This window comes from Ammospiza caudacuta, chromosome 14 (genome assembly GCF_027887145.1).
Source record: "Ammospiza caudacuta isolate bAmmCau1 chromosome 14, bAmmCau1.pri, whole genome shotgun sequence".
Lineage (NCBI taxonomy): Eukaryota > Metazoa > Chordata > Aves > Passeriformes > Passerellidae > Ammospiza > Ammospiza caudacuta.
Genome location: NC_080606.1, coordinates 447,467 through 569,362, shown reverse-complemented (window position 1 = coordinate 569,362; position 121,896 = coordinate 447,467). Strand labels below are relative to the sequence as shown.

The following is a 121,896-nucleotide window of genomic DNA, read 5'->3' as shown; positions in this document are numbered from 1 at the left end:
CCTCCATTGGTTGCCCTTCTTGTCCTTTGCCTTGTTCGATGGGCGGGAGGAGAGCCTGCTTTCTTTGAGGAAAATATCTGTTTCTCCTCAGTCTTGGGAAGGGTCGGTGGCTGGGGCTGCTCTCATGGAAGTGGAGGCATCGATGCCTGCTCACGTGGGAGGGAAGGCACTGCGGCCAGCTCCGGTGGGAGCAGTGGCACCGAAGCCTCTCCCTGCGGGATCGATGCCTCGGGAGGCAACGTGGGCGCATGAGGTACCTGGACTGGCAGGAGCTGGGGCGGAGGGACAAGGTACGGAGATGGAAGATTTTCCAGTGGTTCCCACTCCTTGCCCAGGTTTGCTGAGCATCTGAGAGTTCTGATAGGGTACAATCCTGAACAAGTGTATTTCCACATCTTAGCGTACTCAATTTACTCAAAATCCTGCAGGTGGTGATCGACTATGTAGTTGTACAGGGATTCGCACATCCTTATCTTGAAAGTGCCAAACACTGGCCAAACCATGTATTTTACTATCTCCTTCTCCTCCCCCCCCCCCCCCCCCCCCCCCCCCCACTTTTCCATACAAAAATGTATCATCTTTTCCTTGGATTTCCCCACCCTCCTGGGGCTTTGTCCCAATGTTCCAGCATCCATCCCAATGGGCTTCCCCTCGGGATTTCAGGCAAAAACTTCTCGGGATCTTGGGGAAGTTTTTCCAGGGGCTTTTTCTGGCACTTACTCTTTTTCAGTCCCATTTTCCCAAAAACCCCACTTGCTATTTTTCTCACCTTGAGTCCTTCGGATGGGATTCTCGACGCAAGTCCCAAGTCTGGTCCGGTATCGATTTCCTAAGTCTGTGAAACACCACAAGTCTACTCAGCTGCACAGAGAACTGCTCCATGGGTCTTTCAACTAGTATCGAGCTCTCTTACCTGCTTCTCCAGATCAGAAGATGGACTGGCTACCGAAATCTTTCGGGAACATTCTTTCCCCTCCTGACCCCAACTGTGATCGACCCCCTGAACTCTCTATGAGTCCCAGCTCCCACATGTAACAAAAAAAAGCACTCGCTTCCCCCTTGATCAACCACTTCCCTCGCGGGAGAGTGGAACTGCAATCTTGGGGTCCACACTCGCTTTGTGATAGAATCACGTCTCACACACATGCTCGATCACATCCCACTCAACCACACGGTACTCACAGTTCCTTTTCCTGTGTGGATTCTTTGTGCACGTCAATTTTCCAAGTGAAAAAAAGCAACGCAGTCTTGGAAATCCCTCTTCATAGTGTTCTGAGTTTCTGAAAGCTCTGAGCCCATTTTATCCGTCTTTGGCTGTGGTTCTGGATTCGGTTCGGTGTTTGATTGGTTTTACGAACTCCCAATCCCATCACACTACTGAAATCAGTGGGGCGCCTCCTGACTGGAGAGAGGTCCCCGAACCCCAAATTCAAATCACGTCAGGGTCACCAGAATTGTTATAAATGATCAATCAAAAGCCTAATTATCAAAAATTAGAAAATATTTATTTATCTTTTTCCGCCACCAAAATATGGTCCTCAAAACCACTAGAGCCCAAGAGAAAGTGTCGAGCCAGGTTCAGCACGGGGTGATCCCAGATCCAACCTCTTACACATTGGACCCTTCCCTGTTCACAAGAGCCACTTCTAAGCGCGGATGTTTTATACAGTTTATTATGTCTGAGGCAAAGGAGTCCAAGTTTCTTTTGTAACTCTGCATATTCATAGTTGGTTCTTTCACTGTGCAGAGCTGGACAATCGCCGTTTCCTGGTTGATAGCCGGCATTGATCGAATCCCGGGAAGTCGCGTATTCACACGTATTTTTCTGAGGACTTCAGCTATCTTGATCGATGTTATCAACAGGGCAATGATTGCTCTTAGGTATCTTCCGATGACTGGGTGCGTCTATTCATAAGCTAAATGCCGACTGTTATCCTGCCTTCTTCAGGAATTTCAAAGTTTGAATAGATGTCTGCCTCTCAGGCTGCTTACGGTCAGAGACTCGTTTGGATTTCACAATCTTTATAAAATACATTCTTTTATAGCATGAATTATTTCCCAACATATATTACAGTACCCTTTCTCCCTCCTCTGTATTGTTCCCACCAGGCAGCATGGGCTGCCTAGGACAGGTAAAAAGAAGGCGTACACATGTCCATTGAATGTCAGTTGGGAATGGAAAAGCTTGGTGCTTAGGGGGTGAGGCATGGCAACATCTGACCTCCAATCAAGTTACAAGAAAGCAGTGTCCACCAATAAATGGTAAAAAAGAGCTGACAGACAGACTTTGGGAGGGGCCAGGGTTGGCTGATGCAACCCCCAGGGGTATTAAAGACTGAGTGTTCATCTTCAAGATGAGCTGCCCACATAGTACGCAGCCACAAGGGCAGTTCCCAGCACTGCAATTTTTCCTTATTTAGTCCTTTTGTTGATTTTTTTTTTGAAGTTTAATAAGCCTTTTTAAATTTTGAAAGTGAGCAGTTGCATCTCATGCTATTGCAGTAACAGTGGTGTGTGTGAAAATAATCACAGTATTGTGAAGTGCCTTGTACTGCTTTCCTCTCCCTGTTTTCTGAAGGAGAATAAACTTATACTTCAGTAGCAGTGGAACTGATTCCATGCAAAGTTCATGACTTTGGGAATGCTGCTAAAGTTAAAAGGTTTGAACTCTTCTCTTGGGTGCAAGCTCATAGAAATGAACAGCCTCACTTCTCTGTCAGGTTAATGTTTTGGTTATTTTGGTTGTTTTGGTTATTACTTATTTTGAGTATCAATAATTGCATTGATCTCCAACACACATACCCAGTGTGAAAAACGCCAATACTTTTTTTTTTAATTTTAAAAGTTTAATAGTAATAAAATGGTTGTAAAAATAGTAATACAATTAGAGTAATAATAATGTGGACAATTTGAATTAGGACAATATGAGACAATAGAAACAAAGAGTTACAGATGTCCAGGTACTGTTTTCTGGGCAGCACAAGCCTGCAAAACATGTTAACAGAGGATTAACCCTTAAAAACAACAGCCTGTTGTATGTTCATACATTTCATACATGAGGCACAAATTCCATTCAAACAAAGGATTCTGTCTGTTCATCATCAACTTCTTCCTCCTAAACCTAAGGCGCCTTCAATCCTTAGCCAGGCAGGAAGAAGTCAATTTTTTCTGATAAGAAGGCAATAAATTATTTTTGTCTGAAAGATTTAGGTGTCCTGCGGCTGCTATCTTGCTGCGAGTCCTTTCTCTAAAAAAAGTATCCTACATAGCATAGTTTCTATTTTAACATTTTTTATAACCTAAAACTATATTGAACAGACTACTTAAGAGAATTAATACAGCATTACTTTCTAACACAACACATAAAATATTAATTTTAATATTTGGGAGAAGCCAGTCATAAAATACACATTTTTCACACCCAGGTATTGAGTTGATGCTGTGCATTTCAGGTGCTCAATTCACATTTGTTCCCTGAGGCTACTGATGAGTCAAGGCTTTTTTACCTTGATCCACAGAGGTGATATATTCTGTCTGACAAGCACTTGGGCTCAGGTAGCACTTGGCAATGCAGCTCGTTACACAAATCATTGCTCTAATTTTTCACTCTGGCACAACTCAAGCCCAGTCTGCAAGAAACAGCTCCTGCAGAGTTGCTATTCTGCTTCCTGTGTCCCTTTGTGCCTGAGTCTTCCTGCTGGCTCTGTGGTCAACGCAGTTCTCAGCCCAGCCCGGGCCTGTCAGGCAGGGAGATGCAGAGGTGCAGATGGACCTCCTGTTGTCTCAGCTGATGCCCTTTAACAGTGTTTGCAGGTTAACATGAGCTGGGAGACACCTACTGCTTCATGCCCAGTTGTCTGGGAGGAGCTCAGTGTGCCATCACTACAGAGAACCAAAGATGCTCAGGCTGATGTTCACAACAGCATACGACTGGTAGTGTTAGTGATTGATCTGGTGTTTCTACAAGAAGAAAGTGTGAAAAACACGTTCACTCTCCTGTGAAAATTTAAAGAGTTTAATAAAAGACAATGGGAAACAAAGAGAGTAAAGCAAAGATTACGACTGGGTGCATCTTAGCACTCAGCCAAGAGCACACCGTCACCTTTGGGGATACCCCTTCAATGCCTTTTCCATTAGATCAATCTTGTGAAACATGCCAATCATTTGTTTTGAAATTTTAAAAGTTTAACAGTAATAAAATGGTCATAAAAACAGTAATGCAAATTGGAGCAATAAGAATTTGGACAATCAGAGTTAGGACAATAAAGGACAATAAAAACAGAGAATACGAACATTCAGATGCTTTCCTAAAAAAGCATGTCTTGCTAACAAAGGATTAACTCTTAAAAGCAATAGCCTGTTCCCTATTCATACATCTCATACATGATTCAAAAACTCTTTTCAAACAAAGGGTGTTTTCTGGTTATAATTCAACTTCCCCCCCTTCATCTTGTAAATCATGTCAGACTCCATGAAGTCTGCAAGGAGACTAGTTTTTCATGATAAGGAGGATAATTCTGTCTCTTTTGGATTTTAGTGTCTTGTTGCTGTTATCTCTGTGCGAAGAATTTCTTGATTATCTCATCTCTTTTTTGAGCTAGTTAAAAAGTATCTTACGTAGCATAGCTTCTATTTTAACATTATATTATAACCTCAAACTATATTTAACACATGACTTAAGAAAATTAATACAGCATAACTTTCTAACGTAACACATATAACATTTACTTTAATATTTGCAAAAAGCCAATCATAAAATATACAGTTTTCACAACCTGTTGCATATTCATAGACCCTCATGCATATCCATAAACTAGTTTACATTTTCCAGGAACCATTTAACATGGTCCCTCCCTCCTCGGGTCTGCCTTTTTAGCATATGGGTGTTTCTTGGTTGTGGTTTTGGCTCCTCGTTGTCACTTCCAGTTTGGGCCTTTGTCCATACTTTCTTCAGATGGCAGACGCTGATAGTTGGCATATCAATAGCAGGGTCCTCCTTACATATTCACTGGATTTTATCTCGACCAAACAGAGAGTTCACCCATAGCTATCAGCTACCACTACTACTATGTCTACGTTTTTGTTAATAGCAGAAATGAAAGCAAAGTTATTTTAACATTATGCATATAACATTCATCCTAGTATTTGCGAAAAGCCAACAACATATTATATATTTATAACAAAAGTTTGGATCCAGAATTCTCAGTGTGCCATGAGCTCTGCTTCCCTGCCCAGGGGCTGCCCCTGCGGCTTTGGGTACACTCTTTTCCCCAGCTTTCTGCCTGTGACCAGCTGCCTTTGGAAGCTCATCAGGGGCAAAAGTTTCTGTTCATTTGCCCAGCTGTGACGGGACAACTCTAGCAATTTATTCCAGAGATTAGGTCAGTCTGTTGTTTCTCCATGGTTTAAAATCACTCTGCTGTTCAAGCCAATGTTATAAATAAAGTGGACTTTTGTAGGCAGGGTTATGAATCATTAACGATGTAATTTTATTCTGAATTGTTAATTAATGTAATAGATTGTGATACGTAATTTATGTAGTAAGTTATGAAGTAATAACTTAGAGTTAAATGTACTGTGGTATCAGTGTGTGCCCACTAGAGGGGAGGTGGTGGAATGAGTGGACGAGTTTTCTAAAAAGCTACCTCATGAGATGATGACATTAATATGAACTATGTTTGGAAGACTAGCCAGCCAATGAAGCCTCAGAATTCTAGAATAACTGGCCAGGAATGCACTATCTTATGGACCAACTAGCAACCAGGAAAAGGACCCATCAACAACTGAATTGAAAGCCTGGTGTCTTTCTGTGAAACGTGAAACTCGAGTTGGAGGAAGCACCCTGTATTGCAGTTTGTTAGTTTGTATCAGTTTGTTAGTTTGTATCTCTGACTTGTCACGTAGGCCCCTGGCTTACCCTGAGGTCTCATCTTCTGTTGCCTCGATTTTTAATGAAGAGGCCCAAGCCTTTTAAAAGAGCTTGCCCTCATTTCACCTGTTTCTATCAGCCAACATTGTAACACAGTGCAGAAATAGGTTTTCTGTAAGACTAGCATGGATTTGTATCTGATAAAACCCTCTCTCTTTGCTCCTGAGCTGAGCGCTTGCTCTGTTTGCAGCCTCTTCTACAGTAAGGGCTCATTGCAATGCTAATAGCAGGAGTGGGTGGTGTGGACACACTTGTGAATACTAGTCTGAGAAGGTGGATTGTTTTTCAGTTTGTTTTGCACCAGTCAGCCCTGCTAGAACTTAAGATTCAGTGGCAAAAATACAAGAGAAAACCTTCATGTTTGTGCTTACCATCATTACTACACACTGAACGATTAAGTACGGTGCCACAGATGTTGGGGATGGTGTCACAAACAAAGGCGACACCTGCCCTCCCTCGTTCCAGTGTTGCCAGGAGCCGGCCCGGCCCCTCACACCGAGTGCAGCTTCCCCGCAGCTGGGACGCTCTTCTCGCATTCCCGCAGGCTCTATGTCATCCCTGGTGGGGGCCGAGGCGGCGGAGCAGACTCTGCTCGTGGGGAACTTGGAGAGTCGGGTCCAGGAGGAGATCCTCTATGAGCTCTTCCTGCAGGTAGCAGACAGGTACCCTTATATATCGAAATGCTGTTCTAATGCTCGAGAAGAAAAATTCGACCAACGGGATGTTCAGTTAGGAAAGCTGGACATGCTCTCCAAAGATCCCTTCAAACCCTGACCTTTCAGTGACAGTGTAGAAGCACAAAGTAGTTGGACCTGTTTGAAGATTCCTGCCTGTTTTCAAGATTAAACAGTAGTCTGCTGTATAACTGTAAACTGTAAATGTGATCTTAAGTTTATCTTCTTAGGGGACATAAGTAATACAAGACAAAATGTAAAAGTGATAAAGATGGTCTTAGAACACAGTTTTGCATTATTCTTCTGCATAATCTGCAACAGCCATCCAACTGCCAGCTTTTATCTGGGTCGTTAGGTCATCCCAGTAACTTGTCTTTCCCTTGTTTTATCTTGCTTTCATTCCCTTTTGCTGCAACAGCCTATGCTTCTCATTTTAGTTTTGCCCTGTCATTGAAAATATCCAGTTCAATATTCCTGCAATGGCATAGTCCTGAACATAGATCCCTGACCTCCAGCTCTTCCCCTCCATCAAATGATGACCATGTATCTACTGCTACTTCTAAACTATTAATATTTTTATTTATGAACTGGAAGGTAACTTTTGCTATGGAGTCAGCAAATTATTCTTCCCCTTTGGGAAACTAATTATTATGGCATGGTATTCTAAAAATAATAAAAATTATGGTTATGAATGATTAAACATGAATTGATGCTTGGTTCCCTTTTAACTTGGCTCCCTTTTAATTTCTGGAGTTGATTTTTGTTTGTAGAAGACTCAGAATTTGAGCTTTGGGAATGTGGAGACACATTTTCAAAGTAAGAAACTTACTGGTTTCTGACTATGGCTGAAGAAAAATTATTAAATATTCAAAACATAATGAAGTGTCAGTTTCTCCTAAATAATAGAAATTTCTTTCAGGCTGGACCATTAACCAAAGTGATGATTTGTGAGGACAAAGAAGGAAAACCTCAGTCTTTTGGATATGTCTGCTTTAAACACAAAGTATCAGTGCCTTATGCAAAAGCTCTGCTGGATGGAATCTGTTTGTATGGAAGACCAATTACCGTGCAGTATTGGAGGGGTATGTTTTGTAGTCCCAATGGTAAAGTTTAAGTGTAAATGTTTATACTTTTTAAAGAACAGTTTTGAATCCTAAAGCCTTTTACAAAGATAAGAATTTGTAGTTGGAAAATTAATTTTTTTGTTAAGAAACAAAGACTTCCTGTGGCTTTTACATAGGGAAGGATTCAGTCTTTGTATTTTTTTATTTTCTAAGAGAATACAATAGATTGGGTCAGAACATCATAGCTTGCAAGCTGTGTCAGACACTGCTGTATGGAAAACAGCAATCCAGGTTTTCATGCCAGATTACATTTAGGAATTGGGGTGTAACTTTACCTTGCAGCCTGACAGAAAAAATTGATTCAGTATGGCCAGACACTATTGAACTCTTGGATAATTTTTAGACTAAAGCCACAGAGTTATCAGTGCTTTTGTTTTAAAGGTAAGAGGTTGTAGTTCATATTATATTCTTAATCAGGTATCGTTTGCAACCCAGACATTAAGGACTCACATTCCTTCAGGGCTACTGCTTCCTTCAAGGCTCTACTGAGCAGTTACTGGGTTTAAGCAAATGTCTGTTGTTCTTAATATCAGAAGCATCTCTTGTGTCTGTAACTGGGTGACGATATTGTTCTTGATTACTTCAACAACCCTGATTTGTGCTTCTCTAAGTGAATAAATGAGAAATGAACATTTTCAAGCTGTAAAATGATGCTATTGATTATCTGCCGTAAAATGGCAGCATACCTTTGCATACTACCTTAGATCTACTAGGAGACTACAGATGACACAAAACACTTTCTGTGGTTTTTAACTGGTTAATTGAATTGTCATAACTGAATAGTCATTATGCTCTTGTCTTATTTCCAGGGAATTCTCCCTCACCACAACTAGACAGTTGTACAGACGGTTTTGAACACCATATTGACTTAGAGTCTCCTGCAGACAGGTAACAAACATGACCTTTGAATGAACCTTATGATCATAATTAAAAAAAAAATTGTATAAAGAAAGTGAGTTGATGTGGTAGAGCAATTTCAAGGTTTTTCATCAAAATAGCATCTTGCTATTGCATCCTTACTGAGGGCTTATGACAGGCTGCAGTTAATTATAATGTTTGGTTGTTAAGCTTACCAGATGATTAGTTAGATTCAATTTTCCATACTTTATTTGTTTCTGCAATATTCAGGACCATGAGAACATACTGAACCCTGGGGTTTGTACTGACAATGTTTTCAGTCATTGGGGAACAAAATCTGACAAGTCTTTTTTTAACCCCACCAAGTTTACACCTGCATTTTTATGTGTATATGCACAAGCAGCTGTCATATACATATGAATGCACAGTTATAAACCTGTTATAATGGAAGTCTGAACACTCCAGATTCAGTATTTAAGCTGAACTCCCATGGTGAAATCTAGTACCCTTTTGTGCATGCACATAAGAGGATTGCTCATTAGTTAAACATTTGGGTATATTTCATTTGTTTTATCTTTATTTTTCATGTAAGTCCTGTTGGATATTACCATTATTACCATTATCATTACATCAATTGTCCTCTTGGTTATTACCATTACAGCCCAAGAGTTAAGCCTCAGTACTCTGATCAGCAGTATGTGGTGGACATTCAACCTTTGTACATTGGCTTGTTTTTTCTTTAGGCATCAAGAGCTTTCTGGAAGTCATCCATTTCCTCTTACTCCTTTGCCAGTGAACAACAGTTTACTTCATGATCACCCTGGCTTTCAAGAGGTGGTGAGTTAGTGTTAGAAGTTAAAAAATTTGGGAGTTTTTATGAAGCTGAATGCATTTTGCATTTCTGCAAAAACCAATGCTTGCTTTAGGACTCAAAATGTGCTATAAGCACAATATTAGGACACTTCAGGATCCTCTAAAAACAGGAATCTACCAAATCAAACAATTTTCTTCCTGCAAGAATAGCTTAAAGGTATATAGGTTAAGAAAGCTAAAAAGTGAAGTCTACGAAACTTTCTCCTGCACTGTGTTCCAAATGGGGGGACAAGTTGACCTCATTGGACTACAACCGTGCAAGCAAAAGCGTCTCCACATATAGCTACGTCTTAGTTCCTCTTCTTAATTCAGAAAGGCCCACCAGGAGTTTAAAATGTATTAAAACCTAATCTAAAACTCAGTGAATCACCAAGTTTGGGAAACAACAGTTTGAGGTTTTCTGGCCTAAGCCTTCACATGCCTGTGTACGTCTGTCCTTCATGATTTACTTTCACAGCAGTAGATGACAAGAACCCACACTTCACTTCCCCTCTACAAGATTGGTGCATCAGACCATTATTACCCTAAATGTCTTGTCTGCGATATTCCACAAAGAAGGAAACTGGTCTCTTCAGGTGGAAATCTGTTCATCAAACCTACTCCCCAAACACATCATGAAGCTTCTGAATCTGCTGAGTCTGTGGACTGATAGGATTTAAGAAACTTAGCCTTTAATGTGAGGTACCAACTTTAAAATGAGGTACCAACTGTGGACAGTCCTGCTCACCAAGTCTAACTGAGGACTGGCCAGCCCTTGGAACTAGAGAAGGGGAGCAGTCTGGATCAGTTACCCTTGTTGGCTGCAATCTGAGCACAAAAATGGAGAGCATCTATTCTCCATCTGTGGGGTGGGGGCCTGCCCTCCCATCTTCCCACACCGTGCCCTGAGAAGGGCTGGTCCTTGTATGAACTTGCCCATCTCCTACTCCCTTTTGAAGGCTCAAGTGCACCATCTTACCCTCTGTGCTTGCTGATGAACCTACTCCTCAGTAACAAGGCAGTAGACCAGCACACACAACCAACTTCATCCCATTTTCTGCTTGCCAGAGAGGATGGTAGTGAAGTGTGTTTCACATGATAGTTTGCTGAAGCTACAGCAGAAGTCTCTCATCACAAATCTACCTCACCTTATGTTGGCAGGTTGCCAGGCAGGTTGCTCACTTGGGAATCTTTCAATGTCCTTGTTGGAATGCTTTGTTCCACATCAACTTTAAAATTCCTTTAACCAGGTTTGAAGAACTTGCAGATGTGCATGCCTTTACAGTTCCAACAGGCACTGCAATTACAAATATTTATCAAATAGAGATGAAGAAATTAAAGGAATACCATCTTTCTTTACCCTATGTGAGGACTACCTGGTGTAGTAGTATAATTTAGCGTTATATCAGGTTGTCTCTGTTCTAACCTTGCCATGAGAAATTTGTCTACTTTTCTGAACTATACTAGTTGTTGTCATAAAATAGCTTTACTCTCAAGCATTCTGTGTTATTTTATAGTTTGCTGGTATTTTAACTGATTAGGTCATGATGCATGCAAAATGAAGTTCTTTAAAATTTCCTCTTAACAATAAAACAACTCAAGTTTCTATTTCTCTAAATGTACCATGTTCTGGCATAGCAGTATACAGTACAGAGTCCAATGGGTTAACAATTTCTTTATTAGCAGTACCTTCATACTTATCCTTTTCTCCCTATCAGAATCAAACTGCACAATTCAAGACTGCGAGGAGTTATCCTGAATTTGCCACATTTAAGTGACTGTGAAGTGCACCAAGCCGGATGAAAGAAAGAGAAAATGGCAAAGTTGTGACAATGACTAGTACTGAGGAGAATAAAAGGAGACAAAGACAGTGTGGCCAAAACTGGGGGAAAAAAAAACCAACAAACCCAAGAAAAAGACATATTAATACTGTATATTTTTTATTATTATATTTGCTTTCATCTTTGAACTTTATTAAAGAAGGAATGTTCAAGATCCATAGTATTTTTGAAATGCATTATGCATACAAACTTAGAATATCCTGAGTTGGAAGCGTCATGGAGTCCAAACGGACCCACACCCTCCCTGCAGTCCCCCTTCGCACCCCCTCCCAGTACACCAGCCCCTGGGGAACAAGTTCTCTCCCCAAAACCATACCAGAGCCCACTGAAACCACAAGGTCTGGCTTTTGTGCCCCTTCTATACCATCTGCCACAACTGAAAGGAGTCTGGCTGGCTCCGCTGTACTTGCAACAGCCCTTTAAGTAGCTGCAAATTTCACGGGCCCAGCTACATCAACCTCTAACCTTTACTTATCCTCAATAAAAAGCATTGATTTGAAATAAATTCACAGAATAGTTAGTTGGTGGTTGGAAAGGAGCTTTGGAGATCATCTAGTCCAATCACGCCACCAATGTAGGGTCACCTGGAGGTGACGCAGGAAGTGTCCAGCTAGGTTTTTGTCTTGAATGTCTCTGGAGAAGGAGACTCCACATCCTCTCTGGGAAGATGTCCCAGTGCTCTGCCACCCTCAATGTAAAGAAGTTCTTCCTCATGTTATGGTGAAGTTTGGTTGTTCATTACCACTGAAGTCAAAGGCTGTCAGCTTGTGTAGCTATTTATACTTATAAGTAGGTAATCAGAATAACCACTGGTCTATAACAAGCAAAACAGAGTTTACTTTATTGATTTTTTTGTAGCAGTAGAAGGACCACATTTTTGCAACATTTTTTCAAGAATGGTTCAGCTCTTGTGACTTTAATACATACGGAAATAATTCTGCATTTAACAAGAATGACAGTTCCATAAAACTGTTATACAAATAATTGCTAATTGTGTGGAAGACCTGTCTTGCACTGTTGCACCTGTCCTTACTCTTAAAATAATCTAAGCCTAATATAAAAAACTCTGAACCCAGGAATAAACCATAACAAATTGTTAACCACTGAAATCTACAAAAACATTACCTGAGCAAACCACTTTGATAACAATAACAGGTATTTTTTGTCAATTGCTTTACAGAATTAGATAAAAATGTGATGGTATATTGCAAAGCATGAAAATCAACGCTAAAATGCTTTGTTATTTTTATTTCTGTGCAAAATGTAAATGGCTGAAACAAATTATAAACATGCCAACCCTAGAATGAAAAAAAAAACAAACAACAAATTAAATTATTAGACAGTGCATTAAGTGCAAAAGCTGCTCCATGTGCTTAGATCTAGCTTTGGCTTCAATTTGGATTGTAGAAATGTGTCTCCTTTTTTCCCTGTGAGAACAGTCAGGCATTGGAACAGGTTGTGCAGAGAGCAGTAAAGCATTGCCTGTCCTTGGAAGTTTTCAGACCAGGCTGGATACAGCCCTGAGCAACATGGCCTAACATAATACCTAATCCTGCAGTGACTGGACTAAAAACTACCTGAGGTCACTTCTAACAGGAATTATTGTATTCTGACATAGTATTGTGACAGAACTAATCCTAGGAACAATCTACAAGCATTTCTGTTTGAAGGTTCACCATCACTTATTTCCTTAGACAAAATACCCCCAAATGGTATCTGATAATTTACAAGCAAGCTTGCATTAGAAACCAAACTTCGTTGGAACTAAGTTAGATTCTTACACTATCAAGTGTCGAGAGCCTGAAGTATAATTCAGCAAGGACCTTAAAAAAAAGAAAACAGAATAAAAAGTGTACAAAACCTTATTTCTGGACATCAAGCATCTTTTTAATATACATTTTACATTAAGTATACTGTGAGAATGATAAAGATTTAATTTTTGATGAACCATCAAGTGTATCTTTACACTGGGAGCAAGAACGTCCATAGGCAAATGTCCCTTTCCTGCCTCCTAATCATTTTTGCATTCCTCATGGACTGAACGCAGTGCATTGAGGGCTTCCACTGTCACTGTGAGCTTTCCAATTACTGCACTGGCATCTTGTGAATCAAAAACTAGAAAGGAAACATCAGAAAACAGCATTAGCTATTCAACTTAAGATTTCACTTTTGTTTTGGTAGTTTTCTTTAGTGTTTGGACAGATTAAAGAGCAACTAGCATATGCTAAAAAAAATAAGGGAGAGATAAATAAATAATCTTGCAGTTCACACCCTCAGACTACTGGAAATTAACCACTCCTAGAAGTAGAATATACATCAGTAAATGCATTCATGTTAAAATTAATTTAGAAAGGAAATATCAATATAATAATTGTTTATATAAAATAATTATTTTTCACAATATGTAAATAAAGATTTTCCAAATTCTATTAAACTTATATCTACATACAAAGGAATAGTTTTAAGTAAAAATACAGCAATTAATGCTTTTTCTACACTGTGTATGATGGACGGGTCCAAATCAGCCTCGACAAATCACTCAGTGAACTGACAACTTCAAGAGCAGACTTCAGGGGACTGTATCTTTTTTACTTAAAAGAAGAGCAGGATAATTATAGTTAATTATATCAGAAGATAACACTAATTCTATTTTCTCCCTTTTTATATTGTCCTATTATCTCTGAGACATACTGTTAGATGTTTTTACTACAACATTTTTCATCCATCTTCTTGCTTAGCCATTCATTTACTTGCTTCAAATTTCACATAAACCGCTTTGACACAATCAGCAATGAAAAGAACAAAATATGAGAAAGATATATTGTTGCAATCCTCAAAAAGAATAAAGGAAGTTTGGTATCTAACTTAAGAATGACTTTATATTTATGCAGTAGTGTCCTATGAATTTCCCTGTGTCTAGGTTTATTATTTTTCCTTAAACCAATATCCAACTCAGAGAACATGTACAACACTACTTAGCAATTCTGTTTATTGTGCCCTTACATTTAATTGACATCTTTGTTCAGATCTGAAGAATTAATCCTTTTACAATTACTTTATCTAAGAAAATATGCAGATACATTATTTTGCCACGATCTGACATATTTTAACATAAAATTAATTTAAATCCTCTGAAACATATTAATTTTCAGAAAATATAGAAGTTTATATGTTATGGATGCAATGAAAATCCCAAAAAAACTGTACAGCATATGCAGGAAAGGGGAGAAATGCAGAAGGGAAAAAGAATAAAAGTATTTCTAGCTATTATTATCATTTTCATATATATAATTAACATAAAGTAAAAATTGGTTTAAATTAGTCTGACAGTTAGAGGAAGAAATGCTCCTCACAATATTTCAGTAGTTGTCATTACATGGTAGTGATTAGCTTACAGTAACTAGTAATAAAACTCAGTCCTTCTGGTCCTAATAACTCTCTCAGATGAGTTTTGTGAAAAGTGACTTTTAAGAATTATGTTTACCTAACTAATCAATCTTATCAAATGGGAATCATGACAGCGGGAGGTATGGTCATAAATTCCAGAAAAAAAATCAGTCTTCCAGTGAGAGAGCGCAAAATAGATTTTTGGAGGAGCTTTTGTACTTGGAAAAAAATGATTGGTGGAGAAAAGCTTAAGTTCCTCAGCCAGAGCAGGAAATGCATCATATCTGTATATTATTCTTCCTGAGTATGGAAATCTGATGATTCTTGGAATTTTCCTTATCGCGTTCCTGTAAATTTAAGTATTTTAGCAACAGCGTGGATGCAAATCATGCATGATAATGGAAATGGATAAGAAAGCGTATTTTTTTCCCTCATTACTCAGCTTCCTATTGCTCAAGTACAGGAATTAGACACAACAGTAGAAGTAGTAAAGTTACATTTCCCTGGCATTCTGCTGGGGCTCACTCGAACTCTTGCTATTGCAAAAGGAACTTTGTGAACATGCGTGCTCTGCATCCAATCATTGAACTAGTTCACTTACTGGGAGAGTTACTCTTTTATAAGAGAGGTGCTTTCAGCTTCTTCACTGAGCTTCACCCCAAGGGGGAAAGAGGATTGAGAGGAAAAAGTAAAGAGAAAAGTGCACCATTGGTAATCATGTCTCTGCTGCCATGGGGAACAGGAAATGAGCAAGGAGAACATTATCCTCACAGTTGACAAAAGGACCAAAAGGCCTTCTTGAGTCTTCTTATCAATGTTATAAAAACACATCCTATGACCTTAGGAAAAGGAAGATTCCACACTTCTTAATCACATCACCTTGCTCTAATGGAGTCACAATGACTTTGGTCAGTCTGTTACAGAAGGGTGCTCACTAAAACTGATTCCTAATTAAAACCAACAGTATTTCACATTGTATCATACATATTTCATGTGGAGGAAACAAACTTGAGGTACTTGGGGCCATAACGTAATTTCAAATAAAATACAGACATTAGTAATACCAAATTGCTGATGAAAATTTTAATACAAAACAAATTTTTATACAAAATACATATTTATTGTCATACCACAATGAAGTATGTTGTAGAAAAGGCAGAATTATAGCAGTGGACATAGCTTGAAAGTTCTTGGGTTTCATAAACTAATTTCTATGAGGTGAGAATGCTATTTGGTTTGGGTTTTTTTTTAAAAAAACTTAAGGGAATAATACTAATAGATAGTTTTTGCAGACTTCTGCAAACAAATGTAGAAGTTATTAGTTAGTATTAAATAATTTCTTATTGAAACAATTATTTGCACAGTAATGCCTGCAAAGCAAAGTAGAAATTCAATTAATTTTAGGCTACAGAAGTTTACAAGAAAGTGATCTTTAAAACTTACCATCAATATCTTGCTCAATGATATCTCTTTGCTTCTGGAATATCTCTTTTAAACTGACATAAGCAAATCCAATGTCCTCACATTCAAGATCCTGCTCATCTTCTGGAGGATCACTGACCACTGTAAATTTTAGGCTAAACACACACACACACACAAAAAGGTATTTTGCTTTCATAAAGGGTCAAAAATCAAATTACAAAAAATGAAAAGAGAAAAACCACAATTTTACAAGTTTAAAATAGAGAAACGTCCTTGGTGTTAAGGGCAGAATATTTCCATAAATTTTGTTTCTTGGTGGTCCTCTTGATACAAAAAAATGGGAAACTGGACTACTGGTGAACTTCTGCCTTCCTATTTATTCAATACAGAATTGAAATTTCAGCACAAGCCAAACCAGACATTCTGATAACTGCAGGAAACAACCTACTTGTAACACAGGGGACAGTAGTGACATGATGGCACATGTAAGAGATGAATGCTTCTGTTCTGAGAAAAAGCTCACTGCTGTTATTTTACCTTATTTGTACCTCAGGTTTGTAAAATATTTAGTATAGTTATCTAAGTATTTATAGGGGAAATTGCAGCACACAGACCAGCTATTGTTTCACTGTGTTGAGGAATCAATCCAGTGCAGGTGGCTCAGAAGAAGCTGCAGGTTGAGCGCTGGAGGAGCCCAGCCCAAGGTAAGAGGCTATGAAGCTACTATCCCTTAGCACAACAAAGGCCCAGGGACCCATGGCCCAGCCAGGGGAAGGACACTCAGAGATACAGGCTGGAGCCAGTAACTCCCAGACTTTGGGTACAGCCAGGTGAGGGACACTTCACAATGTAGCAGGAGCCACAGACTGTCCTGTGAGGGTGTGAAAGCCGAGAGGTTCCTTTGTTCAGGGTCCTTACTCTGAGGCTCCAACTTGAACTGTTATTGTCTTATTTAATTACTGCACCAAAACCTTATTTTAAGGATTGGGACCTCTAAGTGACTGGACATCTGTGCTGGAGTTGGTGAAGGCAACTGGTCTGACTGGGACAGTTGTGGGGGGTGTAGCTGCCAAGGGACCTCAGTCCCAGATCAGGTGGTGAAGTGAAACTGCCACAGTGGTCCTGGATGGTTGGACAGGGAAATTTATTTAGCAACTAAATTATCTATCAGGGAAATAAAAAGGAGTATTTTATCCTCATTATTATTAAATCTTAGTAAAACATGCTTTAGTAGAATATGTTTAGCAATGTTCCTGAGAGAGATGCCAAATAAGAAATATAGAATGAAGAAAGATCACTCTCTCTTTCTTAGAGTGAATCAGTGAGTAAGATTTACAAATTACTCTGATGCTTCAAATGCAATCAGCAGGTATCCTAGTCTTCTGTAAATGGAATGGATCTTTAAATTAATAGTGGTTCCATTTTAATGAATATTGATATTCAAGAAGAGACAGAATCAAAGTATGTCATTCCTTCTCTCCAAGTAATACACATGGCTATCTCAATGAAAAAAAATGAATAAGAATAAATTTATTACTATAAAATGGAACAATTCTAATTTCTAGTCTTTCTCATATGTATTCATATAATAGATGTCTGCTACATCCATATATACACACATATAATTTTTTTACTTTAAATTCTGGGGCCAAGGAACACTTCCTGCAGTTCTTAAGACTTCTTTTAGTATTCTGAATTCAAAAAGCAACAAATGTACTACTGTACCATGGCACAGATATGTGCTTTTCAAATTCATTACTGATAGACTACCGATGATAGACTCCAGAAACTCTGTTTTGTAAAACAAAGTTGTTTAAAAAAAAAAAAACACCAACAAAAGAAACAACCTCCCCCCAGAATTAAACCACAGCACTAAACAAACATTAGATAAGTTTGTAATATTCCATTCCATATGCACCTACTCGGAGAAGAAATAAGACCAGCAGCAGCCAGATCACAACGCAGGCATCATTCCTAGCTGAAACAATTATTTTTTTCTTGTTAGTTATGCATTAACTACTTAGGGTTACCTTGTCAATAAAGACAAATAAAAAGACAAACCACAAGCATTTTTTACAAAGACCTATAATAGATGTTTTTAGTATTAATCTGTACCTGTCAGCAGGTAGATCTGGCTTTAGAAGAATTGACTTGAGATACTCTCTTTCTGCATGATTATCTTCCTTATCTACATTTATCACTGCAAAGCAAATAATATAACTGGTTATCAATTGTTTTGCACCTAGTAGAAGAAAAAAACATTTTTTCACCTATTAGAAGAAAAGAACAAAATAAAATAAATGTTTATTTCATTTTCTTTTCTAAGGAAAAACAATGTTAGAATCAAATGTTAGAATCATGATCTACTGGTGTGTCACGGGCAGGTTTATATGAACACTGTCAAAAAAGATACAAAAGCAGCATCTAAGCATGTCACAAGGCTGCCACTTTCTATTAACAGCAATAGCAGCCATGATTTTAAAAGCCATGATTTTAAAAGGGTCTTTACTGCTTTGTATTTGAAGTGATTTACTGTATTTTCTTCCACTAAGGAAGCTAGAGATAATGTATGGCAAAGTGCATGTCCGTTTTGACAGCCTCAGTAATTCAATCCTCCTTTCCTGCCGCAGTATTTCAATAGAAGAAATCTTCAGACCAATGGACTGGAGAAAATCTGTCATCTATATTCCCTCTCAAGTGGTCAATGCCAACATAGCAGTCGTTGATGTGACATTTCTGATTAATTTCAGTCTTCAGCTACACATGGAACAATCCAATAGTCTACGAGTAAGAGGAAGATCTAAATGAGTGAATTTGGGAAGTTGCATTCTAAAATCAGGTTTGTAGATGGCAGCAATTTTAAAGATCTGACTAAGACACCTGCACACACTAAGACACACTTTGCACCTTTCTGCAAAGCCACTTTTATGTAATTATTTTAAAAAGAATGCTTAATTTGAATGTCTGTACTAAGGGTTTGTCACAAATGGCAATAACCCTAACCCTAACCCTGATTCACCCACTACAGAATAATCTCAGCTAAAAGTCCAAGACTGAAGCACTCAGGCACTTGGAATCTTAAATGAAAGAAAATTCTACCAGAAAGAAGAAGTTAATTGAAATATGATGACACAGCTGGGGAAATAATTAACAAGAGAATTTTAAATTATTACAATAGTTCTATGTATGCCAGTAGTGTAAATATAAAGTATTAATTGGCTATGTATTAGTATGAAAAAAGGATTAATTGTTAAAAAGTTGTCATTAAAAGAACACTGAGTATTTGCAAGCAGTGATGAAGTCCAATTACATATTCTCTCTTTTCAACTAAGTTTTAGATGTACAGGTTAGAATGTTTTTCTTTTGCTAAGATGTATCATCATGTACTGATAGAAAAATTAGATCATCATGCTCTTCTGAAAAGAATATATAGATTTTAGTTATGTATAGTCTAATTATGAAATTTATGCACTACCAGCATATTTAAATATGTTGTGGTGTTACCATTTTATATACCAGCCTCCTTCAGCATTTCATTGTATACTAGATAATTGCATACTTACCTCATTTCTTAAAAATCACTTTTAGTATTTCCCAAAATATCTGGAAAATCGGCAAATAGAGTTGGCACATAAAGAAATGCAACTATAATATATAGAAAGTAGGCTTTATTGCAGGTATTTTCATAATACAGATTTTAAGAGAAGAACCAAGCCTGCTCAGAAATACATCAGACTTACCAGTGCTATAGTTATAGTGAATCCTCTGACCACTAGGGGGTTTTGGAAGTGACAGTGGGGTCTCCTCCGCAAGGAAATTGTTTAATCTGCATTCTACAAACAGCTGCTGTATTGTTTCATCTTCTGTTATTCGTGACTCAGTAAGACCAAGTGATGTAATTTTAATCTGGATTTTTTCAACTTCCTATTTAAAAACAAAATATAAACATAATACAAATGATTTTTTGTTTCTTTAAGTGTTAACACAAAACAAACACACATATATATATGTGTGTATGTAAATCATCAGCTTTTTATATGACTAATACTGATTGATGGACATATAAAAAATGAGAATCTAAAGCTCCAGGGTTTGTAGCTAAGACTGTTATTGCAAGTGATACTGATTTCCATTTAATGATTAAAACGTTTTTGTAGTAGTCATAGTCTGCTGGTTATCTTTAGGTAAAAATGCTATCTGAATCACAAATTCCAGCTGTCATCATTTTTAGCTACACAGCAAAGTGATCCTGTAACTGCTTAAAATACTGTCAGTAATACAAGGTACTGAAGTTTTCCAAATAAAAGAGAATTGTTAGTACCTACTGCAGACTATACTACAAACAGTTCAATTAAAATCCATCAAATCACAAAATTGTTAGGTATGTAATGTAATAATGTATTTGCAAAGAATTCAACTTCATATAGTGAACCTTCCTAGTTAAATCAAACACACCTTACAAAGTTAATTTTAACATGTGATAATAAAAATAATATCCCAGTTGTTCTTCACTGTAGCCTTTTCTTATTATCTTTAACTGAAATTACATTCTTCTATTCCTTATATGAAATGGTTTCACACTGTTCTGCAAAGTCTGGAATATTTATGTACAGATAAATTTTAGTAAGTTTGATTTAGGTGGGCATGTCAGACTCAAGAGAAAGAGTCACAAAGATTTCCTGAAGTTACTCCGGGAAGAAAGAAAAGCCACAATGGTTTCAAAATTGGAATATGTAGGTGAGCATTCAATGATGATATTCTTCAAAGAGCAAAGAGAACACACTGGATACAGAAACGTTGAATGTTTTTTAAAACTTATTTCTTTTCAATTTATTACTTTCTTTTCATAACTTAATTAAAATATTTATTCTCTAGGGATAAATTTTGACAATTTTAATTTCTAAACTAAAATCACTTGAAGTACTAAATCACATTCAAAGTACTAGCTTTCTATATTCAGTCAGAATTCCAAATGAATGTTCTTATTTAATATGGAGATAGCTTACATTTTGCTGAGAAAATTATAAAACTAATCAAAATGAAAAGCAATGTATCTTATTGTAAAAATAACCACCATACAGAATAATTTCCATTGCTGTCAAGTCCTCTCAGTATTTGATTATGTAATTTTACCCCTCCTTTCAAAAGACTTTTCATTATGTATCCTATGACACTTTAACAGAAAGTCCAAAACTGGATCAATATTTCAATAAGGTTCTTCCACTATTCAGCAGGTACATGGAAATTCTACCAGGATGAGAGAAAAAAATCCACACCATTCTGTCTCTACTAATAAAGTTTCATGGCTTTAGAAATTTTTTCCCTAAAATCTAGTAAGTTAAATGGCTACTGAATGTCATTTAAGTGATGATCTTTGACTTGAATATGCTTTCCATATTCAATTTATAAATGAAATTAAACAAAATGAAGCATTTTATAATCAATCATACATCATAGACAAGAAGAAAAAATAAAGAAGCAACTGGTATAGTTTGATACTGGAAAATCTGTTAGATATGCCTGATGATCAATATATCTAAGAAATAACTATGAACTGTCTAATTTGCAACATACAAATAACCCTGGTGTAATCTTAGATTACTTATATAGTGTGGCATACAATTCATATTTATAGGATAATTAGCACAATAATCTCCAAAAATCACAAAACCTATTTACAGTATTTGAGTATCAGCAGGATAATTATCTCAAAAGATAAAAGGCAGTGATTTCTGATCTTAACTAAACAAAAAAGAATTCAACAGCCATTTTGACATGGTGTATTCTATAATCAACCCAAGAATTCAAGCAAAGTAATACTTATTTTTAAAATCCAACTTCTATCACACGTTGCCTTAATAGTGTACAGCTTTTACTGGTTTTATCTACTGTTCACAAACATGCACATTGTTACCAAGAAACAGATCAATGGAGGAATGCAGAAATTTATCAACCTGAAATATATCTACATACAAAATCCTCTCAGAATTGCTTTAAAATAATTTTGATAAAATAAAATACAGGATGACTAGAAAGGTATAGAGCAACTGTATTATAGTTTGACTTAATAGTGATGACTAGTATTCATTTTAGTTCTCAAAATTACACCTGAATTTTTTTTACATTTTACTTATAAATAATGCAATCTTCAAAGGTACCTTCTGTATTTTTCTGAAGAACATATAAGTGACAGCATTTCTACAAATCTACTGTAGTTGAAGACATGTACTTCTGAAAGATGTACTTTCTACACCTTAAAAAAGGAGCAGTATTTCTTATACATGTTTCTTGTTACTAGTTACAGAGCCTTAAAAAGAGCACTTAAAAACAAACCCCTACCTCTAGGATATCACATTGCAGAACATTTAAACCTGTTAATTTTAAGTACTAGTTTTATGGCTAAGATGGTTCAGTCAATGTTAGATCTAAAACTGTGAAATTTTTTTTTTGAGAACTATCCTATTGAAATACTGTTCAAAATAAGTTTTCCAAATTTATATCATGCTGTGCTATTTTGCATATACAACTTCTAGTCCTGAATTGCTGGTTTTAAGAGTAAGTCAAGAGATTTGATACTGTACATGTACAGCTTCATTGAAAACTCATGTTAGATACAGCAAAGCTACTCTTAGAGGATATTAGCATTAAAATATTTTTCTTAGTCTTACCAAATAATTGCCATGTATACTGTGACTCAGCTGTTTAATATTTGTGGATACTGGACTTGAAATAATACAGTCATCACTATCAGTTTTTATTGATTCAACAGCATCATCCTCTTGATGATCTTCTTGACCTTAAAAAACAAAAAATCAATGCAGGTAACACTCGCTATATTTTAGACCACCTAAGACTTAATAAGGAATCTGATAGCAATAAATTTCCTTTTCTAATATAAAAAGAGTAAGTGCCAGGTAAATCTTCTCTTCCTTGAAGAAGACTAACACTTTGAACTGATGACATTTAGAGTCATGTAATATGTATTTTTTTCTGGATTGTTAAAAAAAATAATAACGTTTTCCAGATGCAAACTGGTTAATAGAGTAAGTCCTGAAATGAACTAAGTATGCACAACTTTTAGCTTTATTTAAGAATATGGTCTGAATTTCCTCTGACTTCCTGTACCACCATGCATATGTAAAAGAAGAATGCATCTTTTTTCTTTAGTAAAAAAGTAGTTCTGTATGCAGGTGCATTACTTTTTAGAACATTGCAGAGCATTTTTTTCCCATGAAGCAAATTATAAGGACAACTGGTATTCAAAATCAACATTCAACAAGTTTTTCCAATCTTTTTAATGATTTCTTATGCAAAAGCTGCCAACAACTAAACATAAAATGTTAGCATTCTGCTTCTGATTTTATTTTAAACTTGGTATTATGGACTTGGTTATTGCTATAATAAACAGTTTAAACTTGGAGCTGGAACAGGTTGACCTGGCTTTTATAATCTTTAAATAAATCTAATAACTTTGTGTCACACATGTGATATAGCATCCTAGCCCTCTCACTCTCTGAAAGGATTCCAGTATCAGCATTGGCTGTTATATGTAGACAAAAAAAGCATATTCATTAAAAGAGTCTTTGGAACAGCATAGATCCAAGGGACAATATGAAGACATTTAAAATAGAAGCCAGGTTTCCTTTAATAATTTTACGAATCTAAGTCATATATCAGATTTTGCAATCAATTACAATATGGTTTCCATTTGGGGAGAAAACACATCTTATCTACCACCCCCACCCAGCTTCACCTGTAGCTTAGGCCAGAATATAATTTATGTCATGAAGTTTCTCATAATGAGGCAGCTTCCACTACTAGTAAGAAATGCTTATGAAAATGGAAAGAGAAAGATTTTTTCAGAAAATAAATCTACTTATTAATAACCATGAATTCTACCTTCTGGTTCCAATTCTTCAATTATTTCTGTCTCATCTCTAGAAGTAATCAATGTTAGGTCAGCCAATTGCTCCTCTGACAGATGAGAAAGCTCTTCTTTTTCCTGCTGAATTTCTTCAGCCATGTCCTTCACTTTGTCACCCAACAGCTGTTTAGCATCCTGTACCACATGCTACAGAAAAAGATAAACTTATAGTCTTTAAAAAACTCCTTGAAAAGCAGAAGTTACTGAAGTTCAAAACTTGAAGAGTTACAGCCCACATTCATTATCCAGAGCCTTTTAGCAACTGTATTGCTTACGCAGTGCAGGAAACAATGAGAAGGTGTCAACTGCTGTAACATATAATTAATATACAGCAGAAGGACATTTATCTAACTGCATTTGTGAAAACATAACTATTATAATGATTTGTACCTATCAACATATATACAGCCTGTTTGATTTCCAGTTTCATTTATATTTAACATTTTTCTACAAGTTCTACAAGACTCAGTCAAAAAACCCCAAAACACACACTGTACCCAAGAAGAACTTTTGATAGCTAAATTTACACACATAGGCCTGCACATAATTTTACCTGTGTGCATGTGAATTGATTTTGGTATGAATGTTACTATCTCAAATCTGTAGTTCGGCCATTATTATAAATGTAGTGAACCCTATGGAACTGCATTTTAAATGTCAAAGTACTTCCGTATTATTTTCAAATACAGATCCCTAAGTTAGGAATAAAACAAGGGGAAGCCTTTAATATGCAGTAGATAATTATTATACAAAAGTAGGTATAGATCTACTGGTGGAAAAGCATGTGGACAGAAAATGCCTCCTTTGCCTCCTTGCATTAGCATCACTGGTTCTTATTCTCTGCTAGAACTTTTATGTATGAGGCTGGACAATTCTCACAAGCAGTTTGGGTGAGACAAACCATTCATTCCACCTTTTAGTGAGTCTCCTTTTTTATTTGGTTTGGCATGTATCACATTGACAAGAAATTTTATTAAGAACTAGATTCTCTGCTATTGAGAGAATGAACTGGAAAATGAAACAGACTTCCCATTTTAATCTGTCGAACTTCTGTTTTTCTACATGGACACTTTCTTGCCATTTCATCACAAGACTCAGACATCAGAGAAGGCCCAGCTGTTTCATTATTTAGGCCTAATAGTACTTTTGTCCTTAACCAGAGAATGAGGTTTAGATCTTTAAAACGGCTAGAGGAGCTGCCACCCAAGAACAAAGATTTCTGATGGAGACCAAGTAGCTGTCTCACTTAGAAAATCCTAGTTCATGAAAAATTGTCAAACTTTGAGAAGCTATTGTTTGGACAGCTGAAGATATTTTGTGTGTGCAACTATCCGGCTAACATTTCAGTTTTTCATATCTAAGCTCTCAAAAGATTATATTCACCAACATTTGACTTTTTGTTTTTTAAAGTTGATAAATACAACTGATCGATTTATTATTCTTATTTTCAGTCTATATTCTATAGCTCTCAATGAAGTTCTAGTCATAGTAAACCAAACAGTAACAGAATCTGTTAATCAAAAATTGATATTAACATTTCAAAGAATAAATCCAATTAAGTAATTTATGAAAGGAAAAAACTCCACAACTAGTTTTTAATTAATGCAATATTATTAATATTATAATTATATGTAATAGATAAATAAAACCTTTTATAATTGCCTGTTGAAGAACATACCTTTACTTACTGGATTTACTTAAAAGACTAAACACAACCTATTTTTAGTACTTCCAATGCAAATTATTTCAGAAGAAAATTTACAAAATGCAGCAAATACATCTGAGTTAGTTCCATGTAGACTCTGTTAGACTCTGGAAGGATGTACAGATGACAGTGTATGCCAAGTTAAGAAGTATCATTATTTTCAGAATGTGTGCGATCTCAGCTGATAAACTTAATTTTCGAGGTGACTCTGAACTGTGTCAAATTGTGTATCCCATTAGTACAACAGACAGGATCTGTTTGGATTAAGCCGGTTTCTATAGAGGCACTTATATGCAGTGCAAGTGGTACACAGCAGAAAGACACTTGAATAATGCAGACAGTTGAGAAACACAGCGTAGAGCGAGCTGATTGGTCCTGTTAGAATCTGCCCTAAGCCAGTGGAAATTGAAACTTGTAAACTGTGGATATCAAGCAGTTCTGAGGGAGTCACACAAATATCACTGCATTGCGTTCTCCACCTCTATGCAGTACTATGCTATCATTCATTGCCTGGGACAGTGCAGTATTGTGCTGCTAAAATAATCCAGCATTCTTAATTATTAGTTCTACAAATTGCCCATATGGAGCTACAAGTAGCCTTTCATGCTTCATTGTGCATGACAGAAATACTTAGAACTTACTGCCATCTGTACTGCACTAAGATCCAGAAAAGAGACTCTCTTGTGTGCTTGAGCTGCACGATGCTTCATTTTGAGTGTTGGAGTCTGCAATAAACAAATATATTGAAGAACATTTATTACCATCTTATTTCATAGCAAATTATGAGGAACTCTTAATTTTTTTCAAAGCCAAATCTAATGGCACTAAATTTAATTCTAATCAGATACAATTTAACAGAATTCATACACAACATACTTCTCAGATTACATCATGGAACCCATGGAGATTTTATATATAATATAAATTTACATAATGGAATAATATAAAACATCAGAGTTACTCCAGACATAGAATATTCTAAAGAGCTTAGGTTAAAATAAGCCCACTAAAAACTCTAGTATTTTAATTTTTGCATTTCAACCTGTTTGCTTTTATTTCTTAAATGAGTGTTAAAGATGTTTGAAAGTCCCTTTTTTCCTGTGGCCCCAATTTAAATGTGATTGTAAAGTGAATTTTATTTTCAAAACGCTCTTCAATATCCAGCTAAAAAACTCAGTAAAAAACCCATTGTGAAGGAATTTCAATCTCATAATACTCCAATGTTAAGGACTTCAAAACCTTGTTGAACAACTGCTTCACCCACTCTATGTATCCAACATCTAGTTGGTTTAAAATTCATGACTACGATACTATGAGTATTATCTGCCACTTACAGCTCAAAAAAATGAAATAAAATGTCAAATGTTATAGTGACAATTTCAGTAAAAATAAGTAAGTTTAAGACTTTGCCTCTTCAGAAAAGGGATAATTCAACTAGTTCTTGATCTCTTTATATGAAAAACTGCTAAAGTGTTTTCCAGTTCAAGAATCTTTAACTTTATTACACTCTGAACATATCAACCCTAGACCTAAGCTATTTGAACTTAAAAAGAAAGAATGGAACAGTTTATTTTATCAAAACTATTGCAGAATCAGAGAATGGCTTGGATTTGAAAGGAACTTAAAATTTAGTCACCAACTCCCTGCCATAGGCAAGGATACCTTCCACTATATCAGGTGCTCCAAGCCCCATCCAACCTGGCCTCAGACACTTCCAGGGATGGGGAAACCCCAGCTTCTCTGGGCAACCTGTCCCACTTGAAGAACGGCTGGAGTAGCGTCAGCAGAGGGACAGGCTGGACATCAAGAACAGGTTCTCTGCACAGAGGGTGGTTGGGCACTGAACAAGCTCCCCAGGGAATGGTTATGGTCCCAAGGCTGCCAGAGCTCTGGGAACATTTGGACAATTAGGATTGTCCCAATTTGCATTTGGAGCATTTGGGATTGTTGAGTTGTCTGTGCAGGGCCAGGAGGTCAACTCATTCATTCTGATGTGTGCCTTCTAATTCAGCCTATTCTATGATTCTATGAAGAATTTCTGCCTTCTAACCTAAATCAACTTTCCTTGAATTTGAAGTCATTCCCCCTTGTCCTGTGCTCTTGTAAAAAGCCTCTCTCCAGCCTTCTTGTAGGCTTCCTTAGATACTGGAGGGCTGCAATTAGGTCACCCTGAAGCTTCTCTTCTCCATGAAGTAATTCTCTCTGTCAAGTACAGACCCAAACATACCTTGGATGGTTGTTCATGCTTCCTAAAACTGGGCATTATCCCATATCCCAGAATCTTTGACCTCTGTTTGTAGGGAAGAATAGCTTGGTCCATAGGAACTTGCAACCTGATCCAGTATTCTACAGTACCATAATTTTGAATGTGTCCTGCTTTTCCTAAGGAATAAATAGAGGATTGCAATAATTTTCTTTTCAACATTGAGGTATGTTACTTAAAAGCTAGGAAAAACCAGAAATGCAAGATTTATAGAACAGCCACAAATTAAAGATTGTGCCTATGCATTACACCAGTGCTTGTGGTGTGACATCTGTAGTTCATCTTAGAAATAGAAACAATTCCTCAGGCTCCCACTGTATGATCCAAAATCAAAACATAGCCATTTTCCCCTACTTATATATTTGGTATGCAATTCAAATTACTGGCAAAGGTACCACTGTACAATGTCTTATTAAACCAGATTCTCTACAACAGTAGGCAGTTAAGAGGTCACTGAATATGCTGATCTGACAAAATGTTTCTAGAAGAAAAAGTAAGCTGCAAAGAACATTCAAGACATCTTACAAGTGTCTTGTCCAGGATACCTTAATATTATTTTAATATAATGAATATGAATTTGCCTAAAACAATCCACAAAATGTAAATAAACACCCTCCTAGATTATGCTACTATATATATTATTAATCATAATCACCATAATTTGTACCTTTTTCACTATTATATGGCAAACTTTGTATTACCAGTTTAGATTTAACCATTTCTTCCTTTGTTTATGATAAGGAAAGAGAGGATATACTTATGACATTTAGCCCAGATACAAAGCATTGATGGGCAAAGTGGGGTGCCTCCTTTTTTGGGTTTTTTCCCTCTTGCCCTGGGGCTATATGCCATTATGGGCAAAATTGTACCCATTCCGGCTTTCCACAAATGTTGGCAGAACCACAAAAACATGCTGCACATCCAACAGAAAATAGCATTCTTGTATAAACATTTTTTTTCTTTTGAAATAGTAATGCACAAATTCATTTTTGGTCAAATATGCATTATTTATCACTTGGAATATAGTGACACCTAATCAAACAGAATACTTTGTGAGATCTTAAATACCAACTAAATTTGCTGTGTTGTAGATCTTGCCTTCCTTTTCCAAGATTTCCTGGAACTTAAGCTGACAAGAAGCAATTGTTTCATAATCTATGCCATACGCACGATGAACCTCCAGTGTGATGCTGTTTTCCTGTATATAGTGAAAGAAGCTATCATCAGACTGCACAAGAAACTGAGAAGTGAAGTCATATGATGGGGTCTTCCCATGAACTACTGGGGTTATCTGAAGTTCAAAGTCATAGAATGCGTAAGTACAAAAGGTTGCAGGTTCCCAGTCACCAAAAGTGTGCATAGCTTCAGAAGAGAAGATCACTTTGCTGATATGAATTTCAAAAAGGTTCTCTCCTCTTTCTAAATGAACAGTTTCAACAAATCCTTCCACTGGATCATTCAGCAATACTTCTTGTCTGGACTTAAGTGGTTTTGTATCATACACAATGTCTCCTAGTTGGGCTGCAACAGATAAAATAGAGTTTATAATATGATTGTCTTTTTAAAAACTCAAATACAATTAATGACTGAGAAGAAAGGATGAAAGTATAATTCAATTATATTAACAATGTTACTTTCATAAAGGCATTATAAAAAATAATTCATACACTGAATGCCCACTGAGCACACTGGCAACAATCAAGAATACTTCCTCAATGGATCTGCCTCAGTACGCATAGACACAGGCCTCTAACAGTTATTATCAGGTTATAAGGGAGTGAAAAAGGTAAAATTCAGAAGTCTTATGCAATATTCAAAGTAAGTATCACTATACAAATGTAGCAGAGATTTAAGATACACATTTTAGTAGGGTTGATCTAAATTTGCCAGAGAAAGAAATAATACATCTGACTTTTAATATATGTTACATCTTGAGTGGATAGAACTATCAGCAAAGACCATCACATGTTTCCCAGCTTCAGGTGATGAGTGGTTAAAAAGTGATTAACACAGGTCGGATGGGGCTCTGAGGAGTCTTCTAGTGGAAGGTGTCCTGGCCCTGGAATGGGTTTGGAATAAGATGGATTCCAGCCCAAGCCATTCTGGAATTGTATGATTCTAAGAAATCAAAATACATGCTTACAGAATTAGGACATAAACCATGATGCAATAGATGCAACTTGGAGACAAAATGTGAAAATTGTTTCAACATCAAAGTTTGTAAAATATCCTATTTGAAGCTTTCTATGCATCTTTTACACAGTGAAGCCCAAAAAAAAACCCTTGAAATTCATCCTGTTTAAATACTATGTCAATATATTATACCAAGACTTGGGGGATTTTAGTAACACAAAGTGATTCTGCAATGATAGTACTGTAAAGTAAAAGGTTGACCATAAAAGTATGATTTATTAAAAAAAACAAGTTTGGTAATTTTATTCTTATTCAGCAATAGCTGCAATATAAAAACCAGTTTGTTGGATTTGGTTTAATTATTAACTGTCATTTAAGTCAATGAAAATTAGCTGGAATAGGAATCTTTCCATGAAAGAACTGACCTTTCTAGTAGTTTTAGGAATGGAAAAGTGCTTCACCTGGAGAATAAATTTAAAACAGTAATTTGGAAGAGATAAAATATAAAAAAATTAGTGAAGAATATAATTTAAAGATACCTTCTAGTTTTCTGATACGTGCAGCTCTAATATCGAGAAGATGGGTATACTGTTCCAATTTTAACTCATAATCTTTCTGTAGATTTTCCATCTTTCTTGTCATTGTTTCTACTTCAGTCTGAAAAACAATTGCATGTAAAAAGAACTTCTTAGAATTGTCTGTACTGATGTTGTAAATGCTTTTGGGTACAAGTTAAAATACAATTAGATTTGAGGAAAGAACATTTAGAGTATGCAAAAATAGCAGTTTTTTACTTATCAATACAACAAATCAGTTCTAATGTCAGCAAAATCTAAAAACATCAACAGGAAAAACAGAGTAGCTTTTATTTAGGACAATATACCTAACAGTTTCTTTAATGATTTTGTTATTTTAAATGCTAATTAATTAAATGAAAAGTCAAAATATGATCTGCACTACTCCAACAGTGGAAGCAGAAAGAAGACAGTGAAAGCAGAGTGGAGGTATGGAAAAGGAAGCTTATTTGATAAGCACATTTTCTTGTGAAGACCTGGTAGAAGCTCAGAGATAACGCTCAGAGACAAGGAACAGTCTGAGGGTTAAGGGCAGGATAAGCTAAAAGACTACAATTTATTCACTTGGATCTCACATTTTTTAAACAATATCTTAAGCAACAACAGATTTTATGTTTGGTTCCCTATGCACAGACTGGCTTTGTTGCTGAATTTGCAAGTTTTAATTATTACAAGTGTTAGAGCTACAAAGGTTAAAATGTTATTATCAGGTTATTTCCCACTGTGAGTAGATTTAGTACCTGGTAATTTTTGCTAATTTTATGCTGCACAAGTAACAAATTCCTTGTCTTTTCAAGTTCTTGCACAGTTTCCACATGTGTTAACTGCAGCTCCTGCATGGAGTATTCTACATCTTTATGGATATCATCTTCCACTTTTTCCAAGAACAGAAGGTCCACATTCTTTTGTTGCTTTCTATCCTGGAGTACATTAGAAAAATTATAAGAAAATAATTTTGCAAAAGATTTGCATGCATTTGTGCATGGCTTAATGCAACACTGGCATGTACTCTTGGTACAACAGTAAGGCAGTAAGCAGAACTTTATAAACTTTAAGCACATAGTAACACAAAAATAGGAATGAGGTAGACTAGAATGTGTCAGGATTGTTTTCAGCAATGTAATTTCACAATTATCAGGAACCAATTAAAATGTATCAGATATTCAGAAGCAATCACTCCTGTCAATCCAATGAAAATACAAACAGATATATCTGCCTTTCTCATAATTAATAATCCTGCCTCCATAAATATACCTGAATTATTATTCTCAAGTCTACATTCCTTCTGTTATTAATACTGGGGAGCTAGTTTTCATTGAGGTTTTCTGTATTTTTGGGGTTTTTTTTAAATTATCATTATATAATCATCATTACAGTAAACACTTCCTCAAGAAAATGAAACATAAATTACCCAAACAGTGTAAACATTGCAAAATTATTTGTTCACTGATTTCTTCCTCTCATTCCATTTTTAATTTATGCAAAAGAAAAAAGAATAGAGTATTTTCTGAGTATTTTTGTTTTTCTGTTTAATAATCAAAGATAAGTTCCTAAGGTAAGTTCCTCTGGTACTGCTATACTGCATACTGGAATTTCCATGCTTATGGTATACTTGCATCAATTACAGAATTCATAAACAAAATCAGTTTTAGTAAACATTATAGGGATCACAAGATGCTGTGATAAGTCATTTAAGTGAGAGAAGAGAGAACCTAAGTTTTTTTTAAATGGCTGTGAATCTGATTTAATTCTCCTTTGTTATTATAATGAACTATTTACATAAATTAAGATTTAATTCTGGCAATCTTTTCATCTTCCTTTCTGATTAACTGTAACTAAAAAATGACAAGACGAGTAGTTAATGCCTCATTTGAGCTTGAGGTATTAACTACTGAAAGATGCTCAAATAATTCAGCCCTTGAAAATTCCAGGTGTGTAGAAAGCATACAATGGTCAGCCAAGGGTTTAACAAAAGAAAAAAAAAACCCAACAAAACCAACAAACACACCTTGCACAAATGAGAAAATAGGAGAATGCAAAATATGGAATTCTAGAATGGTTTGGGTTGAAAGGGATCCTAAATATTATCTAGTTCCAACCCCACATTCTTTGTAAGATACCTTTATAAGTAATAGGGTTTAATTGAATTCTGCCACACCAACACCACATTCCTGAACTTTAATGGAAAGGTGTTACCAGATGTGAATTGAAGAAATACATTCAGAATAACAAGATACATTCTCACTAGACATGATATTTTGCTTGATAGCATGAATAAATAAACACTTACTTTTCTATATTTGACTAGAAGAAAGTATCAAGAAGTATCTGCACTATGCATAAAACATAGAGGGTTTTTTTTCCCTCCTATTTGAAACAAAAATACAGTTTACCTTGGTTAAACACTTCACTTGATTTTTCAGATCATCTAGTTGCTGTTTTTGTTCCAGGTAGCGCAACTGCAGGTCTTTGTTGTCTTGCATCAGCTTTTCCTTTTGGTCTTGATATAGAAGAACAAAATATTACACTTAATTCAACATAGTTAAAAAAATTGCAAACTTGATTTTTTCATATTCATATATGCATGAAAATTTCATTGCAAAATGCAGAAACTAATGTATTTTGTATGGGGAAATATTTGTTTCCTTGTTCTGGTTAGGATAGGGTTAATTTTTCCAAGACGTCAACTTTTACTGATACAATCAATACTTCTCTATTAAGACAATAAAAAAAATTGTACTTATTAAATAGTATACTCTGTAGAACAGTACTATAAATAAGAACAACAAATGCAGCAATTAATGAGATTTTATTAATGTAAAATAAAAAGTACCTAGACATAACTAAGTAAATATATACACTGTATGAATTTATGAGTGACAACAATCCTTGCTATAGGAATTGTTTCAACTTAGATTTTGTATTAGCCTATTTCAGTCTTTTAAAACCTGAATGAAACACTACTGTTAGTAAGCTTCAATGAAGATGAACCAAACAGCTATTGTAATTTATGGCTGAGAATCTGGGAAATACTGGTAAGACAAGAAACACAATGTCTAAGGGAAATGAGGCTGGTGGAAGGGTGATCTAGCTTCTTTAAGTACTATATTAAAAAAAAACCAGAAAACATAGTTAGAGTCTTACTCTATTTTCTATCTAAATACATTTCTTTCAAGTATTACAAGTATTACAAACATTATGATGTTATGGCCAGAAAAATACTACTAAAACAATCAGATCAAATTACAGGATTATTGTAAAAAGGATATACAGAAGGAGGACACAGAAAATGTCAAGATGATGTTGGTCTCCTGTAACATTAAGAATTTTCAAGGCTTCATTTATTTTACCATCTTTCTTAGACATGGAAAAGCTTAGAAAAAAGACTCATATGCCAAACTACAAAGGCTAGACAAAACATTATTTCTAGACTAGTTCTAGGCAGTACTTTAATACAAGCATTAATTTCAATTCTTGTATTGAACTTTAAAGAGGAATGAGTAGCAAAGTCAGATACTCTGAAATATGTGACTGAAGAAAGTTATACTGCCTATGTTTGGTTAAAGACGGAGCTGTAATCAAATCCTATATACAGAGGCCTAGAAGGATATTAGAACATCTACTCCAGCTGCAGAAAGTCAATTAAATAGAAATCAGAAGTGTAGTACTCCAGTGTTTCAGTTTAGGAGTACAACAAGCTACCTGGGGAAGGGATGGTAAACACCTGACAGTTGAACATGATGGCCACAGGAAGGAGAGAAGATGGAATGCCAGGTTTTTCACAATCATGCTACAAATAACAACTGTTAGTATGTCATAACTTCATAATAACGTAGCTTAAGGCATCTTTATTTTAGTATCAATTAAGGCTAATTTTGCAAATGCTTACTGTGATCAAATAAAATATTTAAATATTCAATCTGGTATGTGAAGTCAGCAGAGCTACTGAGAATCCTAATGGTACGCATGTGCTGAACTCAACCCATTATCATAAGAATTATTCACAACAAGTTGGCCCACTTCATTCCATGAATTGTTCACAGAAATACACCTCTTAAAAATACACATTTGAAGAATCAACTCTAAACTAACTATCTTCACTTTCTGTCTGTGCTTGTCTTTTGTAAACTTCATATTGCTACAGTAAACAGTGCTGAGATTAAAATAAAGATTGCAAGGTCAGTATTCACTAAGAAGTTGTCTTACAGCATGACGAAAACACGTATGAAATAATCTGTTCATTAGATTAAAAGACAACTGTTATTTTAAATGTACAATGCTGTAAATAAAAATTAGTATATACTGAAAATAAAAACAAATCTGAATTAATGAAGGACAAACATTGCCAAGGGGCTATATGGGCTTCACATAGCTTTGTACAGTGAACAGAATAGTGGTTTATAATTTGAGAGAGACTGTCAGAAGGGTCTCTTTTCCACAAGAACTTTCAGTGTAGAGAAGAAAAGAAATACTGAATAAAGAGTAAATACGAAAACCCAACAGATGAAGAATAAATGCAGCTGAAATTATATGAGCCTCATTCAGCTCATATTCTGTATTGGGTCATATTTTGCACTTAATAAATAGTCATAACTTAGGTATATTTAGCAAATGTATACTTAAAATGCAGCTTTGAAAACACCAGCAACAGAGATTCCACTTTTCTGGGCAGTACATCTCAACTCCAACATGGGTATACTCTCACATTTTGAGAAAATACTAGTTTTCTCAGAAATATACCTCTTTCTACTTTGATCTTGTCAAGGATTTCATTTTTGTCTGCTAGATCATTTTTGATAGCTGCCTCTAGTTTAGCAATTTGCAGTTTCAGTTGCTGTTCCTTTGATTTCCATTGCTGTTCATGGGGCAGACTGAAGACACTGCAATAAAACATATATGAAAAACTTTTAGAAATCAGCTTCAGCAGAAAACAATCAAGGAGAAAACCTTTTAGCACCACAGAGACCACTGTGGCTGAGGAATCATGTAAACATGTTGGTCGGCTGCTCTTGAAACCCAGGTGGCTCTCTCAGGATGGAATTAAAAACCATAAAAGATTTGTGGGATGAGCAAAGGAACTGACCTTAATTTACAGCTCCAAAGTTAAAAAAAGTTGGTAGCATGCAACATTTGTGGGACTAGGAAAACAACTGAGATTCATATCTCAGAATAATCCACAACAGCAAAATTCAGCAAGTGACAACTACAAAACTAGGGTTTTTTTGTGTACAAACCCTCTTAATGTAGAGAACTGGAATCATCCACCTGATTTCTTTAAAATTTGTGAGACATGCAGAACCTCAAGTCAGTTGCCTGGTCAAAGAAATATTGACCACAAAGTGACAACAGTTTTCTCATACTCTAAAACAATTCTGCTACTGCTTAAGAAGTGCATATAAAGTAATCTTTCTCCTACTTGAAGAAATAAAAAAAAAAGTGGGAGAAGAAATTAGAAAAACTATTTTGCCTTTAACATTATTTGCTTGTAAACTGCCAATCTACTTGCAAACACTGCAGGGGTACAGAATCAGAACTGCTGAAACCATAACAAAATGTGTAACTCAGACTGAAATAAAAGTAATTATATTATGTAATTTACAGTATAATTCCTTGCAGGTAAAAAGAAAAAGCAATGTAATGTGCTTTCTTAGCCAGTGAGTACTATGCTGTTCATATTACTGTTGCTCAACTCTTGCATTCTTATTGACTGGAAAAATGTCCACCTTAACAAATCATAGACCAGTTTTATTCATTTACACATTCTGTGAAAAATCATAAACTATGGGGTCTTCTTTAAACAAAGGTATCAGTTCCTCAACTCTTTCCTTTGCAGAAGCTCACCAGTTAACAAATATTATATTTTATATACATAAATGTATTAAAAAATCTTCTGGAATCTATTTTGCAGCCCATCTCTCCCAGACATCTATGCAACAAGCCTCAAAAAAAAAAAAAAAGAAAAAAAAAAAAGAAAAAAAAAAGAAAGAATTGTTGCAGAAGGGACAGCCCACAGAGCCCTGTAGACTGTACCTGTAGACTCAAAGAGAATGCCTGCTCTGATGGGTGACTACATTCAGTGATTCTGAGTACTTGTAAGTGCAGTTACATCAAAAATATTTCAAGAATGACCTTAAAGGAGAAAAAAAAACTATAAGAGCATGAATTGTAGACTCTGATTTATATGGAAGGATCTTCTTAAAAACTGTTTTATTTCCCAGTATTTTGTCATTTCTTCATAGTATACCTAAACTCTTTAATACATTTCTCCAGGCACAGAACATCTTACACCTTGACAGATTATCTTTTACAGCATGCATGAACTTATGGAATACTTCTAAGTCCTGCAGTAAAATAACAATAATATTTTACTCTCCTATAATTTTGAAGATAATATGCAGGGAATATAATGCACTGCACCCACTATCATTCCATAATACTGTCTAGGTATAGAAAAGATACAGTGTGTTCTCTAACTGCTTAAAGTCTCATTGGTCCCATAAGGAAAGAACAAAGCATATCAAAAAAGGTATCAAATACCCTTAGTTTTCACACTTCTGAAAGTGTTTTCACATTTCAGTGACAACTGTATGTGCATTTGCTAGCTTTGGGTACAATAATTTCACATAAAGATGTGGCTACATCTATTCCAGTTTTTTGGAAGACTATACTGTCAGAGAAACCATAAAGAGTTACTATGATGGCAGTTCAAGATCTCAGTATTTAAATGAAGAAGATTTCAGAAGACAGATTTCCTCCAAGCCTATGTAATGCTAATGATTACATTTAAAGTCTGATGTTTAATGATTATGCTTAATGTAATGTTTTAGTTTGAATTGAGTCCACTTGTGTTGTTTTTTCGTTTGAATTTAAGATTCACATGGAAAATCTGTCACATCTACGGTATTTCATCAGAGTAAAAGCCATGTGAATAAACTATAATGGTCAACTACACTGGGCACTGTTTCTTTTGAAAAAATTTAGGCATTTTCAGGTTGGCATTACAAGGTCATATGAAAACCATCTTCCAAACCCTTTATCAAAATGTATTGTTTTCTTGGACAAAGAGTAAGTAATAAGAGTCAACTGACAAATTCATACTTGTTCTTTGCAAACTTTACAGGTGCAGTTCTGCAGTCTTGTCTTTGGCAAAATTGCTATCAACTTCCCAAAATTAACATCAGCAAAGGATGGATTTGTGCGTCTTTTCCTCTATTAAAAAGATTTATTAATGATCTAGCACCTGTGGGCACTTCCTACCCACCACTAGCAAAAAGTAAGCTGCAGTAGAGTTCCATTGTGAAAATAAGAAACTGGAAAAGCTAGCCATTAAACAGTGGTTATAATGAAATTATCAATTTCTCTAATTTCTTGTTAATCAATGTGCTGGTTTTGGCTGAGGCACAGGTACTTTTTGTTCCTAGTGGTTGGTATGGGGCTGTGTTTTGGATTTGTGCTGAACATAGTGATGATAATACAGAGATGCTTTTGTTACTGCTGAGCAGGGCTTGGAGATAACCAAGGCCTTTTCTGGTGTTCAAACTGCTGTCCTGGGGAAAGGGCTGGGGGAGTCTGGGAAACTGGGAGGCGACACAGCTGGGAGAACAGATCAAAGGAATATTTTCTAGTAGTTAAAGTGAGAAGAAGGAGGAGAAAGGGAGGACATTTGGTGTGATGGTGTTTGCCCTCTGAAGTAACTGTAAGGTGTGATGGGGCCCTGAAGGTGTGAAACAACTGCCTGCCCCTGGGAAGCCAGGAATTAATTCCTTGTTTTGCTTTCCCTATTAAACTGTCTTTATCTCACTGCACAGTTTTTCTAGCTTTTACTCTTTAAATTCTCTCACCAGTCCACTGGTGGGGAAGTGAGCAAGGGCTGTGAGTGGCTTGGTGGCTGGCTGGAGTAAAACCACAATATGGAATGATGAAACATTAATCAACGTTTAAATGGGACTATATGAAAAGACAGATCATTTTAGATAAAAGAACAGCCATATTGTAGGTTACTACATAGTAACAGAAGCATATTTAAATTTATTTAAACATCTTAAATTCTCTATGACCTAAGTAGAACAGGAATATCATAAGTTGATTTCTCAGTAAGTGTTACTTTTCTGCATAATGATAAAAGAGAGAAAGAAATCCTAATCAGTTTCTTCAATCAAATTTTGGAGAAATCTACAACAATGAACTTAAGTGACAGACAACTGATCAACTGCCCCTATACAAATCTCTGAGTATCATGATAATACAACTGTTACATCTCATAAGTAAAAAAGTATTTTAAATTATTTGTACTCACCATTTTTCACTTCTATAATTTTTAATTTTACCACAAACAGTACAGGAAGTATAAGAAATATTGTAAGAATTCTAGAAACAAAAATTGGTATCACTCACATTGTATTTAGTCATTGGTATTTTTTTGACAGACATCACACTGACAAGCCAAACACTTTAATAGGAGAAATAATTTCAATATAAGAAAATATGTTAAGCATTTTACATACTTTCTGAGGCAGTCGTTAACTCTAAGACACCTCTCTTATTATGTAACCCTCTTTAGTGCAATAAAATCACAGTTTCACAATAAAGGAAAAGCTCATTTGAAGGTCATTTTTTTCTTTCATATGCTTGTGGCAATTGGCCAGAATTACTTATTTCTGTATCAGTAGTTATGAAATGATAGATATTAAAAAAGAAACAAACCACGCCTCAAAAGTAATTAGTGGAAAAGCTAAATATCAGACTTTACACAGGTTCACTGTGAAGTGCTGGAAGAACTTTTATCCCACTGACAAAAATTCAAACACCTCTTTGTTAAAAAAAAACCCCAAGAAACAATCCCAAAACCCAAAATAAATCCAAATTAATATCTCTACCTAGAAGTATCCTTCTTTCAACAATAACTTTAAAGAAAATAATGAGAAGTTCAACTAAAAATTCTTTCATTTATGTTCAAAATAAAGTAACTCCTACTTATTTTTAATTTCGTTTTTAAAAGTAGTGTCCTATTGTTTCAAGAGTATTAGAACAAGTTGGTCCATTTAAACAGGGCAGATGAAATACAGGCACAGTACCATGAATGTTTCCATATACACTTACTGATATGATAAACTGGAGCACAAACATATTTACATGTGTGCACAAACACTCAATAGCCATATTCCAGCACTTAGTGTATGAAGTCCTACTCAACAGGACAGGAACCTAATTTTTTATATACAGAATCCATAACTTACCTGTTATGCAGCTTATCATAGTTTTCCTTCAACAGTTTGTTCTCATTTTCTAGATCATTTATTCTTTCCTGTAACTAAAATGAAGAAGGAAGTTTTTTTTGATGCACAGCACAAAAGCAGATTACAATGAAAGTGTGAAGACAGATAGTTAATTATTTGTAGGCATTGTCAAGCTATTATTTGTTCTTTTTATACAAAATCAGCATCACAGAATATTCTGCGTTGGAAGGGATACAAGGATCATCAAGTCCAATTAAAATGAATTGCCCATTTGGTGATGAAAACCACAACCTTGGCAGTATTAGCATCCTGCTCTAATCAAAAGAGCCAATCTCAGGGTATACATGCAAAATAATATAAAAATCTAAACGTCTAAGTGTATTACTGACATGTTAAACAACACATTCTTGCTTTCAAAACATTCACTAAAGCAAGACATAACTTGAAAGCTATGAGATAGCAAGAAGATACCTTCATGCATTACAACAGTTTAAAGGTTTGGAGGAACTATCTTTGAGTTACTTCTTGGTAAACCTGGTTCATGCAAATACATTTAAAATAGGTAAACCAGGTGGTGAAACTAAATTTAGTACAAAATGTAACAGAAAAACAAGTAAGACTGCAGACTCTTACTCCTCATGCATTGAAGAGAATGAGAAATAAACCACTTGATTTTTAGCCCTAAGTGTGGATGACATCCATAGAGAGCCTCTAGACACAGAAACAGAAGTAACCGATTTGAACTGCTAAATCAGATATAACACTATAGTATACTGGAATTAAATCAGTACACTATAGTGTTATATCTGATTTAGCAGTTCAAATCAGTTGAAAGAATACTAATCAGGTTGAAAGAATACTAAAAAATATTACCAATAAATTAAGTATCATTTTCTTTCAGTTAACAAACCACTTGTTCTCTATCAGAATTGACCTGGAATCTTATACCTTAACCTCAAATATTGTCCAAACACTGGTGCAGCGACTATGCGGCACAGGGATCAAGTGTGGTTGATTTTCTACCAAATGCAAAGCAGCAGCAGCCACTGTCTTTTTCTCTTTAATGGGATAAAAGTATATATATCAGTAGTATATATATATATCACCATGTCAGTCTTCTAAATGTATTTGAAACATCTATTCACATTTTCACAATTAAAAGGTATCTCATCATTAACTCTTCCCTTATCTGTATGTACTTCAAGTAGATTCAAGATCTCCTGAACACAATCTCACCTCTTCTGTCCTTCTGTTTGAAATAGTTACTGTCTGCAATTCTTTTTGAAGATGAAAGCACTTTAACCGCTCCTCTTTAAGCTGAACATTCAGTTCATCACCTTTTGCTAATAAAGCATCATGGTTGGTCTTCAAGTTCTTTAGGTTCTGTGAAAAGGAAGGAAGGAATATCAAAATCAGACCTTGTAGAATGTTCCCACACTGTGTATTTCAACACGGGGCTCTCAAGGTGCTATTGAGTAGATGTTCTCAATGTGATCAGCAAGACACGTTCTTGAACTAAGTAACTAAAAGTAACTTTCACTTCCCACGGCCCACAGAAGGTGACCTGGTTGCCCTCATGAATTATCAAACCCTCGGTTTCCTCATGATGAAAATGACAAAGAAATAAATCTGTAAAGCAATTAAAAGATTTTGCAGAGCTTACAGTGGTTGTACATGCTAACCAAAAACCACTGCCGCAGCAAGCAGAAATCAATGTCATCCACATATATGTTAATCACAGAGCTTGCCACAGCTCTCTTAACCCTTATATTTACATATACATATATACACACACATACAAATCTTTATAGTTGTAGATACACATATACACACAATTGTAGATATATGATTCTTTTGCAACCCTCATGCATTCAGCTCTATTTCCCAGCTAGAAGAACTTTAATAAGGGACTTCTGATTTATATCATATTTTCATTTACTTTGATGGCACATTTAACCAACTTTAAAATTAAATGGAGGATGCCAATAGAGCCTCTATTCCAGAATATTAGTTAATATTATACTGCCTACAATCCTGTAATTAGGCCTCATTCATTAAAAATTCACATGTAAATCACATTCAAATTACGATTTGAGAACAAAATAGTTGAAAACCCAATTTCCTGTTTCATAAAATAACTGGATGGTAATTTATGCCAAATACATATGTGAATATAGTTAATGTTTAATGCTTTTAGACAGAAAGAAGTTAGCTTCATTTTTTTCCATACAGCATTCCTACAAAGTAGTTAAATGGAGAAGCTAAATGTTAATCCTGTAAAAATCGTTTACATTCATATGCGGTCTGAACAGACTGGAAATTAACAAAAAACCTATGAAAAATCAGTCACCAACTTGATCTTCAGCTTTTTGTATTCACTTCCAGGAAGACAAAAATCACAAAGAATACGCAATATTAGCAGTCAGTCTAACAAAAAGAAATAGTTATTTTTATAGCTATTTTTATAAGTAGTTATTTATAGTTATAAACAGAGAGAATTTAAATTCTAGAGTAAACTCTCTCTATTTTAGCTTTCTTAAAGAGAAAGAAGACAAAATGCCATGTTAAACCTTTTCTCAGTTTGGCAGAGAAGATACAGGAGTTACACTGAAGAGGGGAAGGAGGCACAGCAAAATAAAATGCAGAAACAGGAAAACATGGCCAAAAAAAGGAATCAAAGAAAAATCTAATGGCACAAGTGTTATTTAGCATGCTAACAATAAGCACACAGGTGTTTTTAAGGATACTCAGTGCTTCCACTTCTTAAGGCTGGATACATAATAAAGCTCTATTGCAGGTAGGATTCCTCCTTACAGGAAGTCTCCCATTTCCAAGGTATTATCATAATACCTTTGTATGCATATGCAGTTTTCCATATACATAGAGGAAAAAAGCAGAAAAAAAGCGGTATAATTAAAACTTACAGAGATATTTTCATAAAATTGCTCTTTTTATAAGGAAAATTATTACTTAAAGTGGCCCTCTAAAATAATTTCCAAGAACATATGAGCAGAGGTTAAATCCTAACAGAAGAGCCAAACTGCCCAAACTTCAGCAAAGAGTAATAAAGTGGAGGGTGCTTGGTAGTCTTTTTTGATAAATCAGTACATCTAAGTCAAAGTCCTCTCTTTAAATGATCATGGATCTCTTTCCACAGCCAGACAACTCAGTTCATTCTTCATAATCGGCTTGGTATGACTTTGCAGATGAAATCACTAAGACCTGCTGGACCTTGCTGAAAAAAAGATTAAGACTAAAAATCCCTACTCCATCTGGAATAATTTGAGACAAATCTAGGATGTGGTTTATTAGATTATGATCCCAATATTATCAAGTAGATTGTGCCTGGGCTCGTCTGACCCCTGCTGCTGGGCTAAAGGTGGCAACTGTGGTGTTTCACCTCAGAGACACCTTTGGCTGGCTGGGTGTTGCAGCCGGGCACTGAAACAAACCTAGGCTTGTAGCTCAGGTGGAAGGGCTTCACTTAAAGAGGAAAAGGAGACGGATTCTGCTGGAGGGTTTATATCCAGAGTTTTATTCCATGGTCATAGACATCTGAATCTTAGGTAACAGCTCCAACAGAATCCCGAGCACATGGTCGGGGCTCAATTTAAGCCTAGGGACAGGGGGAGGGGAAGGGACAGGTGAGCACCAACCACGTGGGAGGAGGAGGGTCTCAGAGGGACACATAGACAGGCCAAAGACCCCAGGCCTGAATTGCATCCTTTGAACTTAACCAACCACACTGAGTGCTTTGCTGGAATGTTTAAGACTGATTGACAACCCAGCAGGGGGTGAGGGGGAAGGGGAAGAGAGGTATTGCCACACCTGGGAAGGGACTGGGAAGTTTAAAACAGGAATTGTATTGACTTAGAATCAAGAACTGTGTATAATTTGTCTTCTGTTTAGCATGCTTATGTGATAAGAGCATAGAAATGTTACTCATCACATTGCAATTACCTCTTCAAGCTGGAGAAACTTTCCTTCCATTGCTGAAAGAGCATTGCTTTTCTCAGCCAGCTGTTTACGGACCTTGATCATTTCCACATTGTCCTGAATGTTTAGCCTTCAAAATTAAAAACAAATGCATCATAAACACATACTTCGAAGAAGATGTAGTGTATAATAGCCAAATTAATTTGTTCTTCTATAATTCACACTAGAGAGTTTAGGTAAATACACATTTTACTGTTTGATGACACAGCAACTTCAATCAATACATATACATCTTTGTTTATTGTATAAAACTGTATATGACAGAAAAAGAAAACAATCCTATGCCTAAAGAGATTGTTTTCCCTCTCTCCCGCCATCCAAAATATTTGGTGCCAGTAGAACACCATTTTGTGAAGTTTCCACCTATCAAACACTGCAAAGAAAATGAGAGCTAGCAATTTAGACTATAACATCTTAAGTCTGGTATTCAAACAAGCTGCCAGTGTGTTTTAATTACATGAAAATAATTTAATATCTATGCAGATATTCTTACAATTCTAAGATTAATTTGAGCCTGTACTGTTTATTAGAAAGGATGTTCAAAATCATTCAAAAATTTAAAAAATATTTACTTAAGTTTTTTTCCTTACTTCAAACAGTGCAACTAAACCCCATTATTTCTGCAAATATGAGAGGAGAAACCAGGGATTTTTATTAATATAAATTATGATAAAATCAGAATAGATTTTCAATATCTGAAAAGGCAATTTCTCTTCCAATATTTGTTTATTTTAGACACACAGGACAAATTGTCACAATGCCATGCTGGAGTGAGTGAGGGGGGCTACAAAGCTTCGACATCTGGAAAACACTTGAGTATGTGAATAAAGTAATGTTGCTCTCTAATACTAAAACAGTGTTAGAGACTTTCATTTATCTCAACATTTTCTGCAACAGCAGAGCAGAATTTTTCTACTATTTGTAGACTCCAAATTACTGAGTACTAGTGAACATTAAATTGTCCACTATGAACCCACACCTAAAATTTGATAAGAATTAAAGTGAAGGAAAAATAGGTGATTAAAATTTTATGACTTGAACTTCAACTGAACCTGTATCAGCTGGAAAAGAATTCTCCAAAATGGTAATTATGAACTTTTTTGTTTATTTATGAAAGAATATCATAACTTATCATTGTAACTATTTCCTTGCTTAGAATTATCCATGCTATTTGGCAAAACATTTTATGGCTTGGTTTCACCAATCGGACAAAAATTAGTAAGAAGTAACTTCCACAGCTACCTACAAACACTATGATATAACTCTTAATTTTTCACAACACCTTTGGCTTGCTGTACCCTGCTCTTTCAGCCGTAGGGTGGATTCTTCAATTTCCTTTTCTTTCCTTCTTAGTTGATTCCCAAGAATCTCTCTGGCACGGTCTAGTTCCTCAATTTGGTTCTTTTGGGACTCAATGACAGTCTCCCTGCAAGTACAAGCATCCTACATTCTAAAACCAGTTATAGATTTTTTCAAGGAAAAAAAAAAAATACTCAAGTAAGCCAAACTTTTAAGTGTTCAGCAAAATCTGTATTTCTTATTAACACACATTACAAGAGAGGCTAATGAGTTTAAATTTCTATTAAAGTGCAACACAAACTCTCAAAATAAATATTTCTGTGGACTGAATAATGCTTAGCAGAACCTCCCTAAGACGCTGTTCATGGTTTCTTATACTCTGTATTAGAAGTATCCTCCTTCTCATCCATTAGCACCAATGGTTTCTCAAAAGCAAAACACCATTACTAGCTATCAAAAAATTAGATCTTCAATGGATGGAGCACTGAAAGCAATTTTTAAGCTTTTATTCTGAAATGGAAAAATCTAAACCCCAAAAAAAGCAAAAAAGAAAACAAAATCAAAATATGGGTTTTGAACAGTGGAATTTATCCAATGAATGCATGAAAAAGTAATTTATAGGAATAGTTCCATACAATTGTTTATTATTCCAGTTAATCACTGCATTTATAAAATTTCAAGCACAAAATAAACGATTGCACATTAATCCATGTATTTCTAAACTTAGCTTGCCCATTAATTGTAAATTTAGCATTGCCAGAGAAGGTAATCGATAATCTGATTTGAGTAAATCACTGTGAAAATAAACTAACAGCTTTTAGAAAAACCAGGTTCTAAACATAATTCAGAGAAGAAAAATATTCTAATCAGACCTCAATATCTTTAAATTAAATGCTAACTACCTTTTCTATATAACACCTCTCTATTTCTCATGCTATCTCTACATCAAGGATGCTGCAAGGGTTTCCTAAACTTCAATTTCAATTGAAACGTGTAGATGAATTACAAACCACACTTCAAAATGCAAAAATGAATCAGAATAATTTTACATAACTATCCCAATACTGTGCTTTTTGTGCTTATCCATAAAATCTGTCTGCCTCTAGGAATGAAACTTAAATGCATCAGTGAAACACATTCACATAGTTACCACTTGCATGGTGGTGCACATTTTAGGACTTATGTCGGTAAAGATTTTGCAGCTAGGGTTCTTTCTTCTTTTGTCAGCTTTGACCCATAACAAACAAGGCAGGCATTGCATCCTAGCAAACAAAGCCTCACCACTGGAGACCAGTTTTAACTTGTAGCCAAATTCTTATGTACCTACATTTTGCATTCTAAATACTTCATTTCCTGTTTTCCTTAACATTCTGCATTGTTACCAGTGTTATTATTGTCAGAACCAACTGTTTTATTTTCTGAACTGAAAACTTCTTAGAATATATACTTTTTTTCTTCAAGAAAACCTTAAGTTCTAAGAGCTATAATGACAAAAAAAAGAAGTAATATGAAAATCATACAAATTTCTGATTTCAGCTCTTGAATCCTCGAGCAGACTCTGTCCATATTTAGGAAGCACAAGATCAGGTGATCTCACTTCTAAACCTTGAAATCTCATTCCTGAATACAAAAGCAAAGATAAATTTTTGACTTGTTGAATGAGAAAGCTCTTAACAAGAGCTGTTGTGCTATCTTAATACAGCACAAATAATTGCAACTTCTATATAGATGTCAAAAGAAGTATTTTTGCAACAAAATCACATAGAAATAATCATAATATGCACAACATAAGCTGCTGTAAAATCTGAAGGATGAGTGATGCCAAACAGTGTTAAAGCAAACTGTTAAAAACATGTCCTGAAAGATTTTGAGAAGATTTTACTTTCAAAGAGAACAGAGATCGTGTCTTCAAAGAAAATAAATATCAGTATTATTAGACAGGAACATGAACTTATAATCACTTTTTCTCATCATTTTCTCTGCAAAATCGCAAGAGACATTCACCCAGACATGCAATTGTTAGGACTGTATTTTAGTAGCAGTGCAGATAATTTCATTGTGTTGTTTAGAAGCATCCTAAGCCGATGGTGAAGAAAAGAAGTGAGAAATTAATTAAGGAAGAGTTATTACTTTAGGAGCAAATGCAATGGTTTCTCCACATTTTTCTCCTACTCTTAGCAAGAAGAAATTATCCAAGTTTTGTGGTGGGACCAAATACATTTCATTTCAAAGACAGCATTAAGGCAGCCATTCCTCAGTCCTCAGAACTGCATAACTTAGGTTTAAGGTACAATGATGCCAGCAGTTTCCCAAAATGCCTGAAAAACTTACCTACTATGCTGCATTAACTTGACCTATTTAGAATTTTGATCTTTACGTGTTATTTTAAGGTACTGGTAATTGCGATATAGATATAGATATACAGATATAGATGCGCAGGTGTGTGTATACGCTTAGAAGTTTTTTTTTTTTGTTTACTTTTGTCCAACTCAAGGTACTTCTTACATGACTGCACTCAAAGAAAGCAAGTATCTCCAGAACATCCATACCTGATTAGCTTTCCATGGTATTTTTAAATCAGCCAAACAAAAAGCAGATACAGGAAGCTCTAATTATTATTTGTAGAGTTTTCTTGTCTCTTAACACCTTAGAGACAGCTAAACTATCCTCATTTTTTCCAGGCATTTTATTTTTCAATAATTGCTCTGCATATTTTCTGATCTGCACTAAAAATGTTTTGAAATTCAGAATCATGGTTTCAAGTGCAATGAAAGAGCCAGCTGTTTTAATAAATTATACCCTTCTTGGTGTGCTCTGGCATGCCAGCAGTCTCACTCTCTTTTTTGAGACCAGTGTTCACACGAGATTGAACGGAGCTGTACGGACAAGGCCTATGGCCTTGAATCTGGAGCTGCTGTTTAGTTGAAATGAGTTTGTTGCGGAGGCTCTCATTTTGTTTCTCAAGCTCACAGACTTTTTCTCGCAAATGCTCAATCATTTCTTCCAGCTCCAGAGCCTGACCCAGCCGCTTGGGTCCAGAGCCAGCCTGGTCACATTTTCTTTTATCATTAACGAGCCGTATTAACTTGGTGGTCATTCTGGGGAAAACAATTCACAAAAAAGAAAAATAATGTGAAAAGTTAGCATAAAAAGTATTCCGTTGAAAGGAACATAACCACTGTGGAGACGTCAGCATAGGACCTTGATAATAAATTTCAAGTTTTGATATAACTATTGTTGCCTGGGACAAACTCCTTGAAGATAACTGATACCAGTGAGCAGCAACCTGCATTATAGCACTGACGAATAACAGTTTCCTAAGGCTAATCATTTAAGGTTAGTGAAGGAAGGACACCTTTACATTGTATTTTTACCTAAGTGGACTAAGTACACCCACCTGGTGTAAGTGGATCATGAGTGGTATTTCCTGTGCACAGAAACATAGGAACTGCCATTTGAAATAATGAAACAATTAATTTCATCTACAATCTTGTATTTGACAACAACCTGACAGAAAAGATGGAACTTATGTAATGCTGGTCAACTGGACAGTGGCTCACTGAATACTGAGTCAAAATAAAATAATGTTTTGTATTTTAAAGTATGAAATAGGCACTATTTTCAACTACCCTTTGATGAATTCATTAGCTCCTTGTGGGAATCCATAAAATCAGAGGGTTTTGGGAAAGCTGCAAAAAGCAGGCATCAGAGACAGCAGAACTATGATTAGAGCTAAGCAGTCGCCGTAAGTTTGGTCAACAGAAAAATTATGTAAGAAGTAGAAAAGGACGAATAGAACAATGGTCTGTGTATTAACGCTTGTCTAGAATAACTCCCTAAGTTGCAGAAAAGTGTATCTAGCAAGATATTTGGAAGTTCTAAGCTTAATAATGGTGGTCTGTGCATTGTGCTTTAAGGCTTACAAGCAGGTATTGGATTTGAAATAAGCAAGCATTGTTTTAACCAAAGCTACATGTGCTTATAGTGGTTGGATGGAACTACTGTCAATATGCTTTTGCTTAGTGTCATTGGTCAAAAAAGTTTTAAAGTATGTTGTAACACTAAGTTCTTGGTCTGCTGCCTGGGATGTGAGCTGATGGCATCTTCCCATTGTCATAACCATGTAATGAGACTGATACTGGAAAATAAAACAGCTCAAGACACGTTCCCAGCAGTCCTGTCCTGTCTGTGATTTGTACATAGCCCCCGGCTGGCGATAGCTCCTCACCAGAAACTGGCTTAGATGCAGAAAGGCTTTGTTAACAATTAGCACAATGCAAACACAGAGTCACAGCATTCAGCCTTTCTGCAATATTGTAATGCTACAAACAGCTCTTCACAGTCCAGATCAGTTTGCCACCACACTAAGTCCTGGCAAAGATTAGCACACAAATCCTAGCATACTGAGTTTAATAATCAGCCTAAAGTTGCTTGTATATTTGTGGGTGAACTGGGTACTGTGCTCCCCATGCTATTTGGGACTTCTTCCCTGAAGTTATCTATTACGTTTAATATGCACATGTTTCATGGTGTCAGTGGCTGGAGACAGGGACAACACACATCCTGACGTCCATGTAGCAAAAGAGTGTGTTTATTCCTCAAGCCCCTCTTTATAAAGGGGTTTGAAAAACCCAGTCTGGAGAGCTCATTGGTCTGATCTTTGACACCGCCCAAGCTCCTGGACCAGTGAGACATCTGCAGCTTAGGATGGAATGTATTGGCTGAGGTTCCTGTCAGTCAACCCAGGGGCCAGGTTTATGGAGCCGGCAGGGCTTCTTATCTATAGCCAAATTAACTGCCCAGTACAAGCCAGCTTGTACTGTGACATAGTGTGACAGCTTGTCGTGGTTTGACCGGAAATGGGACATCTGGGATATGTTGTTTTTGCTGTAGTCACCAATGGGTGGTCGGATTTTAAGATGAGTACCTGGTTTGACCAGTGGGGTATTGTATCCGCCTCTTGAGACTACAAACCCAAGGAGTTAAAAGCAGGGCTCTTGTCCTTCAGAGCCCTCTTGGGATTTCCGGCGTGAAGGAATTGGGTCTTCCTCCCCTGGCCCAGTTGCTGGCTGGGCTGGGGGAGGGGAAAGCCACGTGGCCCATCTACGGTAGACCCGGATTCGGTGGAAGGGTGGGGGAGCATCGAGCGACCTGTTTATTCCCCCCCCCCTTTTTGGAGATGGAGAGAATGCAGCCTGTGCTGTTACTTTGAAACTTGATATCATGTGCTGGCAGCACGGCTGAGAGGAGAAGGGGGGGGCAGCGAGCAGCCCAGCCACCTGGGAGAGCTTTTAACCCTTGTGGATAGTGAGATCTTCACGGAACATTACCTTTCCTAGGAAAGGGATAAGAGTGGAAGATGAAGGAAGAAATAGGCCAGTAAGGGAGTCTGGCAGAGAGAAAGAGAGATGTTGAAGGAATGGAGGAAGATGGAGTGGCAGTTTTGCTGGACTCTTTTGTGTAGCCATGGACTGTTTCCTGGTGATACAGAGGCTGCATTGCAGGGGGAAGCGGGGGCTCGGAGCCAGGAGAGTTTGGTGTTGAGACCCCTCGGCCCCAGGGGGTATAGAAGAAATGGGGGGGACAAAGGTCCCAGAGGTGAAACTGTGCTCTGCTTGGAACGAGACGAGGCATCCTTAAAACGGTCCACCCTGAAAGCAGGCCTCTGCCTCATCCCATGCCTGGTGGTGAGAGCACCTTGGCATGGAAAGGAGATGTCACTAGATAGCAGGACTCCGGGCGGTGCTAATGTGACAAGAAGTCCATGGTACAAGGAAGGACTCCGTCTACTCTTCATGAGCTGAAGATTTGATTTTCTAAAGGGTGGTGCCAGACCGAGTGTGGATAATTTTGGGAAATGAATTGTACTGGGGATCTGGAGGAGGAGGGGGAAGTGTTTCCGTGTAGTTTTCATTCTCCTTGTGTTTTCTTTTTTTTGTGTGTGTAGTTTAGTAATTGTGTGTGTAGTTTAGTTAATAAACTTTTCTTTCTGTTTAAGTTGGAGCCTGCTTTGCTTATTTCCTGGTCACATCTCACAGCAGACCTCAGGGAGGAGGTATACTCATGGGGGCTTTGGCTTTGCCAGGCCCAAACCATAACACAGCTATCTACTGAATAAAGAAGTGATGATTATAAAGACATTTTAGTGCTAATTCACCAATAAAAAGCTAAATGCTATTCAACTTCTTGAAAGACAGACTGGGACAAAAAAGGGGCAGAATCTCTCTGGATAGACCATTCTGATTCTAGAATGAAAAGCCTGAAGAACCATTAGGCTTCTACAGCCTGCTCTCCAATTCCCAGAACACTCCACCAGCACAGCTGGGAATCCAAGGTATCATCTCTGATGTAGTAAACAGCAGTGTACCTCTGTACAGGGAGATCTAACAGGCATAGAAAAAAACCATCTCACATACTCAGAGACAACAGATTGTAGAAATCAATACAAAAATCATGTCCAGTGGGTGATTTTTGGTACTGTATTAAAAAGTGCTCTGAGAGAAATCAGCGTGATTTTAAATTTGTTGATGATGCTTTAAAGAGACAGAAAGGTACTGTGAGTTAAAATAAAAATATTAAACCCCATACCTTTTAATTTTCTCCTCTTGCTTATTGGCATACTGTTTGAGTAGGATATGGTCATCACGTAGACGAAGAAATCTGTCTTCCAGTTCCTCTCGACTGATTCTTGATATGACTTGTCGAGCTTTTACATTCTGTGTAGATGATGATTCTACCCAAACCAAGGCAATTTTAAATTACCTTCAATACATTCAATAACAACATAACTCAAAGTCTAAATCACTTTGAAATTCTGAAAAAAAATTAACAAAAATTTTCAAGTAAAATGTATTTTACACTTGTTTCAGTCTACTGAATAATTTCCTCAGACTTATGGGCAGGTTAACCACTTCCTTTTTCCTTTCTCTAAGAGACTAAAAAAAACCATAGTTCAAATGATGCAGCAAACTGATTACTTACCAGGCAATGCAAATATAACAATTTAGCAAGCAACTAGGAATGGTCAAACATAATTAAAAGATAGGATGAACATTACCATTGAGATGTTTTCTAATGTTTCAAAGTGAACATACGCTCTTGAAGCTTGAAAGAATTAACTCACAGTTGTGAAAACGAACTCAAATACAAGACTAAGCCCAGCAGTCTCATTCTAATAGCAGTTGAGTAATATATAAGAATTGCACAGTACTTTTGGCTCCCATTTTCTTAAATGGATCTGACCTTGTCCTCAGTTCTGCAAAAAAGCATTCTCATTCCTTCTGGAAGGAGGAACATTATAGTTTGATGAGTTTTCCAGTTTTTAGCATCTCACAGCAACTTCTCTTTACAACGACCTACTTGAACACAGAATGAGTCACCGTACCTTTCAAAATTTAACCCAGATTTTGATCTTCATTTTGTGAAACATTTTTAGAAAGAAGCTAAGGAAGCCACTGAGCAAAGTCTGCAATTTCAATAAATAGCATCTGGTACAAACCTTGTAATCCTTCAATTCCAGCTGGAGTAAGGACTGTATCTCTCACAGCCAGGTTCCCCACAGTTTCATCAGCTGAAACAGGCATGGCTTAACTAGGAAAGACAAAATTCAAATGCTTCTCCATCTACAATTTAAACTGTGAGACTAGAATGAACGACAAAACATCATATAAAATGATGGCTAAAGTAATGACAGATTCACTGGAATGACTGAGTCATGTATTACTGTAAATGTTCCTATCTCAACTGAATTCCTCAGAGGACAATAAAAACCGTCAAGTTTAACGTTATGCCATTTTTAATCCATGCACAAAATATGGCTTATTTGGTTATGCAGTAGCTAGCTCCAATTGTATTTAATGCATGCATAATGCATGAGCTTTTAAAGTTCTAGACCGTGTTCAGCAATCTTTGGGCTAAGAACATATTTCCAAGTGGATGTGGGAGGATCTGATGGGGTTTCTTCTGTGTCTTTGTTTTTGGGGTGTTTTATTCAGTTGGGTTTTTTGGGGGCTGTTTTGGTTTTGTGGGATTTTGGTTTTTTAAAATTGATTGTTCATTTTAAGTCATGTCGAAGCTTAAGGCATCAACTGATAGGTGAATGACATCCTTCACATTCTGTATGGGACTCTAAAATGAAGTGCTGGGGGTTATGAAGCCATTTCAGTATTACCTGCCAATCTCTTAGTCTTCTTTCAATCATTGTCCTAAGAGAAATTACTTTTTAAAACAGACATTCCTATGAATGATATTCATAAATCCAAACACATTTCTTTTTTAAGACACCAGAAAGACCAGCTACATGACAAAGTGAGATTAGGAAAGTATTAATTAGAGTATTAATCACAGTAATACATGAAGATACTGCTGTTTTTTTCTTGTCTTCCAGTGCAGAAAATTAAATGTTGGCCAGAGAATTAAGGAATGCTGACACAACATGAAAAGGAGGCACATGAAGTTCTTAGGATGGCCTTTCCCCCCCACACTCACACCCTTCAGATGATATAAATCCTTAGCGAATCCAAAAGTATCTATGAATCTATTGGCATATTAACAGCAATGTTAAAAAGACTTGCAACAGAAGACAGAAGTGACGTAGTACAATCCACAGACATTCCACGAAATATCTCTTAATTTTTTCATCAAAACTGTTGCCTATGTGATGCCTTTCTTCTACCAGCAAATCCATCTATTATAAACTAGTCTCCATATAGCTTTGTCCTAAAAGAACAAAAAGGATTAATGGAAGTTCCGTTTCCAACAAGTCAGTCTTGCTTTCAATATTTTTCATCACTAAAATTTAGAATAAAATAACAATACCTGGACAGATCCAGATGCTATGCTGAACCTTAAAAATTTTAATCAGATTTTATTTCTAAGAAAAGTAACCATACAGTCACTTCAGCACTTTTGTTAATCAAAAATAAGTGAAAAGAACTTCACATACAAGGAGAGGAAAATTTTCCATATCTCTAGAATTAGCCTATAAGAACTTCCAGTTCAATATAAAGAAGAATTTTATTGTTACTGGAGTTCAAGAAACTAAAACTTTCTTATATACTGCAGTACTTAATGTTTCTATCACCATCTGACAAATTACAAAACACTGTACACGACTTTGCTGAGTTATGCAAGACCAGCCTGTAACGAGATGAATGCTTAAAACTAGAGAATCAAACCTCATGCTTTAGGTCCAAATTTTTATGTAGGTCACAGAAGCAATCTGTTGCACCAGCATCGTTCCAAAGTAGCGAAACTAAAGATGGATTACCTAAATTTTAAAAAGTACTCAGCCAGTGGGGTAGGAAGCACTTCTAGGGAAGGAGGTTTTAGGGAAATCTTAAAAATTACGACATCTAATTGTTTCAATGTGGATAGAGAATTTCATGAGTCTTGTACATGGCCAAAATTATGCTTTTCTTGCTATTTTTCCATACTCGGGCAGGGTAACACACCTCCCGCTTGAACGCAGTGGCCAACTCCCGCTTTTTACGTACAAAATAGACACTGCAACCGAAAAGGCCTCTCGGGCTGTTCTAAATAAAGCGGTGAGGCACTGCCTTTCCCACGGGCATCGAGCTGCGCGCGAGTGGCCTCTCGGGCCTGACATTATCGCTTCACGAGCTCCGCCGCAGGCTGGCTCCCCGGCTGGGGACAGCCCACTGCAGGGAGCGGTGCCACATCCCCCCGAGCAGCTGCAGCTGCAGCTGCGGCCGCGCCGCGCTCCCCGCGCTGCGCCCGGAGGAAGAGCAGCCGCTCCCACTCACCGCCCCGCCGGCCCGGCACGATCCCCGGCCCACCGCCGGAACTGCCTCGGGACAAACGGCTCCGTCCGTTTCCGGGGGCGCGCGCCCCGCTGCCTGCTGGGAGTTGGAGTTCGGGGCGAGGCCGAGTGCCGCCGCTCCACGCTCGGGACACGCTCTCGCCCTCTGCCCGCGCAGTGCTTGGGGAGCAGAGGAGGGGAGCTGCGGCGAGAACTGAAGGTACTGCTTCAGATGTGCAGTATGCAAACATTTTCTTGAATGTTGCTCTTTATGGCTGTTGTACCTCTGCTGGGTTTGTTTACAAAATAGCAGTCCAGAAAAGCAGTAAGTGATTCCTTTGAAAGTAATTTTAGTGATGTTAATGAAAGGAAGGCTAATTCTATAGAAATATTAGAAAAAGCTTTCTAAGATTGCAATCAGATACACCTGTACAGGGTATGCTGGGTTTGGTATTGCTATTAATTTGCTATTCAACATTAAAAGTGTTTCACTATGGGGCAAGTGTTGGGAGGACAAGGTTAAAAATGGATTGCTGACGACAAAGTTGTTTCTGGAATTGTTTTCCCTCAAAGACCAACCTTGTCCCTGAGAGATCCTAAAATTATTCAGTGTGGAAATTTTAGGTATTTGTGTTTGCTTTAGGTTGTTTTCTCTCAGCTAAGAGAAATGGAATTCACTCAAAGAAATAACAGGATGTTAAAGACTTACGTGCATTTCCCCCATGTGCTTAAGCCTACTTGTGGTGGGTGGGAAGTGGGGGAAGAGGGATAAAGAAACTTAGAGATTGTAAAATCACAGCCCTGTGAAGCGGTGTGCCTGTGCCAGGCCTGATGTTGCATTAAAGCAGGGCACAGGCCTGTTGCATGCAGTTTTTGCCCTTGCTAAGATAGAACAAGCTTAGCAGTGTTTATGTCTAAAGTTTTGCCAGCGTGATGATGGAATAAATCTATTCTTTATACTTCACATATGGATTTTGGCCATCTTGGTTATCTGCATATATTTTGCCTCCCACAGCAGGGGAAAGATCTGATCTAAGTCTGCAACTAAGGATTTTAATGGAAAATAACTTCAGAGCCTGTTGGCAGTAGTAAGATTCTTAACTCTTTAAGGACAACCTGGTTATTTTGTAATTGGTCTTGTTTTGATATAGTTGTATGCAGTTAAATGCTGTCTGTCAAAATCCCAGATTGGCTTTTGATTTGTAATTATGCAGTATGTGTCTTATATGTGGTAAGCTGGTCTCACTCTCTCAAATTTTCATGTATATAATGAGTTTTCATTTATGATGTTATAGAAGAACAATTCTGTTCCAAGTACACATATTAGAAGTTCTTTAGAGTGCAGGGCTATGTGGTGGTTTAATTGGAAATTGGGTAGAAATATTAATTTTGTGTAGTGGTTTTGGTTTGCTAATTTGAGATTTTGCTAATTTTGAGATTTTTTAGGTAATATATTGTTATAGATACATATTATAATATTGGCTCTTTGCAAATATTAAAATGAATATGTGTTATGTTGGAAAGTTATGCTGTATTAATCTCCTTTAAGTAGTGCTCTATTAATCTCTTTTAAATAGTGTGAAAAGTTCTTAGACTATAGCATAATATTAAAATAGAAACTATGTAAAATACTTTTTGTAACTAGCTCAAAGAATGAAAAAGATAATCAAGAAATCCTTCGCATTATCCTATCTGGATAGAGATAACAGCAAACAGACACCAAAATTCCAAGAGAACAGTTATTGCTTCCTTATCGGGAAAGCTCAGACTTTGAGGAACCAAGAAGACTGGTTTACAAGATGGGGGGAGGAAGCTAAAATTAAGCAGAAATACCCTAGTGTGAAAGGAATGCTTGACTCATGTGTGAGATACATGAATATGCAATAGGCTATTGCTTAAACGGGTAATATATTGTTAGCAGGGTGTGCTTTGTGGCAGAGTGCCAGGCGCCCGGACGTCCGTAATTCTTTGCTTTTGATTGTTTCTTATTCTCCTAATTTTTATTACTATTTTCATTACTATTAAACTTCTAAAATTTTAACAAACGTGAGTGGCGTTTTTTGCATGTATTAAAGAGTGTGGTGGGTTTGTAGTTGGTTAATTACTAATGTTATGGGTAGATAAAGCTGCCCATTTTTTAAAAAAGGTTGCAGAGTTAACAGGTTGGGCCAGTTGCTGCCAGGGTGGAGTTCTAATTGTTTGTTACTGTAATCACCTATCGTTTTCGTTAACTGTCGTTGATGGATAAGAATTCCCCCTTTTGTTGAGTGACACCCTGCTGCTTCCTGGAGGATGACACCCAGACAGTGAAGCGACATCGAGTCGACATGACATCGGATCCAGTATGCAACGGGAGAGACCCCTCACAAAACCTAGCCAAAAACCCCTAAAACAACGAGCCAACACAAAATTGATGAATCAAAGCAATGTCCAGGTGTGAGGAACAGAATCTAGTGGCCACCAAGACCCTTTTTACCCCTCACCCTAACCTAAAAAGATGTCGGCTAGACAGAGGACCTCTAATGTTGGACTGAAAAGCAAGGGAATTTCCCGATGCTCTCGTGAGGACAGAGCCTCCAGCTCTGCCCACAGACCAGTGGACAAAGCTGCACTTTTCCTTCTCAGAGTCACTCCTGGGAGCAGCGGCGGTGTGAGCGCAGACCCATTGGTTCTCCCCACCCGAGCTAATTGCTTCTAATAGGGGATTGAAAAGGACAAAGGTCTCCTGCCCGTGTTTATTTCAACTAATATATTCGTTTTTTTGTTGTGAAATAGGATTAGGAGAAAGGTAAAGTAGGTTTAAAATTTTAAAAGGGTATAAAGAAAAATTTATTAATAGTAATTTAAAGAAAGAGTAATAAGATTTACACTGAAATTTTTAGAATACTTTTCTTATTTTTGTAACTTTCTTTGTAACTGATAATGTAGAGAAGTAAAATTTAAAATTTTAGTTAATTATTTTTAGAATAGTTTTTTTTTTAGTTAGTGAGAGAAGACTCTTTTGTTAATATTATGGAGACCTCGATAAGAAAAAATAGGGGTTTTGTGGGTTTTTTATGAGTAGTACCCACCTGAGGAAATCTGTAATTGTGAAGTTTTTTAATAAGTTTTTTTAATAGTTGAGTTTGTTATAAAAGATCAAATCGGTAGCCAAATTTATAGAAAAATTCAACAAGAATTTATTCAGTCAATTAACGAAAATAGAAAATTTGAAATCCCACCACAGCCAAGACAGCCCCGGGCGCAGCCGCTGGGTGCCCTTGCGATCCTGCTGACTGACTGCCGTGAGATGAGGACCCCAGATGAGTGCTCATTTTCTTAGGAAAATTAATCCCTGATGGCAGAGGTTTTTATCCCAAAAAGAGACAGAGGAGTCCCGTAACTTTATTGGAATAAGTGGAGAGGCCATGGGCGATTTCCCATGGGGTCTTTCAAGTCGTTGAGGGATGCAGCCCCCTTTTTATCCTAAGTTTCCCACTGCATCGCATTCTTCTTTGCCCCATTGGCTGAGCTAAACACACAGTACAGACTTCCCGAATCACCTACTCTATGCCCCACTCTAATATGCACTCTCCCTTTTGCTATACAAAAGAAAGAAATAGAAACTCTTCCTAATTCTATGAAGTCTCTTGCTCTGGCTTCAGGAATTTAACATAGCTTTGGCTGAGCAACAGTCTGTGTTGATTAGTAACAGTTTCTATAACTAAGAATTTCTCCTATTACTTCACTAGCCATAAGTGGGAAAAAAAAGGACATAATGAATTCTCGTCATAACGAGCTTCGGAGCTCAAGAAAAAGGAGAGAGAGAATAAGATCAAGGCCATTGAATGCAGAAAAGGAGTACTTATTCCTGGGACATGGGGAGTTAGACCTGAGCAGTGGGAACAAACAAAGTGAAAGTGGGAGGAGAAGAACTAAAGGAGACAGAATAGGAGAAGAGAACAAAGAGCAAGAGGCACAATCAGCTTGGATTTTTTCCCTAATCTCATAGGGGAAGGGTTCTTTGCTGATGTTAAGGATGAAGAATAGTCTTAAATTAGTTATGTGGGTTTTTGGAGGTTTCTCTCTGTTCCTTGTGATATGTGGCAACATCTGTAGTCCAGATAGCATTGACAGAATATGTGTCTTACTTGGGCCAATGCTACTGGGGTGGATTTCTTTTGTTTATCCTTAACCATGCCAGGAGATGTTTCCACACATGTTTAATTGGCATCCCAATAAGTAACCTTATTGGTTTTGCAAAATGGGTAGGAGTTGGAAGCAAATAAACCAAACGTGAAGGATCACTGGTGTAACATAGCCAGTGGTGTTACAAAATTGGACATATGCTAAAGATTAGGGATTAAGGCAAATGGCGAGGGCATCCAAGCCAGTATTATAACACAATCACAGAATGAAAGCGGACTAGAGCTCCAATAATTAGATTTGTTAGGACGAGTACCTGAAAATTATTGCCTGTTTTTCAACCACTTTTTAAACCCACAATCAATTTATATGAGCAATGTCCTAGTCCCATGACCCAAAAATAATACTGTCATCCTCAATCCCAATTCTCCATGGTATCAGAAAGTGACCAAATATTGCCACAATTGGACTTATCCTGGAAGTGCTGGTGCAAATGTGACTGTAAGAAAGCTTACACCAGGTGTCTTTTTAATGTGTGAGGATAGGGCATGACCCACAATTCCAAGTGATTTGTTTGATGGTCCTTGTTACTTAGGAAGACTAACCATGTTTTCTGCTAGCATGCATGAAATGCTGAATCAGACTACTTGGAGGGCAGGACATAGCAAGATAACTGAAAGAGCAATCACAAGCTTAAGACCTGATTGTGACAGTTGTGTAGAGTTTTGGGGCGCTCCAGCATAAATCATCCCTTACTACAGGTGTTGCTGCTGCTCAAGCTTTGGCTACACTTAAATAAGTTGGAATGCTGGACAGTCCAACAACTAAAGGTAACTTCACTATTTTAAATCAGATGTTCACTGGCGTAGATAGCATTAGACATGGCACACTGCAAAATAGAGCTGCTATAGATTTGTTGTTGTTGGCACATGGGCATGAGTATGAGGAGTTTGAAGGAATGTGTTGTATGAACCTCTCTGACCATTCTGCAGCCATTCACAGGAAACTCAAACAACGACAAGATAACATGAAGAAATTGACTGGGAATGACTAGGGTTTGGATGAATGGTTTGAGGGATGGGGAAGAACTGGATGGTTGAAAGATACCATAAAGGGAGCTTTGTTATTAGTAGTAGTCATTATTATATTGCTTTTTGTTATTCCATGCATCATGAAATTGGTGAGCTACTTGGTAGAAAATATGATGGAAAGGGTCTGGCTGGTTCAAGAAGAAGAAGGGGGAAAGTTTCATCTTTTCTTGATTGTACTGGTGGCTATACATTAGTTATGAATAGAAGGGAATGACTTTTAGGGATATGTTGCAAGTAAGCAGATTGGTAGCTCTGGTTCCATTTCCATTGTCTAAGAAGAACTCCAATTCCTTTTGGACCTTTCATAGACTTCTGACTAGATTAGCATTTGTCTTTGACCCCGTAAATCTTAGGCTGCTAGGCTTGACCAGTGAATGGAAAGGGGAAAGTCACAGAGCTTAGGTGGTTCCCTTGTCAGCAACTTCTCAGTAGTAGGGAGATTTCTGTCCTCATGTTTGTTACTTCAGCTAGCAGATTATGCTCACTCCAAAAGAAGGTGAGAAGGTTGCTTCCCTAAATGGTCCAATAATTCTTCCTCCTATCTGTGCCTTTTTTGTATGACTGGATTTTGTATTACTGGAGATGGTTACAAAAAGTTAGATTAAGTCGCATGCATGCGGTCCTGGGGGGAAACAGAGTATTCTTTAGCCAGTAGCATTTAGGCTTTTATCAACCTGAGATTGTCTGAACAGACCAGACACTTTAAACACAGTAAGTCATGCTAGTTCCAATTCCATTTTTAGGCTCGAAAAACTGAATGGTAAACCTGCACCAGTAGGGAGGGAAATTTAATTGGACTTTCTCCTTTTTAGAGAGAAGCTAATGAAAAAGTTTCACCAGAATCAGAGCAGGCTGTAAAACAAGAAAAACGTCATGAAAAGAGGCCAATCCTATCCTCTTAGTGTTACTATTTGTGATTGGACTTGAATGAAATGTGTCAACTCTGTGTTCCTGGGTATCACATCAGTAACAGGTACTTCAGCTGCTGTACTTCTCTCCTAAAGCTAAGAACAGAATCCAAAGAATTGTGATTCCATGGTCACAATTCACCCTGTGATGCTGACAGGTGACAAAGGAGTGGAAGATGCACAGGTAAATGAACTTGAATGGCCTATGTAAATCAGCGGCCAATGATTTCCTGAAGGCTTCAACAGGTTAGTTGCCTATGTTTTTCTTGGAATTGTTTTAACCTTTGGTCATGTTTTTCTTGGGATTCTTTTAACCTTTCCCCATTAGTTCAGCCTTTGCTCTCAAGCCTTTGCTGACATTTCCAATATCTCGGTAGCCTGGAAATGTGTTGTCTTTATTTATCATGCCATTATTCACTTCAAAGGGTTGTTTTCCTCAAGTCTCAGTTTGGCTGGTTTTCTGCTAGTTGATTGTCAGAGGGCAGCAGGTGTTTTGTAAGAGCAAGTACACAATGCCATAGCTTGCTTTTCTTTGGATTTGGCCTGTCTAGAAAATGGAATGACTGAACATCTCTGAGAGGCTTTTCTCTCGCCATTAGGTTTGACTGGAAGGAGGGCAGATGCAAATCGTCTACCTAAAGTCTTGGCACAGAAGAAAGTAGTGGTTTGCTGCTGCATAGAGCTAGAAGCTTACAAAAGGAAGGCCTTGGGCTGAGGCCCATTACTTTGGCTAGGTAGAAAAGGACTGTGGGAAGGTGAGGCAGCTGACTTCGAGGTAGATCAACAACTTCTAGAACTGTCGCAGTTGGCAACTCTAAAATGAACCACATGTCTGCAGTATTTTAACATGTGCCGTATTTAGCAATGTAATTCAAAACAACTAAAAAGCAGTCCCTTCAATTTGGAAATAGTTTTAAATTGTTTTTGAATATACAAAACATACCCTTACCGTACGCATTGCATGCAGATTTAATCATCGTGAAAGCAAACCCTATGTTTCTGTGGGGATAGCACGGTTTTCCACAGTTTTCCACAATTGTTCTTGGCACAGTTATCTACTTATGTGTCTGTAACAACACTTGAAGGTACTTCTAAGGTACTGTAGTAAGCAGAAAAGGAGGAGAGGTTGTGCCTTATTTCTGGCTTCCTTTGGTTTCCTGTTTGGTTTTCTTCCTCTTGCCATCCTCATGTTACTGTTCAAGATACTGTAATTTAGATTTGCAGTTTACTAAGCTGTGTTTTTTGTCTGGAATTCTTGTAAATGCCGAAAGGAACCCAAACTGTAAATATACATCTTTTTATGATTTGATAGCTACATAGAAAATTTTCCTGCTGTTCTAAAATGCTTTTATTTGATATGCATTTTTATCACCATTCAAATGAAAAGAGAACGGTTCCTCTAGTCACTTTTTTTGTACTGGATTCAGTTTGTGAAATATGAGAGTTAATTCATGCTGTATAAGGAAATGTATGTAGTTATAGAATGTGGTAAATGTAATAGAATAGACATTTTAAGTGAAACAGACAAACTAACCTCCCCAGCCAAGAAGCAGCGTCCTATTCAAATTATAACTACTTCTGGGCAACACCAAGATTGTATCAAGCTGGCTTTAAGTCTGAATAGGACTGCCTTGGCCCATTATCGGTGATTTCCTTAGACTCTGCACCTGGGAGATAAACATGGAGGCCTTCCTGGCTCATAACTCCAGGAGTTTCACAAGACATGGACATACCATGATGAGCTTACAGGAACCGATATCAAGATATTACATATGAAAACCAGCTCTGCCTGCTTCCAGACTTCATGTCTGCAAACCTGGGTCTGTCTAAAGAAATGGATTTGCATTCGAAGAAATGAATAGAAAGATATGGTCATCCATGCCTCAGGCAGAATAAACTGTATACAAGCTGTACTGTGGAAGGCTTTGGTGTGGACCTCTGAGGAGATACTGCCACTTTGTTGGTTGACTCTTTGGTCTCACCCAGCGTCTGATGCCGGGCTGATGCTGTCTTGATTGTGGATGTTGCACGAAATTCTATTTGTTTTTTGGTAATTTGTTGTTAAATTTTTTATAAATTTGGCTGGTGATTTGATAATTTATAACAAGTTCTATGTGCACTAATAGTGCAAAAAAGTCCTGCTGGAAGAAAGGATCTGCATAGAAATTCACCAAGACATGTGCTGCAAGGGTCTTGTAAAGGTTCAAAGTTTCTCTACCTTTCTGGCAGTCTGTCTTCACAGCAAGACTTGATGAGGTATTTTGCTAGCGTTTCTTTGACAGAAAGCAAGAACAAAGCAAGCAAAATGGAGCAGCAAAAGAAGGTAGCAGCAAAAGGCACATTATGCCCTCTGTTATTTATCATTGTCAAAACAAATTTTTTCTCGCCGTGTTAAATAAAATATCTTAGTAGAGCTAAAGACTAGAAAAATGCAGCTCTGTTCTGGATTCATTAAAAGCAAAGCCATCTGTGGACAGGAGCACCCAGCGTGATGCTGGGAACTCCTAGCTGGTTTCACTAAGCTGTCTGGAGAACTGCGTTTTTGGTGGGCTTTAGCTGCGTGTCTGTAAGGTGGGGAGTTTATGTGCTCCCTTGAGCCCTGAGAGTGCCATGGGCACAGAGACCCATCGTGATGCTCTCTGAACAGCTTCAGCACACTGAGGCATGATGGATGACTCCCAGAGTTCACGTGGTAGAAAGGTTTTCTGCCCCCGTGAAAGACGACACGTCCATTTTCTTGCATAGAGCCACTCTGTATGTTACAATGGTACCTTGAATTCATCAATTGCTATTTACACAATGGCCAGTGAGCTTGGATTCTTAAGCTTCTCATGTTTGATCTGTTTCCCATTTCAGTAAATAGCAAAACTTCCAAGGACTGCAACAACAAGAAGATGAAGCTGCTACCATATTTCAAATGTTTGCCTAATAAAACGGTGATTCTTGCACATATTGGCAATGGTAATTTTGGGTACTGAAACACCGGCTCTGCTCAGGGCAATTCTGAAATTGACTTGAGCTGTTTTCCACGTTTCTTAGCGGGTGAACTGAAACACTTCTAGCTTTCAAGGCAAGGCGTTTGACAGCAGCCTCAAAGAGGCTCAGGCTGTTGGATGAGAAGGTGAAAACACTGAGGTGAATGGGGGGAAATTTCACTTCTGGTACGTGTCATAGATTCAGCCAGATGATCAACAATCATTAGTTTAATGAGGTTTTAGTTTTTGTGCAGGTTTTTTTGGGGCATTTATTTTTGAGGATTTTTCGAAGGCGATCCCCTGTTCTTTTTTGCCTCCCCTCCCTCAAGGCGAGGGGGCAGCCTCCTGCTGTGGCCGGCGACAGTGCTGCCGCCTTTTGGACAGAGAGCAGTACTGCAGCCCTCGAGCCAGCGCCCTGCCCCTCGCCGCTGGGGGGCGGGGGAAGGACGTGGCTGCCGAGCGAGGGAAGGGCGAGGGGCGGGGCGGGGTCTGTAAATAGTGCCAAGATGCTGCTGGAGGAGAGAGCGTGAGCTCCAAAGCCCTGAGCAGAGCGCTGGGAAACGGGAGGCGAGGAAGGCTTGGGCTAAGGATGGGTTGAAACGGGGCTGGCTGGTAGTGCATGGACAGACATTTGTCATTCACGCTGCCAAAACGAACACCTGGTACATCCTAGGTCTTCCTTGCGTTTCATGTGTTTTTATTTCATATTCATGTCATCACAAAAAGCAAGGATGGAGTAGATGAGACTGGTCCCCACTATTGCTGTGTGAAGGCTTTTTACAGGCTACTGTATTTATGTTCTCTTTTTTTCACTCCAAGCTTGACTTTGTCCATCCTTTTCCCATGTCTGCTGCATTGGGTGTCCCCAGGAGGGCTGGATTCCTCATCAGGGGTCTTAGGAGTTGCTATTAATTCTGATTTTTCTGAAGGTGTATAGAAGTGTGCTATTGAAACAGCTGTTTTCTCTCCTGCAAAGCTTTCCATCTATGACCACCCATGCATCTATATGTTTTAATAATGTAGCCAGTTGCACTAAGGTTTTTACTTTCCAAGCCAAAACATGTCACAGATGACTGTTTGCTTTGTGTCTGTGAGAAGTGGCATTTGTGCTGGAGAGCTGCACCTGGGAAGAAAAGATGGATTAAATGTGCTCTGGGGATGGATGGACATGGAAAGAAACACTTGCACAGAAAGGCAAAGCAGTGATGATTCTAGAGGAAAAATGAGAGATGATTGCTTCTGATCCATGGGGGCTTTCCTTTGGAATACCGATCAGAGAGTGTATGGAAGCAGAGAGCGTATTCTGGTTATTTCTACTCTGTAAACTTCTCTCTGGCTTCACAGGTCTGTGCTGGAGAGTGGGAGAAAGGTCCCTGCTGCTTGCTGTATCTTCAGCGGGCAGAGAGCTTTGACCTTGGCCGGATGGGCTGGTGAGTATTGGATCACTCCCTGCCTCCTCATTAACAAGTTGTTTAAGGAGTCCTTGCCAGGGGCTGCTTTTAGCCAGCTTTGGTTCGGGTTCTTTTACACAGGTTTCTGGGTGTTTTGATCCTGACAGCGCCAAACCCTCAGGTTTGCTGAATTAGGGCTCCTACCTGTATGGCGCATGAAATATCCTGGAAGCTGATTGATGTCTTGGTGCTCCTGTTGTGTTCATTTGGCCTGTGCTTCAGGCTTCTCTCCCTGGGCTCTTACAGTTGCTGCATTTCTTGGATGCTGTGCAGGACAGAATCAGGCAGCCAAACCTCAGGTCCACCTTCTCCCTGACCCTCTACATTGATCATGTGGCACAGCAGATCCTGAAGCCAGGTACTGGAACTTGCTGCATGTGTCACTTCTGGGGTGAAAAACAGAGCCTTGGGGAGTGTTGATCTCCTCACCTGCTTTGTGCTCGTGCACTCTTGATTGAGCTTTTCATTCTGGGGAAGAGAAGGGGAGGCTGTGCAGCAATCGAGTGAGTCTCAGAGCAAAGGCCTTCTGCAGTTGCTGGACTGTTCTGCTATCTTGGAACACTGCACACTCGCTACAGCTTCCACGGATTGTCGCGCATGGTTGTGGGTTGGGAAAATTGTCCCCCGTAGTGCCAACTTTTTTCTCTTTCCAGAGGGGCACATGAGCACATGTACATAAAGGTAAACAGATTCCTTCTGTCATGCCAGTATTTGGACCTGAGGAAAGTACCATGTTTTTTCCAGCTTTTCTACAGTTTTGATTTTGAGGTAAAAGTCCCATTTTAGGTATCCAGTAATTCTTCAGAAATGTATTAAAAACAGCTGTAAAAATACAATGAAATCTCATTCTCCATAGATAGTTAATTGGAAGCATCTTTCTTATGTTTTATATATGAAAAATGGTATTTCTGTGGGGGTTTCATTGTTTTCTTAATACTAACGCTCAATGGGTTGTGCTGTGTATGCTCTGTGAGCACAATAAACAGAATATTCTGCCCCAGCTAGCTACAATTCCTCTTTAAATTTTGATTAGTAACTTTGTATAGTAAAAACAAGGTGACCCTTGTGGCAGGGAGAAATGATGCATCTGACTCCATTGATATCAGAAGGCTAATTAACTACTTTATTATACTATATTATTCTATACTATATTACACTACATCTAAACTGAAACCGCACAAGCACTCAACAAAATCTTGTGACTGTCTGCTGACCAATAGTTTGGACGTGCGCTTGGAGCTGATAGGCCAAGGAAACAAAGCACCATCACTTTGGGTAAACAATCTCCATATTGCATTCTACTTTAGCACAACACAGCAGCAGCAAATGAGATAAGAATTGTTTTGATCATTCTTTTCTCTGCTTCTCTCACTGCTTCTCTCGGGTTCAGAGAATGTGAATCCCACAACTTTGAGTTCAACTGAAGTATTTTAGAAACAGGAACTTCTAAAATTCTATTTCCACTGCATGTTTGGGCTTCAGACTGACTGTTCCTGATGGATGTTAGTGATTTGATAGGAATTTGATAGGAATGGAAAACGAGAAGTCCAGAACAAGCTGTGGTAAGCCCTGAGCTGGCATTCAGAAGGAACCAGGGTTTTGTGCTCTTAGGAGCAGGTATTCTTTGGAAATGTCTGATGGTGGTATTTTTCTTTGTGGCTTCCCGTACAAAACAGAGTGGATTCTCAGATTTCTTGGAGAAGGGCTGCGTGACAAACATTGCTATGAGCTTTATGACTACCAGAGGGTTTTCTGGGTAATTCTATCCTTTCTCAACACTCCTTTGTGTGACAAGGGCTCCCAGGTAAGAATTTAAAAAGAAAGTTCCAAAAAACTCCAAACTACAAAGGTTTGCATGGCTTCAAGATCTCAAGTACAAAACAGAAAGGAACAGCTGACTCTGCCTTGGCCCTGTTGAAAATCTGTTCCTTGTTGGTTTTGTGTATGTGTGGAGGGGGAAATAATTGCTTGTGTCTAAACCAGTCCCATCCTTATCCCCTGAAACTGGAACAGGTTCCTGACATCATGGAGCCTCATGTGGGTGCCATGGTTTTGCTGCTACAGTCCCTTTTCTTTTTTTGGGGTCTCTATTCCCCAGCCAGTGCATTTATTACCTGAACAGTGCTTCAGCAGGAGGGAAACTCACATGCCAAGAGCTCTCAGGTTTGGGAGCATCCACCCTAAGTATTTCAGGTATCAAAACCTTGGACAAAAAGATAAAATTGTCTTGCTACCTGAATACTTATTGTAAGAGCAGCACCTGTGGTATGAAGCTTTGAAGGGAAAATGTCTTTCCTTCCCTGGAGCTGCTGAGAAGAGGTGGTGTTTATTTTACTTTGAAGTTGATCAGATAGCAGCCAAATTGCTAATTTCAAGTTAGATAATTAGATCCTGACTATAAAAGAACAAGTTACATTTTCTGTTTCAGTGTCGTATTCTGGAGATACTGCAAAGTGCTGCCTGTGTCACCCGAGCTGCCTATGAGCTGATAGAGGATTACAGCCTCCTCACATGGGTCATGAACAGCTTAGAGAAAAGGTAACCAGAGAAGTACAGGAGAAATGGGAACAGTTTTCCTGTCTACAGTAGAAGAATTATGTGGCTGAGGATAAAAGCAAAGGTGACAGACATGGAAATAGGGGGCACCAAGGGCTGTACTGGCAGAACTTGCTGAACTCTGAGGTGTTCCTTGTGGTTTTGAAAACAGAAGCAAGATGCTCATACGTTGTGGTAGGAGGGAGGATGGTGGGGGGGCTTTGCGATTTGGAAATCACTTCCTTGAAAAACTGAAAAAGCAAAATGGCACCTTGTGCTGGTGTTTTTACCTTTTAAATTTCAAGCACTCTCTGTTCACATCCTGTCACAGGACCTGTTGCACAGGAAGCAGCACAGTAATGGATTTGAACTGTCTAGAACATTCCTCCTTGCCTTGCCTCTCCCTCACAAAAACATCTCTTCTGCATACATAGAGTGCCCTGACAGGTTCAGGCAAGTGCACCAAAAGTGCACTAGAGTACGGTCCCCTGTAGGTGATGGACCAGCTGCTGGTGAGGATCTGCCTTTCAAATGTGGTTTTCTTTTTTGTTTTGTTTTGTTTTTCAGGTTTCTGGAGAACAAGGTGATAAATAAAATTATTTCCTTACTCCATACTCTATGAGTAATAAATTTAAGAGACAAGAGAAAACAAGAATCAATCCCAGAAGAACAGCAAACTACTTCTTAATAAGCTTGTAAATGAATTTCTATGTGTTTTGGTCACGTTAATCAAACATATTTGGTAAGTCCTTTATTTTGTTTTTTTGTTTTAGTCGGTTTGCATTTCATCCTCTGCCCAGTTTGAACTTTATTAAGTTTTCTTTATTAAGAAAAAGAAATCTTTATTAAGATTTATCTCTGATAGATGGATGGCTCTTTTCACCTTCAGTTTGTGTGTTGAGTAGTGAATTTGGATGAGATTTCTTTGACAGGAGGATTTATGTGTTTGAATACATGGGGAATAAAGTAAAATGTGATGCACAGTTGTTGTCAAGTCCTTCATCCTTAATTCCTGGCCATTCTGACAGTTGGGATTAAGAGCAGTACTGATGAATTAGCATGCATGGCACTTGTGTTTTGACAGGACTAAGGTAGATCTGGCCAAGCTGACTGAGTTGTTTGGCACCCTCATCTCTGTGCTGGAATACTGTGCTGTTGTTGTGGAGGCTTTTAGTGAGATGAGGTGTTTCACAGTAAATGACAGTGTCCTCTCCAGCAGGGAGCTGCTGCTGCTGCATAAGTGGAGTCTTGTCAGCAAAGACCTGCAGCTGCAGAACGACCTGCAGGCCCTGGCTCAGAAGTACCAAAACAAAGAATTGCTCAGTAAGTGCTGAAATACTTCAAGGAAGACGTATTTTGTTGTATCTGTTAAAGACCAGCAGTTCAAGTGAGGCAAACTTCTCTGGAAGTAGTCCTAATGCCTTCTGTCAGACTGATGTTCCTTGAGGGAGGAAGAAAGGAAATGGAAAGGCATTTTTCAGATCTTCCTTGTGGTTATTTCAAACCTTGAAACAATTTGGAAGCTTTGGAGAAACACAATTTATGAAGGGAAAGAGTTTTAAAATGAAACTTAGTGGCAAATCTCGAGTCAGGCTTTGAAAAAGAGTATTTTTTAAATGAAATCTTAAGAGAAAAAGCAGTGCCTGGAGGCTTTGCGCTCAAAGGTGTGAGTCATTCTGTGAATCATTCGGGATGGGAATCTGAAAGCAATGTGTAAGTAAAAACAATAAATACATAAAGCAAGCAGAAGTTAATAGTTGGCGTCTCTTGTTGTCACCAGTTTTGAAGAAAGGAAAAAAAGCCAAGACTTGTGTGACTTCTCTTGTTCTCTCTGTGAACAAAAAGTATAAGGAACTTGGGAGTGGGAGGTCCTAAAGCAACGCTGTTTTTTTTTTTTTTTTTGCAGCAGCTGCTTTTGGTGCACATTAACGCTTTTGTTTAAATGTTTGTTTAAATGTTCTGTATCGTTAAGAAAGTATCATATATTTAAGGGATTCTGTAAAAGCTTTAGCTTTTCTACAGTTTTTTCACCCTTTACAGTTTTTTCACCCTTCAGAACTCCTCAGAAAAACCTAAAGAGAGTTTTTGGAGTGATGCCTGTAACTTACTGCATGTGTGGGTTGTGTTGCTCCAGGCTTCAGGAGCTTCTCTGGTCTCCAGGCTGAGCGATCCAGTTTGGAGCAGGGTTCCAGCCTGGAGTCCCTGGGAGCTCCTGGAGCCCCTTTGAAACACGCAGGCTCCATGAGGCTGCTTAACGAGGCGGTACTTGCCATTGTAACAACTGAATCAACACAGGAAAGCACCTTATTTGCACAGTTTTGTACCAGGAAAATCCTTTGGAGTATCTGATGTTTGTTTTGGTGGTGGTTATCTTCTTACAGAAAATATTAAGGGCAAGAACAAACCTCAAGCCTCATCTCCTGTGTATTGTCACACTCGGAAATGGAACAAGGTGGGAGAAGATGACACTGCTGCAGACATGGAAGTGTCTGAGCTGGAGAAAGCAGAGACCATCTGAATTCCATACTTGCCCTTTGGGACCCTCTTTTCCCAGCACCACCTTCCACACAGAGAGGGGAGACCCTCAGAGCCAGTGAAGGTGGGGGTGAGGCAGTGGCTATCACCTGTGCATCCACTCATGCCGTCACTGAGTAGCTGGTGAGGTCCCTGGCTGAGCAGAGCCCCCTCGGGGAGCAGGACATGTCACCAGTGCTGAGGTGGCTGCGGAACCGCATCCTACCACACCCAACAGCTGTGCGGAAGATGCTCAGGGATGAGACTGAGGAAGGACCTTTTCAAGCTTTACACCTGGCTCTGCCAGGCCAGCAGCACCTCAGCCGGGCTCTCCAGGCAGCTTGGTGGGCTCAGTTCCATCATGCTTCAGCTCATGGAGGAGCAGGTCCTGTCCAGCACCTTCCACAAGCTTGTGAAATCTCTGTACCTATCAGCAATGGTGGAAGAGGATGTGCACAAGACAGGTGACTTGTCTTGTTCTTATCACTCATGTTATGAGGCAGTGGTGGGAGAAATTAGGAGATTCCATGGCTTTTTTAATCCATTAAATCAGTTCTCCCATATCCACCCAGGCTCATGGCTGCCCTAAACAGAAGCTGTCTTTGGTGGGATGAGGGCAAGGGTGGGCAGCAAAGAGCGTGGTCACACTGGGAGGTTTTCTGATACTACAACACTCCCACACCCTCTAAGAAACTTCCCTTTCAGGGACTAAAATGGAACAAAAGGTACAAAAGAAAAATAATTCCAAGAGGGAAAATAGTCAGCAAAAAAACCAAGTCCACATGGGCCTGGATGCTGATCCCTATTGCTGATCAGTGAGAGCATCTGACAGGTCAGATTTCAAACTGCTTTATTTAACAGGAAACGGGTTTGTTTCTTCTTGTGAGTAGGATCATTGGCTTTGCATGGGCAAAGCCACTCCAGATTTTTCAGCTAGGAATAGAGTTAGAGAACTCTTTTAAAACATAATCCTGGAGGTACCAAGCAGCTTGACTTGGTAATACTGTGGGGAAATAGAAGAATATCTGTTCTGATTTTTTCCTTATCTTTCTTCCACAGCTGCTTCTGTATTCCTGACTTCCCTTCACATCGGGGACATGTGGCTTGGAGCACAGGACCCGGATATGTCACTTACCTGTGTCAGGTTGGTGGAGGTTGCAAATTACAGAGTGACTTGGAGACTCAGAAACAAAGGAAAGAAACTGTTATGTCTCTTAGCAAAAAAATTTGTCTACATCAGGGCATTAATTCAGGGGACTAACATTCATCTTTAATGTTCTTCTGTGCTCTGCCCTCATCACCGTGAGCTGTGAAAGCCTCCTGAGCTGTTCTCATACAGACCTACCTTGTCTGGTCAGAAAAATCAGTATTTTATTCCTCTGTGCAAACTCAGGGGGAAATTTTATTCAACATCTCTCAGTGGGACATTAAAGCTCCAATTTCCCTTTTCTTGAAGAGTTTGAGAGACAATATTACTTAAGTAATTTTTATTACACGCATTTTTATCTTTTTGAAAACCAGAAAGACTGTTTGTGTCTGTGTGTGCCCTTAATATTCATCCTCTCTCTAATACAGGATGGGAAAAAATGGTTGCAGAGCTTCATGGGGTATAAGTGCATAGAATGAGGAGACAGAGGTTTAGTCATGATGATTTCTTGGAGAATCTGGTTGATTTAATGATACCAAAACCAGTATGAATAGAAGACTGGACTTGGGAATCAGGATGGTCTTCTTGGGTTTAAAAGGCTTGAACGGCACTTCAAGACACTTATATCAGACCTGGCTTATTTTTATTACCCTTTTTTTAAATTAAGAAAAGAAAAAAAAAAAAAAAAAAAGCCCTGATCCATCACTGCTTTTGCTGCAGTGTGCAACAAAACCCCATTTTACCTCCGCTAGGAACAGCTGAGAGATGGAACTAAACCCTGAAGGATTTTCTGCTCATTGATTATAGGTGAGTTTTATTGGGATACTTTGTTCTTGAATGTTGCCATGAGGGTAGTTGAGCATGGCAGTCCAGGTCTGCAAACACGCAGTGCCGGAAGCAGAACCTTTGAAATGCAAAACAGGATTTCTTCAATTGAATCACGACTGTGTGCTGTTCCCTAGGTCCTTTGCACAAATAGTGTTTGGGGGGGGGAAAACCAGAACTGCACATTGCTTGTGATATGGAATTTTGGGGGGGTTAAATAAAAACAAGATGCAAATGAGGGCATTGCTTCTACATGTAAATATTCTTGTCCTAAAGGAGCCACCAGCTCTGTCCTGAGAGTTGAGTTAAAATTATATTTCTTCAAAAACCCGCAAGCCTTTTAGAGTCTGTTATTTGTGTTATGAAGAATTCCTTAGGAGGTGCCATTAGGGAATCTGCGAGCCGAATGTAGCTGAGCTCGGCCAAATGGCCGAATCTAGATGAGTGTAGCCGAAATGAGCTGAGTGTAGTTGAAGAGCCCAATCTGGCCGAAATTTCTGAACCAAGGTGAGTTCAGACAAAAAGCTGAACTGTAATGGGTTAAAACTTTAAGTTTTTTCATCAGAGCTGACAAAGTAATTCCAGTAAGACTGTTGCAACACCTCTAGTTTGTTTAAGTAAATTTCCAGACTTTAAAGGATAAGTAAGATGAAACCAAAAGACGGTAGGTTTCACAAACATTTGTTTATCTGTCTAATAAACTGTTAATATGGCTGGGGGGTTTGCTATGATTGATAACAGAGTATCAGTTTATCCGCTCAGTAAACTTAGGATTCCAGGAACTCAACAGATTGAGCCTAAGAATTCCAGGAATCAGACAAAGGAAAATTACCAACCTTCATCTTCAGACCCCAGGAGGTGGACTATGACCGCCTAAACACAAAAGAAGAATATGCAGAGTACTACACATTGTTATGAACAAAAATTCGGTTAATATTTTTTTCTGTGAGAAAAAGTTAACACTACTGCTGGGCTGCTGCCTTTGTTATTGTAATCACGGGTCGTTGTCGTTAATGGTTGTTTTTGTATTAGTAAGAGCCCTGGCTGGGGCGAGGTAATGGCCCTTCTCCTGGGTGGGGACCTTGCCCGAGGCTAAGTTTTACCTTTCTCAGAATAGTGAAGACACCTGAGAGGGTGGGGGGGGTTATGCAAAGTGACTCCCAAGACCAGAATGCTTTCTGGAACCCCCGACTCCAAACCCACGGAGAAACCCCAAAAACAACGAGCCACCTAAGAGTTGAGAGACTGGAGTGATGTCTGGACGTGAGGAGCCGAGTGCTGAGCCTGCAGAGACGTGGAACACCTTCGGACCGTCTCGCCCTGGCCACGAGAGTTGACCCCGGCGGTGAGACCAAGCTGACGGAATGGGAGGGGCACCATCTGACGGGATCAGCAGGCCCTAAAGGCTCCCAAGAGGATCTGATCCCCAGCTCTGCCCCTGGTGGACAGAGCTGCACATTCCTCCTCCTCTGAGTCGCCCTGGGAGAGACGACGGGAGACTGCAGCCCCGCCGAGCTACCCAATCCTGAGCTGATCACTTTTAATAAAGGCATTAAACAGGAGAAGAAGTCTCCTGGCCCTTGTTTATTTCACACGTCAGCCTGGAAGAAGGACTGTATAAGAACTCCACGGAAAATCAGAAGAGTGTGACAGTGTTAGAGCGGAGACTCTCCTGTCGCCCAGCACGCCCGGGGCACTGACTTTGCCTATTATCGCTTGCTCTATCAATTAATAAATTTCATGTTATTTGGACTTATTAGTCGGTGATTCATTCCCCACCGCAACTAACCTATAACATGAACTAGCTGAATTTAACTGAACAGAACTGAATGTAGTCGCGTTCAGCCGAACAGAGCCGAGGTCAGCCGCACCAGTCAGAGATCAGCCGAACTTTACGAGGTCGGCCGAACCAAAGCTAACCACCGAATTTTATGAGCCCGGCCAAACCGAACCGAGCTCCGCGGAACCCAGCCTCCTGCTCTCATGACTGTTATAAACAAAAAATCTGCCAATATTTTTTGTGAAGAAAAAGATTACAAAAGCTAGTCAGACCACTGTTGCTGTGCTGCTAAAGTATTACTTGTTTGTTATGATAATTACAAGTCATTATCGTTAATAGTTGTTTTTGTATCAGTAAAAGCCCTGGCTGGGGCTGAGTTAATGGCTCTTCTCTCAGACAGTGAAGGGCGGGGACCTCCCCAGACAGTGAGGAGAAGAGACGTAGGGGGGGATGTCGCTGAAGGACACGAGAGAACACAAGCACACCACCGCTCTGAAGGTGAAGGAAAAAAGGGAAGTTTTATTCTCTGACTCCAATATTTATAGTTTTACAAAAGTGACAGTGGATTGGAAGGTGACAGTGGCACCTCTGCAGTGACACTGGTCAAACCAACAGTCCATCAACTCTTTCCTCTGCCATAAAGGAATGCAAAACAATGAGTTATTTACAGAAAGTGTGTGAGACAGTTCACTACAAGAATGTCAACATCAGAAGGCTTAGAAAATCTTAAAAAAACAGGGTAACGGGGACATGCAAAATAACTTTGGGATCAGCATGCCATGAGAAGCTGCTATTCCAAACACACTGAAAAGACCCCCTAAACAACGACCCAGTATAGAGTTGAGAAATTGGAGTGATGTCTAAACATGAGGAATGGAGTGCTGAGCCTGCGGAGATGCTGGAGACCTTTGTGGCCTCTCACCCTGACAGTGGGAGTTGTCCCGAAGCCGGGAGCTGAAGGGGGGTGAGACTGCGGAGTTGAAAACCAGGGGTCATGCCCAAAAAGGCTCTCACCAGGAATGGACCCCCAGCTTTGCCGCTAGTGGACAAAGCTGCCCATATCCTCCTACTCCTCGTCAGCCTGGGAGACAACGGAGGCTGCAGACCCGTCGAGCTGCCCAATCTTGAGCTGATCACTTCTAATAAAGGCATTAAAAGGAGAAGAAGTCTCCTGCCCTGTTTATTTCAATGACCATTAATTAGCGCAAGTGCAGTCACTCCCTAATGAGCTTTTGCCTAACCCCCCGCTCCCGTCCGTGCCCATGCGATGGCCGGGCCGCCCGCGGGACACGGCAGCAGGAGAGCCCCGAGCTGGGCGAGTTCAACGTGAGAGGGCGCCGCTTTCCCGCGCAGAGCCTCGCCCGCGCCGCCCTCAGGGAGCCGAGCCGAACCGAGCTGGCCGAACGCAAAGAGCGGCTCCGAGTTCAGCCGAACCGAACCGAGCTGTGCCGAACGCAAAGAGCGGCTCTGAGTTCAGCCAAGCCGAGCTGTGCCAAAGAGGCGAATCCACTGAATGCAGCCGTTAATAGCCGAGTTTAGCCGGCAATAGCTGAACTCAGCTGAAGAGCCGACTCTAGCCAAGTGTCTCCGAAGCGAGCCGAGCTCCGCCGAGCGCAGCATCCCGGGCAGGGCGGGGAGCCGGGGTGGGCTTGGGGTGCAGCCGGGGCTCAGTGAGGCTTCCCCGCCTGTCCCTCTCTCTACCCGTCCTTCCTCGTGCCCGTATTCCCCTTAGTTACCTCTCTTTCCCCCATTTGCCTCTCCCTCCCCCCGCCAAACCGGGCTCCTTTCTGTCCTGTCCCTACCCCGCTACTCTGTTCTATTCCACCTCTCTCCCTCCTCTGTCCACCTCCCTCTACCCCCTTCCCGGGCTTTCCCTTCCCGTCCCGCTTTCCATCACAGCCCAACCTCCCTCCCTGCCCTTTCTCATCCCCTGCTATTGCTCCTCTCTTCCCGTCCTCCCTTCTTTCTCCCTTCTTTGCCCCACAGCCGCGGGGCTCGGGGTGCCGGAGAATAAAGCCCCGAGGGCCGAAGCCCGGCGCCCCTCGGCCCTTGCAGGAGTCCCCGCACGGGGCCAGAGGCTCTCGGCGGACCCCCCCGTGCCGGTCAAACGCCCCGCCCGACCGCGCCGGAGCTGCGGCTTTCTCGGCATCGCGCTGAGAGCGGCCCCCGCTCTGCGCCGTGCTGTCCCCGCCGTCTGTGCCGCTCCCTCTCGCTGCCCCTAGCCCGTGACAGTGAGGCTGGGGAGGAACCTCAACCCTTCTGGGGCTGTCCCCCCTTTCTTGTTACAACAGAGTCCCTTTCTGGAGGCATGTACCTGTGGAAAGGTAGAAAGGGCTTGAAGGAAGTTCTGCACTGTCCAGGGCAGTTTGACTCGTTCTGGGCCTTCTTTGGGGGTCAGAAAAAGGGGGTGAAGACTCGGGGCTCTGATGCCATTGGGGGCACCCCAAGGTCCCTAGGAGAGGGAGCCCCACTGCGGTGCAGGAGCAGGTGGGTGGCAGACAAGGAAGGGGGTCATGCTATGTGCTGTCCCCAGAGGGACCCAAAGCTGACACAAAATTCACAGGGAGATGTAGAATACTAAAACCTGTCAAGTTTTTCATTTTTATAGGTATTGGTAAAGAATAGGATTTTGTCTCTGAATTCATTTGGAAAGAAACCCACTCTCTATCCACTCATTTGTATACAGCAATGTAGGAAACTCTGTCTAGAGATGAGTAGTAGTTTTGAAAATAATGCCATAACGTTTTTTATCTAGGAATGAACCAGGCAAGTGCCCTGAAAACATAAGAACAGCTGCAGGGGCTGAAGGGAATAGAAAGGGCTCTCTGGCACCTTTTGCCTCTGTTCTCTGCCAGTCCCCAAATCGTGTCGCAGTGCCGGAAGAGGCGCTTGTCATCCAGACTGCCAAAATCTACCTGTAAAATCCTGGCTCTGCCTTGTGTTTCATGTGTTTTTTTTTTTTACTTCATATTTATGTAATCACAGAAAGCAAGGAAAGAAGAAATGTGACTGGTTCCAACTATTGCTGTGTGAAGGCTTTTTTTAAAGGCTGGTGTACATATATTCTTTTTCCAGTCCAAGCTTAACTGTCCCCCTCCTTTTTCGAGGTCTGCTGTATTGGATGTCCCAAGGAGGGCTGGGTTCCTCAGCAGGGGTCTTAGGAGTTGGCGCTGATTCTGCTTTTTCTGAAGGTGTATCAAAGTGTGCTACCAAAATGACTGCTTTCTCCACTGGAAAGCTTTCCCTCAATGACCATTAATGCATGTACGTGTTTAAATCGCGTAACCAGACAAAGAAAAGCCAACACCTGTAGTAGATTTCTGTTTAGCCTGTGTCTGTGAGAAGTGGGCTGTGTGCTGGAGAGGGAGAGGCGCTGTTGGAGAGTGGCAACAGCCCCAGGTGTGAGCTGTGAGGATGATAAGGGCTCAAAGCAGCCCCAGGTGTGAGCTGTGAGGATGATGGGGGCTCGGAGCAGCCCAGGTGTGAGTGTGAGGATGATGGGAGCTCAGAGCAGCCCCAGGTGTGAGCTGTGAGGATGATGGGGGCTCGGAGCAGCCCAGGTGTGAGTGTGAGGATGATGGGGGCTCAAAGCAGCCCCAGGTGTGAATGTGAGGATGATGGGGGCTCGGAGCAGCCCCAGGTGTGAGTGTGAGGATGATGGGGGCTCAGAGCAGCCCAAGTGTGAGCTGTGAGGATGATGGGGCTCAAAGCAGCCCCAGGTGTGAATGTGAGGATGATGGGGCTCAAAGCAGCCCAGGTGTGAGTGTGAGGATGATGAGGGGATAGCTCCTGCCGGGGGGAGGCTGTTTTAGGGGAAGGGTTTGCCTCAGTTTTCTTTTGCATGGAGCTGCTGAGTGGAGAGGTTTATGAGGGGCTCTCGGGGCTGTCTCATGGAAGGACTGTGAGAGCTTCTCACTGGGTCTGGGGGGCGCACCTGGATGCACACTTGGAAACATGAAGCATAGCTAAAGGAAGTGCCAAGGGACAAAGCTTTGTGCCGGGAAGCAGCAGCCGAACAGGTGAGCCTATGTGGATTTGTAGCGGGGACTTTACTCCTTTCTCTTTTCAATTTCATCTTGCCGATCCCTCCCTGGTGCCCCGGGGGGAAAAAAAAAATATTGAGGGAAGCAAAAGCAAGTTCTCTTCCCTTATTATCTATGTCTCTATGTCTGAACTGGGGGGATCCACCTTCACTTGTGGTTTTAAGGGTAATGATTTAATGAAAACCTGTCTTTTCCAGGGTGTTAGGGGTATCAAAAGGGTGAAAGGGAATCCCTGTGTTCTATTTTAAGGGGAAGTGGAAAAATACTTGTCGTATTATGGGTTTGATTTGAGGGTAGTGCACCGATTTTCGTCATCCTAAGGATGAGAGGGCTGCCCTGTTGTCCCTCCTTTTAAAGGATTTGAATTGAAGTAAAAATCCCCCTTTCCCCCATCATTTGAAGGATTTCATTTGAGGAAAACCCCTTTTTTCTGCTATTATAGGGGATGAAATTGAAGGGGAGAACACATTTATTTGCCCTTGGGTTGGTTGAAGTGAGTTGAGCCCCGCCTGTGGCGTCAGTTTCGGGGTTCGGTTGCGGGAAGCTGCAGCTCTGGCAGCGTTTGCAGGGCTGCAATGGGGCTGTGCCGCTGCATTGGAGGGCGCTTCTTGTGCCCGCGGCCCGGCCCGGAACGTTCCCGCTCGGGAGCGCTGCTGGCACGGCCTGGGCAGCTGCCGGGGCGCACGGGGAATTTGGCGCGGCCGGGCCGGCCAAGGGGGGCAGTGGCGGAGCCGCGCCGGTGCGAGCCGAGGGGAGCCGGGCCGGGCCGGCCGAGGGCGGCAGAGGCGGCGCGGGCGCTGCTGCGCAGGCCCGGGCGGTGCCGTCCGCTCCGGGCGCGGGGCTCGGGCGCCGCCGGTACCCATGGGCCCGGTGCCGGCCCCGCCGGGCGGGGCTCTCCGGGGCGGCGCCGGCCCCGCGTGCCGGAGGAGCCGCCGGAGGAGCCGCTTTCCTGCCGGGAGCCGCGCTCCGTCCGGGGCCGACAGCGTGGGTTTTAATTTTTGAAAGTTCTTTTATGTAGTGGTTTTGAAGTAGTTTTTAGGAATTTATTGTGATGTTTTATTTTGTTTGCAGTTGGTGTATGATATAGGATATGGTCTACTTCTTGAATGTTATGGTTCTTGGTTCACGTGTTTATGATAAGGGGTTTTTAAAATTTATTTTGTTGCTAGATTTTTTTTTGGTGGGGTATTATGTTTTTAAAGGACTTATTTTTTAGGGTTTACAATGGTTTTTTTGGGTCGTAGCATGAAGTAGAGAGTAGTTTTTAAATTGTGTCGTGGTGGCTTTTATTAGCGTGTGTTTGTGGTGTAGTGTTTATTTTGGTGGGTTTGAGTCACTGTCAGGTAAGTTAATTGGTGATTTTTGTTAGTTAGAGATTACTGGTTTTATTTTGGGGTTAATTTGTAATTACTTTCAAGGTTTTAGGGCGATTTACGTTTTTGATAGAGTGTGCTGTATGATGAAAACAATTTATTTGTTTTATGTGGCATTGGTGACAGCGATATTTGTGTTTTAGTGTTTGTTTTTGAGGTGGTTTGGAGTTTTCTTATAGGTTGGGGTTTTTTGTTGTCTGGTGGAGGTATTCTGACTTTTTTATGATATTGGTGGGAATTTTGTGCTGTTTCTTTTGTTATTTTATTTTTAGGAATTGGATCTTTTCAGTAGGCTTTTTGATTTTGCTTTTTTTGATAGTAAAATTGTTTTTTAGGAGAATTTGGATGATTTTTAAACATATTTTTGCTGTGCTTTTTATCTAATTTGGTTCACTGTAGATGTTTTGGAGTTTTTTTTTAGTGTAATTTGGATGAATTTATGATAGATGGTAAGACTGTGTTTTTATTTTTGGAGTGGTTGGTTTTTAGGTGTATTATATGGTTTTCAAGTGAAAGTAAATCAAGGTTTAGTTAGAGGAATGGAGAAAAATGTGTTGGTAATGTTAATAGTGGTGTGTTATTTTGTTGTTTTGAATTTTAGTTTGTACTGGAGTTTTAATAAGTTTGGTGCAGTAGTATTTAATGGTGAATTTATTTAAGGTATGGTAGTTTATAGTTAATTTTTATTTGTTTCAGATTTGCGTATAGGTTAAATGGGGTTGTTGAAGGGTGAGTGGGTTTTGTTGAATATTTTTTGGTGTTTTAGTTAATGGAGTATTTTTTGGATGGGAGTTGCAGTATTTTGAGTTGTTTGGTGTTGCTGGTGGTGTATTGTTGAGGTGGTAATGGGTTTTTGTTGGGGTTTTCCTTAAGAAGTTTTATTGTAGATGGTCCTAGATAGTTGAGGTCAGGTGTTTAATTGTTTTATGTTTTTTAGCTTTATATTAGTTATTTTAAATGTTGGAATTTTTGGGATGTTTTAAATATTTCTTTTGGAGGAAGTTCATGTTTAGAATATATGAATTTATGGGTTAAAACAGAATTTTAAAATTTTATTTTTAATTAGGTTTTTTAGGTTTTATTACAGTTTAATTTTGTGATATTTGTGTTAGGTAAGTAATAGAAATAGGTTTTGTTTTATATGTTGTGATGAGGGTAGTGTGTATTGCATACTGGTGTTCACTAAGGTTTTATATTTTTGTGGTTCTGACGTGTTAGGTTAATGACTTCATATAGTTTACAAGACATGTTTTTTCTGTTTTATTTGGTTAGAGGCAGGGCTTTTTTAGTTTTAGCGGGGCGTTTTTGCATAATTTTAGAGGTTTCATTAAAGAGATTGAACGTGGGCTCTTTGTTATTGAATTTGGTGATTTGGTTATGGGTAATTGGAGTTGACTAGTTTTGGTAAAGTTTTTGGGTTTTGTTTTCTCTTTAAATTTCTGTATTTCTGTGGTTAGGGTATTAGAATATGATCCCAATATTACCCGGTGGAACACGCCTGGGCTCGTCTGACCCTTGCTGGGCCAAAGGCAGCAGCTGTGGTGTTTCACCTCAGAGACACCTTTGGCTGGCTGGGTGTTGCAGCCGGGCACTGGAACAAGTCGGGGCAAGGTTAGAAACTCAGTTTACCTCTGGTGGAAAGGCTTCAGGCGATGGTGAAGGCAAAAAGGAGCGGATTCTGATGGAAGGGTATATCCAGAGTTTTATTCCATGGTCACAGACATCTGAATCTTGGTAACAGCTCCAACAGAATACTGACCGCATGGTCCTGGCTCACTTTAAGCCCAGGGACAGGGGGAGGGGAAGGGACAGGTGAGCACCAACCACATGGGAGGAGGAGGGTCTCGGGATAAATGACACTTGGCTACGCCAATGACCCCAGGCCTGAGGAGCATCTTTCAAACTTGACCAACCACGTGACGGCCTTGCTGGAATGTTAAAATTGACTGACAACCCAGCAAGGGGGAGAGGTATTGCCACACCTGGGAAGGGACTGGGAAGTCTAAAACAGGAAATGAGCTCACACTGCATTAGGGTAATGGTTTTTCTGCTGCATCTCTAAGTATCCAATCTTGTTTGTGTGCTTCAGGCGGCCCACTGGTATTACACTGAGATCCCCTCAGAATCGGGGCAACAGATCCGGTTCCTCGCTCTCATGGGAGCTCGGGAAGTAGCACAGGGCTCTGTGCTGAAGCCTTGACCTTTTCCATTTGAAGGTGTCCCCCAGGGAGCCTTCAGGAAGGGCCGAGGAGTTGCTGTAAATTGGGGAAGTAATGAAGGGGGAGTCAGGGTCCACTCAAGTTTCAACAATGCCAAATCACCTTGTCTCTTCTTAACCCAGGCAGTCCCTGTGATGATGGCGTCGGCCCCCGAGCACAGCCGAAGCGTGTGGCCCGAGGAGCCGGGCATTCTTAGGAGAATGGTGAGTAGCAGAATTGTTGGGTTTTGTCTGCTGTGCAGCTAAGCTCATGCAGTGATGTTTGATATTCCTGATTGTTGCTTACCAAGGGACCACAGCCCGGTGACTGTGGGAAATTCCCAGTGGGCGAGGCAGCCTTCCTTGGTACCCGATATGAATCCTCATCCCCGGATGTCTGAGAGATAAGTGGAGGGCTATGACCCCCCAGAGGAGATGAAAGTGAGGTGCTCGGAGGGATTTTTGAGTCAGCTTTGGAGGTGGGGATGTGCAAGAGGTGGACCCTTAGGCCACATAAAGGAAAAGTCTCAGAGTGCTGAGGTGCTCAGGGCAGAGCAGTGCCAGTGCGTGTTGTGTCACTCGTTGTTTATCATGCCTTCTGTGTCTTTTTTGCATCTGGTTTCTTTTGTCTTAGTCCTTTGAGGGGCTTATCAGAAACCCAGATGTCTATCTTTGCATCTTGAATCTCTGTGCTCCTTGGCACGGTGCTGATTGCTTTGAACCCTTGACTTGGGAGTCTGGACAGGCATCAGTGTAGAATCTGTCTTTAGAAGCATCCAGTCAGATGTCTTTTAAGGCCTTGTTCTGAGCTGTTCTTGACAGCTGTGCATCGCAATTTTAGCAAATAGGACTTGTACAAATGCGAAGACAGGCAGAGCATTCTGACTGTAGGATTCCAAGGTGCCCATCTTTGTGGTGCTTGGAATAGGTCATTCAGTTAGCATCTTGTTCCTCCAGGGTTCTCTGAGTCTCATCATCTCACTATCGGTGTCACCTCAGTCATGTCGTTCCACGTTCTCTCTATCCTTGCTGGCATTCTTCTCACTGAGAGCTTTCTCTCCCTGTTGTGTCCCCCCATTTGTCTTGTGCTGTGTCACAGGTGGTGTCTGTGTATTTGGCCCAGAGGTGCTCTACCCTGCTGCATAGCCTGGTGTAGGTATAATAGGACAAGTCCCAGGGCCTGGAAATTTGTAATGTAGGGTGTAGTTGGATTCTAGCTGAGATTTGTAGATTGACACAAGATGTCTGGAGCTGTTAAGTTATCCTGCAGTGCTCTGACTTTTGTCCTAACATTCTTTCAGATGCAGACAGACGAAATCTGTGGCAGAGCGCCCCATCTGGGTGAAGGGGTTCCCACGAGAAGGTTGGTCATCATTTGTCTTTGCAGGGGAAGTTTAAATGGTGACTATGGTACAGCACTGTTCTTTGTCTTTATTGTTAGGAAGGAAAGCTGGATATGTGTAGTAAAGGTCAATGAAGTGAGGTGAGTGGCAACTGGTGGCAGCAAGCAGTTGTTCTTGCTCAGGTCTCAATTTCTGGTTAAACTCTAAGCATACTGTTGGCTTATTTATTTTAGGGAGTCAACTTGCAAAATGTCTTCGCCCAGGATGCTGGAGACCAGGTGGCTGCAAGGTTAAGGTGTACTTGTTGCATAATTCACTCGCATCAAGGAGGTTGTATTTTCACAGAATCTAGGAATGCATTTTTGCTTTGTTTCTTTGCAGGTGCTGCCACTGCCGTAGAGTTTTGGTATCAGATCAGAGGTGACCTTTGGGGCTCTAAGGACTTGCAGGGTCCTAGTTGCTGGAAACGTTAGTTTTGGAGAAATCCAGTGAAGTTTCATAATTTTTAGTTTGGAACCTGATTACTGGCCAGTGTGAGAGGCTGCCAGAGGAGACCGTTTTCCATAGGAAAAAAGAGAATTCTTTTCCCCAGGGTCTGGGTATAAGCTCAGAGGCGGCATTTGGTGTGCTTAGGGCATGCACGATCCTAGTTTCTGTCAACCTTGGATTTGGGGAAATCCAAAAAATTTGCAAAATTTAGGATGGCAACCTATTATTGCCAGTGCAAGAGGCCACAAAGGGAGCCCATTTTCCATTGAAAAAAGAAGTCCTTTCCCCAGGGTCTGGGTGTCAGATTAAAGGTGGGCTTTGGGGCTCTAAGGACTTGCAGGGTCCTAGTTGTGGCAGCTTTACTTTTGGAGAAATCCAGCAAAGTATGCCAATTTCTAGTGTGGCACCTCCCTGTCAGTCATGGCGACTGGCCACAAAGAGAGTCCATTTTCCATGGAAAAAAGCAGTCATTTCCCCAGGATCTGGGGATCAGTTGAAAGGTGGCATTTGGGGCTCTAAGGACTTGGAGGGTCCTGGTGGCTGGCAGCTTTAGTGTTGGAGAAATCCAGGGAAGTTCGTAAACTTCTGGTTTGGCACTGCCCTGTCGGCCAGGGCCAGTGTTAGTGCCCAAAAACAGAGGCCATTTTCCATGGGGAAAAAAAGTCTTTTCCTCAGGGCTTGTGTATCAGAGCAGGGGTGGCTTTTGGGGCTTTAAGGACTTGCAGGGTCCTACTTGCTGGCAGCTTTAGTTCTGGAGAAATCCAGCAAAGTTTGCCAACCTCTACCTTGGCACTGGCCTGTTGGCCAAATGGAGTGGCCGCAAACAGAGGCCATTTTCCATGGGAAAAAGAAGTCATTACCCCAGGGTCTGGATATCTGATTAAAGATGGCCCTTGGGGCTCTAAGGAGTTGCAGGGTCCTTGTTGCTCTCACCTTTCATTTTGGAGAAATCCAGCAAAAATTGCCAATCTCTTGCTTGGCACCGCACTGTCGGCTTAGGCGAGTGTCTGGAAACGGAGTCTTTTTCCTTGGGAAAAAGAAGTCATTTCACCAGGGTCTGGGGATCCGATTAAACGTGGTGTTTGGGGCTCTAAGGACTTGCAAAGTCCCAGTTCCTGGCAGCTTTACTTTTGGAGAAATCCAGCAAAGATTGCCAATCTCTAACTTTGATCCCTGTCGCCCAGGGCAAATGGCCACAAAAGAGAGCCATTTTCCATGGCAAAAACAAGTAATTTCACCAGGGTCTGGGGGTCAGATGAAAGGTGGCCTTTGGGGCTCTAAGGACTTGCAGGGTCCTGCTTGCTGGCAGCTGTAGTTTTGGAGAAATCCAGCGAGGTTTGCCAATAACTAACCCGGCACCACCCACTTTGCCAGGGGGAGTGGCTGCAAACAGAAGCATTTTTTCCGTGGGAAAAAAAAATCATTTCCCCAGGGTCTGGGAATCAGTTGAAAGGTGACTTTTGGGGCTCTAAGGATTTGCAGGGTCCTAGTTGCTGGCAGCTTTAGTTTTGGAGAAATCCAACAAAGTTTGCCAATTTCTAATCAAGAGCCACCATGTTGGTCAGGACGAGATGCTGCAAACGGTGTACATTTTCTGTGGGGAAAAAAGGAGTCATTTCCCCAGGGTCTGGGGATCAGATGAAAGGTGTCATTTGTGGCTCTACGGCCTTGCAGGGTCCTAGTTGCTGGCAGCTTTAGTTTTGGAGAAATCCAGCAAACTTTGCCCATTTCTAAACTGGCACCGCCCTATTGGCAAGGGTGAGGGACTGCAAATGAAGCCCATTTTCCATGGGAAAAAGGATTCCTCTCCCCAGGATTCTGGTATCAGATGAATGTTGTAACTGGGACTCTAAGGACATGCAAGGTCCTTGTTGCTGGCAACTTCAGTTTTGGAGAAACCCAGCAAATTTTCCAAATTTTTACCCAGGCACCTCCCTGTTGGTCAGGGTGAGATGCTGCAAACAGAGGCCATTTTCCATGGGAAAAGATGTCATTTCCCCAGAGTCTGAGTATCAGAAGAAAGGTGGCCTTTAGGGCTCTATAGTCTTGCAGAGTCCTAGTTGCGAGCAGCTTTAGATTTGGATAAATCCAGGAAAGTTTTCCAATTTCGAGCTTGGCACCGCCCTGTTGGAGAGGGCAAGTGGCCACAAACAGTGGCAATTTCCCATGGGAAAACGAAGTCATTTCCCCAGGGTCTGGGGATCAGTTAAAAGGTGACATTTGGGGCTCTATGGACTTGCAGGGTCCTAGTTGCTGGCAGCTTTAGTTTTGGAGAAATACACCAATGTTTGCCCATTTCTAAACTGGTGCTGCCCTGTCGGCCGGAGCGAGTGGCCTCAGATGGAGGGCGTTTTCCATGTGGAGAAGAAGTCCTTTCCTCAGGGTCTGGGGATCAGTTGAAAGGTGACTTTTAAGGCTCTAAAATCTTTCACAGTCCTAGTTGCTGGCAGCTTTAGTTTCGGAGAAATCCATCAAGGTTTTCCAATTTCGCGCTTGGCAAAACCCTGTCAGACAGGGCTAGTGGCCCAAACAGAGGCATTTTTCCGTGGGAAAAGGAAGTCCTTTCCTCAGGGTCTGGGTATCAGTTGAAATGTGACGTTTAGGCCTCTACAACCTTTCAGGGTCCTAGTTGCTAGCAGCTTTAGTTCTGAAGAAACCCAGGAAAGTTTCCCAATTTTTACCTCGGCACCTCTCTGTTGGTCAGGGCGAGATGCTGCAAAGCCATTTTCTATGTGGAAAAGATATCATTTCCCTAGAGTCTGGGTATCAGATGAAAGGTGGGCTTTGGGGCTCTATAGCCTTGCAGAGTCCCAGTTGCTGGCAGCTTTAGTTTTGGAGAAATTCATCAAGGTTTCCCATTTCTAGCTTGGCCTCGCCCTGTTGGGCAGAGTGAGTGGCCACAAACAGAGGCCATTTTCCAGGGAAAAAAGCAGTTATTTCCCCAGGGTCTGGGGATCAGATGAAGGGAGACTTTTGGGGCTGTATAGCCTTGCAGGGTCCTAGTTGCTGGTAGCTTTAGTTTTTGAGAAACCCAGAAAAGTTGGCCAAGTTCTAACCAGGAGACGCCCTGTCAGCCAAGACAAGAGGCCTCAAATGGAAGCCATTTTCCAAGGGAAAAAGAAGACATTTCCTCAGAGTGTGCATATCAGATGAAAGGTGGCATTTGGGGCTGTATGGACTTGCTGTGCCCTTGCTGCTGACAGCTTTAATTATAGAGAAATCCACTAAAGTTTATCGGTTTCTCGCTTGGCACTTCTCTGTCAGCCTGGGTGAGTGGCCACAAAACGGAGGCATTTTTCTGTGGGAAAAAGAAGACATTTCTCCAGGGTCTGGGGATCAGATGAAAGGTGGCCTTTGGGGTTGATAGCCTTGCAGGGTCCTAGTTGCTGGCAACTTTAGTTCTGGAGAAGTACACCAAAGTTTCCCAATTTCTAAACTGGAACGACTGTCTCGACCATAGCGAGTGGCCTCAAACAGAGGCCATTTTCCATGGGAAAAAGAAGTCAATTCTCGAGAATCGGAGTATCACTTGGAACGTGATGTTTTGAGCTGTTTGGACTTGCAGGGTCCTAGTTGCTGGCAGCTTTTATTTTAGACAAATCTAGCAAAGTTTGCCCATTCATAGCTTGGCACTGCCCTGTCACGATGGGCATGTGGGTGCAAAACGGGGCGATTTTCCATTGGAAAAAGAAATAATTTCCCCAGGGTCTGGGGATCAGCTGCAAGTTGGCCTTTGGGGCTCTAAGGGCTTGCACCGTCCTAGCTGCTAGCAGCTTTAGTTTTTGAGAAATCCAGCAAAGTTTACCCATATTGAGCTTGGCACCTGCCTGTCGGCCAGAGCGAGATGCCGCAAATGGAGGCCATTTTCCTCAGGAAAAAGAAGTCATTTCCCCAAGGTCTGGGTATCAGTAGAATTTTGACTTTTGGGTCTCTATACATTTATGGAGTCCTAGTTGCTGGTATCTTATTTTTGTAGAACTCCAGTAATGTTTGCCAATTTGGAGAATGCACCGCCCTGTTGGATATGCACCTTTATAGAATGACCACAGCAAATGCGTGAAAGGAACTAGGACAAGAAAAAGAATAGAAAAGAAGGGGAGAAAGAGAGAGGGAGTATAGCTACCAAACGTGGAGAGATGCAGTCCTCGTTGTCCAGCCGATGGAGTTTGCCTAGTCATGTCTGGAATATCTCAAAGTCCTGCTTAACTCAAGGTTCTATTATAGTCCACTGCTGAGGGGGAAAACAGATCTTGAAATGGCTGAGGCGGAACAGATATAATCAAGAAGTCTACTGAAATTGCTGCGGGGAAAAAAGGTATTGAAGATGAGTACAGACAGTCCATATTCTCTGCAGGATAAGTCAGTATCAGCAGTGAGTGGGGCCCATTGTTTCAGGACTGCTTTCTATGGGAAACCAGTCTAGGTCCAGTGAACACATCTGTAGGCAACATTTAGCAGGCATCCTGCTTCAGTCAGGCCAGCGCCCCTGGATCAGAATTACAGAGGTTCCAGTCTCAGTCCTCAGCAGAGGAGTTTCAATCTTCGGCCCTCACGGTGGTAGTGGAGCAGATGAAGAATTTTCCATGGGGGGCTACCGAAGTTGCCCCAGCAAGTTCATCTGGTCAAGAGGTGGGAAAATTTCTGGTCTGTTGTCGCGAAGCAGGTGCAAGCATATAGGCCACGTTGCCCTTTGGCAGGCCCTGCTAGAAGCAGTCACTGTAGACACAGCTGTGAACAATCACTTGGCAGGCCAGAATTCTGCTCAGGGGCCTCAGGAGTTTTGGTGTTCATCCACCACCAGCAGGCCAGAATTCCCATCAGGGTTCTCAGGGTCCTGATGTCTGTCCTGTGGACGGTCATGAGGCAAATGAAGGGAACTTCAGACCGTCTTTCGCATCACCTGGTGACTCACTACATTCTTCAAAGGGTCTTCGTCAGCAGTGTTCCATAGTATCGGTGTGAAGTCTTTAGGACTTGTCATACATTGGTTCCATATCCCAGAAAGCAGAGACAGTACGTCAGAGAGAGAAGGGAAGGAAAAGAAAAGATAGAAAAAAGGAGGGGAAAGGAAACATTAAACTAATGTAATTAATATTGATTTAAACAATATTATTTTAAAACAATGTTTACAATTGTTCAAAATGAATCACAAATAATCAAAGGCAATAAAGCAATAAACAAATCAAGAACAGTTTATTTAAAATAATTTTTTCAAAACAATTCACCAAAAGTCAAAAGTAATTTTCATATAATCACAAAAGAAAATTGAAGATTATTTCAAAACACTCTTATTTATAATCGCCTTGTGTCAATAGTCTTGGAGATTTCCACAGTGAAAAGGACATCAGCCAAGTTGTGTGCATTAATTACAGATGTCAATTTTGTTAACTGTTTCATCATTCTCCAATTTGTAATGAGTAAGATTGCTGATTAAAAAACCCTAATCAAAACTCAAAAGGACAATGATGGAACGACACATATTGTTCAGGACACTTGTGGCAGTAGGTGACCACCCAAAAAGATTATCCCATCACCTGTGTTCAGACCGTGTCTCTACGACACGGTGTATTTCTTTCACACTGTGGTGAACAGTTACCAGGGTAACTGATGAAATCCTGATGAAGCAACAATTGATTTACCAAGGTAATGTTCATCCCAATGGGAGTAGGTAAATGTCCTGACTTAGGGCAAATTTGGGAGAAAACCTCCAAAAAGGGGCCCCTCCAGAAAGCAAACCCACACGGCACCTCCCCCCCCAGCCGGGTCGGGAAGGATTCCTTGGAGACAAGTGGAAAGAACCTGCTTATTTAACAGGCAAAGCACCCCCCAGCACACAAAAGGAACAATACCAGATGACACCACTCTTTCACCGCTCTGAAAAAGATGACAACTTCAGAAAGTCTCTCTTGGGGCTGGTTGCTCTGTAATCAGTCCATTCTGTCCTGGGGTAGCTGCTGCAGGGCACAAGGTACAAACTCTCAGCGTTTCCCAGGTCCCAGTCTGGAGCAGGCTCAAGTAGGTCCAAAAAAGGGAAAGGAGAAACAGTCCAGGGAAAATCTGGACTGCTTAGCTAAACTAACTAATGAGTAGAAGCAAAAAGCAAGAGTAAAGCATGAGCAAAGCAGAAGCAAGAGCAAAGCGAAAAGCAAAGCAAAAAGCAAAAGCAGCACCATGTACTGCCCTGTCTCTGTGTCCTGCCAGCCATGGGAGAGTGGCTGATAGCAAAACCAAAACAAAGCATTCTCTCTTCAGAGCCAATCTTGAAGGCACAGAACATGATATCCAGCATAAACAGAACACATGCATGAGGATACATCAGACCTTTGACGCTTACACATTTCCTTTCTATCTCATGTCTGTGTGGTTTAATGTACAGACAATGACAATAACATCCAACAAACAGTGATATTTGCATATCATTCTCACCCCACAATCAGATCTCCCTGAGGTACACATCATGTTGTTCCATCTCTTTGCATTATCCACCATGTGCAGCCGGGTCCCTGAGCACAGACAACCCCGTGAATGGGTTTGTCTGTACTCGAGGCAGACTTGATCCACACAGTCTTCCCTAACAAACCTCTGATATGTACCACTGGGATTTTATCTCCATCTATTATATTCAGGGACTCAGGGCAGGACCTTCTTGGTTGGTGGAACCTTGGCTGTTAACTAACCAGGTGGCCTTTGCTAAATGCTGCTCCCAATTTTTGAAAGATCCCCACCCAAGGCTTTCAACTGGGTTTTTAGTAGTCCATTGTACCTCTCTACTTTTCCTGCAGCTGGTGCGTGGTAGGGAATAGAGTACACCCACTCAATGCCATGTTCCCTAGCTCAGGTGTTGATAAGGCTGTTCTTGAAATGAGTCCCGTTGTCTGACTCAATCCTCTCAGGGGTACCATGTCTCCACAGAACTTGCTTTTCAAGGCCCAGGATGGTGTTCTGGGCAGTAGCATGAGACACAGGGTAGGTTTCCAACCATCCTGTGGTGGCTTCCACCATTGTGAGCACCTAGCGCTTGCCTTGGCATGTCTGGGGCAGTGTGATCTAGTCAATCTATCAGGCCTCCCCATACTTGTACTTGGACCACTGCCCACCATACCATAGGGGCTTCACTCCCTTGGCCTGCTTGATGGCAGCACACGTCTCACAGTCATGGATAACCAGTGAAATATTGTCCATGGTTAAATCCACCTCTCGGTCTCGTGCCCACTTATAGGTGGCATCCCTGCCCTGATGGCCTAAAGGCATCATGGGCCCATTGAGATCGGGATATCTCTCGCTTCTGTTCCCAATCTAGGTCTACCTTGGACACCCCTATCTTTGCAGCCTAGTCTACCTGTTCATTGTTTTGGTGTTCCTCATTACCTCTACTCTTGGGGACATGGGCATCTACATGGCGGACCTTCACAGGTAGCCTCTGTACACTGGTAGCAATGTCTTTCCACTCATCAGCAGCCGAAATTGGTTTTCCTCTACACTGCCAGTTGGACTCTTTCCACCTCTCCAGCCATCCCCACAGAGCATTGGCAACCACCCATGAATCAGTGTAGAAGTAGAGCTTTGGCCACTTCTCTCTTTCCGCAAAGTCCAGGGCCAGCTAAACAGCTTTGAGTTCAGCAAGTTGGCTTGATTCACCTTCTCCTTCAGAGGCCTCTGCAGCCTGTTGTGTGGGGCTCCATACAACTGCTTTCCACTTCTGGTTCATCCCTACAATGCAACAGGAACTGACAGTGACAAGAGTGTAGTGCATTTCCTCTGGTGGCAGTTGGTTATATGGAGGAGCCTCTTGAGCCTGTGTCACTGGTTCCTGTTCTTCATCTGTGACACCAAAATTTTCACTTTTGGGCCAATTTTAATTATCTCCAAAATCCCAGGGTGATTCAGTTTACCTATATGGGCGTGCTGAGTGATAAGAGCAATCCACTTGCTCCGTGTAGCACTGGTGGCATGGTGAGTGGAAGGAACCTTGCCTTTGGACATCCACCCCAGCACTGGTAGTCAGGGTGCCAGGAGGAGTTGCACTTGTATACCAATCACCTCTGAGGTGGCTTGGACTCCTTCATAGGCAGCCAAGATTTCTTTCTCTGTTGGAGTGTAGTTGGATTCAGAGCCTCTGTAGCTTTGACTCCAAAATCCCAGTGGTCGACCTTGAGTCTTCCCAGGCACCTTCTCCCAAAGGCTCCAGGACAAGCCATGGTTCCCAGCTGCAGAGTGGAGCACATTCTTCACCTCTGGTCCCATCCTGACTGGGCCAAGGGCTACTGCTTGAGCAATCTCCTGCTTGATCTGGGCAAAGGCTTGTTGCTGCTTAGGGCCCCAGTGGACATTGTTCTTCTCATGGGTGACCAGGTAAAGAGGGCTCACGATCTGACTGTACTCACTGTGCATTCTCCAAAAGCCTATGGCAGCTAGGAAAGCTTGTGTCTCCTTCATATTCATTGGTGTCACTACAGAGGTCGCCATCCCAAATTCCTACTTGAGTCCCTTTGGGTCTTTGAAATACCCACTTTGGAGGTAATCTATGCCCAAAATACATGGAGCCTCTGGGCCAGTCCCAATAGGATGTTTCTTCCACTCATTTCCAGTCAGGCTCACATCAGCTTCCACCAAAGTGAAATCCTGGGATCCCCCTGTCATGCCAGCCATAGAAACAGACTCTGTCCCCACATGTCTCAATGGGTTTAATGTGCATTGTACACCATATCGACCAAAGCCTTATATTCTTGTGGTTCTGGTGTGCGAGGCCAATGAATCCATACAGTCCAGAAAACATGATTTTCCCTAGCCTCTACCTGGCTAGAGGCAGGGCCCCTCTAAGCCTGGTTATCCTTCTTCCCTAGGACATATGTCTTGGATGTTCCTTCAAGGGGATTGGACATGTCATCATCAGCATCACACCTGGCAGTTCAGCTACGGGCAACTGGAGCTGCTTTCCTTTTGGTGGAACTTCCTCTCTGAGCCCTGTCTTCCTCCAATTCATGCACCCATTGTGCCAGAGCAACAGTAGGTTTTCCAACCCATCTCCTCATGTTTTCTCCACAATCACGCAGGAAGAACCACAGCTCAGCTCGTGGGGTGTACCTTCTCTCGCCATCTGGGGAACATCTGTGTTGGGTACCAGAACCTCTGATCTGCACTGCTGAGATTGGAGAAGGCCTTCTTTAATCTCCTCTCTGAGCTTCTTATGATTCTCCTCTATCTTGTCCTCTAATTTCTACAGACGTGTTTCCACCACTGCAATTCTGGCATGTGTTGGGCCATGTACTGCATCTGCATATGCTCGGAACTTCTTTGCCATATCAAGCCCAGTCTCATCCCTCTCATCCCTCTTCATTATGGCTAAAGCAGAAGCACATTCATGTGGCCCAAGTTGTACAAGTTTCTGCCACATCACAGACGTGCATGGTACCAAGTCTGGATTCCTAGTTGTTACGTCTTCTGAGAAGACAATCTCTGCCACTGCCATTTCTCTCAGGTGTTGGATCCCTTGTTCTATGGTCTTCCACTGGGTTTGCTGCATATAGAGATCATCTGCAGACAGGTATCTTTGTGCTACATTTTCCAAGACCCGTGCCCAGAGGCTGTGAGGCTTAGCCCCCTCCATCATTCCTTGGTTGATGACAGGATCCTGTGACAAGGATCCTAAATGCCATCCAGAATTGTAGCCTCACCTGCAGCATCCTAGAGATGGACTAACCAACTAATTATGGATTCATCAGGTCGTCGAGTGTAATCCTTCTGTAGGCCACGAAGGTCCTTCAGCGAAAAGGACTCAATATTTGTGTCTGATCTTGTGCCTGCTGCTTTGACTCTTGATTTTATGTCAGGAAGTGTTCAGGGTCCTTCTCCTGCATCATCATCATCACCATCCACTGGTTGATCGGTCTTGTTCGTACACTTTCCACTTCTAGTGCTGGTAACAACAGCCATTGGTTGAGGCTTATTGTCTGGTTTAGCTGCTGGCTTAGGCTCACTATCTAGTTTGGCTGCTGGCTTCAAGCCTGGGGTGTTTGCTGTAGCCTGACTGGGATAGCTGCTGATTTATCTCCCTGGCCCCCTGCCTCTGTCTGCTGCCCAACAGTATCTAGCAGTGTGCGATAAGCACAAGCCAGGGCCCAGCTCACTGCAATGATCTTTTCCTCCTTAGGGTCATCCTGCTACTTCTCTTTCAGGTATTTCCCCACCTCAGCTGGGTTCTGAATTTGTTCATGGGGAAAGTCCCAGACTATAAGATCAGAGAATTCCTTCAGGATTTGGCCCATATCCTCCCATTTCCCACACCACTCAGGATTTTCCACACCTGGGTCAACTCCTGGGTCAGGAGTCTCATCAGCCCATCTAGAAATCTCAGCCCTCATTCTAGAGAAGCTGCAGACTGTATAGAGGAAACTTACCAGATTGAATACCAGAAAGATGGTCTCTTTAACATTCAGGGGAAACTGAACATTCTCCAATAGTGATGTAAGAGATTCAGAGGAGAAGAAGGAAAGCAAAGGCTGAAAAACCTCATTCCCTGCTCCTCCTCTAACAAACTGGGTGCATAACCATAGCCACAAACCATTCATACCTGGAACAGACCCCAGCATGTTTATAAACTTCTCACAAATCATTACTACTATAAAGTTTTTGCAAATCACTACCACCAAGAACAGCAGGAGAGCTATTCTGGTCACTGCCCCTCTGCTGTAAAAACTACCAATTAGGGGCAATAGTAGAGCCATTTCTGGATAAGAAAATAAACCTAGGGACCATAGAGGTATTAAGATCTCAAAAAAAACCTAGGGACCAGAAATGCATGCAAGCCTTCACCCCAAGAGACATTATGAATTCAAAAAGCATGGCTATTAACTGCTTTATACGAACACAGAATAATGGCAATCAAAATGCACTCAGAACAGGGTTTTTTCCATCTGTCTCGAGCCCCACACTTTGGGTGCTAAATTTTGTCCTGGTTTAGGGCAAATTTGGGAGAAAACCTCCAAATGGGGGCCCCCCCCAGAAAGCCAACTCACATGGCCCCTCCCCACAACCAGTTTGGGAAAATTTCCTCAGAGAGAAGTGGGAAAAAAACCTGTTTATTTAACAGGCAAAGCACTCCCCAGCACAAAAAATGAACAATACCATGTGACAAAACTCATTCTCCGCTTTGAAAAGACAACTAATTCAGAAAGCACCTGTGGGTGCTCACTCTGTTATCAATCCCTCCGGCACTGGGAAAGGCTGCTGCCCAGAGTAGGCCCCCATAGGCCATAAAGTGCAAGCTCTCGGTGCACCCCAGGTCCCAGTCCGGAGCAGGTTTGAACAGATCCAAGAAAAGGGAAAGAAAAAAAGACAGTCCAGGGAAAATTCTGCCTCAGCCAGCTAAACCAACAAAAAAGCAAAGGAGTGCTTTGTTCTGCTCTGTCAGTGCCTGGACAACACAGTGCAGTGTAGAATGTGGAGCAGTGTTGCTTTTTGAGGAGTGAGTACAGCTTCTGATAACAAACTCTGTACTACTTCTTCCCACCTTTGCTCTCAGAAGCAGTCTTGAAGTCAGACAATATAATACACCGCATTAACAGAACAGATAACTGGGGATACAAACATCATAAAGTCACCCTAGAACACTTCTCTATTGAGATATGTCACCAGACTATGCTAGGACAAAGTTTTGGTACTGCTAATTAAAACTTGAATATCACAGTTAAGTTGAGGAGGAAACACAGCTCACTACAGTTACCTTGTGGCATGCCAATACTTCCTTGTAACGACAAGTGGTGGCTTTGCCAGGCAACACAAAAGAGAAGGAGGCAAGGCAATAAGACTCCTAGAAGGAGAAGTAAATGAAAGATTGGAGCTGGACAAATGGGAAGGAAGAGAAGGATAGGTGAGCAAGTCAATGCAAGGCACTGGGTTGGTATCAAGGGCAAGGGGAGGATTGGGATTTTAGCTGACTAGAGACTGGAAAAGTACTGGACTCAGGCTAATTCCAAGTCCTGCACCTGCAAGATAGCATGTCCTTGGGCCTAGCTGTAGTATGATAACAAATAGTGAAAGAGACATGAGAAAAGAGAGGTGTAACCCCTAAGGAATGGGGAAGAGCAGATGTTGTGGTGTGGCCAATGGACGGTGTAAATTACAGAATATTCATGAGCTTATTACTTACTGTATAAGTGTCTGATGCTCTCTTCAATAAACGGAGCTTGCTGAACACTCATATTGAGGGTCTCGAGCCTTCCCTGCACTGAGACAAATGGCCTACTGCAACAAATGGCGCCATGAACAGGGACCTAAAGGAAGTTTGAACTTGAGAGCCACGGTCCAGTGCAGTATTTCGGTGTCAGTCCCGACGCAGTCCAGGAGGCACAAAAAGCGGGCCCTGCCTCAGGCGACTCTATATAGGAGACCTGGAGAAAGGCGAAAGGGCAGGCTTTGGTGCCCTGGCGATCTCATAGGAGAGTCCAGCTGACTGAACGCCGCCGATGTCCTGGAAAGGCTGCAGCATGCTGAATATCAGGTTAAAAGGTAATACAGAGACAAGTGGCATATAATCCTTTTAAATGCTTTTTAGAAACGCAGGGACTATAGACTGTCGACTTGGGAAGAGAATTCCCGAGATTGCTGCATATAGACTTGCAAAAACATGCGTTGTGGTGCTGGCACTGCAAGTACACACACAATAAATCAGCGACCCTGCTGTGATGGCGGCAGCAGCCGTGGCTCGGGGCGCCTGCGGGGCTGTGCCACTCTGAACTCGGCATGGGCGCTGTGCCATGGGGAGCAGCCACGGCAGGCAGCTCGCCTGAGGTGGCAGTGGCGGCCCCAAGTGGCGGGGGGCACGGGCGGCTCGCCTGAGGTGGCAGTGGCGGGGGGAGCTGAGTGCCGCCGCGGGGGGAGCGACCCGCACCGCTGCGGATGCTGTGCTGCGAGTCCGGTGCACGCAGTGATTCAACCTACAGTGCGTCTCGCGAAACAAGAAGCCCAGCGTGGGGGGTTCGCCCGTTCCGACCCAAGAGGCGCAGGACTAGAGCGCTTTTCCAGCGCGAGCGCTTCTCTCTCTGCCCCGCGGCCGGCGGGGGCCTTAGTTTCAACTTGGCAACCTAAACAAACTGTACCTTAACAGACTCCAAGCATTGCTGCGCGGCTCAGCCGGCGCCACCATGGACAGTGTCTCCGGCGCGCAAGGCTCACTGCTGCCGGCTGGCGCTCAGCGGCAGAGACAACTCGAGAGTCTGCGTGAGCCCAGCTTTTCCGGCGCATGAAGCAGTTAAGAGACCAGTGATGATAAATAAGCAACACCCAGGAGCATTACTATCAAGACGCTCCTCACCTAAGTTAAAAAGACTTTTTGTTCTTCCTGGCAGAGACTGTGAAAGAGAAATCAGTGTGGTGAATGCGTTGGGCCAAATTTTGGCCGATTTGGCTTAGCATCCATTATGCTGCCTTAAAATCACCTGTATTAACATAGACTTTAAACATCAGAAGCCCAGATAACTCAGTCATTGGAAGATCAATCTCTGATATTGTATTTTGAAAAATTTAAAAATGTTAAAGATGTGTTAAAACCATTGTTTAAGTAAGATGTAATAAGTGTACTTTTTATATTCTTTGGGCTTTGCTTGGATGTGGTAGATATAAAAAGCAATCACTGAATTCAAAAGAATTTTTCCACAGGTATACCTTGAACAAACTCTGTCACAGACATCTTTTGTGAAAAGTCCTTTCTTTGGGATTTTTCCTTCTGGGAAGCTGAGGCCCCAGAAAATGAATGTAAACAATGGTTATCTGCTGTTGTGGAATGCAACAGGTGCACCTGTGATTGGCCCATGTTGGATGTTTACGATTAAGGGCCAATCAAAGGCCGAGCTCTCTCTGGGACAGAATCAGAGAGAGCTCCTTTGTTTATTCATTCCTATTCTATTGTTAGCTTAGCAAGCTTCTGAACTTTTCTCTCTATTCCTATTAGCATAGTTATAATGTAATATATATCATAAAATAATAAATCAAGCCTTCTGAACATGGAGTCGGGATTCTCGCCTCTCTCTTCACCCTGCAACCCTTGCAAGCCCAGTAACGAACCTCCTTATGTTATGGTGCATTCAAGTGTAAAAATGCTGTAGCAAACACACAAAGAAAGTTGTTTTAGCTTAGTATTTTAGAGTTAGGCCTGTAAGTAAGTTATAGTAAATTCTATATTCTATTATATTTCTATAGTAAGTTCTATCTGTTGCTAAGTAGTTAAAGTTAAATTGTTTATTAAGTGTCATTAAATGTTAAATACTGTTAAAGTTAAGTGTTTTTAAGTTTCATTTCTGTTAAGTTTAAGTGTTATTAAGTTTAAGTGAAGTTAGATTCTGTTACATTTAAATTATATTAGGTTTAAGTTATGTAGAAATTAAAGTTGGTTGAGTTCTGTTAAGGTTCTGTTAAATTTAAGTGATTTTACATGTAAGTTCTGTTGATTTGAAAATCTGTTAAGTTTAAGTTCTGTTAAGGTTAAGTTTTGTTAAGATTAAGGTCTGTTAAACTTAAGTTCTGCTAAGTTAAAGTTCTGTTGAGTTTAATTTCTATTAAGTTTAAGTAAAGATAAGTTTAAGTGATGTTAAGTTCTGTTCTGTTAAGTTTAAATATTTTAAGTTCAAGTGTTTTAAGTTTAAGTGCTATTAAGTTTAAGTGATATTAGATTTCTGCTAGACATTTATTTTATGACTTGTGTGCAAGGTGTTGTCATGAACATCAGAGAAACTCTAGTTAGAAGAGACAATCAGAGGCATTTGTGAGTAGAGCCATTCCTGTTTGAAGTATATCTGCTGTTTGAGAGTGGAAAGCAAACTTAACAGACAATAGACACAGATGAAATCTGTGCACATGTTGCTCCTTTAGCTTATTTTTGTAGGTTGTATTAGCACACCTGAGTTTTATTTGAGCCTTGTAGCAGTAGAGAATCCTTCTTGTATCTGTTGTGTGGCATGTCCTATAAATAGTGATAGCCTTTTCGGTTTGTCTCCCTGGCTTAGATCCCTTGTAAGAGAGAAACCTTGCTAGTTGAGAATACTGCTTGTAATATGTAATGTAATAGTTGTTGGAATTGCCTATTTTTGTATTGCAAAGAGTGTGACACAGCTAGCCATAGAACTTTGCTTGTTCCAAAAGAAAACGGGGGAAATGTTGGGATTTTAGCCGACTAGAGACTGGAAAAGTACTGGACTCAGGCTAATTCCAAGTCCTGCACCTGCAAGATAGCGTGTCCTTGGGCCTGTAGTATGATAACAAATAGTTAAAGAGACATGAGAAAAGAGAGGTGTAACCCCTAAGGAATGGGGAAGAGCAGATGTTGTGGTGTGGCCAATGGATGGTGTAAATTACAGAATATTCATTATTACTTGCTGTATAAGTGTCTGATGCTCTCTTCAATAAACGGAGCTTGCTGAACACTCATATTGAGGGTCTCGAGCCTTCCCTGCACTGAGACAAATGGCCTACTGCAACAGGGGAGGACATGCATGGGTCAGGAAGGCAAAGAAAGGAATGGTCAGCAATGACAAGGAAACGCAAGATTGGGTAGGAAAGGCAAGGCAATGTGGGGGGGGGGATAGGCAACACAATGGGTGTCTTATCAGGAAATGTCCATGCACAGTGAGACAGAGTAGAGATCCATTCTGAATTAGGTGAAGTGTCTAGGAGAGGTGAAAAGTCTGTGAGGCCAAAGCTGAAGGAAAAGTCGGATGCCGGAGACAGCAAGACGACAGAGAAAGAAATACAGAAATGACCAGAAAGTCAATTTGCCCCCGACCTAGGAATTCCTTTGATAAAGAAGAACTGGCGATAAATGTCACGCGGAATGAATATGTATGAACCTATTGTGAAACTGTATGCATATGCATTTGTATGGGGGATAAAAGGAGACCTGAGGTCTTCAGGGGTACGCATGCCTTTTGGGGAGGCTTGCATCCGGCGCGCGTCGTAATAAAGGCATACCGGGCTTTACAACTTTTATAAAATTATGAGGTTTCTTCTTTTCTCTGCAAAACATTTTGGCGAGCCAGCCAGGAGTTCTCTGTCCCCGCAGGGGCAGGGGGGATAGACAGACCTCCAAGGCGCACCCTAGGATTTTTTTTCCTGGTGGGGCTCCGCTTGTCTCGCTTGCCACCTGCGGAGACAGACAATGACCTGCTGGCCTGCGGAGGAAGATACGGTATGTACTGAGGGGCCCCTGGGGGAGGGAAAGGAGAGCAAAGGAGTAAACCACCCAGAGACGTCTGGGTTCAGCTGATGGAGCAGCTGTATTAGAGACGGGGTTCATAGTTCTGATAGAGCAGAACCGCTAGTGACCCTGGTGGTGGGTCGGGTGAACCCATGTATATGTGTATTGGGGGTTCATTGTTGTGATAGAGCAGAACTGCTGAGCCCGTGTGTGTTTTGTTTGTGTGTGTGTGTGATGTCCGGACACTGTGTTGCTGTATGGTTAATGCATTGTGTGGTCAGTGCACTGTGTTTCTAATAGTGCAAGTGTATAAGTGTATGGTATATAAAAGAGAGTAAATCTACAGTGCCCTACAGTGCGGGGGGTTAGTACTACCCATGTTTGAAGCAGCTGAGTGAGGCCTGAGGCACCGGCTGCAGCAGGCTGTGGGGGCAGGGAGAGAAGTGCCCTGCGGAGAAGCAAGTGGAGGAACGTCAGTGATGGTATTTATTGTGTTTAAATGTAGTGATTTGTGTAAATTTGGTGCATTTTGACCATGAGTATGAGCTCAGAGAGTTCCTTTGCCCTGGATGTTTGTACTTGATCTCTAGACTGTGTGCTGTTATTTTGATTGTGTCCAAGAAAAACTGATGTGAGTAAATGCTGAATTATGGTATGCTGTGTTGTGTTGAGAAAAGTGAGCATTTTGAGACATATGCCCTTTCCCAGTGATTTGTGTGGTGATTTTCTTCCACTGCATTGTGGTAATTTGATTCTCAGATTGTATAGTGGTCTTTGTGGAGATTTTAAGATTTTGTTTGCAAGAAGAGTAGCATTTTACACAGAAGAACTATAGTATGGTGATTTATGCTTAACTACAATAAAGCGAATTAAAGGAACTCCAAGAATTCTCCCCCTCACAGCAATTCAAGCCTTGACTCTAGTGAATTTGAGATAAAAGGGGGGGGGGTGCACATCTGTGTCTGTGGGCATATCAGAGTTTCAGCTGTGACAAGTACAGCCTTTTTTGCAAGGCAGTAAAACAAGTGTAAGTAGACACAGTGCTTAATTTTGTAAAACAGAGTTTAGATAGAAGAGATGAATTAGTTAATGAGACTTCAGCTGGTACCATAGCATGTCTGGACTGAGAATAGTCTGCTGTAGGGATTTAAAATTCTCTGTAACAAACAGAAGAGCCTGCCTTTGTGGGTGATTTCAGGGAGCCTTTGGTGCATCGAGAGGCTGGCACACTGTATAAGGTGACAGTGGCTGTCCCCTGAGCACAGGGACAGCTCCGGCTGCCCTGTCTCCCCAGGGAACACGGGAATGACCTGTGGGCAAAAGCTGGATGTGCAGGTATTATTGCAGTGCGGTGTTTGTGAGAAGCGCTCGTTCTAATAAGCGTCAGGGCACATGCCCCGAGTGTAAATAAGAGGTTTCTGATCAAGTGGATTCAGAACCTAAGGTCTTAGAGCTTGTGTGTGGGAATCACATCTGATACCTGCCACCTGGAGCTGTGTGTGTGTAGGAGGAAAACTGAGAAACTACTGTGAAGGTCTGTGAAAAGAGGTTTGAGTGGAAGCGAGATAGGGTAAGGAGAAAGAGGTAATGAGAACTGACCAGAGCAAAGAGGTTCCTAAATTAGCCCCTTTTGGGAGGGGCTCACTGGGAGAAGGCTGCCAGTAAGAGCAGCTCAGAAAATAAAAAGATTTATAATACTTCATTGCAGTTAGTACTGTTTTAAAATAGGAAGATAAATGGGATGGGGTTTTTGTATGCTGAAATGTCTTTTTGTTTTAAGAAATCACCCAGAATGGCAAAGAGACTGTGAGATCAGACCGCCCTCTGGTCTTGGCCCTTGAAATTCAAAGGAAAACAAGGCAAAGAGAAACAAATCAAACGTTTTGTTCAGCATACAGCATAAGATAGCAATGTATGAAGTCAAACAAAGATTTTCATGCTGAAATGCAAAGCAATCACAGTTCGCAAAATGAATACATATGATTTGTTAAGGTCCCAAGGTAAGGGAGGGAGGGAGGATAAAGATGACCTCCCCAAAAGGGAAGAATTTTAGTCTACACAATGGCCATATATTCAGTTTTAAATAAAGCTTTAGTACCTGTGGAGAATGTTTATGTTGTAGTGTGGGGAACAACTGAACAACTGGCCAGTCTGAGAAGGCATACTTTTGCAAACCTTTAAAGTAACATGTGTACTATGTATACTTACAATTAGCTCAATTGGCTAAGCATTCTCAAATGAGAAAGGTTACTCTGGAGGCAAATGATATGAAGATGTTAGGCTTAACATTAACAGACACTGAAATTAAGAAAGACACTGGTAAGGAGATATTAGAATAAGTAAATAAGTGTTTTCAAGAGTATGGGCCTCTGCTGTACCAGGGAGAGTGAAAGATGCCCCCCCCATGGTAATCAAACTTAAGGAAAGAACACAACTAGTGAGAACTGAGTAGTACCCTCAAAAGGAAGATAAGGAAGGAATCAGCCCAATAACTGATAGTACTGGATTAAGGGCTGTTAATAAGATGACAGAATTTATACCCTGTGGTAGCAAATCCATATACTTTACTAACTTGTTTCGCACCTGAGCTAACCTGGTTCACTGTTTTAGGCCTAAGAGATGCCTTCTTTTGCCTCCCTATCTACGAAGCCAGCCAGAAAATTTTTGCATTCAAACACAGCTCACATAGTCCATGTGCCTAAAGGCTTCAAAATTCCCCACCCCTATTGGAGAACGGCTTACAAAGACCCAGAGTCCTGGGAAGCTCCACAAGAGGAAAAGAGGCTGTTGCAGTATGTGGACGATCTTCTAGTAGCCACTCGGACAAGGGAAGTGAGAGAAGCCTGGACGGTAAGCCTTTTGAATTTCTTAGGATTCCAAGGATGCAGAGTCTCAAAGAAAAAGGCACAGGTAGTGAAACAGAAGGTAATCTACCTGGGGTAAGAAGTGAGTGCTGAGCAGCAGACTTTAAGGCAGGGAAGCCATATGCCAAACCTTGAAACCCCAGACAACGAAGGAACTCTGAACCTTCTTAGGCATGGCAGGGTGGTGCCAGCTGTGAGTTTATAATTATGGACTGTTCGCCAGACCCCTCTATGCTCTTATTGCCAATGGAAACAGAGATCTCCAGTGGACAAAAGACACCACACGGGCCTTTCGCCAGCTAGAGAGTGCCCTCATGTCGGCTCCAGCTCTCAAACTTCCAGATGTAAGTAAACGATTCTTTTTATTTTTCCACGCAAGGAATTGCCCTGGGAATATTGGCTCAGGACTTGGGTCCATACTGAGCATTACTTCTCTAAGCAACTAGATGCAACAGCCAAGGGCTGGCCAGGTTGCCTCAGAGCTGTAGCAGCAGTTGTGCTGAATATTCAAGAGGCACACAAGTTTACCCTGGGACAAAAAAATGACTGTGCTAGTGTCCCACACAGTGTCCGCAGTGCTGGAAGTAAAGGGTGGCCACTGGCTCTCACCGCAGAGGTGTCTGAAACACCAGGCCATCATGGTAGAGCAAGATTATGTAGAGATAGTGGTGACTAATATTGTCAACCTAGCCTCATTTCTCAGCGGAAATCAAGGAAAAGCAGTACACCACGACTGCCTAGAGACCATTGAAGCTACCTACTCCAGCCGCCCAGACTTAAAGGACACTCCTCTGGACGATGCAGAGACCTGGTTCACTGACGGGGGCAGCTATGTTGCCAATGGGAAGCGACATGCTGGGTATGCAGTGACCACCTACAGAGAGGTAATCGAATCTGGACCCTTACCAACAGGGACCTCTGCACTGAAGGCTGAGATAATTGCCCTGACCCATGCCCTGGAAAGGGCAAAAGGGAGGAGAATAACCATCTGCACAGACTTGAGGTATGCATTTGGAGTCATACATGCACATGGAGCCATCTGGAAGCAGAGGGGACTGCTGACCTCACAGGGAAAGAAGAGACAATCCAGCTGTTGGAAGCAGTTCAGCTACCTGAAAAAGCCTATTAAGGCGCACCAGAGAGTGAGCTTAAAATTGGAGGAAAGGAATGAACTGGCGGATGGAGAGGCAAAGAAAGCAGCAAAGGGTGAGGTGCAGATTTTCCTCAAAGGTAAGCCATAATACAATAATACTAATCAAAAGAGACGTACAGCTGCAAGGGGTGGGCTACCATTGAAAGACAGCTAGTAATCCCTTCCCATTTTTGTGGTTACTAGTGAAGGAAGAGCACTAGAAAACACACTAAGGCCTAACTACTTAAAAGCTTTCTATAGGGTGTGGCTCCTTTCTCAAAATAACCAAGGCTGCCAGTGATACAAAGTGCATTGAAATGAAGTGTTGACTTTGAAGTAGTAATTTCCACAGGCTTTCTAGAACACACATCTGATTGAAAGAATTGTTGTATTGTTGTGAGGAATTTATATGCCGCTATCACTCAAGTAAGTTGACAATGTGATCCTTGCCTCCAGACTAACCCCAAAATACCCCCGGCCAAAACTCGGTCAGACTAGGAGAGGCCATGGGCCTGTACAGCAGTAGCAAATTAACTTTTCAGAACTCCCAAGGAAAGGGGGGTATCAGTATTTACTGGTATTAATAGATACATTTTCAGGGTGGCCAGAAACATTCCCCACCAGAACTGTCAGAGCTCAAGAGGTGACCAGATTAGTTTTACAAGAAATAATACCACGCTTTAGAGTTCCAGCCACGATGTCCTCAGATAAAGAATCATATTTTATTTCCAAAGCAGTGCAACAGATTAGTAGCCACCTGGGCATAGATTAAGAACTTCACACTTCATACTGCCCCAATCAAGTAGCCAGGCAGAGAAAATGAATAATTTGGTCAAGCAGCAGATTGTAAGACTGAGGCAAGAAGTTAATCTACCCTAGCCCAAGCTCTTCCACTAGCACTATTGCAAATTTGAACTAAACCTTGAGCTAAAGGAATGCTGAATCCTTTTAGAATGCCTTATAGAAGACCATATAGAATACAAAGGGAATGTCCAGAATGTACACCTACATAGTGGCTTTAAGCAAACAGCTCAGAGAAATTGAGAAACATGTGGCTGGAACTCGGAGCAGGGAGTTAGATAGCCTGGGGATGATGTATATGTTAAGTCTCTTAGAGAAGACTTCGGAACCACAGTGGGACAGACCACTGCGAGTACTTCTCACCACCTTCACTGCAATCAAAATCAAGGAGCAGAATGCCTGGATCCATCACTCTCGGGTGAAGAAGGCCCAGAAGCCCCTTCAGGAGTGACACCAGGAGACAATGAACTGAGACTAAAACTTACTCGGGCAAAATGTGTATATTGCAGTCGGGAGTAGTTCATACTTTAGTTTACAGAATTGTTTTGTATGTAATTATAACTGAAGTTTTAGAACTAGAGAGTACCTCTATCCAAAGCAATGCTGAATGGCCTTGGTCCCTGGCATTTAATCAGTATACTAGATCATAGGAAAACCTTCTGAGATAAAAGATTTAAACATATCTACTGTAGTAATCCACGAGAATCAGGTATATGAAGAGCAAGAATAGCAGGAACAGGAACTGTGGACACTTCAAGGAATCAGAGGAGAAGAAATCAAAGTAAAGTGCTGGGTCATCAATAGGACGGCTTATGAGAGACCAGATGTAATTAGTGTCTGAACCTCCCCTGGTGTATATGAACACCAGGAAGTCTGTGACAACCTAAGTGAATCAGACTGTTGGTGTAATTTCACCTTGATACAGCCTGTAGAAGTGACCTGCCTTTGAGCTCGAGTTGCTATCAGACTTTCATTTAAATTCAAAGCAGACACTGCACCTTTTACCACAGCAAGGCCTTATACACCCCATACTAGTTCAGACTCTACCCAAACTTGAACCCAAAGTGTATGAAATAGGCCCCTACATAGTAAAGAATGCGAGTGAACAACAGCTATTATTCAACCCAGAATGGTCTCTCAAATGTGTAGAGTTGATAATGCAAATTAACATCTCAAAAATCCAACCAGCCTGCCCATCCTTCCTAAAACTTTCTTTGAGGACTGGACCACATGGTTACAAAAACAGGCATATCTCAGGAGCAGAACAAGAAAGGAAGGAGCCAGGTCTCCTGGTGCCTAAAACCAGGAACACCAAGAAATCAGTTTCCTTAAGTCATTTTCTAAGCTGGTTGACTGAACACCCAGGCAATGGCTGGTAAAGGGTGCTGAACTGCAGGTGGTGAATTAACCCAAGCAAGGAAGGTGATTTTCTTTATTTATAGCTATCCCCTTTCCTACTGAAATTTGGATCCGTGATTGTCCCAGTCTGAGGCAGTTGGATTCTGCTTAAAAGAGGTAGACAGACCCCCTCAGAGCTCAGCAGCAGGCTGTAGGGTTTTGAGCATCACTTTTGTGCTGTGTTACAAGTAGCAGAAACCTGATCCCAGTTTCTTCTGAGGCACTGCAATGAATTTAGGCTCTTCTCTCAGATTTCCCCTTCATTATTTACTTGAGGCTTGGACCTGAAATCTTTCTACCCAAATCCCATTTGTTCCAGCCAGTTTTATTCTTATCTGTTTGACAAATACTGTTATCTTCTACCCTGAACACAGTCCACAGCTTGATCTTAGCTAGGGGCAATGTGGGTGAGGTTTTGTAGACCATGAGAGACATTCCTGTTTGCCACACATCTGGGAAATCGGGTGATTTGGGGGAGGAAGGAAAGGTTAGATTCCTTGAGGTCTCTGCATTTCAGAGCAAACATCTGCTTCATGTATGACCTAAACCTCTGTCAGATACACTTGTGAAGTGTGTCTGAATTTGCAGTGTGAGCCCAGCACATCCCTCTGGCAGGGAGGGATGGTCATGGACAGAAAGCAGTTCCTGTTCCCCATAACAAACATCTAACTGGCATATTAGGGACAGGATTAGGGGTTTTAAATGGAATTGATTCAGAAATACTGATGAATAAACTGGCCACTGCAGCAGGTAGCCTAACAAAATTGAAGCAGCCTTTATAGTAATCTCTATTGGCATTAGGAACTAGCCAGTGACAGATTTCAAAGTACTGCCAAAGTAAGGAAGTATGAAAAGGCTGGGGACCAAGACCACAAGTTAATAGTAGAAGCACTTAGTACAGTTCAAGATAATGTGTTTTTAGCTTTCAGTTGTATACAAGCACAGTTATGATCATACGGGAAGGGGGTGAAGGTAATTTTCCATCTGAAATTTGGAAGATTGTGTGGGATAATGCAATTGATTTTGAAAGGAAGTTTCAGTCCTGGTGGACTATGGTGAATTTCACCTATGATCCTGTTTCTAATGTGGCAACTGCCTTTGTGCTTACCATACGTAATGCCACTGTTTATGTTATCCATCCCATTGTTGCCCTAGGATTAAACCATGAAAAAACAATACTCTATCCTTCAGAGCATAGAGTGTGGGCATGAAAGATGAATGAAAATGGCAGACAGTAAACTTAGAATCCTGCATTACTAGAGAACAGATGGGATTCATTTGTGAAAGCAATACTATTAATGCTCAGGATGTGTGTTTGGACACTGAACAGAGTATTTGTCACTTTGAAATTCATCCAGTCACTGACCAGAAAACTGTGCTCGTATATACTGGAAAAGGGTGTATATGTCTGAGAGCTGCCTCTGCTGCTGTAAAAATTGATAGCAGTGGTGTTATTCTGTCTAGTAGAAATCATTCTAATTTCTGTATTTGTAATTTTGTTAAGATTATCGTGTGTGATTTTTCGTACTTGGCCCCAGTGACATCCCACCAGCTGATTAAAGCTAATTACACGATGTATCACAGACTACCACCTACTCCTATTGGGATGAACCGTACATTAGTAAAACATTTAATTAAGCACCAAGGCCTATTGGAGATCTTAAAGGAAATCCAAGAAGGTGGAAAGGAAACCTTAATCACTGTCCAACGTGATACAAAGAAGATAACCAGAGTTCTACAAAGAATAAAACAAAATATGGATCATCACTGGTGGGATGTGATCTTTGGGTGGTCACCAACTGCAAATGGAATCTTTAATAAGTTGTGCCACCCCATTGTAATTTTACTAATATTTGTTGGGATAAGCTTAGGATTATCTATTATATTGTTAATTTGGGACTGGAGAATGCTACAACGAATAGCTGTACTAACCTCTTTGTCAAACGTACATGGTGAAGCATTAAAAGACACTTATTGTCGTGAGGGTTTTCATTAAGTAAAAGAATTTACTTATTTCCTAGGAAAGGGGGGAATGAGACAGACTAGAGATCCATTGTGAATTACGTGAAGTGTCTAGGAGAGGTGAAAAGTCTGTGAGGCCAAAGCTGAAGGAAAAGTCGGATGCCGGAGACAGCAAGACGACAGAGAAAGAAATACAGAAATGACCAGAAAGTCAATTTGCCCCCCACCTAGGAATTCCTTTGATAAAGAAGAACTGGTGATAAATGTCACGCGGAATGAATATGTACGAACCTATTGTGAAACTGTATGCATGTGCATTTGTATGGGGGATAAAAGGAGACCTGAGGTCTTCAGGGGTACGCATGCCTTTTGGGGAGGCTTGCATCCGGCGCGCGTCGTAATAAAGGCATACCGGGCCTTACAACTTTTATACAGTTGTGAGGTTTCTTCTTTTCTCCGCAAAACAACAGCAAGGCCAAGAAAAAAGTGGTAGAGAGGTCAAGGTGGGAAATAGGTGAGTGAGTGCAGCTAAGAAAGAAGGAAAGAAAGTGCATAGCTCTAGTGTGTGTGTGTGTGTGTGTGTGTGAGTGTGAAGTTTGCAGGATATAAAGCAAAGAAAGCTGTCTCTTGATTGTGGAGTGAATGGATTTTTTCGAACATAAGTGGCAAGGTCCAAGCAACCTTTTCATCCTGGCATATCTGCATGTGTGAGACATAGCCAGAAACTTCTCAATTTAGATTCAGACTGCAAGCAGGACATAGAATGTGAAGGTGTGAATAGCTGAGCAGGAAAGCACATCACATGAGCCTGTTTCAACAGAAGCAGTTTGTGCGAGGAGGAGATGGACATGTGGTACTCCAGCAATATGGCAATGCACTCAGCTGAGAAGCAAATTGCAATGCCTTGGCGCATGCTCTGAAAATAAAAAGCTGCAAGGAAAAGGCAAGGGACAGGTCAGTGAAGCCTTTCTGTCCTGGTACACTGAGCTGTTTGAAGGTGAACCACTGTTTGGTTTCACTAAGAGCTCAGCGACATGGACAGGATGTACTTGTCTGTGTAGCTAAGAAGGAAAGTGAGACTCACCGGTACGTTTGGCAGAGTTTGTAGGCTGCAAGGAGAAGGTGACGGCCAGGCCTGGCTTTTGGCTTTGGCACTTGTTGCAAGGAAGAAGCTGCTGGATGGTTTAAGCTTTTGGAGATCTGTGAGAGTGAAACACTATGCTGGTACCTCATTAAACTAATAATTGTTGATCATCTGGCTGAATCTATGACATGTACCAGAAATGAAATTTCCCCCCATTCACCTCAGTGTTTTCACCTTCTCATCCAACAGCCTGAGCCTCTTTGAGGCTGCTGTCAAATGCCTTGCCTTGAAAGCTAGAAGTGTTTCAGTTCACCCGCTAAGAAACATGGAAAACAGCTCAAGTCAATTTCAGAATTGCCCTGAGCAGAGCTGGAGTTTCGGTACCTGAAATTACTATTGCCAGTATGTGCAAGAATCACCGTTTTATTAGGCAAACATTTGAAATACGGTAGCAGCTTCATCTTCTTGTTGTTGCAGTCCTTGGAAGTTTTGCTATTTACTGAAACGGGAAACAGATCAAACATGAGAAGCTTAAGAATCCAAGCTCACTGGCCATTGTATAAATAGCACTTGATGAATTCAAGGTACCATTGTAACATACAGAATGGCTCTATGCAAGAAAATGGACGTGTCGTCTTTCACGGGGGCAGAAAACCTTTCTACCACGTGAACTCTGGGAGTCATCCATCATGCCTCAGTGTGCTGAAGCTGTTCAGAGAGCATCACGATGGGTCTCTGTGCCCATGGCACTCTCAGGGCTCAAGGGAGCACATAAACTCCCCACCTTACAGACACGCAGCTAAAGCCCACCAAAAACGCAGTTCTCCAGACAGCTTAGTGAAACCAGCTAGGAGTTCCCAGCATCACGCTGGGTGCTCCTGTCCACAGATGGCTTTGCTTTTAATGAATCCAGAACAGAGCTGCATTTTTCTAGTCTTTAGCTCTACTAAGATATTTTATTTAACATGGCGAGAAAAAATTTGTTTTGACAATGATAAATAACAGAGGGCATAATGTGCCTTTTGCTGCTACCGTCTTTTGCTGCTCCATTTTGCTTGCTTTGTTCTTGCTTTCTGTCAAAGAAATGCTAGCAAAAGCCCTCCTCAAGTCTTGCTGTGAAGACAGACTGCCAGAAAGGTAGAGAAATTTCAGACATTTCCAAGACCCATGTAGCACGTGTCTTGGTGAATTTCTATGCAGATCCTTTCTTCCAGCAGGACATTTTTGCACTATTAGCGCACATTGAACTGAATCCAATACAAAAGCAGTGGCTAGAGGAACCGTTCTGTTTTCATTTGAATGGTGATAAAAATGCGTATCAAATCAAAGCATTTTAGAGCAGCAGGACGATTTTCTATGCAGCTAGCAAATCATAACAAGATGCCTATTCACCAGCTGGGTTCCTTTCGGAATTTACAAGCGTTCCCGACAGAAAACACAGCTTAGTAAACTACCAATCTAAATCACAATATCTAGAAATGTGACATGAAAAAGAGCAAGAGGAAGAAAACCAAAAAGGAAGCCAGAAATAAGGCACAACCTCTCCTCCTTTTCTGCTTACTACAGTACCTTAGAAGTACCTTCAAGTTTCCTAACAGTCACATCAGTAGAAAAGTGTGCCAAGAACAATTGTGGAAAACTGTGGAAAACCCTTCTATCACAAGAGAAACATAGGGTTTGCTTTCACGACCATTAAATCTGCATGCAATGCCTACGGTAAGAGTATGTTTTGAATATTCAAGATCAATTGAAAACTCTTTCTGAATTGAAGCGACTGCTTTTTGTTTGTTATGAATGACTTGGCTAAATATGGCACATGTTAAAATACTGCAGACATGTGGTTCATTTTAGAGATGCCAACTTGCGAAGGAGGGAAGGATTTTGTGTGCTTAAGAAAGTCAAGTATTGGAGAGTGCTTTTGTTACTTCTTTAGAAGGTTAGAGTATGCCGAAAAGATGCTAGCTGGGGACTTGCAATTAATGAATTATTTGCTGTAAGTAGGTCAAATGACATTAGCTTTCAAAAAGGAAAAGTAGTCTTATTCCACCTGCCAATTCTAAAGTAGATTAATAAGCCTTAAGCAGAAGATGGATATGAAGAGGGATATGACATGAAAGGTTAAGCAACACTGCTGACAGCAAAAAGGCTTACCTGCTTCAGATACAGGAGACAAAATACTATTTTGACACAAACATTGCTATTCAGACAACAGTAAAATTCTGAGTGACAGCAAAATTTACTCAGTCATGACAGTAAAATTTGCTCACATCAAAATGTGCTAATCAATTCTTAGTGTAAGCTAAGCACCTTAAGCAAAGGGTAGTTCAAGCGTGACTGGTATTTGATAGCAAAAAAGGCAACTTGGCCTGCGTTTCTCACTTCTACTCCATTAAAAAGCTTACTCTGTCTCAGATTCCTTTGGAGGGATACCAACGCAAGCCGTGAAACTGCACGAAAATGATGATTTAAAGAAAGATAGATGAGAAAAATTGAATAATGGTTCATGTTCTTTTCCTTCCAACTGCTTTGTTTGCCCTTTTAAATTTTTGAAGTCCTTTCTGGTGTCACCATGGTTGCACTGCAGCAAGTGTTGGGCTGTAAGCTGTCCATATTGCCAGCTTCTGGACTGCCTTCAGAAAACTTCCCACTGGTTTTGTCTAGAAATCACAAGCAGTAGAGATGACAAAGACTGCAGAAACCTTCTCATCTCCTTCTAGAGCAAGACCATGTCTTTCAGCCACTCTTAACTAGACAACTTTCATCAGTCATGAGGGAGTCTCATGTTCAAGAGCTAAGCAGTGACAGCTGTAAATGACAAAAAGCAGACTGAAATTCTCTTGGGACTCCAGCAGAGAGCAATGAAGGAGGTTGAATTCACCTTCTTGGGAAGTTCAAAAATGCGCATTAACTTGAGCACAGGAGCTAAGCCATCGTAACCTTTGTTGAGTATGTCTGCGTAGACAGAGTTTCCATCAGAGCAGATGGAATGTTATTTAATCCATGTTATCATCTCTAGCTGCTGAGCTGCACTTCTTGCAAAGTATCTGCAACGTATTTTACAGGGTGGGCTTTTATGTGTAATCCCTGAGTAATAGTGCAAAGAGAAGTACTTGGGGTGTGGGGTGGGGGGGAAACCGCAGCTCTTAGGTTTTTCAAATCATGGTTCCATTTGAAAGTCAAAAAAGATGTCAAACCTTTCTTTCCTAGACGTATTACCAGCACAAACTATACCAGAATTTATGACCCGTAACTGTACCGTGGATGCTCTTTCTCTGGACTATTCTTTAAGAAACAAAGTCCTCACTAGAAATAAAACAAAATTAGCCAAAGTATTGGCCTGGATTAGTTCCAAGGCTCTGTACTAAAGGCCAAACACGTGTAATAATAGTAACGAGTGGACTAAAAGTTAAATCAATAGAGCATGACTCAGTTCAAAGACCTCTTGTGTCCTAATGTTCTCACAGAAGACTGTAAAAACCTGTCTGTTTTTGTGGGTTTGTTTTATCCATTTAGCTGTACCTTCTACTTCTCTCCACTGTCTGAGAACATTGATGATAAGGTTGGATGACCTCATGTCAACTTGTAGAAGTAAAGAAAGAGAAGCCAGTAAAGAAAGGCAAATTTGTTAATTGCAGGTGGAAAGAGGGAGGCCAACAAAAGAAAACAAAAGAACAGTACTAATGAAATGCTCCCCTGTCTTCTGTGAAAAGTAAAGGCACAGACAAGAAAGAACAAGTGCAAAATTCTCACTAGAGAAACGCACTTGATCTGACTCAAGTATTTTGCGGTACATTTCTTGCTGTTTTCTCATGCCAAACATATTAACCATTGAGGGTGTCCCTTTCCTCTCTCTGGAATACAGCTAGGAAGATGGCTGTGTCATTGCTGACAAGCTGCTGTTCTCAGAGGTGTCCAGCTGAAAGTCCTAGATCAATTGATTTGCTCTGTCACTTTGATATGGCATGACTTACAGTTTCAGCACCTGAACTTGCCAGCCCTACAATTCTTTGCCCCTTGAATGGTTAGATAGGCTCCTTGCCAACTGGCATTTGTAAGGACATGAAACTAAGCAGAATTTGCACCGTGAGATGATGCCAAATGAGTCATGCCGGTAGATTAACTAGGGCATGCAAGGCAGAGAGAGGGAAATGAGAGCACAAGAAGAGAGTACACAAGAAGAGAGTACAATCTCCTTTTTTCTGAAACACTGAAGAGATCAAAGTGAACACAAATCCTCCTAGGGGTAGTTCTTGCAAAAGACTAAGAGTTCTTTTTGTGTTCACAGGCCTGGAATATTTATCTTTGGATCACGGCAAAATGTAGATGACAAAACGAGGCCTTGAAGTCACATCCAGTATGAAGCAGTAGGAAAGAGGAAAGCAGCTGAGAGCGTCAACCCTGCTAAGTAGTCTCAGTATTCTTCTTGACATGAGCAGAAATTTGAAATGAGTCTCTGAAAATGACAAAGGAGGCAGAAGAAAAGGGAGCGATGACTCCTCTGGCATAGTGTTTTCCTAACAGGGATCTTCAAAATGTCAAGGTTGTATCATCCTTTCAACTGAAGGAAGGTATGAAAACAACAGGAAGGAAATGGCATCAAATACTCTGGGCAGTGTACTTCTAGACAGAAAGGCCACTGATGGAAAAACCAACTAAACTGGCACCAATGCAGCAGCATTGTACTAAAGCCAGAAATGTCCAGCGCTTCGCTCTCTGCCATTCCATTCAGATGCACACAGCAGCTCTGCAACATTCCTACTGATCATCTCCTTGGCAAACTGGCAGTGAGGGTCCGTGGTGATGCAGAGTCCCCAGGCAGATTCAAAGGAGAGCTGCTTTCTTGCAAAACCCAGGCTTTTGAAACACTCAGGCCATAGCTCTAAGCCATAACAAACACAATTCAACCAACCACCATGCACCACGCTGTGAACACACGACGCTTCTAGAACTTGTTGATCTACCTCGAAGTCAGCTGCCTCACCTTCCCACAGTCCTTTTCTACTTAGCCAAAGTAATGGGCCTCAGCCCAAGGCCTTCCTTTTGTAAGCTTCTAGCTCTATGCAGCAGCAAACCACTACTTTCTTCTGTGCCAAGACTTTAGGTAGACGATTTGCATCTGCCCTCCTTCCAGTCAAACCTAATGGCGAGAGAAAAGCCTCTCAGAGATGTTCAGTCATTCCATTTTCTAGACAGGCCAAATCCAAAGAAAAGCAAGCTATGGGATTGTGTACTTGCTCTTACAAAACACCTGCTGCCCTCTGACAATCAACTAGCAGAAAACCAGCCAAACTGAGACTTGAGGAAAACAACCCTTTGAAGTGAATAATGGCATGATAAATAAAGACAACACATTTCCAGGCTACCGAGATACTGGAAATGTCAGCAAAGGCTTTAGAGCAAAGGCTGAACTAATGGGAAAAGGGTAAAAGAATCCCAAGAAAAACATGACCAAAGGTTAAAACAATTCCAAGAAAAACATAGGCAACTAACCTGTTGAAGCCTTCAGGATTTCCAGTGGCTGCTGATTTACATAGGCCATTCAAGTTAATTGACCCGTGCACCTTCCACTCCTTTTTCGGCACCACAGGGTGAATTGAGACCATGGAATCACAATTCCTTGGATTCTGTTCTTAACTTGAGGAGAGAAGTACAGCAGCTGAAGTACCTGTTACTGATGTGATACCCAGAATCACCGAGTTGACACATTTCATTCTTGGCCAATCACAACAAGCAAGACTAAGAGGATAAGGCTGGCTTATTTTCATGACAGTTTTCTTGTTTTACACCCTGCTCTGATTCCGGTGAAACTTTTTCATTAGCTTCTCTCTAAAAGGAGAAAGTCCAGTTCAAAGTCCAGCCCTACTGCTGCAAGTATACCATCTGGGTTCTCGAGCCTAAAAATTGAATTGGAAGGTATGGAGCCCCCTGGAGCTAAGAGTCGCTCCGGGGCGTCTTTCGGCAGAAGCCGCGCTAAGGAGAGCACTGTGAGCGGCACAATCGTCTTTGCGCGAAGAAGCCGCATCTTCGCCTCCGGGAGCCGGAGACAGCAGCAGCTTCGGAAAGGTGAAGAAGGAAGCTGTACAACACTGGGATTGTGTGCGCAGCTTGCCAACAGATAGGAAAAAGTGCCTTTGCACTCTCCTGACTTTTCCAATCACATGAACATTTGATTGGAAGCTGTTTTGGAGAACTTTCTGTCCCTTCTTCCAAAACACTCGGCACACCTCCGTGCAACATCTAGAACACGATGGGAGATGTTTTCTGTGCTGGCACAGTTTTTCCTAGCCAGACATAGTAGAAAAGCTTTTTGTGAAGATGTAGACAAGAAGAGACGCTAAAGACGAAGGTACGATGGTCTCCGGAGCTAAGAGCCGCTGCCGGGCGTCTTCCGGCAGAAGCCGCGCTAAGGAGAGCACAGTGAGTGGCACAATCGCCTTTGCGCGAAGAAGCCACTTCTTCGCCTCCGGGAGCCGGAGAGAGCGGCAGCTTCAGAAAGGTGAAGAAGGAAGCTGTACAACACTGGGATTGTGTGCGCAGCTTGCCAACTGATAGAAAACAGAACCTTTGCACTCTCCTGACTTTTCCAAACACATGAACATTCGATTGGAAGCTGTTTTGGACAACTTTCTGTCCCTTCTTCCAAAACACTCGGCACACCTCCGTGCAACGTCTAGAACACGATGGGAGATGTTTTCTGTGCTGGCACAGTTTCTCCTTGCCAGACATAGTGGAAAAGCTTTTTGCTAAGATGTAGACAACAAGAGATGTTAAAGACTGGATATAAGCAAATGACACCCATCTTCAAAAAAGGCAATTAGGAGGACTCGGAATCGTACAAACCAGCCAGCCTCTTTTTTATCCCCAGGAAGTTGATGAAGCAACTCTTCCCGGAAAACCTTGCCAGGCACATGAAAGACGACAAAATAATGTAGTTAGCATGATTTTTCAGGGGAATTTCATGCTGAACATCACTTTAAACTCCTCTGATGAATCAACTTGACTGGTAGATGAAGGGAATATTATCTGCCTGGTATGCTATGTTGTGTTGAGAAAAGTGAGCACTTTGAGAGATATGCCTTTTCCCAGTAGTTTTGTGTGGTGATTTTCTTCCGCTGCATTGTGGTAATTTGATTCTCAGATTGTATAGTAGTGTTTGTAGAAATTTTAAGATTTTGTTGCAACAAGAGTGGCATTTTACATAGGAGAATTATAGTACGGTGATTTATGCTTAATTACGATAGAGCTAAAGGAATTCCAAGAATTCCCCCCCCTCACAGCAATTCAAGCTTTGGCTCTAGCAAATTTGAGATAAAGGGGGGGTGCGAGTGCGAGTGTTTGTGTCTGTGACCATATCAGAGTTTCGGCTGTGACTAGCACAGCCTTTTTGCAAAGCAGTAAAACAAGTGTAAGTAGACACAGGGCTTAATTAGATTGTGCAAGAAGAGAACTAGAAAAGACTGATATTTCGTTTGATCAGAATATAGTGTCTATGTCACGTTTTTGATTAGCATGCTGTGTGAGGTGACAGTGGCTGTCCCCTGGGCACAGGGACAGCTCTGGCTGCCCCGTCTCCCCAAGGAACACGAGAATAGCCTGTGAGCAAAAGCTGGATGTGCAGTTATTATTGCAGTGCGGTGTTTATGAGAAACACTGGTTTTGCTGTTCTAATAAGTGTCAGGGCACATGTAAATTAGAAGTTTCTAGTCAAGCAGATTCAGAACCTAAAGTCTTAGAACTTGTGTGTGGAAACCACATCTAATACCTGCCACCTAGAGCTGTGTATATAAGAAGAAAGTTGAGAAACTACTGTGAAGGTCTGTAAAAAAGTTTGAGTGGAAGTGAGACAGGGCAAGGAGAAATAAATAATGAGAACTGACCAGAGCAAAGAAGTTCCTAAATTAGCCCCTTTTGGGAGGGGCTCTCTGGGAGAAGGCTGCCAGTAAGAGCAGCTCAGAAAATAAAAAGATTTATAATACTTCATTGCTGTTAGTACTGTTTTACAATAAGAAGATAAACGAGATAGAGTTTTGTATGCTAAAATGTCTTTTTGTTTTAAAGAATCACCCAGATTTCTTGAAAAGAGAAAGCAAGGCAAAGAGAAAGCAAATCGAACATGTTGTTCAGCATGCAGCATAAGATAGCAACGTATGAAATCAGGCAAAGATTATTGTGCTGAAATGCAAAGCAATCACAATTCACAAAATGAGTACATATGATTTGCTAAAGGCTCCTCCCAAGGTAAGGGAGGAAGGGTAAAGATGACCTCCCCAAAAGAGAAGAATTTTTGTTGACACAAGGGCCATATATTCAGTTTTAAATAAAACTTTAGTACCTGTAGAGGATGTTTATGTTGCAGTGTGGGGAACAACTGAACAACTGGCCAGTCTGAGAAGGCATCCTGGCATTCTTGTGCAGACCTTTAAAGTAATATGTGTACTATGTGTACCTAAAAGCTTTTGTACAATTCGCTCAATTTGCTAAACATTCTCAAATGAGAAAGGTTACTCTGGAGGCAAATGATATAAAGATGTTAGGCTTAACATTAACAGACACTGAAATTAAGAGAGACATTAGTAAAGAGATATTAGAATAAGTAAATAAATGTTTTCAAGGCTATGGGCCTCTGCTGTACCAGAGAGTGAAAGATGCTCCCCTATGAGCATCAAGTTTAAAGAAAGAACACAACTAGTGAGAACTGAGTAGTACCCTGAAAAAGAAGATAAAGAAAGAATCAGCCCAATAATTGATAGTACTAGACTAAGAGCTGTCAATAAGATAACACAGAATTTATACCCTGTAGTAGCAAATCCATATACCTTACTAACTTGTTTAACACCTGAGCTAACCTAGTTCACTATTTTAAGCCTAAGAGATGCCTTCTTTTGCCTCCCTATCCACGAAGCCAGACAGAAAATTTTTGCATTCAAACACAAGCTCACATAGTCCATGTGCCTGAAAGCTTCAAGATTCCCCACTCCGATTGGAGAACAGCTTGCAAGACCCAGAGTCCCGGGAAGCTCCACAAGAGGAAAAGAGGCCGTTGCAGTACGTAGACGATCTTCTAGTAGCCACTCAGATGAGGGAAGCGAGAGAAGCCTGGACAGTAAGCCTTTTGAATTTCCTAGGACTCCAAAGACTCAGAGTCTCAAAGAAAAGGCACAGGTAGTGAAACAGAAGGTAATCTACCTGGGGTAAGAAGTGAGTGCTGAGCAGCAGACTTTAAGGCAGGGAAGCCCTATGCCAAACCCTGAAACCCCAGACATTGAAAGAACTCCGAACCCTCTTAGGCATAGTAGAGTAGTGCCAGCTGTGAGTTTATAATTATGGACTGCTCGCCAGACCCCTCTATGCTCTTATTGCCAATAGAAACAGAGATCTCCAGTAGACACAAGACACCACATGGGCCTTTCGCCAGCTAGAGAGAGTGCCCTCATGTCGGCTCCAGCTCTGAAACTTCCAGATGTAAGTAAACCATTCTTTCTATTTTTCCCATGCAAGGAATTGCCCAGAGAATACTGGCTCAAGACTTGGGCCCATACTGAAGGGCAGTTGCTTACTTCTCTAAGCAACTAGATGCAACAGCCAAGGGCTGGCCAGGTTGCCTCAGAGCTGTAGCAGCAGTTGTGCTGAATATTCAAAAGGCATGCAAGTTTACCCTGAGACAAAAATGACTGTGCTAGTGTCCCACACAGTGTCCGCAGCACTGGAAGTAAAGGGTAGCCACTGGCTCTCACCACAAAGGTTTACAATGTAGAGATAGCAGTGACTAATATTGTCAACCCAGCTTCTTTTCTCAGTAGACACCATAGTTGCCTAGAGACCACCGAAGCTACGTACTCCCACCGCCCAGACTTAAGAGACACTCCTCCGGACTATGCAGAGACCTAGTTCACTGACAAGAAAGTGACATTGCAAAGTTCACAGTGACTACCTGCAGAGAAGTAATCGAGTCTAGACCCTTACCAACAAGTACCTCTGCGCAGAAAGCTGAGATAATTGCCCTGACCCGTGCCCTAGAAAGGGCAAAAAGGAAGAGAATAACCATCTACACAGACCCAAAGAATGCATTTAGAGTCACACATGCACATAGAGCCATCTAGAAAGAGAGGGGACTGCTGACCTCACAGAGAAAGAAGAGACAATCCAGCTGCTAGAAGTAGTTCAGCTACCTGAAAAAGCATATTAAGGCACACTAGAGAGTGAGCTTAAAATTAGAAGAAAGAAATGAGCTGGCAAATAGAGAGGCAAAGAAAGCAGCAAAGGGTGAAGTACAGATTTTCCTCGAAGGTAAGCCATAATACAATAATACTAACCAAAAGAGACGTACCAGTTCTGCACTGCAAGGGGTGGGCTACCATTGAAAGAGAGCTAGTAATCCCTTCCCATTTTCGTAGTTACTAGTGAAGGAAGAGCACTAGAAAACACACTAAGGCCTAACTACTTAGAAGCCTTTTATAGAGTGTGGCTCCTTTTCAAAATGACCAAAACTGCGAGTGATACAGAGTGCATTGAAATGAAGTGTTGACTTTGAAGCAGTAATTTCCACAAGCTTTCTAGAACACACATCTGATTGAAACAATCGTTGTATCGTTGTCAAGAATTTATATGCCACTATCACTCAAGTAAGCTGACAATGTGATCCTTGCCTCCAGACTAACCCCAAAATACGCCCCCGGCCAAAACTCGGTCAGACTAGGAGAGGCCATGGGCCTGTACAGCAGTAGCAAATTAACTTTTCAGAACTCCCAAGGAAAGGGGGGTATCAGTATTTACTGGTATTGATAGATACATTTTCAGAGTGGCCAGAAACATTCCCCACCAGAACTGTCAAAGCTCAAGAAGTGACCAGATTATTTTTACAAGAAATAATACCACGCTTCAGAGTTCCAGCCACTATATCCTCAAATAAAGAATCACATTTCATTTCCAAAATAGTGCAACAGATTAGTAGCCATCTGGGCACAGATCAAGAACTTCACACCCCATACCACCCCCAATCAAGCGGCCAGGTGAAGAGAATGAATAAGACTAGGGCAAGAAGTTAATCTACCCTAGCCCAAGCTCTTCCACAATATTGCAAATTCAAACTAAACCTTGAGCTAAAAGAATGCTGAGTCCTTTTAGAATGCCTTATAGAAGACCATATAGAATACAAAGAGAATGTCCAGAATGTCCACCTACATGGTGGCATTAAGCAAACAGCTCAGAGTAATTGAGAAACATGTGGCTGGAACTTAGAGCAGAGAGTTAGATAGCCTAGAGATGATGTATATGTTAAGTCTATTACAGAGAAGACTTCGGAACCACAGTGGGACAGACCACTGCGAGTACTTCTCACCACCTTCACTGCAATCAAAATCAAGGAGCAGAATGCATAGATCCATCACTCTCGAGTGAAGAAGGCCCTGAAACCCCTTAAAGAGTGACGCCAAGAGACAATGAACTGAGATTAAAACTTACTTATGCAAAATGAGTATATTGCAGTCGAGAGTAACTCATATTTTAGTTTATAGAATTGTATTGTGTGTAATAATAACTGAAGTTTCAGAACTTGAGAGTACCTCTGTTCAAAGTAATGCTAAATAGCCTTGGTCCCTGGCATTTAATCAGTATACTAGATCATAGGAAAACCTTCTGAGATAAAAGATTTAAACATATCTACTGTAGTCATCCATGAGAATCAAATATGTGAGGAGCAAGAATAGCAAGAACAGGAACTGTAGACTCTTCAAAGAATCAGAAGAGAAGAAATCAAAGTAAGGTGCCAAGTCATCAATAGAGTAGCTTATGAGAGACCAGATGTAATTAGTGTCTGAACCTCTCCTGGTGTATATGAACACCAGGAAGTCTGTGATAACCTAAGTGAATCAGACTGTTAGTGTAATTTCACCTTGATACAGCCTGTAGAAGTGACCTGCCTTTGAGCTCGAATTATTATCAGATTTTCATTTGAATTCAAAGTAGACTCTGCACTTTTTACCACAGCAAGGCCTTATACACCCCATACTAGTTCAGACTCTACCCAAACTCCAAACTTAAACCTAACGTAGTAAAGAATGTGACTGAACAACAGCTCCTTAAGTCATTTTCCAAGCCAGTTGGCTGAACACTCAGGCAATGACTGGTAAAGGGTGCTGAACTGCAAGTGGTAAATTAACCCAAGCAAGAAAGGTGATTTTCTTTATTTATAGCTATCCCTTTTCCTACTGAGATTTAGATCAGTGATTGTCCCAGTCTGAGGCAGTTAGATTCTGCTTAAAAGAGGTAGAGAGAGACTCCCCCTCAGAGCTCAGCAGCAAGCTGTAAGATTTTGAGCATCACTTTTGTGCTGAGTGTTTCAAGTAGCAGAAACCTAGTCCCAGTTTCTTCTGAAGCACTGCAAATGAATTTAAGCTCTTCTCTTAGACTTCCCCTTCATTATTTACTTAAAGCTTAGACCTGAAGCTAAGGGCAAAGTGAGTGAAATTTCGTAGACCAAGAGAGACATTCCTGCTTGCCACACATCTAAGAAATCAAGTGCTCTGGAGGGGGAAGGAGATTCCTGAAGTCTCTACATTTCAGAACAAACATCTGCCTCAAATATGACCTAAACCTCTGTCAGATACACTTGTGAAGTGTGTCTGAATTTGCAGTGTGAGCCCAGCACATCCCTCTAGCAGGGAGAGATGGTCATAAACAGAAAGCAGTTCCTGTTC

General features: G+C 40.7%; 2 protein-coding genes and 1 long non-coding RNA gene across 8 annotated transcripts; 2 read left to right on the top strand and 1 right to left on the bottom strand.

Annotated features, from left to right (window-relative positions):
- Positions 1-248: 248 nt before the first annotated feature.
- Positions 249-11,349, top strand: RBM11 (RNA binding motif protein 11). The gene is made up of 8 exons (XM_058814348.1): positions 249-290; positions 3,719-3,813; positions 6,120-6,130; positions 6,474-6,580; positions 7,523-7,685; positions 8,537-8,615; positions 9,329-9,422; positions 11,156-11,349. Exons 1-8 carry the CDS (start codon positions 249-251, stop codon positions 11,213-11,215), a joined length of 651 nt encoding a protein of 216 aa, XP_058670331.1. The 3' UTR covers positions 11,216-11,349.
- Positions 11,350-11,629: 280 nt separating this feature from the next.
- RPGRIP1L (RPGRIP1 like) lies at positions 11,630-55,039 on the bottom strand. Of its 4 annotated transcripts, XM_058814124.1 has the most exons (23): positions 54,983-55,039; positions 54,395-54,471; positions 52,717-52,808; positions 51,807-51,951; positions 48,018-48,316; positions 46,739-46,838; positions 45,202-45,345; positions 43,884-43,989; positions 41,160-41,306; positions 39,924-39,997; positions 35,428-35,567; positions 33,081-33,187; positions 31,428-31,607; positions 30,652-30,769; positions 29,048-29,500; positions 27,944-28,098; positions 26,358-26,441; positions 23,987-24,158; positions 22,756-22,883; positions 19,828-20,011; positions 18,203-18,287; positions 16,109-16,242; positions 11,630-13,393 (listed from the first exon to the last, which is right to left on the bottom strand). In XM_058814124.1, exons 3-23 carry the CDS (start codon positions 52,799-52,801, stop codon positions 13,290-13,292), a joined length of 3,144 nt encoding a protein of 1,047 aa, XP_058670107.1. In that variant the 5' UTR covers positions 52,802-52,808; positions 54,395-54,471; positions 54,983-55,039; the 3' UTR covers positions 11,630-13,289. The 4 variants fall into 4 exon arrangements, with proteins under 4 accessions (XP_058670107.1, XP_058670108.1, XP_058670109.1 ...); XM_058814125.1 differs by lacking the exons at positions 11,630-13,393; positions 16,109-16,242; positions 18,203-18,287; ... (9 more) ...; positions 35,428-35,567; positions 54,983-55,039 and adding an exon at positions 36,734-36,816 and having other exon boundaries at positions 54,395-54,850; XM_058814126.1 differs by lacking the exons at positions 11,630-13,393; positions 16,109-16,242; positions 18,203-18,287; ... (13 more) ...; positions 45,202-45,345; positions 54,983-55,039 and having other exon boundaries at positions 45,805-46,838; positions 54,395-54,850.
- A 12,188-nt stretch (positions 55,040-67,227) lies between these two features.
- On the top strand, positions 67,228-75,202 carry LOC131563952 (uncharacterized). 3 transcript variants are annotated; one of them, XR_009275334.1, is made up of 7 exons: positions 67,228-67,332; positions 67,957-68,066; positions 68,631-68,805; positions 69,280-69,386; positions 70,445-71,041; positions 71,637-72,531; positions 73,312-75,202. It is a non-coding gene; the product is annotated as an uncharacterized LOC131563952 (long non-coding RNA). The 3 variants fall into 3 exon arrangements; XR_009275333.1 differs by having other exon boundaries at positions 71,637-75,202; XR_009275335.1 differs by lacking the exon at positions 69,280-69,386 and having other exon boundaries at positions 71,637-75,202.
- Positions 75,203-121,896: the final 46,694 nt, after the last annotated feature.

What these genes read in the sequence shown, in the direction of transcription:
- RPGRIP1L (XM_058814124.1), bottom strand. Translation starts at nt 52,801, where the DNA reads ATGCCTGTTTCAGCTGATGAAACTGTGGGGAACCTGGCTGTGAGAGAT. An exon ending in CAGGGTACAGCAAGCCAAAG is followed by an intron (nt 43,990 to 45,201) that starts GTGTTGTGAAAA and finishes TTAATTTTGAAG; the next exon opens with GCTAAACATTCAGGACAATG. An exon ending in TTAGTGCAGTACAGATGGCA is followed by an intron (nt 24,159 to 26,357) that starts GTAAGTTCTAAG and finishes CTTTTTCTGTAG; the next exon opens with CATGTGGTACAGGATGCTAA.
- RBM11 (XM_058814348.1), top strand. Translation starts at nt 249, where the DNA reads ATGAGGTACCTGGACTGGCAGGAGCTGGGGCGGAGGGACAAG. An exon ending in TCTATGAGCTCTTCCTGCAG is followed by an intron (nt 6,581 to 7,522) that starts GTAGCAGACAGG and finishes AATTTCTTTCAG; the next exon opens with GCTGGACCATTAACCAAAGT. An exon ending in ACCCTGGCTTTCAAGAGGTG is followed by an intron (nt 9,423 to 11,155) that starts GTGAGTTAGTGT and finishes TCTCCCTATCAG; the next exon opens with AATCAAACTGCACAATTCAA.